Genomic DNA, 143,676 nt, shown 5'->3' with positions numbered 1-143,676 from the left:
CTAGGCAAGTCAGTTCAGAACAAATTCTTATTTTCAATGACGGCATAGGAACAGTGGGTTAACTGCCTTGTTCAGGGGCAGAATGACAGATTTTGTACCTTGTCAGCTCGGGGATTCAAGCTTGCAACCTTTCGGTTTCGGTCCAACGCTCTAACCACTAGGCTACGCTGCCGACTATGGTAGGTGCCATCTAGAACCTAAAACCTAGATTTTGGGTTCTACATGGAACCCAAAAGTATTCTACATGGAACCAAAAATAGTTCTACCTGGAACCAAAAAGGGTTCTCCTATGGGGCAAGCTGAAGAACCCTTTTGGAACTATTTTTTTCTGGCTTCTCTGAAGACCCTGCCGTAATTATTAGGGATAAAGTGCATGTCTGTCTTGTGTGTCCTGTCTAAACAATAAGATCATAGATTTGCACACCCCATCTCCTGTAATCCAAGCAGCAATTTCTTCATTCCTTATCAGGAAGCCTGCTGCCTAATCCCCCAGACAACACTGCAGCCATTCCCTCTGGGGAGATGGAGGAAGATAGATATAGAGAGAGGGCGATGGAGAGAGAGAAATAGAGAGAGAGAGGAAGGGGGCATCCGAACAGTGCTGCAGTGATTCTCTGGTCCCCTGACAGATATAAGAAGGATCTCATGTAGTCAGGGCAACAGCACTGGGTCTGGGTAACATGGTGGGTTTTCTGGACCACTTCAAAATGGGATAAAAAAAAACACTAATGGGGAGGGTGCTCTTCAGAAAGACAACTCCCAACAAATCATGAGTTTGGGTAGGCGGTATTTAAAATTAGAGCAAGAATTGTGCTCTAGAACAATAATCCCCTTGAAAACATGACAGACAGACACAATGCGGATGCAGATAGCTAGACTTATTATAGCCACAGCCAGTCAGTGGTTGAAAGTTTGTAACACTAACTAACGGATAAGACTCCATTTCCACCTAGCCCAACCAACAATTGTACCTGTGGACCCGTGCATGCTGGAACCTTTTTAATGTGGGAGGCAACCTATCTACCTAGAGAGATCGGATGCCCTATTCAAGACCAACTCACCTGTCTTTGGCCTAACAGAATCTGACCAGCCAGCAACTTTAGAGTAATATAATGTAGACTGGGCTCAAGAATAGGCCTGTGACTGCAGAGGGTCATGTATGCCATTACCTCTGTCTGAGCACAAAAATATGCTCATATGTCTGGGTCCAGAGCACTGTGAATATATTAACACGACCAAGAATGTCTAATGGGAGGTATGTTTTGATTGCAATTGTAGGCTACCGCTAAGACCGTTTCAAGTTACAAAACCCTCCAGAAATAAGCTATACTGCAACGTTTTAGTACCAGTTATGGCCTCTTGTCTCTGTGGGTTGATAGTCCGAACACATCATAACACTAAAAACCTCTACCTGTCTTGAAAGAAGGAATAACTTTCATCTCTCAATCTCTCTATTCAAGCAAACGCACATCAATAAATTATACCTGCAGGGAACGAAAAGCTTTTGATTCCTGACTTGCAGTGTAGTCAAGCGAAAGCTATAACTTTCCCTCTTGGAAGGAAAGTACATATTCTTTTATGGATTACTGGCATTCGTGGCCTTCTCTCTCTCTCTCCCCTGACTCATGCGGTCTGTGACATCGAGGAGGGTAGATCAGCGACGTACGGTTGCTGTCAGAATACTAAATTACCTCATCAATAGCAGAGCTCCATGTGGCACATTTAGATGCTACAGAGTCACAGAGCCACAGCCATTTATCACTGCTTCACAGTCTGGATGAGAGGGTCACAGTCTGTTTGTCACCCCACATTCAGAACCACTGCAGAGGAAGAGAGGGTACACACACACAGGTGGACAGCCATGCATGGAAGACATGTGCATCTAAGACATGTGCACATACTGACATTCCCTAAATACTGAATCTAGACCTGCTGTATGTCAGACCAATGCCAGACTAAACATGTGGACACTCTCTCTACATGCTGACCCCAGACCAGAATCGGAATGTCAGACATTGTAATTCTGTAAAATAAACATGCTCTGTATTCAGGTGCTCTCTCTGCATGTCAGCTCTCCACTTGAGAGCTCTTCCTTTTGCATTCTACACCAGGTGCTGGGTCTCCAAACTATGTTTTAATGTCTTTATTCAAATCTTAGTCAAGGACGGATTTATGCTGGACCCATTTGATAGCGATGAATTGAAATACGACCCCAACAAAATACCTTTTTGAGCCGGAGAAGAGTATATTAAGGCAAGAGTTGAACCTTTGATCTGGTTTATTGGTGGCAAATGAGGCCATATGATCCATTGTGCGAGAACCAGACTAAACGTGGTCTGCTCTGCCTCATGAAAAGATCTCTGACAGTTGGCAAACATCAGGAGCCTTTCATAGATTGACACTGTAAATCCCCACTTAGCATGAGTTGTAGACCCATTTACACTATTGACTCCATCCGTAAGGCTGACATGGATGCTAAAATCCTTCTTACTGGAAGATTATGATCACGGGACACAGGAACCCATCTGCTTGCCATTGTTGTGGATACAGTGTTTCCCCCAACGCCATTCACCTCAATCTGTTCTATTTCCTACTTTTCACGGGAACTGTAATGGGCACTCTTATTGCATCCATGAGGGACTGAGAAGACTGTGATTGGCTGATGAGAGTACACACAGTGTCACAGGAATGTAGGTGAGTACATCATGCATTTGTCCAATTGCCACACTATTAAAATGATCATGTTGTTGGTGACGTATAGAGAGATGCTGGTTTTTTTATTAGGAAGACTGCCTTTTTAGCGGGTACTTGTTACTATTTGTTGTGGCATATGAACATTGGAACGCTTCTCTTTTTGGGGCATGATGTGCGAGTCAGATGTTCCCAACACCGTCCTATTGCCCACAGCAATCACCAGGTTGAAATGACTTTCGCTACGTCAAACATACAGCCGCCACACCAGAAATAAAGAGTATCTCGTCCCTGGTAGCGTATGGATTAGCACAGGCAAAACTGGGTTAACAAGCTCAGTAGGGCAGACAACCACAAGCGTTCCATGCTGACAAGCGGGCTAACCTGAACCCAGCCTGTCTGGGTACGACAGCTCTATAGTATTGACAGTTCTGCGAGAGTCTGCACTCCCTAGTGATTCAGTGGTCGGCATGGTCAATGTGTGGTCAACAGCTTTATCCGCGTCAGGTCCAGACACCATGACGGTTCACAAACAGGGGGAGGAGTTCAAGGTAAAGAGACGCTGACTGTGTTCAGAGTGGAAGCCTCCGTGGTGTAAACCAATCGGCCTTGACCGCTTTGGCCGCCGGCCTGGCCCAGCGACATCTAAAGCAGCATCCCATAATGCACCAGGCTCCAGAGCCGGACAGACATGGGATTACGGGATGCAGGATGTAGCGCTATAGATGCCTGCCAACTCTGTGGAGACATCCACGTGTCTGGAGACAGCACTGAACAGTTGGGTCTATTGAATTCCCTCCTCTATCACACGTTTCATGATAAATGATCAATCTATTATTAGGAGCTATCAATGTGTCAACACATATCTGCATTTCCTGTTGAAACTAGCAATGGTAGAGAGGAGTGAAAAAAAGAAAGAGAAATGGCTGGTGACTGCCCTCGCACACCTTTAAAATATCCTCACAAATAATTCCAATTCCCACACGTACATTTCATTTATCTGGTTTCTAGGCCACATGTTTCATGGGGAGTGACCCTTCACCCAATCGTTGTAATCCTCCACAACGATGTGCGATCTCGCAATCTCTTTTTCAAAGTCATGTGATCAAGAACACTGGTGTGTCCTGTACTCTGTGGTCTTGGTCGTATTATGTAACCTATAGTCAAAATCCTACCGGATGTAACCATATGTCACAAGAATAATGCTCTTGAAACATCAAAATATGTCACTGGCTATGATTGAATATTGGGGCATTATTCCAATAATCTACAGTATATTCATATATTCCTATTGTATCCCTTCATTGAACTGAGATAAGTCTAGACATTGCCAATATATGCAGCTCTGAGATTTATGTTTCATAAATACAATGACCATCGCATAAAATATAAAATGGGTTACTCTAATATCTATATCTACAAACATGGTTTTTACAAACTGATCAAATGTTCATTCTAAAGTGATTAATATACAGTACCAGTCAAACATTTGGACGCACCTACTCATTCAAGGGTCTTTCTTTATTTGTAATTTTTTTTTTTACATTGTAGAATAACAGTGAAGACATCAAAACTATGAAATAACACATATGGAATCCTGTAGTAACCAAAAAAAGTGTTAATCCATTCAAAATATATTTCATATTTGAGATTCTTCAAAGTAGCCACCCTTTGCCTTGATGACAGCTTTGCACACTCTTGGCATTCTCTCAACCAGCTTCACCTGGAATGCTTTTCCAGCAATCTTGAGGGTTCCCACATATGCTGAGCACTTGTTGGCTGCTTTTCCTTAACCCTGCGGTCCAACTCATCCCAAACCATCTCAATTGGGTTGAGGTCGGGTGATTGTGGAGGCCAGGTCATCTGATGCAGCACTCCATCACTCTCCTTCTTGGTCAAATAGCCCTTACACAGCCTGGAGGTGTGTTGGGACATTGCCCTGTTGAAAACTAAATGATAGTCCAACTAAGGGCAAACCAGATGGGATCGTGTATCACTGGAGAATGCTGTGGAAGCCATGCTGGTTACGTGTGCTTTGAATTCTAAATAAATCACTGACAGGGTCAACAGCAAAGCACCCCCACACAATCACACCTCCTCACCCATGCTTCACGGTGAGAACCACACATGCAGAGATCCTCAGATCACCTACTCCGTGCCTCACAAAGACACAGAGGTTGGTACCAAAAATATCAAATTTGAACTCATCAGACCAAAGGACAGATTTTCACCAGTCTAATGTCCATCGTGCATGTTTCCTGGCCCAAGCAAGTCGCTTCTTCTTAATCGTGTCCTTTAGTAAATCAAATCAAATGTTATTAGTCACATGCACTGAATACAACAGGTGTACGTACACCTTACAGTGAAATGCTTACTTAACCAACAATGCAGTTAACAAAAATATGGATAAGAATAAGAAATAAAAGAAACAAGTAATTAAAGAGCAGCAGTAAAATAACAATAGGGAGAGTATATACATGGGGGTACCAGTACAGAGCCAATATACGGGGGCACCGGTTAGTTGAGATAATATGTACATGTAGGTAGAGATATTAAAGTGACTATGCATAGATGATGATATCAGAGAGTAGCAGCGGTGTAAAAGAGAGGGAAAGGGGGGGCAATGCAAATAGTCTGGGTAGCCATTTGATTAGGTGTTCAGGAGTCTTATGGCTTGGGGGTAGAAGCTGTTTCGAAGCCTCTTGGACCTAGACTTGGCACTGCGGTACCACTTGCTGTACAGTACCAGAGAGAACAGTCTATGACTAAGGTGGTTGGAGTCTTTGACAATTTTTAGGGCCTTCCTCTGACACGCCTGGTATAGAGGTCCTGGATGGCAGGAAGCTTGGCCCCAGTGATGTACTGGGCCATTTGCACTACCCTCTGTAGTGCCTTGCAGTCGGAGGTTGAGCAGTTGCTATACCAGGCAGTTATGCAACCAGTCTGGATGCTCTCGATGGTGCAGCTGTAGAAAATGTTGAGGATCTGAAGACCCATGCCAAATCTTTTCAGTCTCCTGAAGGGGAATAGGTGTTGTCGTGCCCTCTTTGCGACTGTCTTGTTTGTCGTTTGTTGGTGATGTAGACAACCTGCTCCACTGCAGCCCCGTCAATGAGAATGGGGGTGTGCTCGGTCCTCTTTTTCCTATAGTTCACAATCATCTCCTTTGTGTTGATCACGTTGAGAGAGAGGTTGTTTTCCTGGCACCACATGGCCAGGTCTCTGACCTCCTCCCTATAGGCTGTCTCGTCATTGTCGGTGATCAGGCCTACCACTGTTGTGTCATCGGCAAACTTAATGATTGTGTTGGAGTTGTGCCTGGCTGTGCAGTCATGAGTGAACAGGGAGTACAGGAGGGGACTGAGCACGCACCCTAGGGTGCCCCCGTGTTGAGGATCAGTGTGGTGGATGTGTTGTTACCCACCCTTACCACCTGGGGCAGCCCATCAGGAAGTCCAGGATCCAGAGGGAGGTGTTTAGTCCCAGGGTCCTTAGATTAGTGATGAGCTTTGAGGGCACTATGGTGTTGAATGCTGAGCTCTAGTCAATGAATAGCATTCTCACATAGGTGTTCCTATTGTCCAGGGGGGAAAGGACAGTGTGGAGTGCAATAGAGATGGCATCATCTGTGGATCTGTTTGGGCGGTATGCAAATTGGAGTGGGTCTAGGGTTTCTGGGATAATGATGTTGATGTGAGGCATGACCAGCCTTTCAAAGCACTTCATGGCTACAGACGTGAGTGCTATGGGTCGGTAGTAATTTAGGCAGGTTACCTTCGTGTTCTTGGGCACAAGGCACTATGGTGGTCTGCTTAAAACATGTTGGTATTACAGACTTGGACAGGGAGAGGTTGAAAATGTCAATGAATATACTTGCCAGTTGGTTAGCGCATGCTCGCAGTTCACATCCTGGTAAACCGTCTGGCCCTGCGGCCTTGTGAATGTTGACCTGTTTAAAGGTCTTACTCACATCGGTTGCGGAGAGCGTGATCACACAGTCTTCCGGAACAGCTGGTGCTCTCATGCATGATTCAGTGTTATTTGCCTTGAAGCGAGCATAGAAGTAATTTAGCTCGTCAGGTAGGCTCGAAGTATGAGCATTCCGAGAGTGAAATGCTCTGAATTTACGAACGGACAATCTGACAAAAGCCCAGAGCGCATTCTAGATTGAATTTACAAACACAACCGAAGTCGTAAAAAGTCTAGGTAGTAATTTGTTACGCTAACAAGCTAGCAAGAGGTTCCATAGCAACAGAAACAACTTCCGGTAGACAGGCGAAGTACGCTCAACTGAAAGAATACCGTTCTTTCTCAACTGACTCTCCCCTGATTCCTACCACTATAGAAACACAGACTATTCTTGTCCCCTGACTCCTCCCACTATAGAAACAAGGACTATTCTCGTCTCCTGACTCTTCCCACTATAGAAACATGGCAATGTGTAGTGCAGCATTTCCCAAACTCAGTCCTTGGAACCCCAAGGGTTGCACATTTGTTTTTTTGCCCTAACACTACACAGCTGACTCAAATTATCAAAGCTTGATGATTAGTTAATTATTTGAAGAAGTTATGTAGCGCTGGGGCAAAAAACGAAACGTGCACCACTTTGGGTTCCGAGGACTGAGTTTGGGAAATGCTGGTTAGTGGTACTCTGGCAGTTCGGCATACAATTAGTTCAAGATGTTCAATCCTGGGTGTAAAAAAAATAAATACATCTGAAATAGAAATCATGAAGGAGATATCTTATTTAATTGAATGACCAAAAAATAAGCAAGGTTGGACTTACACACCTTGATGTCATTGTTCCTCTGTGGCTTTAGGTGAATAGATTATCTGTGTTTCTGTAGTCTGCAATGTTGTTGTAGATGTCCAACTCATCTTTAACCTTAAAACAATGTAACCAAAACCTTGATTTAACTATTATATTCACACTAATAATTTTATAAAACACCCCTCATACTACATACTATTAAGCTTCTACTTGAGAATACCTTCCTTTCTTTTAGTATTCCCTCGGGACTAGATGAGACTCCATTACAGTTCCGATCGTTTGCTTTCACTTTCCAAAAGGAAAGGCATGTGTGCATCTGCCTGCATAGAGTGTCATTGATCATTATTAGCCATTTATAATCCAGCTCAGGAAATGACAGATGAATTTACCATCAGACCATCTCGCTTGCCCAACATGCCATGCAACAACAATCCTGCTCTGATTGGTTTGGGTACTGATGGCCACTGCATAGCTCTATACAAGCTACTGTTGATATGGGACATATTGACTAGTGAGGGGTTGGATTGTACCCCATGCTGACCGTTACCGCTCAGATATCAAATGTCAATACACCACACTACATGCTGCCTTCCTATGGATTGTTAATTGGTTTATGGATTGTTAATTAGTTTGATTAACACCGCCTTCAAAGACCGAATGAGGTTCGAGATGCTTGAGGTTGGGGCTGGTGCACGTTTTAGTTTGCTGGTTTGTCTTCTCAAGACGTGTACCTAAAGCATGTAGAATACTGCTACGATCTTTCTCAATGCTTAGCAACACTATGAGAACCAACTCAATACTGCTGGCATCTTTCTCAAAGCTCAGCAACACTATGAGATCCAACTCAGTACTGCTGGCATCTTTCTCAAAGCTCAGCAACACTATGAGATCCAACTCAGTACTGCTGGCATCTTTCTCAAAGCTCAGCAACACTATGAGATCCAACTCAGTACTGCTGCCATCTTTCTAAAAGCTCAGCAACACTATGAGATCCAACTCAGTACTGCTGGCATCTTTCTAAAAGCTCAGCAACACTATGAGATCCAACTCAGTACTGCTGCCATCTTTCTCAAAGCTCAGCAACACTATGAGATCCAACTCAGTACTGCTGCCATCTTTCTCAATGCTTAGCAACACTATGAGATACAACTCAGTACTGCTGCCATCTTTCTCAAAGCTCAGCAACACTATGAGATCCAACTCAGTACTGCTGCCATCTTTTCAAAGCTCAGCAACACTATGAAAGCTCAGCAACACAACATGAGATCCAACTCAGTACTGCTGCCATCTTTCTCAAAGCTCAGCAACACTATGAGATCCAACTCAGTACTGCTGCCATCTTTCTCAAAGCTCAGCAACACTATGAGATCCAACTCAGTACTGCTGCCATCTTTCTCAATGCTTAGCAACACTATGAGATCCAACTCAGTACTGCTGCCATCTTTCTCAATGCTTAGCAACACTATGAGATACAACTCAGTACTGCTGCCATCTTTCTCAATGCTTAGCAACACTATGAGATCCAACTCAGTACTGCTGCCATCTTTCTCAAAGCTCAGCAACACTATGAGATCCAACTCAGTACTGCTGCCATCTTTCTAAAAGCTCAGCAACACTATGAGATCCAACTCAGTACTGCTGCCATCTTTCTCAAAGCTCAGCAACACTATGAGATCCAACTCAGTACTGCTGCCATCTTTCTCAATGCTCAGCAACACTATGAGATCCAACTCAGTACTGCTGCCATCTTTCTAAAAGCTCAGCAACACTATGAGATCCAACTCAGTACTGCTGCCATCTTTCTAAAAGCTCAGCAACACTATGAGATCCAACTCAGTACTGCTGGCATCTTTCTCAAAGCTCAGCAACACTATGAGATCCAACTCAGTACTGCTGGCATCTTTCTCAAAGCTCAGCAACACTATGAGATCCAACTCAGTACTGCTGCCATCTTTCTCAAAGCTCAGCAACACTATGAGATCCAACTCAGTACTGCTGCCATCTTTCTAAAAGCTCAGCAACACTATGAGATCCAACTCAGTACTGCTGCCATCTTTCTCAAAGCTCAGCAACACTATGAGATCCAACTCAGTACTGCTGGCATCTTTCTAAAAGCTCAGCAACACTGAGATCCAACTCAGTACTGCTGCCATCTTTCTCAAAGCTCAGCAACACTATGAGATCCAACTCAGTACTGCTGCCATCTTTCTCAAAGCTCAGCAACACTATGAGATCCAACTCAGTACTGCTGCCATCTTTCTCAATGCTTAACAACACTATGAGATCCAACTCAGTACTGCTGCCATCTTTCTAAAAGCTCAGCAACACTATGAGATCCAACTCAGTACTGCTGCCATCTTTCTCAATGCTTAGCAACACTATGAGATCCAACTCAGTACTGCTGCCATCTTTCTCAATGCTTAGCAACACTATGAGATCCAACTCAGTACTGCTGCCATCTTTCTCAATGCTTAACAACACTATGAGATCCAACTCAGTACTGCTGCCATCTTTCTAAAAGCTCAGCAACACTATGAGATCCAACTCAGTACTGCTGCCATCTTTCTAAAAGCTTAGCAACACTATGAGATCCAACTCAGTACTGCTGCCATCTTTCTAAAAGCTCAGCAACACTATGAGATCCAACTCAGTACTGCTGCCATCTTTCTCAAAGCTCAGCAACACTATGAGATCCAACTCAGTACTGCTGGCATCTTTCTCAACTCAGCAACACTATGAGATCCAACTGCTGCTGCCATCTTTCTCAAAGCTCAGCAACACTATGAGATCCAACTCAGTACTGCTGCCATCTTTCTAAAAGCTCAGCAACACTATGAGATCCAACTCAGTACTGCTGCCATCTTTCTCAAACTCAGCAACACTATGAGATCCAACTGTACTGCCATCTTTCCAACTCAATGCCATCTTTCTCAAAGCTCAGCAACACTATGAGATCCAACTCAGTACTGCTGCCATCTTTCTAAAAGCTCAGCAACACTATGAGATCCAACTCAGTACTGCTGCCATCTTTCTCAAAGCTCAGCAACACTATGAGATCCAACTGTACTGCTGCCATCTTTCTAAAAGCTCAGCTTGAGACACTCAGTACTGCTGCCATCTTTCTAAAAGCTCAGCAACACTATGAGATACTGTACTGCTGCCATCTTTCTCAAAGCTCAGCAACACTATGAGATCCAACTCAGTACTGCTGCCATCTTTCTCAAAGCTCAGCAACACTATGAGATCCAACTCAGTACTGCTGCCATCTTTCCAAAGCTCAGCAACACTATGAGATCCAACTCAGTACTGCTGCCATCTTTCTAAAAGCTCAGCAACACTATGAGATCCAACTCAGTACTGCTGCCATCTTTCTAAAAGCTCAGCAACACTATGAGATCCAACTCAGTACTGCTGCCATCTTTTCAAAGCTCAGCAACACTATGAGATCCAACTCAGTACTGCTGCCATCTTTCTAAAAGCTCAGCAACACTATGAGATCCAACTCAGTACTGCTGCCATCTTTCTCAAAGCTCAGCAACACTATGAGATCCAACTATGAGTACTGTACTGCCATCTTTCTCAAAGCTCAGCAACACAGATCCAACTCAGTACTGCTGGCATCTTTGCTCAGCACACTATGAGATCCAACTACTCAGCAACACTATGAGATCCAACTCAGTACTGCTGCCATCTTTCTCAAAGCTCAGCAACACTATGAGATCCAACTCAGTACTGCTGCCATCTTTCTCAAAGCTCAGCAACACTATGAGATCCAACTCAGTACTGCTGGCATCTTTCTAAAAAGCTCAGCAACACTATGAGATCCAACTCAGTACTGCTGCCATCTTTCTCAATGCTTAACAACACTATGAGATCCAACTCAGTACTGCTGCCATCTTTCTAAAAGCTCAGCAACACTATGAGATCCAACTCAATACTGCTGGCATCTTTCTCAATGCTTAGCAACACTATGAGATCCAACTCAGTACTGCTGCCATCTTTCTCAATGCTTAGCAACACTATGAGATCCAACTCAGTACTGCTGCCATCTTTCTAAAAGCTCAGCAACACTATGAGATCCAACTCAGTACTGCTGCCATCTTTCCATCTTTCTCAACTGTACTGCCATCTTTCTCAAAGCTCAGCAACACTATGAGATCCAACTCAGTACTGCTGCCATCTTTCTCAAAGCTCAGCAACACTATGAGATCCAACTCAGTACTGCTGCCATCTTTCTCAATGCTTTTCAAAGCTCAGCAACACTATGAGATCCAACTCAGTACTGCTGCCATCTTTCTAAAAGCTCAGCAACACTATGAGATCCAACTCAGTACTGCTGCCATCTATTCTCAAAGCCATCTTTCTCAGCAACACTCCAATGAGATCAGCAACACTATGAGATACAACTCAGTACTGCTGCCATCTTTCTCAAAGCTCAGCAACACTATGAGATCCAACTCAGTACTGCTGCCATCTTTTCAAAGCTCAGCAACACTATGAGATCCAACTCAGTACTGCTGCCATCTTTCTAAAAGCTCAGCAACACTATGAGATCCAACTCAGTACTGCTGCCAGTGAGATCCAACTCATACTGCTGCCATCTCTAAAGCTCAGCAACACTATGAGATCCAACTCAGTACTGCTGCCATCTTTCTCAAAGCTCAGCAACACTATGAGATCCAACTCAGTACTGCTGCCATCTTTCTAAAAGCTCAGCAACACTATGAGATCCAACTCAGTACTGCTGCCATCTTTCTCAAAGCTCAGCAACCTATGAGATCTTTCTGCCATCTTTCTCAAAGCTCAGCAACACTATGAGATCCAACTCAGTACTGCTGCCATCTTTCTCAAAGCTCAGCAACACAGCAACACTATGAGATCCAACTCAGTACTGCTGCCATCTTTCTCAAAGCTCAGCAACACTATGAGATCCAACTCAGTACTGCTGCCATCTTTCTAAAAGCTCAGCAACACTATGAGATCCAACTCAGTACTGCTGCCATCTTTCTCAAAGCTCAGCAACACTATGAGATCCAAGCTCAGCAACACAGTACTCAGCTGCCATCTTTCTCAAAGCTCAGCAACACTATGAGATCCAACTCAGTACTGCTGCCATAAAAGCTTGAGATCTCAGTACTGCTGCCATCTTTCTCAAAGCTCAGCAACACTATGAGATCCAACTCAGTACTGCTGCCATCTTTCTCAAAGCTCAGCAACACTATGAGATCCAACTCAGTACTGCTGCCATCTTTCTCAAATCAGCAACACTATTCCAACTCAGTACTGCTGCCATCTTTCTAAAAGCTCAGCAACACTATGAGATCCAACTCAGTACTGCTGCCATCTTTCTCAAAGCTCAGCAACACTATGAGATCAGCAAAACCAACTCAGTACTGCTGCCATCTTTCTCAAAGCTCAGCAACACTATGAGATCCAACTCAGTACTGCTCATCTTTCTAAAAGCTCAGCAACACTATGAGATCCAACTCAGTACTGCTGCCATCTTTCTCAAAGCTCAGCAACACTATGAGATCCAACTCAGTACTGCTGCCATCTTTCTAAAAGCTCAGCAACACTATGAGATCCAACTCAGTACTGCTGCCATCTTTCTAAAAGCTCAGCAACACTATGAGATCCAACTCAGTACTGCTGCCATCTTTCTAAAAGCTTAGCAACACTATGAGATACAACTCAGTACTGCTGCCATCTTTCTCAAAGCTCAGCAAAACTATGAGATCCAACTCAGTACTGCTGCCATCTTTCTAAAAGCTTAACAACACTATGAGATCCAACTCAAGGCTAAAACAGAACATTCTCCATCTTGACACAGACAATAGAAGGCTCACTATCCAACACAACAACCTGACATTTTGTGAAGACCCGTACGGAAAAAAACACATGAATTTCACCTATGTGAATAGGTGATAACCTGTGATTGTATGTGAATTTAATGTGATAACACGTGACAACATGTAAAGCAACATGTGATAACATGAACCTGCACATGTGAAACATTTCCAAAAACACATCATGTGCATCCTGACACATGTGAAATCATGTGGTTTTTTTCTGTAAGGGGAGGAAAAAACAATTATACTTCTACTGAATACACTGAATACAGAACGACAGTTTGGTCTCCAACACCACACATCCTCAGAGGGCCTACAAATCTCTCCATAACTCTACCTAGTAGTTCAAACAAGATAATAGCTGGACAAAAATTATTCAAGGCATAGAGGACAACAATACATGCCTGTGAAGCAGAAAGAAAGAGTACTTACTGGATGATGGTGAAGACCCCTAGTTCATCATCGCACCGTTCCATCCCTTCAGACGGACGGACGGTCACTCCAGCCCACTAAAGGCTCAAAGGGGAATGTGCTCCAGTCCCTTTCCCTGAGAGTCCCTCTGAAAATCCACTTCCTCCACTGCCTGGTGTTTGCGAGAAAAACGCTGTGTGTTTTTTGTTCACCTCCCTCCCTATTGGTCCTCAGCTCAGTGCCAAATGTTCCAGCTTAGCATTCGCTGCGCAGCACCACTGGTGATGGATTTAGCCTGGGCATCTGGGCTAGCCGGGATAAACCGTTCAACAGACACACACATTCAGACACACTCACAGTGTCATGCTGTGAGAGCTAAGGGCCAGTGCCCTTGGGGAGACAGCCTCCCCCACCCTGAATAATGACACAACACCACCACATTCCAGGCCTGTGCTTAAAGAGATCGAGAAAGAGTGAGAGCAAGAGAGAAAGAGTGAGCGCGAGAGACAGCGTGAGAGCGCAATGAAAACAGAGAGAGAGAGAGAAAGAACGTTGGGAGTGTGATGGGGAGATCAACACAAACGGGGAGAGGATCAATGCGGGAACAGATGTGTGCCAGCCAGCGAACTCCAAAGCCGTTACCAGAGGCAGAGACAGGAGCGGCAGTTAGAGACAGCTGTCTGATGCCAGTATTATTAACCCTGAATATGCCAGAGGTGTCTCAGGGGGGGACTGGATAACTGGTTTCACAGTTAGGGTGTCAAATATTTTTAATCGCTGCCTCCCTCCTACACGCAGTACCTAAAATAACCACGCATAGAGCATACTGTATTGACAAACCTCCAGGAACAAGAGAAAAACAACTAAATTGGTTGGCTATTTTCCGTTATTGCTAACGGTATAAAACCAATTAAAACAAATCTGCATGTGAAAAGATCAACACAGCATCAGTCAACCGGGGCTAAACTGTGATCTGTGAACTAGGATGACTGAACATCACTACCCTGCATATGGACTCTGTAGCTTAATACTACTTCCACCGAGCAAAGCTCTCATTTAACGCAGCTCAGCGGTGCCCCATGCAACACGCCGCATTGACTGTTCACCAAATTGCTGTGCCTCTAGTCTGTGGCAGGCAGCATCCATCTGGAGTCGCTAGGCCCTTACGTAACTGGCCGTTTACTAGGAAAAACAAGATGAAGCGTCTAGTAAGTTAAAGCTATTTATTTTTTTATCCACTTATTTGAACCATGAGCCTACTTTACATAATGTGGCTTGGCTTGGGAATGGACTTCCTGATTTTGCTTGATTGGCTTACATATCGCTCGGCAACCTAAAAGACTTGACCAATCAACACTTGATTTATCGTTAATTGTTCAGATCTTCATTCCAACAGGGTCAAAAGAGTACATCGATTTGACCTTCTCAAAGTCCTCACTCTACGTGACTCACATGTTGAGTGGATAACATTAACACAGTGTTATTAACGCACTGTAGTTCATGGCCCATGCTAATTCGATGTGATGACATGGTGGATGGCGCTGTGTGTATGATGAGCTCTGCTCCTGCCTAGTACAGGGCTTTGTCTTAAGGGGACAGATGCTGGGCATCTCTGCAGTAAGCTGACTGCCTCTAATCTAAAATGCTAGGTTAGCGAATCCGTCTACAGCCAATGTCATACATGCAGGTTTCTCTACTATCGGACATCACTGCTTCATGACATCATCTTGACATTGTTAAATATGTATGTATATATATATATATATATATATATTGGTATTGTGTGAAGTTTCAGGTAAGGGGGCTCAGCTCACAAGCACTCCAGCTTTACCGTTGAAAGCTGACTATTTTAGCCAATGGCACAAGCCAGAATTCTATAGCATGCTATCCATCAGGATGTAGTGCTCCAACCGGAACTCATCTAGTCATGTGACCTGCCACAGGACTCTGGGGCGGGATCCCCACTGAGGTAGAAGCCCCATTTTCTCCCCCCCCCCATGACATACAAACAACACGATTGAATATGTGTGTATGTCTGTGTGTGTGCAGGACAGCAGGCTAACATAGGCATAATACACACAAGGCTTACTGAGAGAACTCTGCTACATGGCATAGACCAAGAGGAGCCATACAGTGTGGACAACATGCAGAAACATTGAAACTAACCATGCTTAAACCCTCTGGTAATCTATCCATAAAACAGTTTATCAATATTTGCATGCAGACACAGTCAAAGGTATATCGATTTTTACCTCGGAGTATGACATTGCCCATGACTTGTTTCAAAGAATAGGGATGTAACTTACTCCTGATTTGGTGGACAGGATACAGATCTGGCAGTATTCATGTCATATTCATGTTATATAAAAACCAATTAAAAGGTTAATTACCATCTCAATGGAAGGTAATGGGTTGTTGGATCAGCTGGAACTAAAGGCAGTACACCCGGAGGAGCTATGAACCCGCTGTTTCATTGCAGAAAGAAACTGTTTTTCTTTTTTAATAATTGCTCCATATTTTATAAGCACACAATGTTTAATGAGAGGATGTGGCCTAAGGATGTGACCAAGTTTGTTGTATTAATTATTTCATTTCCACACCTCATTTCAAATTGAATCTCCGGTAGTTTCTGGCAAAAATGTCTTGTAGGTTAATTGGCAAATTAACCTTTGTCACATGTTAAATGTGATTAAGTGTTGCCTACGCCCGCAAGCCAGTACTACTGTACACTGTAGCTCTTAGGCCACATCCTATCAGTCTCTATGGGGGTGCCACAAGGTTAAATTCTCGGGCCGACTATTTTCTCCGTATCAATGATGTCGCTCTTGCTACTGGTGATACTCTGATCCACCTCTACGCCGACGACACCATTCTGTATACATCTGGCGCTTCTTTGGACACTGTGTTAACAAACCTCCAAACGAGCTTCCGTGGCTTCCAACTGCTCTTAAATGCTAGTAAAAGTAAAAGCATGTTCTTCAACCGATCGCTGCCCGCACCTGACTAGCATCACTACTCTGGACGGTTCTGACTTAGAATATGTGGACAACTACAAAAAACCTAGGTGTCTGGCTAGACTGTAAACTCTCCTTCCAGGCTCACATTAAGCATATCCAATCCAAAATTAAATCTAGAATTGGCTTTCTATTTCGCAACAGAGCCTCCTTCACTTCACATGCTGCCAAACATACCCTGGTCAAACTGGCTATCCTACTGATCCTGACTTCGGCGATGTCATTTACAAAATAGCCTCTAACACTCTACTCAACAAATTAGATGTAATCTATCACAGTGCCATCCGTTTTGTCACCAAAGCCCCATATTCTTATCTCAGCTCACTGGTCACCATAGCAACACCCACCCATAGCACACGCTCCAGCAGGTATATTTCACTGGTCAACCTCAAAGCTTACACCTCCTTTGGCCGCATTTCCTTCCACTTCTCTGCTGCCAATGAGTGTAACGAATTGCAAAAGTCACTGAAGCTGGAGACTTCAGTGACTCCCTCACTAACTATAAGCATCAGCTGTCAGAGCAGCTTACCGATCACTGCACCTGTACAGAGCCCATCTGTAAATAGCCCACCCAACTACCTCATCCCCATATTGTTAATTTTTTGCTCTTTTGCACCCCAGTATTTCTACTTGCACATCATCATCTGCACATCTATCACTCCAGTGTTAATGCTGAATTGTAATTATTTTGCCACGATGGCCTATTTATTGCCTTACCTCCCTAATCTTACTACATTTGCACACACTGTATATAGATTTTTCAATTGTGTTATTGACTGTACGTTTGTTAATCCCAAGTGTCGCACTGCTTTGCTTTATCTTGGCCAGGTCCCAATTGTAAATGAGAACTTGTTCTCAACTGACCTACCTGGTTAAATAAAGGTGAAATAAAACCACAAATCCAGTCCGAGTCAAGACCAGGACCAGAGAAAATAGTCAGAGTCAAGACCAAAGAAAATAGAGTCAAGACCAAGAGCGGAGGGGGGGACCCCCACATTCACAGAAATACACACACACACACACACACACACACACACACACACACACACACACACACACCAGTGTTCTAGGTCTACAAACCATTTATTGTCTCGGTCTTGTCTTGGATATATTTTTACTCGCTCTTGACTCGGTCTCAGACAATGAGGACTGCTAATTTCGTCCTGAGACCAGCGGAGTACAAAACTCATAATTATCAGTTCCTATTCAGTCAGCGCATGAAACCGCTTCGCCAGGTCAAATATACACACTCCTTTTATGACACATCAACTTGGTCTTGACTCGGTCTCGCCCCTCCCTCCAGTCTTGGTCTTGGACTCGGTTTTCTCCGGTCTTGAACCGGCCTCGCTTTGGGTGGTCTTGAACACAACACAACCAGACAGACACACACACACACACACATTTTCACATCATTCAAGAACAAAAATCCCTCACTCCAAGTAAAGATGTATCCTTACCTCATGACTCAGAGTATCATCCTGCAGTTCTCCCGGCTTCTATACCCTGATCCGCAGGGATGGTCAAAAGGCCACGTCACATTAAAAAAAACTACAGCAGCAAATTCACTCCGCTTGAGCCCAAGAGGGAGATTAAGTAATTACAACGGATGTCAAAAAGTGTTGGAATATAAATGCACGAGTATGATTGCAAAAATGTGCGGTAGGTGTGTTTGTGTGAGAGCTAATGGGACTCTGGTGTGTTGGGAGGGCTTAGGTGGGAGTCAGGTGGGACTATTCAGTTAGGGGCGCGGTGTGAGGCGGGGCGGTATCCCTCCACAGACACATCTGGAGAGAGAGAGAGAGAGAGTGGGAACGTTTCACCTGGCTCAGCCCAGCCAGCTGCGGGTACAGGCACATTCCAGATGGCTCAATCAGATTTAAACTCTCCCGACCACTGTAACCTCTTTAGACTTTAAATACAGTGCAATAACATTAACTGTTTCCTTGTGCTGGGGTTTAGACACAGAGCCAGAGAGAGTCAGTCATATTTTATCTCCACCAAGGGCTTTGATGAATACTGCTTCATCACATTATCTGGTTCAGCATTGGATACAAGACAAGGAAATTCAGAGAGAGTGAATGAGTGTGCAGAATGAGAGAGAGAGAGAGAGAGAGAGAGAGAGAGAGAGAGGTGGGGGGATTGGGAGAGCATAAGAGTGGGACAAGGGGTGAGTGAAAGAGAAAGAGGATACGTCTGCTACAAGGTTATGGAAAGTGAGGATGCGTGGGAATGAATGACTGCAGACTTTGAAGGGATAAGAGAGGTCAATGGTTGAATCGACCCCATTGATCAGAGATCTGAAGGAGCTACAGTTGATGTCGGAAGTTTACATACACTTAGGTTGGAGCCATTAAAACTCGTTTTTCAACCACTCCACAAATTTCTTGTTATTAACAAACTATAGTTTTGGCAAGTCGGTAAGGACATCTACTCTTTCCAACAATTGTTTTCTTCAGACAGATTATTCACTGTATCACAAGTCCAGTGGGTCAGAAGTTTACATACACTAAGTTGACTGTGCCTTTAAACAGCTTGGAAAATTCCAGAAAATTATGTCATGGCTTTAGAAGCTTCTGATAGGCTAATTGACATAACTTGAGTCAATTGGAGGTGTACCTGTGGATATATTTCAAGGCCTACCAAACTCAGTGCCAAACTCAGTGCCTCTTTGCTAGACATCATGGGAAAATCAAAATAAATCAGCCAAGACCTCAGAAAAGAAATTGTAGACCTCCACAAGTCTGGTTCATCCTTGGGAGCAATTTCCAAATGCCTGAAGGTACCACATTCATCTGTACAAACAATAGTACGCAAGTATAAACACCATGGGACCACGCAGCCGTCATACACATAGCGATCATACACTGTTTACCAGGGGGCAGGGCTACCGACGTTAAGGCTAATCTGAAGATGGTGCTGGCTAAAGCTAAAAATGGCGAGTGTAGAGAGTATAGAGATATTGTTATCCACGTCGGCACCAACGATGTTAGGATGAAACAGTCAGAGATCACCAAGTGCAACATAGCTTCTGCGTGCATATCAGCTAGAAAGATGTGTCGGCATCGAGTAATTGTCTCTGGCCCCCTCCCAGTTAGGGGGAGTGATGAGCTCTACAGCAGAGTCTCACAACTCAATCGCTGGTTGAAAACTGTTTTCTGCCCCTCCCAAAAGATAGAATTTGTAGATAACTGGCCCTCTTTCTGGGACTCGCCCACAAACAGGACCAAGCCTGACCTGCTGAGGAGTGACGGACTCCATCCTAGCTGGAGGGGTGCTCTCATCTTATCTACCAACATAGACAGGGCTCTAACTCCTCTTGCTCCACAATGAAATAGGGTGCAGGCCAGGCAGCAGGCTGTTAGCCAGCCTGCCAGCATAGTGGAGTCTGCCACTAGCACAGTCAGTGTAGTCAGCTCAGCTATCACCATTGAGACCATGTCTGTGCCTCGACCTAGGTTGGGCAAAACTAAACATGGCGGTGTTCACCTTAGCAATCTCACTAGGATAAAGACCACCTCCATTCCTGTCATTACTGAAAGAGATCATGATACCTCACATCTCAAAATAGGGCTACTTAATGTTAGATCCCTTACTTCAAAGGCAATTATAGTCAATGAACTAATCACTGATCATAATCTTGATGTGATTGGCCTGACTGAAACATGGCTTAAGCCTAATGAATTTACTGTTTTAAATGAGGCCTCACCTCCTGGCTACACTAGTGACCATATCCCCCCTTGCATCCCGCAAAGGCGGAGGTGTTGCTAAGATTTACGATAGCAAATTTCAATTTACAAAAAAAAAGACGTTTTCGTCTTTTGAGCTTCTAGTCATGAAATCTATGCAGCCGACTCAACCACTTTTTATAGCTACTGTTTACAGGCCTCCTGGGCCATATACAGCGTTTCTCACTGAGTTCCCTGAATTCCTATCGGACCTTGTAGTCATAGCAGATAATATTCTAATCTTTGGTGACTTTAATATTCACATGGAAAAGTCCACAGACCCACTCCAAAAGGCTTTCGGAGCCATCATCGACTCAGTGGGTTTTGTCCAACATGTCTCTGGACCCACTCACTGTCACAGTCATACGCTGGACCTAGTTTTGTCCCATGGAATAAATGTTGTCGATCTTAATGTTTTTCCTCATAATCCTGGACTATCGGACCACCATTTTATTACGTTTGCAATTGCAACAAATAATTTGCTCAGACCCCAACCAAGGACCATCAAAAGTCGTGCTATAAATTCACAGACAACACAAAGATTCCTTGATGCCCTTCCAGACTCCCTCTGCCTACCCAAGGACGCCAAAGGACAAAAATCAGTTAACCACCTAACTGAGGATCTCGATTTAACCTTGCGCAATACCCTAGATGCAGTTGCACCCCTAAAAACTAAAAACATTTCTCATAAGAAACTACCTCCCTGGTACACAGAAAATACCCGAGCTCTGAAGCAGGCTTCCAGAAAATTGGAACGGAAATGGCGCCACACCAAACTGGAAGTCTTCCGACTAGCTTGGAAAGACGGTACCGTGCAGTACCGAAGAGCCCTTACTGCTGCTCGATCATCCTATTTTTCTAACTTAATTGAGGAAAATAAGAACAATCCGAAATTCCTTTTTGATACTGTCGCAAAGCTAACTAAAAAGCAGCATTCCCCAAGAGAGGATGACTTTCACTTTAGCAGTGATAAATTCATTAACTTCTTTGAGGAAAAGATTATGATTATTAGAAAGCAAATTACAGACTCCTCTTTAATCCTGCGTATTCCTCCAAACCTCAGTTGTCCTGAGTCTGCACAACTCTGCCAGGACCTAGGATCAAGAGAGACACTCAAGTGTTTTAGTACTATATCTCTTGACACAATGATGAAAATAATCATGGCCTCTAAACCTTCAAGCTGCATACTGGACCCTATTCCAACTAAACTACTGAAAGAGCTGCTTCCTGTGCTTGGCCCTCCTATGTTGAACATAATAAACGGCTCTCTATCCACTGGATGTGTACCAAACTCACTAAAAGTGGCAGTAATAAAGCCTCTCTTGAAAAAGCCAAACCTTGACCCAGAAAATATAAACTATCGGCCTATATCGAATCTTCCATTCCTCTCAAAAATTTTAGAAAAGGCTGTTGCGCAGCAACTCACTGCCTTCCTGAAGACAAACAATGTATACGAAATGCTTCAGTCTGGTTTTAGACCCCATCATAGCACTGAGACGGCACTTGTGAAGGTGGTAAATGACATTTTAATGGCATCGGACCGAGGCTCTGCATCTGTCCTCGTGCTCCTAGACCTTAGTGCTGCTTTTGATACCATCGATCACCACATTCTTTTGGAGAGATTGGAAACCCAAATTGGTCTACACGGACATGTTCTGGCCTGGTTTAGATCTTATCTGTCAGAAAGATATCAGTTTGTCTCTGTGAATGGTTTGTCCTCTGACAAATCAACTGTAAATTTCGGTGTTCATCAAGGTTCTGTTTTAGGACCACTATTGTTTTCACTATATATTTTACCTCTTGGGGATGTTATTCGAAAACATAATGTTAACTTTCACTGCTATGCGAATGACACACAGCTGTACATTTCAATGAAACATGGTGAAGCCCCAAAATTGCCCTTGCTAGAAGCATGTGTTTCAGACATAAGGAAGTGGATGGCTGCAAACTTTCTACTTTTAAACTCGGACAAAACAGAGATGCTTGTTCTAGGTCCCAAGAAACAAAGAGATCTTCTGTTGAATCTGACAATTAACCTTAATGGTTGTACAGTCGTCTCAAATAAAACTGTGAAGGACCTCGGCGTTACTCTGGACCCTGATCTCTCTTTTGAAGAACATATCAAGACCATTTCGAGGACAGCTTTTTTCCATCTACGTAATATTGCAAAAATCAGAAACTTTCTGTCCAAATATGATGCAGAAAAATGAATCCATGCTTTTGTCACTTCTAGGTTAGACTACTGCAATGCTCTACTTTCCGGCTACCCGGATAAAGCACTAAATAAACTTCAGTTAGTGCTAAATACGGCTGCTAGAATCTTGACTAGAACCAAAAAAATTGATCATATTACTCCAGTGCTAGCCTCTCTACACTGGCTTCCTGTCAAAGCAAGGGCTGATTAAGGTTTTACTGCTAACCTACAAAGCATTACATGGGCTTGATCCTACCTATCTCTCTGATTTGGTCCTGCCGTACATACCTACACGTACGCTACGGTCACAAGACGCAGGCCTCCTAATTGTCCCTAGAATTTCTAAGCAAACAGCTGGAGGCAGGGCTTTCTCCTATAGAGTTCCATTTTTATGGAACGGTCTGCCTACCCATGTCAGAGACGCAAACTCGGTCTCAACTTTTAAGTCTTTACTGAAGACTCATCTCTTCAGTGGGTCATATGATTGAGTGTAGTCTGGCCCAGGAGTGGGAAGGTGAACGGAAAGGCTCTGGAGCAACGAACCGCCCTTGCTGTCTCTGCCTGGCCAGTTCCCCTCTTTCCACTGGGATTCTCTGCCTCTAACCCTATTACAAGGGCTGAGTCACTGGCTTACTGGGGCTCTCTCATGCTGTCCCTGCAGGGGGTGCATCACCTGAGTGGGTTGATTCACTGTTGTGGTCATCCTGTCTGGGTTGGCGCCCCCCTTGGGTTGTGACGTGGCGGAGATCTTTGTGGGCTATACTCAGCCTTGTCTCAGGATGGTAAGTTGGTGGTTGAAGATATCCCTCTAGTGGTGTGGGGGCTGTGCTTTGGCAAAGTGGGTGGGGTTATATCCTTCCTGTTTGGCCCTGTCCGGGGGTGTCCTCGGATGGTGCCACAGTGTCTCCTGAACCCTCCTGTCTCAGCCTCCAGTATTTATGCTGCAGTAGTTTGTGTCAGGGGGCTAGGGTCAGTTTGTTATATCTGGAGTACTTCTCCTGTCCTATTCGGTGTCCTGTGTGAATCTAAGTGTGTGTTCTCTAATTCTCTCCTTCTTTCTTTCTCTCTCTCGGAGGACCTGAGCCCTAGGACCATGCCCCAGGACTACCTGACATGATGGCTCCTCACTGTCCCCAGTCCACCTGGCCATGCTGCTGCTCCAGTTTCAACTGTTCTGCCTTACTATTATTTGACCATGCTGGTCATTTATGAACATTTGAACATCTTGGCCATGTTCTGTTATAATCTCCACCCGGCACAGCCAGAAGAGGACTGGCCACCCCACATAGCCTGGTTCCTCTCTAGGTTTCTTCCTAGGTTTTGGCCTTTTTAGGGAGTTTTTCCTAGCCACCGTGCTTCTACACCTGCATTGCTTGCTGTTTGGGGTTTTAGGCTGGGTTTCTGTACAGCACTTTGAGATATCAGCTGATGTACGAAGGGCTATATAAATAAAATTTGATTGATTGATACCACTCAGGAAGGAGGCGCGTTCTGTCTCCTAGAGATGAACGTACTGTGGTGTAAAAAGTGAAAATCAATCCCAAATCAACAGCAACGGACCTTGTGAAGATGCTGGAGGAAACAGGTACAAAAGTATCTATATCCACAATAAAACGATTTGCATATCGACATAACCTGAAAGGCCGCTTAGCAAGGAAGAAGCCACTGCTCCAAAACCGCCATAAAAAAGCCAGACTACGGTTTGCAACTGTACATGGGGACAAAGATCGTAATTTTTGGAGAAATGTCCTCTGGTCTGATGAAACAAAAATAGAACTGTTTGGCCATAATTCCCATCGTTATGTTTGGAGGACAAAGGGGTAGGCTTGCAAGCCGAAGAACACCATCCCAACCGTGAAGCACGGGGGTGGCAGCATCATGTTGTGGGGGTGCTTTGCTGCAGGAGGGACTGGTGTACTTCACAAAATTATGTGGATACTTTGAAGCATCTCCAGACATCAGGAAGTTAAAGCTTGGTCGCAAATGGGTCTTCCAAATGGACAATGACCCCAGCATACTTACAAAGTTTTGGAAAAATGGCTTAAGGACAACAAAAGTCAAGGTGTGGCCATCACAAACCATGACCTCAATCCTATAGAACATTTGTGTGCAGAGCTGAAAAAGCATGTGCGAGCAAGGAGGCCGTACAATCCTGACTCAAGTTACACCAGCTTTGTCTGGAGGAATGGGCCAAAATCCACCCAGCTTATTGTGGGAAGCTTGTGGAAGGCCACCTGAAACGTTTGACCCAAGTTAACAATTTAAAGGCAATTGTACCAAATATTAATTGAGTGTATGTAAACTTCTGACCCACTGGGAATGTGATGAAAGAAATAAAGGCTCAAATAAATCATTTTCTCTTCTATTATTCTAACATTTCACATTCTTAAAATAAAGTGGTGATCCTAACTGACCTAAGACAGGGACATTTTTACTAGGATTAAATGTCAGGAATTGTGAAAACTGAGTTGAAATATAGTTGGCTAACATGTATGTAAACTTCCAACTTCAACTGTATATGTGTACTACATTCACGTATGTATGATATTTGACATTCAGGGGTCAAAAATGACTGTACTTGTCAATCATAAGCAGTGGTGGTGGGGAGGTGGTGAGTACAACCACAAAGGTTTCTGTTCAAATTATATCTGCAATGTGCTTCACAGACATCTCTTTAAAGCTTCATGTCAACACCTGTTGAAAATATTACACCACTGTGATGTAAACAGAACAAATTGACATCTTCACTTTTACCCATCAAGGCATTTGCAATCCCTATTCTCACTTGCTTTCTCCCTGTTCCCACACAGCACTTTAAACTGTACACATTTTTACATTGAAACCCTTCTCACTGCTTTTTGTCATAACCTGTCAGAGGGATGACAAATAGTCAAATCTGGAGTGCAATGAAATACGGTATTTTACGCAACGACGCCACACGCGTTACCCTATATCAGCTTTCCTGTCTCAGTAGTACTGAGTGAGGTCCTCCCATGGGGCAGTGGGGCGTACGCGGATAAATAGAGAGCACGCCGTGATGTATGGGCTATCTAAACCCCCGTGGCGTCCCGCTACGCTTGGACACGCCTCTCTAACGATGATCACTGGCACCCGGTGTGGGGTGAAGTGATTAAAGCAAGATGAAAATTGGAATGTAGAGCAGGATGTTGAGTGACAGTTGATTTTTGCTTTTCTCCCTTTGTTTTACCCAATAAGGGGGGCATGTGGTGTAGAAGTGTCCAGGACTACCTACAGAAGTGGCTTGGGAATCTGATTCCCAAATCAGATTTTGACACCAGATCCGTCGCTTTACACTAAAACAATGTGTGTCATTGTCGAGACTTCTCTTTGAGGCCTACAAGTGTTAATTGCTTGACTCTGCCAAACCTCAACTCTTACAGTCTATCCCAATATCCATACGTACACCCAACTCAGTATGCTCTCCATCCCCACCATGATACTTCACAATAATCCAAGTATTTTAGAATGGAATTTAGTAGAAAAAAGACAAAGTAGACTCTGGATCAGCATCAACTATTCAGGGGCATATCACATCCAGTGGCAGTCGGTGCCGTTTAAGATGAGGGAGGATGATTATTTTTTATTTGATGAGCATGGCCTTATTCTATTAAAGAATATTGGATGACTGTCATTCATATTCCATTCACCCAGTTCAATGTAACATCGATAGGTTTAGGCTACTACATGATAGTCACATTTTCCCTGTACCCATCATGAAGTTGCTACAACCTAGCCTATTGCTGAAACCTAGCCTATTGCTGAAACCTAGCCTATTGCTGAAACCTAGCCTATTGCTGAAACCTAGCCTATTGCTGAAACCTAGCCTATTGCTGAAAGTTTACAATGTTGGTGCACAGGTCGATTGAATTTTGAGTAATCAAGGTGACAGTTACAAATTCAATACTGCCTTGCACAAACTTGCCTGCATATAGGATGTAATCATTAGTCAAACAGTTGCACATTAGAGTTTCTATTGGACAAATTCAGGTATGTTTATCCCTGGAATGAATACACCCCTGATCCACATAAAAACAGCATGATCACGTTGCTCGTTGTATATAGAAATCCTTCTCGCAGCTAACTACGCGCTCTCCTCCTCTCACCTCTTCCCTTCACTTGTGCAGTGTCTTTGTGGGGGGGGATGTAGTGTTTAAAATCCCATCTGAGATTTAGTAAGTCAAAGTGACACCCTGAGAGAAGTTAGCTGAGCCAGCAAAATCAAGTCAGGGACTTGTGATTAGAAGGAGTAGCAACAACAGCAGGCAATCAGAGGACAAAACGTTCACAACAATACTTTGAGATTCAAAAGGTTTGATGGTTTGGTGGATAACTTTGACCAACAGTTATTTAGGTCCAAACTATTTGACATCACAACATTAGGAATTTCAAACAATACTTGCTGTACAGTACATCCCTAATGACCAATGAGGTCCTTCAACACTCAATTTCTACTCCCAAATATCAGCATTGCTTGGAACCAGCACCTAGTGAGAAAACAGACTGAAGAAAGTAGGGTCATCCTCACTCTCTGTCATTAGAGAAGAAACCAAACATCAAGTGCTAGCCAGAGGCTACTCACTCTGCAGGCTGCTGGGTAATGGCTGTCTCCTGCCACCCCACATCCATCGCTGACACGTCAACACTGGGGTTAGTGTCCATCTTCTCTATTCTCTCCGGCCTGCGCTCCATCACCACCCTTCATGATGCCCAGACAGCCACGCTGGAGAATGATGGTGAGATGGAGGGATGAGAGTAAGAGAGGAGAGATGAAACTAAAGAAAGAGGTGAGGAGTTGTGTGAGGTGAGCGTTGCTACCTTCTACAGGCGATATCACACACGACTCTCCAGCCAGTTGAATCAATAGGTAAGTGGATATCGAGAGGGTGGAACAGAAATTGATTTATTGCGGCTGGGAGACGGAGATTCTTGAACACAAAGCTCTATCTGGCCATATGATCGCACCGAAGCAGGGTGTTGAAGTGGTTGATTACAGGACTACAGGACATTCTATCCAAAAAAGCATTAGCGCTTACCGCTAAACACATTTAGCCTCTGTAATGGTAGCAATGCTAACCTCCCTAGAGCTGAGGGAGCTAAGAGCATAGTTTTGCTATGGAAACCCCCCTAGTTTATTGAGCAGAAAGCTTCAGTACTGCACCGACTGCAGCCAAAGTAATAATATGTAATAGTCTGCCACATGGCAATCCAGAATGAAAACAAACTGCAGTATTTGTGAGACTCAAAACGTGGGCAATATACTGTCCCGGTTTTCATTGGAGAGTGTCAATATGTATGAGACACCTTCAAAGTACTGGGATGAAAAAAAGCAGTGTATTTACAAAATGAAATCTGATCTGACAAATACATCAACAGATATCACTGGAGGACAGCAAGAAAACTTTTGACATTTTAAGTTGTAAGTATGACTCCGAGGACTGAACCCCTTACCTCCCAATCTCTGGGCAGACACTAACCACAAGGCAACGGCGTTGGTTAAGCTTCATTGCAATCCATCACAGTTGCCAGTGATCCTCAAACTTTGGTGTAGTTATCTGGTTGTCCTGAAGAGGGTCAGGACTAGGCTAGCCAGTGCTGAGATGAGGCTCTAGTTATTCCCTCGGACCCTCAGGACCTATCAAGAGTCCTCAAACTCAACTCTGGACCTCAAAGTCAGTTTGTCCTTTTTTTCCCCATTCTTCCCCTCTAATCAGGGACTGATTTACACCTGGGACACCAGGTGTGTAAAAGTTGAATACCCCTGATTTAGAGGCAATGTGATAGCTTGAGGGAGGGGTTTCAGTCAGAACAACCAGAAACACTGGAGTTGTTCAGAGCCAAAACTATTCTGTACGTTGATTGCAACACTGGCTGTTACACTCAAGAACCCATATTCAGAGGCAGTGTGTGTTGGTCAATGTTAAGAGGGATTCTACAGCAGGCAGCTATGGCAGGAGGTGACAGAGGGGAGGCATTGTTTACGGCAGGATTCCCCAACTGGTGTACGGGTGATTTTTTTGGCCCCCCCAAGTTTTATTAAAAAGTCTTGTTGGAAACAAGACTATATATTTTAGAACAACCTTTATAGTGTGAATGTTTCCTTAAGGAAAAAGGACTCAAGTTGAAGGAGAGAAGAACAGCAGAGAAAAGGATCAGGATTAAATGCACAGCACATTATAGCACAGCTATCTATACAGCTGACAACGCCTTTTGAAAAGGCAACATTCGCAGGGATTGCATTCATGATAAACATTGGCTCAAGTGTCAATTACCTGTTCATATTGTGCTGCCATATAACGCGCCTTGCATGAACACAACAGCAATATTCATAAACCACATGGCAAAAATATTACTCCAACTTTTATTTCAGAGGTGTGTTCCTGTTCGAGTCTACAAGTTAACAGTGTATAAAAAAACAAGCACAGAAAAGGAATTTATACATCAATGAAATTCAATACCTTTTTTCAAACATTGGGGGTAATGCCATGACGAATATCAATATGAACACACAGTGGTCATAACGTCACCAGCCCCTCTAAGCAAGAGGAACACAGATAGTAGACATTACTAGAGTAATGACATTCTACAAGAGTTTAGAAATAACTTAACACACACTGAAGCGTGGCTTGGGGCAGCAAGCATGGTGAGCCGAGGAGAAGCCGATAGTCACACATAAAGCGAACGTATCAAATAGGCCTTCTCCCAGTGTTTGCTTGCCTAGGCGGACGGAGAGAGAAGGATCAGATGCAGATGCTGCTAGAGAAAGAGAGAGGGCCAAACGTGGTCCTTGAGCGCAGAGCGAGAGAAAGCAAGACAAAGTCAGCATCGTGGCAAAAACCCCAGCAGGGGGTTACTGTCTACAGCCAAGGATAACAAGTAGACGTCCATGCTTTAGGTAATCATTGCATCCAGGGGGGTCTGTTCCTAGGCCAGGCTGCCAGGTTGGGGGCTGGGGAGAGTGAGGTACTGGGTCGATCAGACGCCAAGACCCTTTCCATACTTCTTTCCGGCAGGCAAAACCACATAGCTGCATGGGTTGGATTTAGGAGGGCAAGGGGTGAACAAAGAGAGGGAGAGGGATAATGGCGCAGCCTCAGAGAAGAAGTGAAAGAAAGGGATGGTTTGGGAAGCAGCTTGGAGCTCCCCTCCCAGCATTGCAGTTCAGGGCGAGGCAGGGTGAGATAAACGGCCTCAGTAAACGGCCCGCGGGTGCTTCATGCAGTAGTGGGCCTCCGATGACGACACGTACACCGACTCCGGAAAAAAGTCCTCGTGGAACTCAGCCAAAAACCTGGGGAGCAGAGAGAGGGATGGAGGAAGAGGGAGAGAGTAGAAAGAGAGAGAGATAAGGAAGAGATAGATATAACACCATAACAGGGTATAATTCACCACACTGAGTAGAAGTCTGAAGTTAAGGCTAGTTAACACAGCATGGCCATCAACAGACAGCTAATGCATTTGAAGCAAAGACCACCGTGGGAAATGCATTACTCCCCCGAATACTGTGGACGTCACGGACAAGACTAGTTACTCAGCACTCCCAATCCTGGTGTTTTCAAACAGGGGGCTTGTTAACACCCCTTCCCCCCTCCAGACTTGCAGTCAGTCAGTGCTTTTAGTAACTTGCCTTAAAATAACCCAATTCGCCAGAGTAGGAAAGGGAAAATCTCCCCGTCTAATCAGTAGGGAAAATAATCCGGAATGTTCTTAGTATCCGCTGCTCAGCCAAATCCTCTAAATCTTGCCATCTCATCTTAGCTCTACCCGCTCTTATAATTTGACTGCAAACAAATTATCCTCATCAGAGGGAGAAATTAAGAGGCGCTTTACCGGCAACAAATTATTGTCGCTGTGGAGTACCGAACTAGTTTGTATGGACCACAGGACCGTGGATACAGCTATTCTTCATTATTTATTGCCCTATCTATTAGTCAGTGCAAATGTAGAGCAAAAGCTGTAAAATTCAACCACATTTCTCTGCAGATGTTAGATAAGATATGGATACATTTTTGTGGCATCTCGGGGCGAACACAGGCATCCTCGTTCTCATACACTATAGGCACTCTCCACAGTGGTGGAAAAATGACCCAATTCTCATACTTGAGTAAAAGTAAAAGATGCCTTAATAGAAAATGACTCAAGTAAAATACTACTTGAGTAACAGTCAAACTATTTGGGTTTTAAATATACTTCAGTATCAAGTCAAAATAATTTTAAATTCCTTATATTAAACAAGCTAGATGGCACAATTGCCTGGTTATTTATTTATCTATGGAGAGCCAGGGACACAATCCAAAACTCAGACATCATTTACAAATGAAGCACTTGTGTTTAGCGATTCTGCCAGATCAGAGGCAGTAGGAATGACCAGGGATGTTCTCTTGATAAGTGTGTGAATTGGACCATTTTCCTGTCCTGACAAGCATTCAAAATTAAATGAGGAATTTTGTGTGTCAGGGAAAGTGTATGGAGTAAAAAGTACTGTTTTTTTATTTTAGAATGTTGGGATGTAAAAGTTGTAAAAAAACAAATAGTAAAGTATTAGTACTGTAAAGTATTTTTATTAAGTACTTTCAGGGATGCAAACAGGTGAGGGCCCAAAAAGGTGACACTTTTCTGTTGCACTGAAATGCAGGTTAACTAATTAAACAACAAAGACTATGATCAACCGGTTCAGTCTGTGTGCAAAATAAAAAGTGGTTCATGTGAACCCAACTCACAGCTAAAAAAAATGTAAAGAAAGCAATTCAGTGTTATTTATTGCCTAGACTTTACTGCAAATGAGTCTTGATAAAAAATAAACTATACACTACACGAATATTAAAGTTAGCCATGGCAGCCTTTACAATCATAGAATGCTTGTGACCATACACATTAAATATTGCACTTGGGGGAAAAAAAAAAAACATCTTAAGTAGAAATAGAATGAAACAAACAGGCATTCTATTTTTGCTCTACTATAGTGGCCACTATAGTAGACATCGATCAACTGCACAATGCTACATGTGTGCAAAATAACGTTCACGGAGTAAAACACTGTAATAATCCTCACCAAATTCAACACAACAAAAGCAATATCTTTGGGCTACACTGCACATTATTACATTGCACACTTTCTGTCTGTGGACGTAGGTTCTACAATGTGCCAGCAGAGCATGATACCCGCTGTTGATCTCTTTCAGGCAGAGTACACCTGGCATACCCCTTTTTATCCACTGTATTGAAAAGGTGAAAAAGAGGGAAAGTGGGTGGTGTTCCTTTCCCCTCTAGTGGCATCCAGCTTAAGCCAGGCCCAAGCTCGACTTGATCCATGAATACACTTGTTTAACAAGCAACGCCTCATTTTCAACTAATTATCTCATTCTGAAAATGAACCACATACTGTAGAGGGAAAACATTAGTTCGTTAGCTAGTTAACATTTCAGATTGCCAGGGTCCAGAAAGCAACTATAACTTGAGGAACGGCAAGGAGTTGTATAACGTTACCAGTTAATAATATAGTGTTATATATATATATATATATATATGTGTAAACATTCATATACATAGTTCATATATTATACAGCGCCAAGCCAAACCGCCTGACACAAGTCATCTTACGCACCCCTGCTAAAACAGGAACCAGCTCACACAGCCAGCAATAAAACTACCCCCCTAAAACTATCCCCTCAGCTCTGTTGTCTCACCACCCCAGGAAACAAAGACATTCCATCGCATGAACACATACACCCAGCCATAGTAAACTGCCCCTCTACCTCACGAACCCCTGAAACAAACATCTCCTAGTATAAACACATTTTCCCCCTGCTACTGGTCGGGTGACCAGAACAGAAGACTGCTGTAAACCAATGGGGGCTCCTGCTCTGGCAAGAGCAGGTCCACCTCCAACCTTTTGTGACCAGTCAGAAGACCAACACGACAAGACTCTACCTACTTTATTCTATGTATAAAAATGAATGTAACCTTTGTATAAGCTCTCTTTTTCACCTGACTCCTTATCGAGTTATATGAACTAGATCCGTGCACGTAAAACTGCGGGACAAGATATCTTTTGACTCATTAAAACTGCCTTTTGTTACAACTGAAATCCACTCTGTCCAGCGCCCGTGATTTGGTCTCGACTCTCCAGTATTTAAACACTAACAATAGCGAATTGGTCAGCTCATCTGATGTTGTAATGAGCTGTCTGACTTCATTAGCCAGCTAATTTTCACACCAAACACTAAATTATTTGATCAGTTAAGTAGGCTAATGTTGCTCAACATTTCTTTGGCTAGCAAACGGATAATTCGATCCAGCTAGCAAGATACTTAATGCTAACAATACTTGTCCCACCACACTTTCCAAATGCCACTTGTTTTTCGGTTATGGCTCATGGGGCGGCAGGGTAGCCTAGTGGCTAGTGGCTAGCATTGGGCTACTAACCGAAAGGTGGCAAGTTCAAATCCCCCAGCTGACAAGGTACAAATCTGTCGTTCTGCCCCTGAACAAGGCCGTCATTGAAAATAAGAATTTGTTCTTAACTGACTTGCCTAGTTAAATAAAAAAGGTATATATATATATATATATATATATATTTTTTTTTAAATAGCCGCACCCAGTCTCTGTGGTCAGGCATCTCACCAAGCCCCCCCTCGCCCAAACTTTTCTCATCAGAACTTCACCTATTCTGGATTCAAAGTGGTGAATTTCACCAAAAGGTGACTAGTTTGCATCCCTGACTTTACACCACTATCCCTCCCTCTGTATCACAGAAACACACCAGACGATTCACCATTCTTCCAGAGATCTGTCCGTGTGCCCAATCCCGGCATGCATTTCTCCACCCTGCATTTCTCTGACCTCTCCCGTAATTTCAGCAACAGATGTGTGAATATTCCAAAATCCGCGCAAAACCAATATGCGCATTTTCCCACCATTGCTGCGTTTCCACCAAACTGATTGTCGCAGATAAAATTCATTGCACAAAATTTACTTTTTCGCTTTCGTTTCCATGTATCGAATAAAAATCTATAGTTCAGCGCATTTTCAACCTTACCGATAGTTTTATGACAAAACTGTTGCATTAAATAGCAAATGTGCCTAGTCTGGTCTTGGCACATGTGGTTTAGCCAACAGCTCACAGATAGTGCTTGTAGGCTAGTCTACATGATAAGAATATTTTTATTTGTCAAACGGCAGTCAAAGCATCGATAATGTCACCAGAGTAAAACCTTTGATATGTATTGAAAAGGTGCATCCAGCTCATACCGTACTTTTACCACCCTGTGAAGTTCATAATAGCTCAATAAACTGTGTGTTTTCCAGAGTCGTATTGGGAGGACCCCACACCATGTCGTCGCGTGACTCCCAAGTTTACTTCGATATTATGGTTATTATATCAACATTTGCGCATAAAGGCCTTTCCACCGCCATTTTTTTCGTAGTTAACTTTACCGACACAAAAAGATCCCACCATGTCAAAACAAATTTATAAAACTGTACTGAAACTTCCTGTTTATATCACAGCCATCATGACAATTTTTTTAAATACGAAATTACTTTACTTGTATAAAAGCTGTGTATGGAAATGTGGTTACTGTCAATAAAAAGATGACACTAGCGGAAGAAGGCCCGAATAGACGATTGAGACGTACCCAAGAGGAGGTGCCAAGATGATGGCTTGAACAGACGCTTTTTTACCGAGCTCTGTACCACACTTCAGACAGATTGTGAAAAAATACAGTTTACGGTCATTAATATTTTATTTGTTCAAGATATAAGACCTTTGCTGTGACTGGAATGATAATTGGATAATTTATTTTGGCATGTCCATGCAAAGTCGTGACAAAAAAAGAAAGGAAGAAGTTAGCTGTTCTATTGCAAATCAACAAGAGAGAAACATGATTATAGACAACTGCCATAACCACTCTTGGCCTATGGATAATATCATGCTTTCGAATGCTGTTGAAGATGACGACGACGAATTCCCCTCTTTGCCGGTTACTCTGTGCACCCCCCAAAAAAACCAACATGAACTCTGACATCGTGGCTACCCTCTCCTTACTCATCAACTCCAGGTGTGACGCCACTGAGAAAATGGTAGGCGCGATCACCATGGTTATTGAAGGCTTGAAAATGACTGGAGTTTGCATGTGGGGAAATCAAGGATATGAAAACGAGAGTGGCAAAAGTTGAAAAAAATGTGGAAAGGGTGGAAAAGAATAACAATGTCTACCATAGACTTCTCACTGATCTGGAACAATACACAAGAAATGGAACCCGAGACTCTACGGCTTGCCAGAGGTGGAGAATGAAGATGTGTGAGGAGAGGCCATCCGTATCTGCCAATAAGTTTTGCCTGCAGAGAAGAACAAAGTTGGCGATACCATCAACGTTGTGCATCCCCTCGGCAAGAAGCAACAGCAAAACGATTCAAGACCAAGGGGTATCATCATCCTATTCACTGCCAGATTCTACAGGGATGCTGTCTGGAAAACTGCTAGGAAGAACACCTTATTTCAGAGCCATGGTCTGCGTTTCGCCGAGTATCTCAGCCCGGAAGACATAGAAAGAAGGAACAAGTTGTGGCCAACGATCAAGATAGCACGAAATGAGGGGAAGGCTGCTTACTTCGTCGGAGGACGAGGCTTCATCAACGGTTCAGAAATCCATATTTCCCCTAAAATCTCACCAGAAGGAACAGGTTGATGGTTTCAGCCATGGTATTCCCATTTTCCTTATGTTGTTTACCTAACAAGCATCAGGTGACTATTTCTCAGGAATACTCAGGTATTTCAATGTATTAGTTTGCTCTTTGTATGACAAGACCTATTTCGTTTACAAATTTCCGAAGATTGAAAGTTGTATTTCTTTTTTATGTATACAGTAACTAAGATACTGTTTTAAAGGGCATACAGGTCTGCTCTGACTTTACACGGTTATTGTTCTATTTAGTTATTAATACTTATTTCCAAAAAAGGTCTCAGGAACGTTTATATGTAAAACATTTTTTATTCAATTATTTTATGATCCGTTTTCATATGCACTTAAAATAGTAGGTACCCTTTTATTTAAATGATTATTTGTTGTTTTATTTCTCAGAAGTTACTGATTACACTAAAGAGGGTTTTTAGTCTCTCTTACTACGAGAACCCTTGGTTTGGTCTTGAACATAATTTTCAGTTGAGTTGAATTTCAAAGCCAGATAACGTCTAGCTCAAAGTTTATGGAATAAGCTATTTTCACTTTAAATTTACTTAAAATGGTGCAGATCTCGGTTCCTTATCGTTTACGTTCACTGCTCCTACGTCTTTGACTCATCCTACTACAGTTTATACTTTTATATAATCTTTGTTGTTTTGTCTTTAGTTTCTCTTAATGCTAGGGGGTTAGAAAACGATGTAAAGCGCAAGGCCTTATTTTTATTTGCTAAACAATTTCGAACAGAGTTTTGCTTTTTTCAAGAGTCTCACTCAATTTCGGCTGATGCCAACTTCTGGAGGTCACAGTGGGGCAACGATATTTGGCTTTCCCATGGATCTGAACGCTCCGCCGGTGTCACTACAATGAACAATACCTTTGGTGGTAATATTCTACACTCGGAATGTGACCCCTTTGGTAACTTTATTTGTCTTGTGATCAGTTACAATGACATTACGCTCATTACTGTAAACTTCTACAGGTACAACACCAAACATGAGAATGATGAGTTGCTTGAATCTATAGAGAAACATATACTTCATTGGTTATCTAAATTTCCCAATTCGTTATTATTGATAGAAGGGGACTTTAACATTATAATAGATAATCCAACTGATAGATGGCCCTCAGGTAGGCCAACCAATCAGAATTTTTTATCTAAAAGTTTGATCTTACTGATATATGGAGAGAGTTTTCTGGCCGACAGATCATTCACTTGGAGTAACAAAACAGATTCCAGACAATCCAGAATAGATTTTTGACTTATATCCAAATGTATTGATAGTGAATGTGTTACTACAAATATTTGTACTACTCCCATTACAGACCATAGGGCCATTTACATTGATATCAAAATATTTACCCCTGATACGAACCTTGGTAGAGCATCTTACTGGAAGCTAATTAGCTTATTATTAAAATAATGATATAGTTAAATTTGATGTTAAAGATCTGCTCTCACACTTTTGGGAAAGGGCTTGTGAAGAAAAATCTTATTGCAAGAACTGGGAGCTCTTTAAATTTGAGGTGTCCAAATACCTTAGAAAATATGGTAGTAATCTTGCTAAGACCAGAAGAGCTGAGGAGGAAAAGGTGATGATTAAGATAACTTCTCTTTCTCAAAGGTCCCCAGTCAACCTCTTGGGGGAGGAGAAGATGGAACTAATTGAGTCACAAAATAAGCTGGATAATATATATACATTAAAAGCAGGAGCCTTTATTAGATCTATGAAAAATGGATTGAGGAGGGAGAACAGAATTCATCCTATTTCTTTAGACTTGAGAAATTTCACTCTAAAAATAACACTATCCATAAGTTAAACATTGATGGTGTTATTACAGATGACCAAAACTTAATAGCTAAATACTGTAGCAATTTTTACAGAAAATTGTATAGCTCTATGTGGCAGGAATCCACAGATATGTTTTTTGACTCAATGAATAATGTTCACTCTATCAGTGATATAGAATCTAAACAGTGTGATGAACCCAAAGTTGAAGAGATTATAGAGTCTATCAAACATCTATAGAACAATAAATCACCAGGTGTTGATGGAATTACATCAGAATTTTACAAATTATTTTCTGAACAAGTAGCTCCCTTCCTATTTGAAGTCTTTTTTAGAGAGTATTAAAAACAATGTTCTCCCTCCTACAATGAGTCAGGGGTTAATAACACTGATACCTAAGCCTAAAAATAAGTGCTGCTCATCGATAATTGGCGTCCAATTTGTCTTCTTAATAATGACTAAGATGTTAGCCTTACTACTTGCAAAAATAATTAAGTCCTGGATGCAATCATTGATGAAACACAGTCTGGCTTCATGAGGAAAATACATATTTCTAACAATGTCAGACTAGTATTAGACATACTTGACTACTCTGACCTAATAACTGAGGATAGCTTCATATTATTTTATTTTTATAAAGCATTTGACACAGTAGAGCATCAGTTTCTCTTCCACTCCCTTGAGAGACTTGGCTTTGGGGATTTTTTCTGTAAGGCTATGAAGACTCTATGCAAATGGTAACAGCTCTATCAAATTGAAATATGGCACCTCACCTAGATTTGAGTTAAAGAGAGGAATTAGGCAAGGTTGTCCTATCTCTCCGTACCCGTTTTTATTAATCACCCAACTTCTTGCGAATTCTTTAAATAATAGTCCTGTACAAGGTATTTCCATAGCTGGTAAAGAAATTATTATAAGCCAGCTGGCTGACGATACTACACTTTTTCTGAAAGACGCTAACCAAATTCCCGTATCGATCAATGTGATACAATCCTTTTCCAAAGCGTCTGGTCTATATCTTAACATAAATGTGAACTCATAGCTGTCAAAAGATTGTGTGACACCTTCATGGTATTCCAGTAAAAGAAGAACTTACATATTTAGGCATAACCATTACAAAGGATCAAAAGTCTAGAGGCTTACTAAATTTGAACCCTCTTATTAAAAAACACCAGAAGAAACTAAATCAATGGCTACAGAGGGACTTATCTTTAAAAGGTAGAGTCCTAATAACCAAGGCTGAAGTTATCTTTATATCTTGATAGTAAAATAAGCAAGGAGATAGACCAGATGCTTTTCAACTTTCTGTGGAGAAACCATACCCATTACATTAGGAAAACTGTTGTAATGAACACTTATGAGAATGGTGGACTGAATTTTCTGGACTTTACTATTTTAAATAATACTTTTAAGATCAATTGGATAAAACAATTCCTAAGAAGACCCACTTCTATCTGGAATTTTATTCCTCATGTCTTCTCTACTTTTGGTGGCCTTAACTTCATGTTGGTTTGCAATTATAATATTGACAAAGTTCCAGTGAAACTTTCTGCTTTTCATCGGCAGGTTCTTGTCATTCTTGTCATTCTAATTTTTTTTTTATCCACACAGATATTATATATGGAATAATCGGGATATATTGTATAAAAATTATTCTCTGTTTTTAGAATATTGGTTCCGAAATAACATCCTATTGGTGAGCCAAATGGTAAATGCAGAGGGTCTTTTACTCAGTTATAAGGAATTCTTATCACGTTACAAGGTCCCTGTAACACCTTCAATAGATGCCATTCCCTCAGGTGTTGCTATGTTATTCAGGAACGTGTCAGAGCCTACCTTCTATTGACCCTGTTGACGCATCAGTAGGAAATATTTGTTTCTCATTTGGTCCATTCAACAACAGAGCGATACGAACCTTGTTTCAGCAGGATGTTTTATCTATCTATACCTAATGTCATGCCTTATTGGAATGGATTTATTGATTATATATTTTGGAAAAAAGTTTGGATGTTGCCACACACATACCTACTTGTGAACAAAATTAAGAAAGTTTCCTTTAAAATGATTCATAAATATTATCCTGCCAACCACTATATGAAGAAGTTTAAGGAAAACATCAACTAAAATGGCTCCTTTTGTAATGACCACCCAGAAACAGTGTTACATGAATACAATGCCAAAAAAGATGCAAGAAATCTGTGGCAAGACATCAGTAGATTTATAATTTAACACATTTACGATGATCTTACACTATTGTGGAGAGATGTATGTAAAGAATCCAAACAGGACAATAGAAATAAGCTGAAACATTATGTAATTAATTTCATTATTCTTTTGGCCAAATTTCATATACACAAATGTAAATTTACAAACAGAAAACCAAATTTTCGTACCCTACAAAAATAAATTGAACTGTATTTTAAGACGGTTAAATGTTCTACTAACAAAAAAGCTGTTAGAATTGTAAGTATATGCATGTCCCTTAAGGTCCTTGTGTAATTGTCATGTGATATTGTACCCCCTAGCCCCGCCCCTAACTCGATTGTCCATTGTTTGTAACCTATGTATGTTTGTGTTCCCTCATGTGCTTTATGTATTGATTTGTTGTTAATAAAAATTAAATTAAATTTAAAAAAAGATTGAGACGTACCCAGCTGTGAGAAGAAAGGAGTCATATGTCCCTCAGTGTACAACAGTGCAGAGAGGTGGCTGGAGGGGAAACTGCAGGCGTTTGATTAATAAAGGAGAGAATAAATCCCCTAGGTTTGGGGCCAGCTGAAGATCGCTGGGCAGGATTTAAAGATTAGAATCGCCGGCTTGTGTAACGCCAACTCATCACCCTTCACTTGAATGTAGTCTGACAGTCTCTCATACACATACAGACAGATGCAGGTGCACACGCACACACACACACACACACACACACACAAAAAACAGCATATCAATCCCTCTGCATAAATAACATCTCAAGCCATCATCGTCTGATCACATCCAGTTAGACGATATTACGGCTACAATAACCGTGGCAGGCATGCAGGGAGAGCCAGCTTACAGGTCAGTGAGCACTTTTTCCACTCAGTGAGCTGCATGAATCACACAAACAGAGAGTTGCTACCTAATAGCATTACACCACAGCTAACTGCCCAGTTGAATGAGCTAGACTTCAGGTGACGGGGCTAACACTGGATAGGCGGAGAGGATTGTGTGTGCGTGTCAGCAGATCAATGGAGACTGCACTTCCATTGCTCCCAACAGGGACCCCCTCCCATCCCTCTCCAAGATATACAAAAAGCCTCATGGGAAAAATCCACCTCTCTATTCTCCACTGCGCTGTCCAATTTTTATTTTTTTATTAGGTTCACTTTATCGGAGAGGCCCATCAAGCTGCCGCATTGTCCAAACATTTCTGCATGCTAAGCTAACGTTAATACAATGTCAGAGGCCCATCAAGTGGAAACCATACACCAGGTTAGCTAAGTGAGCACGTCCAAAGAAATGCTGACGTGGGCATTATCGTAATCAAAGGAAGTCGATCATGGAACTGTTGTCGGCACAGCAACTAAACGGCAGCCTGTCCCTTCCTGCGAGGCGGCCGGCACAATTACACACCAGGCAGTGATTGACTGGGGGATAACGGGCTTCGCCCAGTCAGTGTCACTAATCCTGGAGACTGGCGATTTGTGCATCTTCAGTTCCACTGCGAGTTAATGTGGCTTGAGGAGTTATTAGTTATTAATGGAATAAGGCCTGATGGGGTGTGGTATTTCGCCAATATAGCATGGTTAAGGCCTGGTCTTATGCATGATGCAACACGGAATGCCTGGATACAGATCTTAGCTGTGGTATATTGGCCATATACCACAAACACCGAGGTGCCTTATTGCTAGTATAAACCGGTTCGCAACATAGTTCGAACAGTAAGTAGTATTTTTTTTGTCAAACCTGTGGTATACCACAGCTTTCAGCACTCAGAGCTCAAACCACCCAGTTTAGAAAACGTGATTTATGACCTGTATTTAACCAGGAAGGTTAATGAGAAAACATTTTCTTCTTAAATAACCACCTGACATTGGCTACTTTGGCAGCAAAAGGAAACGGTCCAGGCCTAGGTTCTATGGAGGTGAGCTATGGCAGCCGAAATAGAGCTTATTGAAGCCCTGGTTCTAGCCTAGTTATGGTGTGTGGCTGATCACTAAAAGAAGAACAAAAGTACAGAATACATGTCATTATTCTATAATTAGATAGGAGGTACCTGAGGAAGAGCTCCAGGTGTTTGACCAGGGCCCTTAGGTTCTTCTCTGGGATTTGCATCTTCCCTAGTATCTCTGGCAGCTTCACTGTATAAGGGGAATAAAACAAGATTGAAAGAGAACGAGTGACTGGAGGCTACATTGAACTAAACAACAATCCCTGTTTCCCCCACACATAGAGAAAGGGCTTAGGAGGACACCTACCGAAGAGGCGTAGGAGGTGCTGTGAGCCGTACAGGTAGGAGGGTGGGGGAGGCTGGTCACTCTGGGGATAGTTATCAGGGGTCAGCTTCCAGCTCAGGACCTCATTGAGCTCGTTGTTCCGTCGGCTCTCCAGGCCGGAGAAGACGCCACTGCCCTCCTTACTGGGCGTCTGGGGCAAAGGAGAGGACGAGCCACTGTGGACAGGGGTTTCTGGGAAGGGGACAGGAGGGCAGACGGCAGTCAATCAACTGATGGGAGTGGGTGGAGGACAACATTTTCATGGACACTTCAGAAACAACAACAGACATTTACTGTGTGCTGTAACACTGAGAAGCTGTGCGCAGACAATATTCCATGTGTTTGGGAGCGGACTGTAATGTATGACAAGAGGGAAGAGTGCCATCTAGCGGGTGGATATAGTCATTACAACAACAGAGGCTACGGGTGACATTGCATAAAGTAAAGCACTACACAATAAACTGCTTATTGTGTTTGAGTGTGTTTTCTTGCCACTCACTCTTCTCCAGATTGAGGAAGAACTTGGGCAGCTGGGCAGGCGTGTCGAGGCTGGCGAGGCGGCGCTTGGGCTGGGGTGAGGTCGTAGCGCTGCCGCTGCCCCCCTCGCCCGCCATCCGCTCACCCCCCGAGGTGTGACGTGTGGAGCGCCGCAGGGACTGGGGGGCGTCAGGGTCGGCCGTGGAGGCACAGCGCCGGCGTTTGGGCGTGGTGGTGGGGTTTGCCGTGGTTGTGGAGGCCTCGCTCAGGGCCGGTTGACTGTCCGTGGACTGGGGGGTGGAGGGGTTGTGGCCAGAGGGGCTGGGGGTGCGCTCACGCAGGATCCTGGGATAGGAAGGGCGGAGATGGTCAAAGAAAGACCAGTTTGGTAATGACATCCAACACCACAAAACCAAAGAAACGTACAATAATTTGTCACTGACATTTTCAACTTAGGTCAGATATACAAACTGAAAAAAGGCCTGATGTACTTAGTGTCTTCCAGCAGTGAAACGTTTTCAACTTAATTTTGTTTCATCTTCCGACCTGAAAATGACCCGATGTTAATTATTCAAGAGGATTGCATACGTAGCCTGGTGTCTGTCTTACTTGCTGGAGCTGGCTGTGTTGTCCCGGATAGGCATGAAGAACTTTGAGGAGCTGACTTTCTTGAACTGAGCGTGCTCGTTGGGGTACAGGAGGATCATGGGAAGGGTGAAGTCGAAGGTGATTCTCAGACCGTCCACCATCTCCTTGCAAAGCTCCTCACTGAAACAAAAGTGGCTTTTAGCTATCACAAAGATAATTTCATCCACAATAACCATGTTCGAGAGCATCGAATCTGTAATGCATTTATTGGTAATATTGTGACTGACATACTTGATCTACAAATAACATTGAGTAGTTATTTATGATGCAAGGTGATTTGTAGATCAGTCAGTTGGCAGGCGGCTGCAATGTCAAACAAAACCATTATGTAGCCCATGGGACTCATGGGAGGCGAAAAGGCTAATGGGAAATGTTGTACTTTGGGGACTCACTTCTTCTCTGGAGGAACATAGTGAGGACTGAGGCTGGTCTGGGCGGTGCTCTGGTGACTTCTGTACCTCTCATTGGCAGAGAAGGCTGCGTTGAAGGCAAAGTGCTTCACGTATGATTCCAAGATGTTCAATATATTCATCTGGCACGGAAGCTTCACCAACTGGGGAGGAAAATAACAAAGCCCTTCATGATCACAGCTCATTGGCAGTGAGATGTTGAAATGTCAAAAGTCAAGAGTTGCATTCAGCACGGTACATCGAGGCAAAAAGTTTAGCAACAGAAAATGACAAATCTGTGTTCCTATTGGACTAGCTCAGTTAGTACCTCCCTGTTTCTATAATTTGTCTCTACTGAACATGACCAATATCTAGGAATTTGGAGGGATATGAATAGGAATACGGAACTACAATAAAGCGGGTGTTATCTTTGTTTAATGACACACCTTCTTCCTCTTGTTGATGTAGTAGCAGTCATCCTCCAGTTTCTTCTTGAGAACCTCAGGGATGTCTATGTTGATGGTCTTGTCCTCACTCTCCATCTTAGCGTGAGCTTCCTGCTCTTCCTGCTGGAGATAAGATGGGCAAACAGTCAGATCCATCGAGCCATTTTGTCAAAATGTGTATTTCTGACAATGTCAATAGAACAACTGAGTTGATATGTTTTCTCAATACACAACCTATTTGTCTGTCGTAGTCTATAATTCAAAACACAATACCATTTTGTCCAAATCTTCGGAAGAGTCGCTCTCCTCACTTTTCAAAGATTCAGGATCCTCGGAATCGTCCTCGTCACTGTTGTCTGAAGACGTAATCAAACCTGAAAGATACCCCCACCAAAAAGTGCATGTAATTTTAGCTTGCAAGCCATTTCCACCGAAAAGCCATTCCGATAAACTACTTTGCACTAGCACAAGTTTGTTTGAGTGTGATGGAACAGGCAAGCTCACATGCGTCATCACTCTCTTCCTTCTCTTCAGGAAGTGTCTTCAGAGCTGACTCAACACCGGGTAGACGACGACGTCTCTTCCCCCATCCCTTTCTCCTCCTGTGGGTTGAAGTGGACACAGTTAGACAGGACACTGGCACCAAATCTGCTGTCAAACCTAATGCTTACTTTTCTGATATTCTCCAATGGAGTCAAACTTACATGCGAGCCACAGCTTTACGAGCCAGTTTACGTTGTAATTTGCGATTTTCGTCAGTTTCCCTGAGCACATGGTCCTCTGCTGCCAATCGATCCCAACTGTAGCACAAAGCAACAGATGATAAATACCACCCCTTCCAATTCAAGCTGCATGCAGTCGGCATGACAAGTATTGTCAAGTGATATCAAGAACAAAGCTCCACTGAAGGTTGCTATACACACTCAATGATTTCCACCATATAGATAGCTAAAGGATTGTTAATGTTGGAAAATGAGCCCTTTTGCTGCTCAACAGGCAGAGTCCACAAAGGATGGGGAAATTAACCTAAACCACTCATAGATACAGGGGATGGCACTTTTATTTGGGGGTGAACCCCAGACTGTGTCTTGTGTGTGAGTTTACCTTCTGTTCCAACCATTGAAGTGAATCAGGTATTCTGGGACTCGCTTTCCACGTTCATCTTTGCCAATTACAACATCGACGACCTACAACACACAATCCCAGAAATGAACGATAGTTAGCGGTAGCCAACCAAACTCAAGTTAGCGTGTAACAGACAGCAGGCAAATGTATCACATCTACACCAAATAGACAGTTAGCCATCAGTACGCGTTAGTTAGCTAACGACACATTACTAATTGGTGGTAGCTAGCTAATGTTATGTAAGCAACGGGTTGGCTGATTGTAATGTGCTGCCCTGGCCTTGCACAGAGGCTAGCTAACGTGAACTCATGCTATGTTAATTCACCGTTGGTGTTTAACGTTGCTTCCAATGTTAGCGGACAGTTGTTGTTATGACAGTTGACGTTAGCTAAATGTAGCAGCTACGAGCTAGCTAAGAAAATATACCCGCGCTAACCTGGCTACAGTATGTGCAGAGATAGCAACTACAACATGGCTACAACATAGCAACAGCATAGCAACAAATAACACGGCTGCAGCCATTGTTGATGGCCTCGTTTTTGCCATAAACCTACCATATTACGTTAACGGTATGTTAGCCTAATAGCAAACGTTAGCCTAGCAGCTAGCTAGCATGGCAACCTCGGTCGGGCCTTATGTGGTCTATCCGGATATATCAAATAAACATGATGTCTAACTTAGCTATAGTATTGGATAAAGTCATAAAAAATGGCAATCAAAATGTTTGGGAATTGCATGCAGTATCAGCCCTCGTGACCACAAACAAACTCTTGGCTAAACAACAAGCAATTTACCTTTGCATCATAGAGTACTTTAGCCTTCGTAAGGTCAGGTTCGAAACATAGGACTTTTTCTCCTTTGTGGAATTTAAATTTCATTCCCCGGGAGTTCATTTGTTCGTCATAGCGAGCAGGAGAGGAGGCATCTGGACCCCCCGCTCCTTAACCCTTTCCCCGCCGGGCTGTATCCAAAGGGGTCTTTGAAAAAAATATGGAGATGGCGCTAGGACACAACTCATCAAACGAATCCGTAATAGGGAATTTCTAGTTTGGTCCTTCGTGGACGCCGTAGAAATAAACAGTTCATAAATTGACCAGCAGAGGGCGGCCGTTATTCAAAGATGATCTTACTAATATTTCTGTGACATGTTGCCCCTCCTACACTAAATCAAAAGTTTGTCCATGTAGCTAGTAAATAACGCAACAAAGGACAACCAGTAACAATTAAAAGTTATGTCAACAAAAATACGCTTTTTCCAACCTGAGCTTGTTTCAAACCAAGGCATGTATGTTTGCATCACCCTGAAGAAGGCACAGTGATTCTCTGGGTGTGCGCCAGCTCATGCTTTTTATTACATATTGCAAACAAAAACATTTTGATAGGGTTCAGATGGTGAATGTTCACTCAGTTTAATGAGGCTCATTATTTTCTAAATTTGGAGACCTAACTAGCACCATTTCAGATGAAAAAACAGTGAGCGAGACAGTTTGAGAGAGACTCTGAAGGAAATCCCTCTTCTTATGGCCAAGATGCATTTATGTGTATGATGCCTTGTATGCTGAACCGCTTATCAGTGCAAGTGTGTGCTTTTTTCCATTCTGACAGAAACCATCAGGCTGTCTCTGCTGTCACTTCTGTCACCACACTGATGTGTGACATGAATAAGACCTGCATTCACAGTGCAATTCTAATGAGTGATACATTTAGCTCAGTCAACTCACAAGGTCAGGATTGTATGTCATAGCCTACTTAATTAGCCTAACACACTACATATGTTTCCTGCCTTATGGCTAGACAAGAAACAGACTTCTCCAATTATAATTAATTAGAGCAGAACAGTTTCTTTGTTAAAAAAATCTTTACTCTTCCTATAACAGCCAATTGGACTGACATGATCTATAAACACATTTTTATATAAGTGTTTTAGAATCATATTTGGTTTCTAGTGGCTGATGCCCACTAAAGTATATTAGAAACCATTCTACTTAGTCCCTACCCAGCACCCCTCTCATCCTAATTTAACCCCTGCAGGCGGTTTTACTCCCATTACTCTGTTAATAAAATATGTGGTTTTAATAGTTTGTTGCTCAAACCATTCGGACACTACAGACGTTTTTGTAAAAAAGACCCGTCCCCCGTCCCCGACCCATCACAAACACCTCTCAGCCCCTGTTAATCACACAGTTTAATGGTTGGTATCTACACATCCAGAATAAATAGACGGATCCAATGTTACAACGATATTTAAAAGGGGTTAGAAGTCCAAAACGTGCCTGCGTTACAGTGGGACTCATTGGGTTAACATGGGGGAGCTTACAGGCGCATGCATGTGTGATGATGATTTCTACCTCTGGTACACACCAACCATATAGTCATATGTCTGGTTTCAGTGCTGGGGCCCCTTTTACAACCCCTGCAACCATGAGGTAGAGCATCAATAGATTGCTTCTTTCTGACTCCTTCTCACCAATCTTTATCCCTCTATCTACACTACTGCGCTTTTACCATTTTTTATATATTTTATTTTATTTAACCTTTATTTAACTAGGCAAGTCAGTTAAGAACAAATTCTTATTGACAATGGCGGCCTACCCCGGCCAAACCCTAACCCAGACGACACTGGGCCAATTGTGCGCCACTTTATGGGACTCCCAATCACGGCCGGTTGTGAGACAGCATTCAATCGAACCAGGGTCTGTAGTGATGCCTCTAGCGCTCAGATGCAGTGCCTTAGACCACTGCGCCACTCGGGACCCCAAAATGATGAGAAGGGATGAATAATTGCCTTGCTTGTGTGTGTATGTGTGTGTGTGTGTGTGTACATGCTTGCAGGCCTGCCTTTCTGCGTACATGCATGCCTATGTTCATTCCTGTATATGCATGCATGGGTGTGTACCTGCCTGTATGTGTGTGTGAAGGTATGGGGAAAATGGTGCCTCATGGGAGACTGGAGGAGGGGGTTGCCCTGATAAAGCTGCTTATGAAGCTGCACTGCATGACACTGATAACAGCTCAGTGAGATTTGACCAGCCTAAAAACAGACAGGGGGAACGATGAGATAAAGAGAGAGAGAGAGTGATCCACAAAGAATTTGAAAACGCTGGGGCTCCTCCCTTTTGCACTTTAACCTATTTGCGCATCGCTACAGCACTGTATATAGACATCATGTGACATTTGAAATTTATTTTTTAAGGGCTTCTGTGAGTTTAATGTCTACTGTTAATTTGTATCATTTGTTTCACTCTTGTTTATTATCTATTTCACACGCTTTGGCAATGTTAACATATGTTTCCCATGCCATTAAAGCCCTTGAATTGAATTGAGAGAGTGAAAGCTGGGAGAATTATAGAAAGAGGAAGCCATGCCCCTATAACCCTGAGCTTCTCAAAAGACGAAATGTCCCTTTACAATGTTAACACTGGTAGAGTTGAGTTGGAAGGAAGGAGCCAAGTCTGAGCTCCTTCTGGCCAAACGTGCCTCATAGCAGCTAACCCATATATAGCAACATTGTGCCTGACAGTCTTTCTCACAACATCTGAGAAACTTGTGGTGCGAAAATGCAGAGAGCAAGATAACCAGACCATGATATTTATTTTGAGGGTAAGACACACGCGCCATGTGTCCCAATGTAATGTACAAATGTGAATTATAGTAAAATAGACTAGACTATAGGATTAATCCTCATTTATGGATTATGGCTTTAGGTCGATGATTAATCTTTATGCCATGTCCTCAATCGGCCAGCTTTAGTTGTGCTTTATTTCAACAAAGTGAAAGTTAGGCTATGCAGCTATACATCACATAGGCCCAACCTATGTAGGCTATACAATTAATTTATGATACAAACTTGAAAGATGCAGGTAAAGACCCGGGGAAGACATTTGTATGCACTGGTTTTGCTCTTTGGAGCAAAACGAGTGCGCAGTCTTAACAGCCACAGGAGCGCATTGGACGGATTAGAGGAGCGGCGGCGAGGGTAATCAGCTGAGAAACTTCTCTCATCCTGCGGTCCGCTCTGACTACACTTTGGGAACGAGCTGAGCTGCATGCATAACAACACCGCACAGAGAATTGGATTCATTTGCGCGCTCTCTGTCTCTCGCTTTATCTGAACCAAGGCATTCTAACGATGACAGCATAAAAACACATGGACCGAGGGTTCACTGTAGGAGTATATTGATGGGACCTATCTCGTGGTTTGGTTCTTTATGGCGCTTAAACTAAACTTCTGAGAAAAGGTTGTTTTTTTTCAAACGCTGCTGCGTTTGTGCAGAGGGGAGATAGAGATGTCATCTGGTCAAGGACTACTGAACGTCTTCTCCTGCTCCACTCCAGCCTCCAAAGCCATCTCCAAAAGGAAGTTGCGACAAACTCGGAGCCTGGACCCTGATATTATAAGGAAATGTGGCACAGAGACAGATGGAACCCATGGGGACCGCTTGGGGTCACCTGGTTTGTGCGTTGAGGAGGCAGGTGCGTTTTCCTCCTCGCCAAGCCCCCTTGAGCACCCGGTTGCGTTGAAATCAGATGCCCGGTCCAGAAATCTTAGGGTGAAACAACCCCTTTCGTCTTTATCTGGTCCTTCCACACCCTTGGACCTCTCCCCGACATCAAACTTTCCCTTTAACTATGACGTGACTGTGAGGGGCACAAAGCGGAATACCGCGTGGGATTTACCGTTTCTGGTGAGGAGCCCCAGCGTCACTCCAACTGGGAGCACGAACACATTATTCTCACCGCGGAGATGGCTTCAGAAGAAGCAGCAACAGTCCAGTTCTCACGCCTATATCGTTTGGAAGTCGGAGGTAAATATGAAGATGCGTGCACTCCACGCAGTAAAAAATAAGCCTTCATGGTATTCAAGAGGAATGACATATTGACAACATACGTTTGTCTTTGAGGATTTACAGTGCCCTCAGAAAGTACTTACACCCCTCGACTTTTTACCAATTTAGTTGTGTTACAGCCTGAATTTAACGTTGATTACATTTAGATTTTGTGTCACTGACCTACACACAATACCGCGAATTAAGTTTTTATAAAAGTTAGCAAATTTTAAAAAAAATGAAAAGCTGAAATGTCTTGAGGCAATAAGTATTCAATACCTTTGTTATTAAGGCAAGGTACATGCATACGCACACATTGTGATATTGTTGTATAGTGGTACTGAACATTTTGTGTTGTGGATATGTGGTGGTGTATGGATGTTATAGCATTTACTGTTTTATCTTTAGCTCATTCAGTACAAACATAGTTCAATGTTTTAAATTTGGTTTTATATAAAATGTGGGTGCTTGGTGTGTTTGGACCCCAGAAAGAGTAGTGGTGTAATAAATACAACATAAAATACAGAATAAAAATATTCCAAAACATGTATCCTGATTGCAATAAGACACTAAAATAAAACTGCGATGGCGATGTCAACATCATGTTATGTATATGGTTCTCATCGGCAAGGACTATGGAGTTTTTTTAGGATAAAAAGAAACGGAATAGACACTGGGAGACAAATTTATTTGAGGTCAATAACCTAAAACACAAGGCCAAACATACACTGGAGTTGCTTACCAAGACGGCCTTGAATGTTCTTAAGTGGCCTAGTTACAGTTTTGACTTAAATCGACTTGAAAATCTATGGCAAGTTATAAATGGCTGTCTAGCAATGATCAACAATCAACTTGATAGAGCTTGAAGAATTAAACAAATAATAAACGTGCAAATATTGTGCAATCTAGGTGTGCAAAGCTCTTAGACTTACCCAGAAAAACTCACAGCTGTAATTGCTGCCAAAGGTGATTCTATCATGTATTGACTCAGGGGTGTGAATAATTATGTAAATTAGATATTTATGTATTTAATTTTCAATAAATGTGCAAAAATGTCTAAAGACATCTCTTCACTTTGTCATGATGGGTTATTGTGTTGAGATGTGTAAAAAAGAAGAAGAAGATTTAATCTGTTTTGAATTCAGGCTGTACCACAACAGAATGTGTAACAACTTATGCAACAACTTATGTGTAACAACCTAAGGGGTATGAAGACTTTCTGAAGGCGCTGTACAACATTCCGGAGTAGGCCCGAAGGTGACACGTGTTTATATTTCCATTTCTTGTCTTTTGATAATTAGAGATGATTTGTTTCATATTTTCATAGTTAATAGGAGAGAGTGCCTGCATGTAACAGCATCTGCAGAGTGGCTGCAGCAGTCAGACCCATAATGAAATCCTTACAAAAACATACTTGGGATTTATTTTTAGCTGTGGCTTTAATGGCTGCATATTTGGCAGCTGTCCACATGCTCCAGTCTAGTTGAAAGGTGTAATGATGCCCCCCCCTCCATCTCTAGTGGACTCCCTTGCTATCTGGGATCCTTAGGACGCTCATACCTGAAGTTTACATTTAAAATGGTTAAGTTAAGGGCTAAAGGTTGGTTACGGTTAAGGTTAGGGTAAAGCAGGGCTCCCCAACCCTCTTCCCGGAGAGCTACCATCCTGTAGGTTTTCACTCCAACCCTAATCTAGCGCACCTGATTCTAATAATTAGCTGGTTGATAACCTGAATCAAGTTAGTTACAACTGGTGTTGGAGCGAGAACCTACAGGACGATAGCTCTCCAGGAACAGGGTTGGAGAGCCCTGGGGTAAATGGAGGGGTTAAGGTTAAGGTTAGGGTTAGCGTTAGTGTTGGGACGTCCCAGGGATCCCGTGTAGCGCTAAACCTGGAATTACGTTCATGTAGCGATGCTTTGGCAGCACGTGACAACGCGTTTTGATGGCACTGAGTTGATTCTCACCAGTGTGAACTGAACTGTCACTGGGTCAAAGACATACACATGAAAAAAATGAGCTGTCTCACGATTTGTGGACCCTTCCCCATTATGTTGTTGTTCCCCAAAACAGGGCAATGAATGTGACATAGACCTATGATTCAGGAAACTCAGTCAGTGTGAATGGTGGGAATTTCCTACAAGCCTGAATGTGATTGAATATAATATAATTGAATTACATTTATATTTAAATCGATTAAACAGAGGCAACAGAAATTATTTCCTTTTTTTGCTGACAGTCAAACTATGGTGACTTTGATGCTCTAGGATGCAGGAGTAGAGGCAGTATCTTTCCTGTGAAAGGTTGTAATGCTCCGGGTGTCGTGGGTGTGGAGTCAAATGCAGGAGACAGAGTTCAATGCTGTGCATCTTTTAATAGCACCAACGCACCACAGGGTGTTCACAAAAGTTACATTCCCAACCACAGGGAATCAAAAAGTACAATCGAAAAAATCACGACCAGGCACTAACACGTACCTCTACAACAGAGCCGAAGGTTACATAGAAATAATCCCGCACAACAACCAGGCGGGCCGGCTGTCTAATAAAGACAAACTAATTAAACATGAACAGGTGTTACCACTAAACATACAAGGAGGGGGAGGAAAAACAATCAGTGGCAGCTAATAGGCCGGTGACGACGACCGCCGAGCGCCACCCTCCCGGGAAGGGGAAACACCCTCGGTCGGACTCGTGACACTGGTATTATCCCTTCGAGCTACAGTACACTACACAAGTAAGTGGACACCTGCCCGTCGAACATCTTATTCCAAGTCATGGGCATTAATATGGAGTTGGTCCCCGCTTTGCTGCTATAACAGTATCCACTCTTCTGGGAACGGCTTTCCACTATATGTTGGAACATTGCTGCGGGTACTTGCTTCTATTCAGCCACAAGAGCGTTAGTGAGGTCGGGAACTGATGTTGGGCGATGAGTCCTGGCTCGCAGTCGGCATTCCAATTAATTCAAAAGGTGTTCGATGGAGTTGAGGTCAGGGCTCTTTACAGGCCAGTCAAGTTCTTCCACACCAATCTCGACATATCATTTCTGTATGGATTTCGCTTTGTGCACGGGGAATTTTCATGCTGGATCAGGAAAAGGCCTTCCCCAAACAGTTGCCAAAAAGTTGGAAGCACAGAATCATCTACAATGTCATTGTATGCTGTTGGTTTAATATTTCCTTTCACTGGAACTAAGGGGCCTTTCCCGAACCATGAAAAACAACCCCAGACCTTTATTCTTGCTCAAAAAACTTTACAGTTGACACAATGCAATCGGGCAGGTGTCGTTCTTCTGGCATCCGCCAAACCCAGATTTGTCCGTTGGACTGCCCAATGGTGAAGCGTGATTCATCACTCCAGAGAACGTGTTTCCATTGCTCCAGAGTTCAATGGCGGCAATCTTTACACCACTCCAGCCAATGCTTGGCATTGCACATGGTGATCTTAGGCTTGTGTGTGGCTGCTCGGCCATGGAAGCCCATTTCATGAAGCTCCCGACGAACAGTTCTTGTGCTAACATTACTTCCAGGGGCAGTTTGGAACTCGGTAGTGAGTGTTGCAACCGAGGACAGACCATTTTTACGCTTTTCAGCACTTGGCGATCCCGTTCTGTGAGCTTGTGTGGCATACCACTTCGCGTCTGAGCCGTTGTTGCTCCGAGTCGTTTCCAATTCATAATAACGGCACTTACAGCTTACAGGCAGCTCTAGCAGGGCAAAATTAGTTGGAAAGGTGGCATTTTATGACGGTGCCACGTTGTTTAAAATACTCAATTCCAAAACCAACATGTCAGGTTTGCTAGGTTTGTCAGGTATATGGCAACGGAAAGGACAGGTAGTTCCTCGTTACCAGAAGTTCTAAACTAGTTGACATCAACAGCATATGATGTAACACATCAAGTATTTTGGGTCTCTGATTCAGTTATGGTGATGAAAAGTGTGTTTGATCTGCTATCTATTATCTCTAGAAGGCTCCTTTGAAGTCTACAATCAAATCGTCTACCTGGGTGTAATTGGGTGTTGCCTCCTTGGGTGTGTAATTTCTCATCCCGAAATCCTCGGACGGTACAACCAATCAATCAATCAATCAATCAATCAATCAATCAAATGTATTTATCAAACCCTTTTTACATCAGCAGATGTCACAAAGTGCTTATACAGAAACCCAGCCTAAAACCCCAAGGGCACCTATTGAGAGTACAGGGAACATTAATTGCAAACCGAAACTGACAAAGGTGGTTTGGGATTTATGGTTTTTGGATCACTCCCAAGGCCTATCATATTAAACTCTAACAAGGTCGTAACTCTGTTTTTGGATATCCTACCACTGCATACATTATGTATAATTGAGATAAAGCAGGGTTGCTTCTTCTTCTCCACAATATTTAGATAAGATAGTGGTATCCCACTAGTCTATTCCTACAGATGCTGGCAAGCACAACTAGTGGATACATGCTGTAGTGTATTCAGTTTTTTCGAACATGTTTTTGTCATATCATATTTTGTTTTGTAGCTTGCTTATCATGTCATAAATTGCCATTTGACAGTCTATCTTTGGATTCCCTTAGTGGGTGTTGGGTGTTGATTAGTGGGTGTTGATTCTGTATTGATTCTGTGTCAGATCGGCCTAATGAAATCACAAGATACCGAATTGAACATTTCGACCAACTACTCAGGTAAGAGATTCAGAGTAGAGTAATTATTATTTTCCGATGTGATCCACGAACAGGAAGTGAAACCAGTTTGTTGAGGTTTGTGAGGAACTAGAAGGTTTACATTCAGGACCTATTTTTGTACATCACTTCCATTAATGGTTTAAGAGTGAACGAGTGGAAAGAAGAAAAAGGGGGAAGAGAAGGAGAAAAGCAGTAGCTTGGGTGTCTTAGTTTATCTTATTGAGTCATTCTACTAAAGACACCAGCTTGATGCTTCTGTCAGGCTATAACAGGAAAAGGCCATTACTGGACATACTGTATGTTTACTGTTTATGTTCCGTTGTTGCTAAGTAGGCCTGAGACTCATCCAGGCATATATGACTTAATTTAATGCACATTCTGTACAGTATAGCATATGAAGAGTTTATTTCCAATATGCTATATCCACCTATTTTTCACATTTGTGTTTTTTCATCAGAAATTATCGCTAATGGGTGCCTTCACGTGTGTGTAAAATATTACTATTCTCAAATTTTAAATTAATAGATTTTAGATGTGTGTAAGAAATAGTCTTATTCTTGCCAAAATGCTATATATACATTGTTTAGCTGGAATGGAATGTTCGTATCCTGTATATTTGACTGTGATATGTGGTTGTGTCACGCCCTGACCTTAGAGAGACGTTTTATTTCTCTATTTGGTTAGGTCAGGGTGTGATTTGGGTGTGCATTCTATGTTTTCTATTTCTTTGTTTTTGACCAAGTGTGGTTCAAAATCAGAGGCAGCTGTCTATCGTTGTCTCTGATTGGGAATCATACTTAGGCAGCCTTTTTCCCACCTAATGTTGTGGGTAATTATTTATTTTCTGTGTGTGTGTGTGTGTGTGTGTGTGTGTGTGTGTGTGTGTGTGTGTGTGTGTGTGTGTGTGTGTGTGTGTGTGTGTGTGTGTGTGTGTGTGTGTGTGTGTGTGTGTGTGTGTGTGCGCGCGTGCAATTGCACGTGCGATTGCGTGTGCTTGCGTGCGCCACGGTTTGTTCACGGTCGGTTTCTGTATAAGCGTTTTTTTTGTGTGAAGGTTTCACTTTATTAAAGATGTGGTGTTACATGCACCCTGCGCCTTTGGCTCATCTATGACAGGGAGTTTGAAGACAGCGAAGGTTGTCTCACCCAGCTATCTTAAGATGAATGCACTTACTGTAAGTCGCTCTGGATAAGAGCATCTGCTAAATTACTAAAATGCAAATCTCATATTACTGTATTTAATGATATATCAACAAAATATATATATATATATGTTTTAAATATTGATGTCAATTTCTTTTGTTGTGTTTGCTACATTTGTCTGTGTAAAACATAGCAAAACTACTTATTTCTCTGAGTGATGCGTACATAAAGCATTTTGAAAATAATATGGTTATTTCTCCCTCTGATATGAAACCATGAAGTGATAGATTTTAAGCAAATACTGTCATTGAACAACCCCATGCCATAGGGGGGAAAACACACCAATCAAATCAAATAAAATGTATTTGTATAGCCCTTCGTACATCAGCTGATATCTCAAAGTGCTGTACAGAAACCCAGCCTAAAATCCCAAACAGCAAGCAATGCAGGTGTAGAAGCACGGTGGCTAGGAAAAACTCCCTAGAAGGTCCAAAACCTAGGAAGAAACCTAGAGAGGAACCAGGCTATGTGGGGTGGCCAGTCCTCTTCTGGCTGTGCCGGGTGGAGATTATAACAGAACAGAACAGAACAGAACAGTTTAAATGTTTATAAATGACCAGCATGGTCAAATAATAATAATCACAGGCAGAACAGTTGAAACTGGAGCAGCAGCACGGCCAGGTGGACTGGGGACAGCAAGGAGTCATCATGTCAGGTAGTCCTGAGGCATGGTCCTAGGGCTCAGGTCCTCCGAGAGAGAGAAAGAAAGAAAGAAAGAAAGAGAGAATTAGAGAGAGCATACTTAAATTCACACAGGACACCGGATAGGACAGGAGAAGTACTCCAGATATAACGAACTGACCCTAGCCCCCCGACACATAAACTAATGCAGCATAAATACTGGAGGCTGAGACAGGAGGGGTCAGGAGACACTGTGGCACCAATCTCTTTTATAATTTCTTAAAACAATAAAAGTTCATTTACCAACATCTCTGAAAAATTGCTCTATAGTGTTTTGGAATGAAACTCTTCATATAGTTCTTGTTGGCGCATGTGCATTTCACTGATACGTCCACATCATACTCATTTAGGATAAGTATGTACTCATTTAGTTACTAGACGTTATCTCAAAGAGTTATTCAAACTGGCCCGATGTCATTACCCCTTCACTCCTTACTTGTGATTTATACTGGCAACTCTTTTAGCTGCAGTTACCTAATGTTTCTCCCCTCCTATAAGTTGACAGGATAACATTATTATAGTATTATTGATATACAGCTGAAGTCGGAAGTTTACATACACTCAATTAGTATTTGGTAGCATTGCCTTTAAATGGTTTAACTTGGGTCAAATGTTTCAGGAAGCCTTCCACTCGCTTCCCACAATAAGTTGGGGGAATTTTGGCCCATTCCTCCTGACAGAGCTGGTGTAACTGAGTCAGGTTTGTAGGCCTCCTTGCTCGCACACACTTCTTCAGTTCTGCCCACAAATCTTCTATAAGATTGAGGTCAGGGCTTTGTGATGGCCACTCCAATACCTTGACTTTGTTGTCCTTAAGCCATTTTGCCAAAACTTTGAAAGTATGCTTGGGGTCATTGTCCATTTGGAAGATCCATTTGGGACCAAGCATTAACTTCCTGACTGTCTTGAGATGTTGCGTCGATATATCCACATCATTTTCCTCCCTTATGATGTCATCTATTTTGTGAATTGCACCAGTCCCTCCTACAGCAAAGCACCCCCCCAACATGATGCTGCCCCCCCGTGCTTCACGGTTGGGATGGTGTTCTCTGGCAAGCCTCCCCTTTTTTCTTCCAAACATAACAATGGTCATTATGGCCAAACAATTATATTTTTGTTTCATCAGACCAGAGGACATTTCTCCAAAAAGTCCAATCTTTGTCCCCATGTGCAGTTGCAAACCGTACTCTGGCTATTTTATGGCGGTTTTGGAGCAGTGGCTTCTTCCTTGCTGAGCGGCCTTTCAGGTTATGTCAATATAGGACTCATTTTACTGTGGATACACAGTTGAAGTCGGAAGTTTACGTACACTTAGGTTGGAGTCATTAAAACCAGTTTTTCAACCACTCCACAAATTTCTTGTTAACGCACCATATCTACTTTGTGCATGACACAAGTAATTTTTCCAACAATTGTTTACAGACAGATTATTTTACTTATAACCTTCACTGTATCACAATTCCAGTGGGTCAGAAGATTACATACACTAAGTTGACTGTGGCTTTAAACAGCCTGGAAAATTCCAGAAAATGATGTTATGGCTTTAGAAGCTTCTGCTAATTGACATAATTTGAGTCAATTGGAGGTGTACCTGTGGATGTATTTCAAGGCCTACCTTCAAACCCAGTGCCTCTTTGCTTGACATCATGGGGAAATCAGCCAAGACCTCAGAAAAGAAATGTGGACCTCTACAAGTCTGGTTCATCCTTGGGAGCAATTTCCAAATGCCTGAAGGTACCACGTTCATCTGTACAAACAATAGCAAGTATAAACACCATGGGACCACGCAGCCGTCGTACCGTTCAGGAAGGAGACGCGTTCTGTCTCCTAGAGATGAACATACTTTGGTGCGAAAAGTGCAAATCAATCCCAGATAAACAGCAAAGGACCTTGTGAAGATGCTGGAGGAAACAGGTACAAAAGTATCTATATCCATAGTAAAACGAGTCCTATATCGATAACCTGAAAGGCCGCTCAGCAAAGAAGAAGCCACTGTTCCAAAACCGCCATTAAAAAGCTAGACTACGGTTTGCAACTGCACATGGGGTCAAAGATCGTACGTTTTGGAGAAATGTCCACTGGTCTGGTGAAACAAAATAGAACTGTTTGGCCATAATGCCTTGAGGGCATTAATAAATGTGAATGGTTTATTTAGGCGAGAAATGTGACGGGTTAAGTTTAGACATGTAATCCCAAATGTTTACTGTTAGGGTTAGCGATGAGGTTAAGTTTGTGCAAGCACTGTTAGTGTAAGATTGAATGAGGAAAACTCCTCTGAGCTACAGGTTGGTTGATGCTCAGTGCTGCTATAGACAGTTTCCACTGTATAATGTACGTGTTCTAGTCTAGCTGGCATAGACAGAGACAGACACGCAGAGAGACATTCTCAAGTCAAGTGACCTAGAGAAGACCTCCTGTCAAAACAATCGAGACCATGTGTTCAAAGACCATTGATAACTGCCTGTACCTGTTCAAAGACCGCAGACTGCAGGTCTAACTGGATGCATGTGTTCAAAGACCATTGATTAACTGCCTGTACCTGTTCAAAAACCGCAGACTGCAGGTCTAACTGGATGCATGTGTTCAAAGACCATTGATAACTGCCTGTACCTGTTTAAAGACTGCAGACTGCAGGTCTAACTGGATGCATGTGTTCAAAGACCATTGATAACTGCCTGTACCTGTTCAAAGACCGCAGACTGCAGGTCTAACTGGATGCATGTGTTCAAAGACCATTGATAACTGCCTGTACCTGTTCAAAGACCGCAGACTGCAGGTCTAACTGGATGCATGTGTTCAAAGACCATTGATAACTGCCTGTACCTGTTCAAAGACCGCAGACTGCAGGTCTAACTGGATGCATGTGTTCAAAGACCATTGATAACTGCCTGTACCTGTTCAAAGACCGCAGACTGCAGGTCTAACTGGATGCATGTGTTCAAAGACCATTGATAACTGCCTGTACCTGTTCAAAGACCGCAGACTGCAGGTCTAACTGGATGCATGTGTTCAAAGACCATTGATAACTGCCTGTACCTGTTCAAAGACCGCAGACTGCAGGTCTAACTGGATGCATGTGTTCAAAGACCATTGATAACTGCCTGTACCTGTTCAAAGACTGTAGACTGCAGGTCTAACTGGATGCATGTGTTCAAAGAAGGTTAGGTAGTGTTCTGTTCTGGACGTGTTCTGAGCGTGTCTCCTCAGCATAGTCATCGTGAGGTCTGTCTTCAGGCTACAGTGCTGTTTAGGCAAGTCCAGTTGATTGATCACCAGTGGATCACACTGGGATCTTTTAGGAAAGGGTTTTGATTTCAACTCGATCTTGCCTAAAAGCTACCCCACCTTACACTCTGCACATACGCACGCACGCCCGCACACACATTTCTTTAAAGAGGGGGGTGACGACCTTGACAGAGACATCTCCGGAATGTTTTTCAGTGTGTGTAGTAGTGTCTGGATTGGTTCAACCTGCCATCCCTTTTGCCCACTTCGCTTTTTCACGTAGTGCTGAATCGCAGCTCTGTTTTTAGCTCGAAAATAAGTCTCTGTGAATGTCATCTGACAATTATTGTTCCCTGGCCGGACTTCAATCAAATGATGAAGCTAATTGCAGAAAGAAGACAGTGCGTCTGCATGCCACACCGGCAGAAATAACTGGTTCGCATTTTTCCCCCTCGCATCCTTCCCCTTGGGGAAATCAACCGGGGACTTGCGTCTGCGAATCCTCTGCCGCTAGAGTTCTAATCTAATTTCACTCAGAATGTCATTTGTTGTAGCAGTTGTCACTATCGACCGACACCATGCTATCTGGGTCAGATTGTTTTTTAGAGTTGTTGCTTGCATTTTACATCTCTATTATTTATCCGTCAATTACAGACGCTATCTGACTGAAAAAGTGGACCCTAAGACAAAGAAAATCCTAGAAGTGAAGATAGCATGTTATTGGATTTGTGTATGAAAGGGGACTATTTGTTGGTTTATCAGGAGACACATTGACACACCATTCCTACAACTACTAGCCTGGTCCCAGAGCTCTGTGCTCTTCGGACTCTTATCCTATGACAAGACAGCACAAACAGATCATGCGTCAGGCTATACAACCAGTGCTAGCCCACCATCACCACTAAAGGCTACAGACCTTTGGCTTCTGCATTATCTCAAGATGGCTCCCTCAGGTGATCCACAGAGTGAAGTGCTCCTGCTGTCTCTGTGAGAGATACAGTGGAATGTTTATGCAGTAGAAAAATCATACTAGGATGATGTTCTATAGCTTGGAGAAATGAAAATAACCAACCGTCTGTTCTCCCTGCCAGGAGAGGAAAACATTCAAAACTGTGGGTTTGTTCAAACACAGGGGTTGGATGCCACAAAGGGTTGCATGACATACGATCTGGCTGAGGGTGATCATTCAGTTAGTTTGTAATATTGAATGCTGGATTTTAGTACGATTTTCAGTGCTTTAAAATGTTTTTGGGTGCTATATTTCACAACTGTAGTGTGAAATATATACTGTTTATTAGCAGTCATTTCACTAAACAAATGGAATTTTGGGGCATGGTTTAGGTTTATTATTTGTCTACATGGAAAGTGATCTCTCCTTTGAGAAAAAGGGGTATCTACTGAAATAGAACCACATGTAAAGTAAACATGATTTTCCGTTGCCAAATCTCAGTGTCTGTTGCCAATTAAGTCTCTCCTTACAAGGGCTCACACATTAATGTGGTCAGTCATGGGAAAAGCATGTATATGATTTAAGCCATTTCAAACCCTCACACTGCTCCAATATAAGTCTTTGTACTGGGTATTGGGTTCATGAATTCAATTTATTTATTCATTTAGTTGAATATGAACTGTGGCAATCTGTTATACAAAGGCTAAATCTTCACATGGAGAAATTCACAAGCAATGTATTTCAAACAGACCTGGGCTTTCAGCCCATGTGAAATGGAATAGTGGCTGTGCAAGAGGCCCTCCGTTCCCCTCAAGTCAATATCACTGATTACCATGTTTGTGGCTGTTCAGTAGAACACGCATATAGACTACCTACACACTTGCTCAAGATCACAAAGCTTGGAGAGTTGGACTCAGGTATTTTGCTCTACGGTTATTACCATCTTGCATGTCACCTGAAGACTAGTTTAGAGGTGCTGCTGTTTCTCTGTGCCTCTGTTCATCTGTAATAGAGGGCCGTACAGGCCGGCCCTTATGCCAGCGGGACCTGTAGACTTCATCAGGCCGAGGAAGTCGAGCAGTTTTCATTTCCTGTCACTATTAGAGAATGAGCCTGAAGGAAGGAAGTGCTTTATAGGCCAGGTCTACTTCCGTCTGCCAGGAGGGTTTAATAAGATACATTCTATTTGACACACAAGTTGTGTGTCCGGCTGCAGTATGTTTCCATTTCACAATAGGCTACTGCTGTTTGAGATTCACACATTCTTTCAAAATGACCTTTTACATGTGAATTTATTTGCGATGTGAATTCTATCTTATTTGGAGAGAGAAGCACTGAAAACAAGTGTCATTAACAAATTATTACAACTATAAGTCTTCATTTACCTTGTGCTTTAATTTCCATCTAGGATTTGTCTGTGTCAAAACTCTCTAACATCGGTACAGTTCTGCTCAAGTGAGATAAGATCGGCATAAGCAGAAATGATTTGTGCATGTTTTTCGAGAACATGAAGTTTGGCATCTAGTTTCCATTCGCATGCTGTTCCTACTGAGACTCAGTATCACTATGAGGGAGAAGAAATAAATCACTTTTAGGATGGGAGTACCACTCCCACATCCAAGAATTTCATATTTTGTACTTAACTTTTTGAGATACAATAATTCCTAACACAGTCATTCCTAAAAAAGGAGAAAGAAAAATCGTTCTTGGGTGCTGTAGGTTATGTTTTACGTGTCTGAATCATTCTGTTTTTTTCTGTAGACATTTATAGTAGATGAGGGAAAGTAACTCATCCATGGCTGCTTCCTAGACCCATGGCTGATTTCCAGCAACACTCATCCTTGGCTGCTTCCTAGCTTCAGCCTCACTCGTCCACGGCTGTTTCCTGGACCCATGGCTGCTTTCCAGCAACACTCATCCTTGGCTGCTTCCTAGCTTCAGCCTCACTCGTCCACAGCTGTTTCCTGGACCCATGGCTGATTTCCAGCAACACTCATCCTTGGCTGCTTCCTAGCTTCAGCCTCACTCGTCCACGGCTGTTTCCTGGACCCATGGCTGCTTTCCAGCAACACTCATCCTTGGCTGCTTCCTAGCTTCAGCCACACTCGTCCACGGCTGTTTTCTGCCTTCAGCCTCATTCGTCCACGGCTGCTTCCTAGCTTCAGCCTCACTCGTTCACGGCTTCTTCCTAGCTTCAGCTTCAGAGAAGGGTGAAAGAGTTGTTTGGAATTCCAGTCCATTGATGCATGGGACCCTGATGAAAAAGGGTGACTGCCCACAATTCCCAATCCTCTCCTCTGGCTTCACACTCAGCTAAATTCCAGCTATTTCTGCTAAATTTTTTCACCCTGCTTTCCCAGGCCTGTTGTTACCTAGAATAACCAAGGCACTGGTGTCAGAAACACACAGTAGTCTGAATGGCATACGGACGTTTATGCTGTAGAACTACTAGGTCCCCTCTATTCAGTTATGTCTATAGGAGCCTATGGATTGTTTTGAATTTACCATTTTATTGATGTTGTGATTGATGTAGATGGGAGATTACAGTTGCTTCAGTTGAATCCTATGCCGATATAGGATCCTGCTGACATTTAATCAAGTCCACAGAATGAGCTTATGGAATAAGTGACACAGTTATGCCTAGCAACATTGTCATGTCGCAGAGTCCATATTCAGGTGTTTTGAATCAATTCGTAGCTAAACAAACTCTACAGACAGCCTGTGATGTGGTTCAGTGTGTTCTCATCCGAGTGAACATAAAATCTAATGTACTGTTCTAGACAGCTCTCTGATTGACTCGGGTCAAAAGAGGGGTAAGTCAGTGTGAGGAGGCCCACGTGAAGAACCCAATTGACCCAGCATCGTCCGAATTTTGGCCTGCTGTAGGCCATCATTGTAAAAAATAATTTGTTCTTAACTGACGTGCCTAGTTAAATAAAGGTTCAGTATGCATACTACCTTTACCATATTGAAACTGCTGATATTAGCCCACTACCACTTTTATGCTGCTACTTCTACTTGTACCACCAGCACTAGCAATTGATACTGTTCCCACTACTTTTACTTATGTTGTCATTGGATGCACATGTATCTGTAATAACAGCAGGCACACAGACCTTACCCCCGGAGTGTCTCTATCTCTCTCTCTCTCTCTCTCTCTCTCTCTCTCTCTCTCTCTCTCTCTCTCTCTCTCTCTCTCTCTCTCTCTCTCTCTCTTCTCCGCTCCCTCTCTCCATTCTGCCTGTTCAGTGCTGTGACCTGACCACTGGTTTCCGTGGCAGCCAACTGGGCTAGGCCCTCCTCCTCCTCCGTATCGTAGTGTTCTTCACTTCACTTAATCACATGGACGAAGCTCACAAACAATCCTTAATTGTGGGTTGAGAAATATCAGAGTCCGCCTTACTCATCAACCATGTGCCAGTTTTGTCAAAAATCAAATAGTCCGGTTAACTGACAACCTCTACACAGTTAAATGCGCCCCACTGCTACTAGTACAATCCAAAACAAGCTAACTGCAACCCCTGTATGACAACATATAGCTAGACCCCAGCAATCATTGCGCCCATATATCCTACCTGAACAGATCACAGTCTAACTAACTTGTCGTTCTTGGAGGCCTATCCATCCTAAATAATGATGGGAGACTCTGTAAACTTGTTTGTCAGACAGGCAGAGCCCAGCAGCAGAAGCATCTCCACATTTAATAACAGGGATGTTGCAGAGCTAGTGAACTAACAAGACATTACTCAGCTAGGCTACAGTGTAGCTAACTCTATCGCTCCTGAGAGAGGACCTTATCAGTGTGTTCCCCCTTCACTCCCATTGGCCGGCAGAGCTCAGAGGAGACAGGTTTATCTGCTGTTGTACAGTCTTGGTCTTGGAAACAATTAAGCAATAAGGCACGAGGGGGCATGGTATATGGCCAATATACCACGGTTAAGTGCTGTTCTTATGCACAACGAATAGTGCCAGGATACAGCCTTTAGCCGTAGTATATTGCCCATATACCACAAACTCCTGAGGTGCCTTATTGTTATTATAAATTGGTTACCAATGTAATTAGAGCAGTACAAATACATGTTTTGTCATACCCGTGGTATACGGTCTGATATACCATGGCTGTCAGCCAATCAGCATTCAGGGCTCGAACCACCCAGTTTATAATTTAAAATAACTCGCAGCTTTAGTAGTCATTTGAGACCATGACAAAGTATTGTAGCTATTAGCTATAGTAGCTATTGTAGCTATTGTAGCTATTGTAGCTATTGTAGCTTGTACGTTTTGTGATTATTACTAAAACATCCAACAGTAGCGGTGTCCAAGCAAGATGGCGTCCGATGTGAAACTGAAATGTGCAAAAGTGTTTGGGATTCTAAAAATAAGAGGCACATATTTGCTTGGGTTTTCTAATTCAGGTCTTTGCCTGACCTGAATGCCTGCCAGCAGAAATAGTAATGGTTGTGTAAATATGGCACCTCAGATGTAGGCCAAACAGACTCTCCAACCAGAAGACCTTTCACCCTGAACTCTGTCAGACAGCAAGGAAGCATAACAAAACATGAAGCAAGAGGCATTTTAGTCCCAGCAGCCACGGCCTCTGCAGCTATTAATAGAAAATAGCTTCAGACTATTTTGTTGCTCTCCGGGCGGCCTACGTTTGAGGAACAGGGCGATGGGTTTAGTGTGTGTGTGTGTGTCCATGTGAACGTGGTAGTGGAGCAGTTGGTATCAATATACAGTAGGTGTTTCTTTGTAGAGTTTTCTGGCCTAATGTCTCAGGCCAGTACACACTGGAGGCTATGTGAATAGGACAGGGAATGAACACCTCGCTATAGTGTGTGTGTGTGTGTGTGTGTGTGTGTGTGTGTGTGTGTGTGTGTGTGTGTGTGTGTGTGTGTGTGTGTGTGTGTGTGTGTGTGTGTGTGTGTGTGTGTGTGTGTGTGTGTGTGTGTGTGTGTGTGTGTGTGTGTGTGTGTGTGTGTGTGTGTGTGTGTGGATGCCCTGAAGCTGATTTGATAATTGATCATGTTCAGATTAAATTTCTAGTGCAATGTGTGTGTGTCTGCAGTGCTAGAACCGTGGAAAATGTATATGGGAGTTACATTGGCATCTACAGCTACGTGGTAGTTTGATTGTTGCTTAGGTTTGTATGTGAGGTCACACAAAAGTGCATTCGAGGAGACTATCCATCTGCAATAATTGGTTAACATATTCCAGATAAATAGTCTCTTCTCTGTGACAATCCGGACGAAAGGAGTGTCTCATTTGGAAATGTAACCCTTTAACTCCACCTAGTGGTATTCATTTCAATGTGGCTGAGTTGGGAGTTAAACTGGAACGCATCCAGAGTGCAAGAAACAAGATGGAATGTTGAGAAATAGGTGTAGGTTGCTGTGTTAACCAGACGGGGGTGCTATTGACTTCCCCATCCCTTGTTACAGCCTTACTCAAAGCCAGCTGAACAGAATGCTGAGTCTACAGCTGCAATGACATTTGGTGCAATCCAGCAGAACACAGTCAGTGTGAATGAGCTGAACTTCCGGGTGGCCTGTGGTTACAGCTGTGCCCAGCTGCCCCCCCCCCCCCCCCCTCCTCTGGCTAACCTGCCATGAATATCTCTCCCTGCTCAAACTTTGTGGTGGTAGTGACTCATTGGATTGTAACCCCTACACATGATCATGCTGTTACAACATAATATTATTGTATAAGAGTGTGAATTATGGTAATACTATGGCCAGAGAACAAAGTACTAATGAGTTACTCAGTGGTTATAGACATCATATCCAGGCATGGATCCTTTACACTACTGCTGTGTCCCTCCCCAGAAGCCTGGTGCTGTGACGTTACGTGTGTGTGTGTGTGTGTGTGTGTGTGTGTGTGTGTGTGTGTGTGTGTGTGTGTGTGTGTGTGTGTGTGTGTGTGTGTGTGTGTGTGTGTGTGTGTGTGTGTGTGTGTGTGTGTATGTGCGAGTGAGTGAGAGAATATGCGTGTATAAATGTGGTGTGTATCCTGGCCTCCAGATGTATGAGCAGTGTTGGGTAGTGATGGGAAAAGATCGCTACAGTTACATGTCGGGTTATTATTTTGATGATATATTGTATCTTTTTGACAATATTACAATATTATTTTTCAGCTAGTTGGCTGCAGCTGCACCAAAACGACAGTATTTTTTCTTCATAGCTTGTTCTTTTTAAATAGGGAGCCAATTCGTTGTCAGCACTTTTATTTTCATGACTGATAAAAACGTGTTTTCTCATGGCTCTGTCTCTTGTCCCTCTGCAGCAGACATATGGTGAGCAATATGTTTGTAACATCAAATCGCAATAAAATCACAGTTTTCAATACGTATCTTATCAGCACCTAAGTATCGTGATAATATCATATTGTGAGGTCCCTAATAATTCCCAGCCCTAGCATAGGGTCGAGTTCACCAGGGTTAGGGTTGAGTTCCCCAGGGTTAGGTTCGAGTTCCCCAGGGTTAGAGTTGTTCACCAGGGTTAGGGTCGAGTTCCCCAGGGTTAGGGTCGAGTTCTCCAGGGTTAGGGCCGAGGTCCCCAGTGTTAGAGTTGTTCTCCAGGGTTAGGGCCGAGTTCCCCAGGCTTAGAGTTGTTCACCAGGGTTAGAGTTGTTCACCAGGGTTAGGGTTGAGTTCACCAGGGTTAGGGCCGAGTTCCCCAGGGTTAGGGCCGAGGTCCCCAGGCTTAGAGTTGTTCACCAGGGTTAGAGTTGTTCCCCAGGGTTAGGGTTGAGTTCCCCAGGGTTAGAGTTGATCACCAGGGTTAGGGTCGAGTTCCCCAGGGTTAGGGTTGAGTTCACCAGGGTTAGGGTTGAGTTCACCAGGGTTAGGGTTGAGTTCCCCAGGGTTAGGGTTGAGTTCCCCAGGGTTAGAGTTGTTCACCAGGGTTAGGGTTGAGTTCACCAGGGTTAGTGTTTTTCACCAGGGTTTAGTGTTGAGTTCCCCAGGGTTAGAGTTGTTCACCAGGGTTAGGGTCGAGTTCCCCAGGGTTAGGGTTGAGTTCCCCAGGGTTAGAGTTGTTCACCAGGGTTAGGGTTGAGTTCCCCATGGTTAGAGTTGTTCACCAGGGTTAGGGTTGAGTTCACCAGGATTAGGGTTGAGTTCCCCACGGTTAGAGTTGTTCACCAGGGTTAGGGTTGAGTTCCCCAGGGTTAGAGTTGTTCACCAGGGTTAGGGTTGAGTTCACCAGGGTTAGGGTTGAGTTCCCCAGGGTTAGGGTCGAGTTCACCAGGGTTAGAGTTGTTCACCAGGGTTAGAGTTGTTCACCAGGGTTAGGGTTGAGTTCCCCAGGGTTAGAGTTGTTCACCAGGGTTAGGGTTGAGTTCACCAGGGTTAGGGTTGAGTTCCCCAGGGTTAGGGTCGAGTTCACCAGGGTTAGAGTTGTTCACCAGGGTTAGGGTCGAGTTCACCAGGGTTAGGGTTAAGTTCACCAGGGTTAGGGTTGAGTTCCCCAGGGTTAGGGTCGAGTTCCCCAGGGTTAGGTTCGAGTTACCCAGGCTTAGAGTTGTTCACCAGGGTTAGGGCCGAGTTCCCCAGGGTTAGGGCCGAGGTCCCCAGGCTTAGAGTTGTTCACCAGGGTTAGGACCGAGTTCCCCAGGCTTAGAGTTGTTCACCAGGGTTAGAGTTGTTCACCAGGGTTAGGGTTGAGTTCACCAGGGTTAGGGTCGAGTTCCTCAGGGTTAGGGTTGAGTTCACCAGGGTTAGGGTTGAGTTCACCAGGGTTAGGGTCGAGTTCCCCAGGGTTAGGTTCGAGTTACCCAGGCTTAGAGTTGTTCACCAGGGTTAGGGCCGAGTTCCCCAGGGTTAGGGCCGAGGTCCCCAGGCTTAGAGTTGTTCACAAGGGTTAGAGTTGTTCTCCAGGGTTAGAGTTGTTCACCAGGGTTAGGGCCGAGTTCCCCAGGGTTAGGGTCGAGTTCCCCAGGCTTAGAGTTGTTCACCAGGGTTAGGGCCGAGTTCCCCAGGCTTAGAGTTGTTCACCAGGGTTAGAGTTGTTCACCAGGGTTAGGGTTGAGTTCACCAGGGTTAGGGTCGAGTTCCTCAGGGTTAGGGTTGAGTTCACCAGGGTTAGGGTTGAGTTCACCAGGGTTAGGGTCGAGTTCCCCAGGGTTAGGGTCAAGTTCCTCAGGGTTAGGGTCGAGTTCACCAGGGTTAGGGTTGAGTTCACCAGGGTTAGTGTTTTTCACCAGGGTTAGTGTTTTCACCAGGGTTAGAGTTGTTCACCAGGGTTAGGGTTGAGTTCCCCAGGGTTAGAGTTGTTCACCAGGGTTAGGGTTGAGTTCACCATGGTTAGGGTTGAGTTCCCCATGGTTAAGGTCGAGTTCCCCAGGGTTAGAGTTGATCACCAGGGTTAGGGTCGAGTTCACCAGGGTTAGGGTTAAGTTCACCAGGGTTAGGGTTGAGTTCCCGAGGGTTAGGGTCGAGTTCCCCGGGGTTAGGGTCGAGTTCCCCAGGGTTAGGGCCGAGGTCCCCAGGGTTAGGGTCGAGTTCCCCAGGGTTAGAGTTGTTCACCAGGGTTAGGGTCAAGTTCCTCAGGGTTAGGGTTGAGTTCACCAGGGTTAGGGTTGAGTTCACCAGGGTTAGGGTTGAGTTCCCCAGGATTAGGGTTGAGTTCCCCAGGGTTAGAGTTGTTCACCAGGGTTAGGGTTGAGTTCACCAGGGTTAGGGTTGAGTTCCCCAGGGTTAGAGTTGTTCACCAGGGTTAGGGTTGAGTTCCCCAGGGTTAGAGTTGTTCACCAGGGTTAGGGTCGAGTTCCCCAGGGTTAGGGTTGAGTTCCCCAGGGTTAGAGTTGTTCACCAGGGTTAGGGTTGAGTTCCCCAGGGTTAGAGTTGTTCACCAGGGTTAGGGTTGAGTTCACCAGGGTTAGGGTTGAGTTCCCCAGGGTTAGGGTCGAGTTCACCAGGGTTAGAGTTGTTCACCAGGGTTAGGGTTGAGTTCACCAGGGTTAGGGTTGAGTTCCCCAGGGTTAGGGTAGTTCCCCAGGGTTAGGGCCAGGTCCCCAGGGTTAGAGTTGTTCACCAGGGTTAGAGGAGTTCCCCACGGTTAGGGCCGAGTTCCCCAGGGTTAGAGTTGTTCACCAGGGTTAGAGGAGTTCCCCATGGTTAGGGCCGAGGTCCCCAGGGTTAGGGTCGAGTTCCCCAAGGTTAGAGTTGTTTACCAGGGTTATGGTCGAGTTCCCCAAGGTTAGAGTTGTTTACTAGGGTTAGGGTCGAGTTCCCCAGGGTTAGAGTTGTTCACCAGGGTTAGGGCTGAGTTACCCAGGCTTATAGTTGTTCACCAGGGTTAGGGTTGACTTCTCCAGGGGTAGGGCCGAGGTCCCCAGGGTTAGAGTTGTTCACCAGGGTTAGGGTCGAGTTCCCCAGGCTTAGAGTTGTTCACCAGGGTTAGGGTCGAGTTACCCAGGCTTAGAGTTGTTCACCAGGGTTAGGGTTGACTTCCCCACGGTTAGGGCCGAGGTCCCCAGGGTTAGAGTTGTTCACCAGGGTTAGGGTCGAGTTCCCCAGGCTTAGAGTTGTTCACCAGGGTTAGGGTCGAGTTCCCCAGGCTTAGAGTTGTTCACCAGGGTTAGGGCTGAGTTACCCAGGCTTAGAGTTGTTCACCAGGGTTAGGGTTGACTTCCCCACGGTTAGGGCCGAGGTCCCCAGGGTTAGGGTCAAGTTCCCCAGGGTCAGGGTCAAGTTCCCCAGGGTTAGGGCCGAGGTCCCCAGGGTTAGAGTTGTTCACCAGGGTTAGGGTCGAGTTCCCCAGGCTTAGAGTTGTTCACCAGGGTTAGGGTCGAGTTCCCCACGGTTAGGGCTGAGGTCCCCAGGGTTAGGGTCGAGTTCCCCAGGCTTAGAGTTGTTCACCAGGGTTAGGGTTGAGTTCCCCAGGCTTAGAGTTGTTTACCAGGGTTAGGGTCGAGTTCCCCACGGTTAGGGCTGAGGTCCCCAGGGTTAGGGTCGAGTTCCCCAGGCTTAGAGTTGTTCACCAGGGTTAGGGTCGAGTTCCCCAGGCTTAGAGTTGTTCACCAGGGTTAGGGTCGAGTTCCCCACGGTTAGGGCTGAGGTCCCCAGGGTTAGGGTCGAGTTCCCCAGGCTTAGAGTTGTTCACCAGGGTTAGGGTCGAGTTCCCCACGGTTAGGGCTGAGGTCCCCAGGGTTAGGGTCGAGTTCCCCAGGCTTAGAGTTGTTCACCAGGGTTAGGGTTGAGTTCACCATGGGTGAATAGATGGTTACATGGGAGGACTGTAGGAGAGTGACTATTATTATTGCACAAATGAGCGGTGGAGGAGTCAGTTGAAACAGGAAGAGCAGGGGAGCTGAGGTAACAAACCGACAACCTTCAGTATGTTGTTTTACTAAAGCTGACGGAGGGCTACATTCTTATGTCAACATAGAAAAGAAGTGATATGGCACACTGCATGGTCTGGTCTGCAACCCTATAAAGGCGGTGCTTGAAATATGTAGTTGTTTTTCTTCGGATAGTGTATGGATGTGTCACCTTGCTGTATTGCATTGTATTCTAATACCCTTTCATTGTCCACATTTTCACCTCTCCTCCTCCAACCTTTTATCTCTCCCATTCCTCCTTTCATCTCTCTATCGTCCATCCCTCACTTTATTCAGATGACGTGTTCTCCTTAAGTCACAGGATGTGTCCCAAATGGCACCCTATTCCCTATATAGTGCACTACGTTTGACAAAAGCCTCATGGCCCCTTTTCCAAATGAATGCACTATATAGGGAATAGGCTGACATGTTGTCTCCATGTTAGTAGCTAATTAAATGGACGGCAGAAAGAAGCTGTCCTTTTGTTATCTTGGTTACAGAGATAAACATAGCGCCTGTGTCTATTCCTCTTTTTTTTATGCTGTTACAACATAATATTATTGTATAAGAGTGTGAATTATGTTAATGCTATGGCCAGAGAACAAAGTACTAATGAGTTACTCAGTGGGTATAGACATCATATCCAGGCATGGATCCTTTACCCTACTGCTGGGTCCCTTCCCAGAAGCCTGGTGCTGTGACGTTACGTATGTGTGTGTGTGTGTGAGTGAGTGTGTGAGTGAGTGAGTGAGTGAGTGAGTGAGTGAGTGAGTGAGTGAGTGAGTGAGTGAGTGAGAGAGAGAATGTGTGTGTATAAATGTGGTGTGTATCCTGGCCTCCAGATGTGAGAGCAGTGTAGGGTAGTGATGGGAAAAGATCGCTACAGTTACATGTCGGGATATTATTTGTGATAATATATTGTATCTTTTTGAAAACACCCTTTCATTGTCCACATTTTCCCCTCTCCAACCTTTTATCTCTCCCTTTCCTCCTTTCATCTCTCTATCGTCCATCCCTCACTTTATTCAGATGGCGTGTTCTCCTTAAGTCACAGGATGTGTCCCAAATGGCACCCTATTCCCTATATAGTGCACTACGTTTGACAAAAGCCCCATGGCCCCTTTTCCAAATGAATGCACTATATAGGGAATAGGCTGACATTTGGGACATACCCACAGACTCCATGTTAGTAGCTAATTAAATGGACGGCAGAAAGAAGCTGTCCTTTTATTATCTTGGTTACAGAGGTAAACATAGCGCCTGTGTCTATTCCTCTTTTCCCTCCCTCCCTCCCTCCCTCCCTCCTCCCTCCCTCCCTCCCTCCCTCCCTCCCTTGCACTCACACTGTTTTGGAAGGGATCATAGACCCTCGTCATACCAGAGCAGGGTCTGAAGAGCGCTGACGCACTTCAGTGTTCTGTGTGTGTGTGCGTATGCGTGTGTGTGTGTGTGTGTATGTGTGTTTTAGCAGTTGGATACACTTGATGATGTGCTCATGTTCTAGGCAAGTGTTTTATAAACCTTTAAATGCCCTTGTTATGATTTTAGAAAAGACTAGAGCCATAGATTGCTCTAGTGTCTAAAATGTCATCATTCTACCCAAAGCCCAGTGCACTGTGGGAATGTGTGCAGAATAAACACAATGAAAGAGTCCCCTTAGTGCCCACTTTACTGTGCCTAGTCTGCCTGGCTTTGTCCATGCTGCTGCTCCTGTCTCTCTCTGCTTCCACATCCCTTTGTCACGTTGTATCACTACACCCACACCCCACTAGCTCCCCTCAGACGAGAACAGTCTGCTGCTGGAATGAAGACATTACAGGAATAATCATTTTTCTTTCTGGCCCGCTCGGGAAACTCGAGCTGCCGCTGCAATGGAGGAGTATAAGGGAGAGAGGCAGACGGCTTCAGGGGTAGAGAGAGGAGAGGGAGGGGCAGGGAAGGAGTAGAGAGAGGAGGTTGTTACTACAGGGAAAGGACGCTGAGCTAAGGCTGAGTTCTCGTTATTCAAAAGTCAGAGTCATTTGAATCAAGACCCCCATGGGGTCAGTTACATTAAGAAGCCCAAATGATGGGTGAATTTCAATAATTTGAACGAAGGAAATACATTTGGGAGGCTTATTGAAACAAAGAGGGGAGGTTCTTGTGGTAAATCTAAACCAAAGAGGAGCCAACACTTTAACTAGGAGTCTAGATCATTATATTAAGACATTAGTCTCGGCTTTAATACGGCTCCTACTAATTTTCTGCAGAAGGCTGAATTCATTTGCCTGGCTACCCAAACTTGCTTAAGCCACACGTTAGTTTATTGTCCGCAATGAGTCTGGATCTGATCACCTTCCAGACGATTTCTAGAATGCAAACACATTCTAACCATTCTGATTGGTCCCAGAAACCGATGGGTTGGGCTAGATACTCTGATTGGTTAGAGCTGAGCCAATTGCAGATTACTTTGTTTTGTACAACACCCCGCTTTTTGACATCACCACAAACAACTTCAAAGATGGCAGTCTTAGACTGAAATATGGAGCGAACATAGGACAGTGGAAGAACTCCGTTTGAGTCGTCAATCAATGAATGAATCATAATTTGCCCTAAGCTGAACCTCAAAGCCCATGGGGTAGCGTGGGAAATGGAGTCCTAGGTAGAAGCTGCTCAGGCTGAGGCCCGTTTGAGAGCTGCGGTTGTCTGAAGCCACACCTGTGTCGGATTAGCTGAGCCAGCAGGGAGGACTTCCCTCTAATGGAGACTTAATAGGCTCTGAAATGACTTACTGCTGCTGCCGCTGTGTGAGGAGCAGAGCACTGTCTTACTGGGTTCAGTGTGACACTGTGCTGCACCCACAGATAGAGAGGCAGACAGAGAGGCAGACAGAGAGGCAGACAGAGAGGCAGACAGAGAGGCAGACAGACAGACAGACAGACAGACAGACAGACAGACAGACAGACAGACAGACAGACAGACAGACAGACAGACAAGCACACACACCACTGCATTCACACATTCCAAACGGTCCCTTCTCACCTCCTGTTCTTCTGTTTGCCGACAGACACAGCACATTTGGGTTAAACCTGTACTCCGTAGATTAGCAGCATGTGGGTTTGTCATCGTCACTGTGTTGCCAACACTGTTCCATTGTAGTGCAGCAGCAGAGCGACTAGAATATGCCCTCTACTGGCCAACACTGCTACCAACCAGCAGCCCAACATTCTTCTCTCAGGGGGCTGCCCATCCAAGTTTCTATAACTTAATAAACTCATCAGCCTGCTACTGTATGCTCATCTGCATGCTACTTCTATCATGTTGAATGAAACTGCTGATATTAGCCCACTATCACTTTCACACACACACACACACACACACACACACACACACACACACACACACACACACACACACACACACACACACACACACACACACACACACACACACACACACACACACACACACACACACACACACACACACACACACACACACACACACACACACACACACACACACACACACACACACACACACTTGGTGTCGGCTCACCCCTACAGAGCCAAGAGCAGCTGGAAGCTCTCAGAGCAGGAGGACACACACTGCTAACCTCTCACTGAGATCACACTCGTGGCGAGGGCCTGTGGTGCATTAAGACTCAGGGAAACGGACTGACCAGTGAGTGACCACTGTCCTCTATGTTGACCATCCACTCTGACTCAATAGATGGAGGGTTACAGGACATGGCTCTAAAAACCCTTTTCACACTATCATGCCAACCCCAACCATACTGTACGGTTCCAGGAACTATGGTAGTGTGAAAAGGGTAGACTAAGTGGTGAAATCCCAAAATATATATATTCATTGTGTTGCGTCCAACAAAAATATTTGATTCTCCATCTGATAATAATGTAACATTTCAGATGTGGTTAGGTCATCGGATGTTGCAATAGCCAAGCAACCTTAAACTGTACAATTTGCCTGATATTCGCTTTGCTATTGCGTACTCCCAACGGTGATATTGCCCACACACTCCTCTCTGCTTCCTCCTGCGTGTTTCACGGCTGCTGCCATGGCGACCATGGAGTGTTGTAAACATTTCTGGTGACCCTGTCTGTAGGAGGGTGAGTAGGTAGGGTAATCCAGAAGAAAGGTACTGAACTAAAGCCTCTGAGATGTCTCTATACTGCATGTTGTCCCACAGTGGTTACAGCATCTTTACATGTTCTATAAACCAGAACGTGGACCGCTTACACTCAGAGAATGTTAAAGACTCATATAAATAGCTTACAGTATAGGTATGTAGGCTGTAATGCACAGGGGTTACATTTGGTTGTGAGGAACAAGCATATTCACCTCCTTTGGCTATTATAGGGTCCAAATAAACCCCTCCAAAGTCTGAACGTGAATACCACCTTCTCAAGAATACCACCTTCTCAAGAATACCACCTTCTCAAGAATACCACCTCCAACTCACAATGTAACATCCACATCAGTTTGAACCATCTCTTGTGCTGTAGTTAGTTGAAGATCTCACCTCAGTGGGTTTTGTTGCAGTGCTAGAGGAGCCTGCTGGTTTGAGATGGAGGGAGGCTGGAGCTGAGGGGTGGCGCACATGGGGGAGTCTGGGTAGGATTCAAGATGCATTCCCGGGAGCTCCCAGGGAGGGCAACGGAGCCGGGATGGGATCTTTCTCCCCTCTTCCTCATTCCCTCCATCCCTCGCTCTCCCACAATTGCCTGCAAAAGCTCAAGTAGAAACGCAGCACGACTACACTTTTGGAAGGAGAGTCAATTCATGAGATAAACCTTTAGAATCATTCTCCAAAATGTAGTTTCAATTGTCAAATCCTCCGTGGGTTAGTGTAAATATTTACAGAACGTCTGGAAAAGTACAGTTAGGACCTAATGCTGCAAACAATGAATTCAATATTATTTACAGTAGAGTTACACAGACTGCCAATCGACTATATAAACAGTGGTGGTTTGTGTTCACTCATCATTAATGCCACGTGCTTCATACTATGGATATACAGTAGGACGTGTATAATACGATAATATGGTGTGTAGTGGGATTCCCCACAAGCTGATGTGTTTGCTTCAAAGGTCAGGTGAACAAGGTCATATACAACCAAACTATACTATTGGTAGGCTAAGATGAAATGTCATGAATGTTTTTGGGGGCTTTGAGAGTGTGTGAGTGTGTGTGTATATGTTGTAGTGGCCTAGTGTGGTGTAGGAGGTGAGATACCAATGTCTTGTTCCAGTCTACGTTATGTTTGACAATTAGGGCACTCTGACACAGAAGAGGTGGCATGAAACCAAAACGGAAAAATACACTCGGTGCTTGCCCTCTCTCTGCTTGCTCACGGTCCTTCTTCTAACACATACAATGACCCCGTCTTCACAGCTTGCAGACTGTGCTCTCAGAACCATGTGTTTAGAATCCAACATAAATATTTAGGACGAGAGCTCAAAATAATTGAAGCTTCTCGGTTGTGCGACAGATAAGGGTTTTGATGTGTTCAACATCTCAACTTTGTTGATTTGGCCGTTTTGAAATTAGACCAATGTGAAATAACAGCAAAAAAAAAGGGTTGTTCTCAGCTCTCAGTATACTATAGTGGGTTGTTCTCAGTATACTATAGTGGGTTGTTCTCAGCTCTCAGTATAATCTAGTGGGTTGTTCTCAACTCTCAGTATACTATAGTGGGTTGTTCTCAGCTCTCAGTATAATATAGTGGGTTGTTCTCAGCTCTCAGTATACTATAGTGGGTTGTTCTCAGCTCTCAGTATACTATAGCGGGTTGACTGGGTTGTGTTTCCTTTAGAGAGGATAGTCACGCCAGAACAGCCCTTCCAGACATTGTCACTGTACTTGTTCTGTTATGTCTACTGGGTTTGGGCTAGGTCAGGCTTCAGAGGCCCGGTGACCCTGTCAAGGCCAGCGGAGAGAGGGGAGAGACAAGGAGAGGGCTGGGGATGGGTGAGAGCATTCAGTGCATGTCCATGACCACGTACATGCATCTGTATTTGCTTGTGTGTGTGTGTGTGTGCGTGTGTGCGTGTGTGTGGATGCCGGTTGTCTCACTCTGGCTTTATTTCTGTCTGTGAGACCAATTCATAAGACCAAACGCTATGCTCAAGCTGCAATTTCCTAATGGACCAGAACACCTATGATCACACAATGACAGTACAGAGCAGACCGTGTACTACATCCACAACAGCGCAGGGCAATATAATCAGCTAATTTAAAGTAGCCATTCCTCTTCTTGCCTGTTTGCCCATTTAGACAACCCTCCTTTTGAGGGAGGACAATTAAGGGATATTTAGCTGTGCAGAAGAGGAGTCACTTGAGAGACATTAGCCGGTAGTGAGTCTGTGTTTTCTCTGGACATGCCATCTCTGATTACTGTAGGGTGAGACATTGGCTTTATTGAGGAGTAATTCATCAAGGAGCCCTCAAGCATCTCCCTCTTCTTAGACAGAGACACAGCATCACAGGAAGGTATTGGTGCCAACAGTAGCACTCAGATATAAGGGTTTAGGGAAAGGGAGAGAGGGGGATGGATGGAGGTAGGGATGTAGTCTAAAGTGGTTGATAATTGTAGTTTGTGTAATTCTACCAAATCATCTTCAAGTAAATACCATCTCTGTGAAACTGTCCGTACCAGATGCCCGTTGCTCTCTTTAGTCAAGTAACCCTCAGTCAGTCCTCTATCAGATTTAGTGTATGTTTCATGTGACAAACAATGTGACGCGTGACACTGACATTGTATGGACATTCGTAGCATTGTGCTGTCTCTTACATCTGGCAGGCCCCGACGCCATGGCAACAGTCGTCAACGGTGGTCAGTGGAAAACATTTAGGTGCGTAGGTGGAGGATGTCTGTCTCTGTCGCTGTGTAAAAGCAGCGTGAGCCGCACATCATATTTCCCTGTCTAGGTCTGGTTTACGCCTGCCTTCAGTTCCTCTGTTCCTCTGAGTCCGCATTGGTTTCTTCTGGACTATTGTTCCCCTTAAGGACAGTCTGACATTGAGACATTGAGGACACGTCGCAGAAGCTGAAAGTCCTCTCAAGCTACCTTTGAGGTCCTTAACAGCTCACACGAATGACATTCCAACTACCTAATTTGCCATGGTTTTAAAAGCCTCACAAAGCCAAGCCACAACAGAGACATTTCTTAAACTTTGTTGTGAGCTAAACGGGGAATAGATTACGCCATATTTTAAGTGCCGCTAAACAGGGAATACTTCATGTGAGTGGCTCTGTCTACATGTAAAACTTAAGGGGAGAAATAGAGCACAGTGTTATGCGTGTAGCCTGGTAAACGTCACTCCCAATCCGTCACAGGCCAACTTAATCCTAATTTTTACCATACCACTGTGCTAGAGAGTACAAGCTGTGCAGTTTTGCCAGAGAAGCCTAACTTCATGACGACATCACTGGGAGGCATGTGATGAAGTATAGCCAGCCGTCAGCAGACAGATATTCAGGCAAGAGGGTGTAACTAGGACACACTGACCCAAAAAAAGCACGCAAGCCTGGATTCCATCTCACTGCCATGGCCTTTTGTCTTCTGAAACACTTGGATTTGATTAGTGTTTTACTTCCTTCCTACTTTACTTTTAACTTTGAGTTTTTGAAAATAAATTCTGCCCATTTGAGCTTTAGCATAGCTCTTGAATAGCTCTTGGATGGGACAACTGGAGTAAACAATATGTATAGAAGTCCTGTTCACCCTCAGGACAGAAATGGATTCAGGGCAAGTGGTCGCTGTTGCCTGCTGATTGAAGCCTGGTGATTGAATCCAGCCCAGGGGGTGTTGTGTGTTTGGGATGGGGTGGATGCGAAGAAGGGTGTCTTAACCCTAACCCCTCTTCCTCTGCAAGAACTCATGTTCGTACAGTGGCGTTATCCGAGGTCCTTGAAGATGTCAGCGAGAGACACAGTGGTTAATAAGCGGCTGTTTTTTTCCCTTCTATTTTCCTCTCTGGAAAAGGGTCGAAACTGCATTCTCCAGCTTTGAGGTCATCACTCCAGGTCGCTTTGTGTCGCTCCCGCAGTAAAGTCGTTTATGTGTGTACCCAACCTTCAGCGTTCCCCCTCCCCACTTCTGTTCTTCGCTCTCACTTGTGTTCCCCAGATCTCTTCTCGTGCTTACCTCGTAAGATGGTGTTTTCACAGAGGAGAGCGTGAACTCAAATGAAATAAAAAACTGGGCAAACAAGTGCTGTAAGTTTGTCCAGGGTTAAATGTTATTATTTTTCTATTGCAGTGTTTCACTAGCTCTTTTCTTGTATCATGGGAGATATCCAGATGAGGAAAGAGAGTCACATAAACAAAACGAATCCACCAAACGATCACAGAAAGGGCAACAACAGAACTCGTGCAAGTATTTAATATCGAGTTTGATGTCACAACATCTATTTCTGTGAATGTTTATTAGACAGGTCTTGACCACTAATGGGATATTTTGTCATTTATTAGATTGTCGTAAATCCTTTTATGGGAGATTTTCCATACGATTCAGTGATATCAGTGCAGAGACATGTAGTCACTTGACTGGAGAAAGCAGGCACGTAGTAACTGAGCGATGTAAACATTTGCATTTTGCTCCACGCTCTGAGTTTATGATGACAGAAGCTATTAGGATGGCCTCAAATGAGTGCATTTCATTCTTTTGTAATTTTCCAGATGCATAGCCTGGGAGAAATAACTGAGGTAGTAAATCACTTCACACTGAATCAGGCATAGGAATAAACAATCCAAATACCAGTTATAAAAACAGACACATGGCAGACAGTAGAATATGTCAGGGTTATATATACAATAAGGTTTGAAGGTAAGACCCAGGTGCAGACAATATCGAAGTAACAAAAGTTTATTAAATCGAACACGGGCAGGCAGAGGTGCAGGACGGCAGGCAGGCTCAGGGTCAGGTCAGGCAGAAAGGTCAGAAACAGGCACTATAGACAGGACAGGAGCAAGGGGGAAAATGCTGGTAGGTCTGAATGAACAAAACGAACTGGCAACAGACAAACAGAGAACACAGGTATAAATACACAGGGGACAATGGTGAAGATGGGCGGCACCTGGAGGGGGGTGGAGACAATCATAAAGACAGGTGAAACAGATCAGGGTGTGACAATACACTGTATGTTGTGCTATAGTTGAGTCACAAAAAGCAATAGTCCATACAACCAATGTACACACAACCAGCAATAACAGAGGTGTGACGCATAACGGAGCATGTGAAGAAGAAATTAGTAATATTATTAGAAATGTGTGTGTTGGGGAGTAGTAACATTCCACATTCTGTCCAACTGTTAGTCTTTTTGTTATTCCCCTCTGAACCTTTTTCCTCTCATTGCCATGAATATTAATGACTTGACTATGAAATATGTCGACCATCAATAGGATCATTCTGTGCCAGAATCAACAGTGGAAAAATTAAGCACAGTGCTAAATACAATAACAAAAAATGTCCCTGCTGCTGAACATTAGCACAAGAAGCAGGTTAAAGGTTACAGAGAAAATCCCAAGGCTCAAGATTTATGTGCTCAAGATGACTCAGGTCAGATTGAATATGATGACTATCATGGTCCCATCTCGGAGCCTTACACTTTCAAATTGTTACTTTGTGAGGGAGGAAGCTGGGAGGGACCTGCACTTTTGAATTATTTCTCACTTGTTGGATTAGGCCTACACTTTGACGAGCTGTGAGTATATTGCAAGAAGAGCTCAGGATAATGTGCATGTTATATGTTTGTAGGCTTCAGTATGGACTCTTGGTTAGGTTGACATTTGCCAGACACGTTAATGAGGCATTTGTTCTACAGCAAGATGAAGATGGAATGTATAGTGTCGGGCATTCTCATCCTACTCACTAACTCACACAGCTGTGTGGGAACAGAATGAAGTGGATTGCTCAACGTAACATAGCAGTGGCCAGTTTGGAATCTGAACTGGCAACCTTTTCTCAATAGAAAGGTGTGGGAGCTTAAACATGTCTTCTGTTTCACTTAATAAACCACTGCTGCTAACCTTTTCTTTTTGATCAGCTTTCCTTGAGTTAAACTCTCTCACTGCCAGGGTTTGAACACTGAGAGCGCTGCTCGGTTGGGACAAACCGCTCCATGTTGTGTGATGGAACACATCTGGAGTTTTGGGATTTTCTGCCACGTTCCTTCCTCCTTCCTCCTCCTTCTCCCTCCTCTTCAGCACAGGCCGCTATGTCAGCGTGTCAGCTACAGTCACACCGGGACTATCAAACTACCCTTTTAGGAGACAAAGGATTTATCCAGGGGATCACAAAGTGGCTCCTTCAGATATGAACTCATGCTTACCCAGTGGAGTGAACTCAATGAGTTGGAAAGAATACATCTATAGTACTATGACCTATTCATTTTTAATTATCTATGTTTATTTCAGGGAGCAGGGTTGACCAAACTAACACGTTTCCCAGGTTCCATACTCAGATTGTAACAATGATGACGTCAGTTGATCGTGATCATGCACTTTGATATAGCTGTACTGTAGTGTAATGCAAACACCCTCCTTTCCTTTTAGTCAGCAGATTTCACTTTGCTGTGCCTCACACATTCTTTAGATGTTTACACGTCTCGTTCTGATTACACCGGTATTCAGCCTGTTAGTGTGTGTGTGTGTGTGTATGAATGTGCGTATAGCCTACATACCCTAATCATGTGCTGCATGTCATTTTCAACCGAGTCCCCTGAGGTTTAACCATGCCCCTGTGCTGGTACAGTATTAATGTCCCCTATAAGAGCTCATGAGTACATGAGTACATGAGAGACGGACAGTGAAGAAAGTTTCCCAATAAACCCTTGGCCAACTTGCCAATAGAGAGCAATGGAAATGGTTTGCATTAACTCAAGTGAATAGGAGTCTGGAAAATGTATTGTAAACCCCTCACAGGAGGCCAGTATTAGTCCCTGTGCACTGTGACCTGACAAAACCGCTTTATTTCATGTTTGTGTTTGTAGAAATTGCAGGCAAACCTTGGCCAGGATTGCTCAAGTCTGGTCTCACACAAAGCATTGCACAAACTCAGCAATGTCCCCCTGAAGCCCAAATTGACTTTTTCATTTATTTCTTTTATTTTTAGCCCCTAGTTCTCTTTAATATCCTTTTAACAGTAGTGTGACACATAGCCATCGTGCATAACTTTGAAGTCTGAGGGTCTCATCTATAGTCCCCCCCATCCCCACCGCAAACGATGTACAGAAGGGGTTTAGCGTAGTGGTGACGTCACAACACATTCATTTCCCTGCATCTTTGTAAGTTTCTGTAGAAGCAATGGGGTGAACTGTTTATTTTGAATCCAACTACACACCGCTGTGGCAACCATGCATAATAGAGCCTAATTGTACAACGGGAGGGTGACTGAGTAAACAGCCTATAACAGTTTGTTCCACTGATAGCGGGGAAGAAGAAATGGACCCCGGTTGCACTGGAAAAGGCACCTTTTCAATCGCCTATGTGTGCGTTTTGTAAATGTTTTTGGGGAACTCAGTCGGGCTCTCAACGGACTGACGAGAGTTAGAAAAGTAGTGCATCAGCAGTTTTCCACTTGTTATGTCAGTCACTCAATTAGCCCATGTCAGATAGCTTTTTACATGTTTTTTTATTGCTAGGTAAAGTAGTCTAGCCAGCTATATAGACCTTATATATAATAGGCCTAATCATCACCAGTTTACCTTACCTGACATGCAGGGCATCTGCTCAGGGCCCCATCCTCAACTGAATATACAATCGGTTTTCAGGGACAAGGTATCTTCAACCTAGCTATATGTTTTCCCCTGAAAACCGAATGTCAGTTCTTTTACAACCACTACATTAGGTTACAGGGGCCCTGGCCTCCAGTCATTCTCATACAGATATCATGAACATGGCATAAGTACTGGAAAAATGTATAGAACTGCAAGAAATGAGCTTTAAAATGGCAATAGTGTCTCACTACCCCATGGAAAAATGTGTAGAATTGCAGGAAATGCATTGTATCACTGCACAAAAAAAAATGCACGGGATATCTTTATGTTGTTGTTGCACTGGCCGTTCATCCCTTTCACTTTCTCCACTCGCTCTCCGTGTGCTCCCTTGAGGTGCCCCGCCTTTAGCCTCTCTCTCCTACTAGTTTCCTCTCTGTTCAGAACCGCGGCGCAGCTTCGCTAACTTCAGCAGTTGGTCCACTACAGAGCGGAGTAGCCAGCATGGAGCGGGAGCTGTTGCGCACTGACACTGCTGTCCTCCGTGGCATGCATAACCTCCAACCGTACAAGTGTTGTCCTATTCGGGGATTTTACTATTCAGCGTAAACCTGTTACAAGTGTTTTTTTTTTGTGTAGCTTTTTTCTTCAATCGAAACTGATGATACAGCGAGTGGTGAGGATATAAGGATTCCGTTACTTTTGGAGGGATTCGATGAACATTTATTTTCTTTCCTCGTTCACTTTTGGATAGGCTACTTTATATGTGGACACTTGTTCTGAATCATGGGCGACTCCGTATTCTTGGAGAGGCACAATGCTTACCTTGTAAGTATTCTGCGTTATGCTTATCTCTATACAGACTGTGGTTGGTCGCTGAGACATAGGCTTCCCCCTGTATTTGTTTATGTTAGAGGACAGAGATGGAAGGATATTGTTTCCTGAAAAGAAATGACTGACACATTGTGCAGCATCGACATGAATCCAGTCTATGTGCTATATGCACACTTGTTTTACTTCTTCCTCCAGGCAGTAGTGTTTTAGCCTCATCTCATTTCCGCTGCTATTCAAATTACCAACGAACCATGCCAACTAAAATATGTTAGTTTCACACACAATAGGCCATCCAGTGTCCTTCCCCGATGTCAAAACAGGAGAGGAGAGAGCCAGAGGCAGCTAAGGTCAGTGGTAGGCTGCCTCATGACTCTGGAGAGTTATGTGGCTGGCTGAGTGGATGTTACCACAGAGATGAAGAAAGAACAGTACAAGCAAAGCCATAAGTCTTCTTTTTCTCACTGTCAGCTCAGGGTTCGAGTGCAGTGAGTGCACTCAGGCTTCACATAGAGCTCTGAGCATAGAAAGCAACAGGTTTTGTGTAGCCTTTAATGCCCTGTGCTTTTGGAACCGCAGTGTTTCCAGTATTTCATGAACTGAACATGTTGTCATTTCCTACCATCAGCCCACAGTCTTCCCTCTTGTGCTAACTTCACATTCTATATCGCTTCTCATGAGAGAGAGAGAGAGAGAGAGAGAGAGAGAGAGAGAGAGAGAGAGAGAGAGAGAGAGAGAGTCTAATGATGCAATGGTCAGAGAGGCAGAGTAGAGGATAGCAAGAAACACACACACGCCTTACACCTGTCAGAATGTGTTGCATGTTTGCTTAATCCCAGCATGCATTAAGGGCTCATTCCAAAGTAACACGTGATTAGATAACCCTTCAGAAACAGGTTAATTTACACGTTTCGGGTATTTAAAAGATAGGGGGGTTACATAAAACATTATAGGAGCAATGACCCCATTGTGTTTTGATGCACCACAGAGGTGGTAGATAAGGACAAATCAAAATCCATGCTGTCGGTGATCACAGATAATACCTGAACTAATGCAACTATAGCCTCTTTAGCAATTGTGAGTGGTGTCTTTTGTTTACGTAGTGGAGTCTTAATCAAATCGTGGAGTGACAAAGAACTCTTCTGCTTGTAAATCCTCATGGGTGGTTAGATCAGCATTGCATGTTGCTGTCTTTCCCCTTGGAAATGAATCTACTGCCCACTGAGGCTGTTAGGGGGGTTGACTTCCCTTTATGAGCTATGTTTTTGAGGCGAAGACTCATAAAAGCGCAACCAAAGATTGAAAAACAATACAGATTTCTTTGGCTCCACTGGCCAACACTGTGGTCTCCCAACTGACATTTTTTCTTGAGGGGTATGAAATGTAGCGTGTATGAAAAGCCCATGCAAGTGTGTAGACTCTTAAGTTGTGGTATCACTCACACACAGTTTACTTAGATGAACAACATGTTCGCATCTCTCTCCCGAAATGAACTGGTCGTTCAACTTCCACTGTCTCTGGAGTTCTGAATGTCATGTGGACTGTAAGCAACACATTGCACATATCATATTGCAGAGTGCCTTGGTTTTCATTGTAACTATTTAAGCAGACTCCACCTAGCCTTAGACACAGGAACCTGAGTGCTGCTGCCTCGAGTGTGTAGGAGTGGTTTATGGTTGGCTGTTAGTAGTGAACTCTCTGGCATATCACTGCCGGGTAATATCACTGCCGAAGGATCCCAAAGTTGGAGACAAAGCGTGGAAAGAAGGATTAGGTCCGCATTAGCTTTCCCCATCAGCCTTCCAATAAACAAATTCCATATTCTGTCATTTTGTCCACTGTGTATAAATATTCCAGATTCCAGTGTCATACCGATTGGAGATATTGAGTATTTGAAGAGGAGAGAGAGCAGCACTATGCCGGTTGCCGAAGCATAAACGTTGAATCTGTCTGCTCTACTTGGCTCTTTGTTTTTATTTTACCTTTATTTAACTAGTTAAGTCAGTTAAGAACAAATTCTTATTTTCAATGACGGCCTAGGAACAGTGGGTTTACTGCCTGTTCAGGGGCAGAACGACAGATTTGTACCTTGTCAGCTTGGGGGTTTGAACTTGCAACCTTCCGGCTCTAACCACTAGGCTACCCTGCCGAAAGGTCCTTGAGCAAGGCACTTTACCCTAATTGCTCTTTACCCTAAGAGCGTCTGCTAAATGACACAAATGTAAAAAATGATCAGATGCCACTGGATTGGTTTTCACCGAGGTTGGTCTCCCCTTTGTTCCGGACCATTCCCAGACGGGTGTTATTACATGGTTGTTATCTAATGTGTTCGGATTCTTTCTTCCAATGCTTTTGTCTTGGTGGAGTTTGAGGATCCATGATGGATTCTCTCTTCCTCATTTGGCCAAACATCTGCTGCCTGCTTCCTCCTTGACTAAAATGGTGATGTGTTGATGTCATCTGGTGGCTGGTTTTAGTGTCAGGGCATTACACAGGATGGCACGTGCTTGTGGCATGGTTAGAGGAAGTGACGTCAACCTCAACTGCCACTCACTCTGCTGAGGCTGGATCCTGCTACTCCGGCTTGTATCACTGTTGTACGAAAGCTGCATCTTTACTCTCCCCTGGCTCTCCAATGTGTCCTTTAACCTTTTACTGCAGTGGGGTAACTCAGGGTCACACAGAGTGTTTCTTGGTAGTCTTAAACAGATCTACTTTATACCAAAAGTATACACCTCACACACATGGTTATGGGCTTAATAAAAGAATACACCTGTACCACGTCAGATAGAGTTGAAATGTGTAACATTTTGAGTTTGCATCCCAATATTACATGTTATATACATCACAGAAGACTGAAATATAACAACATTGTTTGACATAGAAACATAAACATTTTTTGAAATAGTTATTAATTTAGAAAAATATGAATAACATTCCACCCATGAGGCCACTAGAGGGCGCTTTGGTCATATGACTGCAGGAAATGGGTACAGATTTGGTACATTGTGTGATGTAGCAACAGACCTATTGTCTACTGTGTGCATGTGACTGACTCAGAGAGAGGAAGCAGACAGAAAGTCAGACACGTTGACTACAGATTGGATTGTTTAATTGTTGATTAATTGAATGACTGATGACATACGTGCTGGTGTTGTCAGCTGACCTTCAAAAGACTTCTGTATCACAGTGGCTGGGCCTCTGTCTCTGTCCCCCTGTCCACATGCTCTCACTTGCCCTCCTGCCTCTCCCCCTAACTGAGGCATCACTGGCCAAAAGGAACCTGCATCCACCCTTTTCCCTATCCTGGAGACACTCAGAGAGCCTCGTCAGTGGGCCAAGTACCTGCCCAAACAGGCTCCAAATTCCTTTCATTGTTCTAGTACTAAGTAGATGTTTCATAACGGGGTCTGGTCTGACCCCCGTACCTGTTTTCCGCTCACCTTGTCCTTGTTGTTTCCTGAAGGCTGTTTGCTTTGGCCCAACCACAACCACTCCCTCTGCAAATAGGACTCAGGTGATCGGCCGCACAAAGAAGGCTGTTTCAAGGCACCTGACTCCATGATTAAATCAAATCAAATCAAATGTATTTTTATAGCCCTTCGTACATCAGCTGATATCTCAAAGTGCTGTACAGAAACTCAGCCTAAACCCCAAACAGCAAGCGATGCAGGTATAGAAGCACGGTGGCTAGGAAAAACTCCCTAGAAAGGCCAAAACCTAGGAAGAAACCTAGAGAGGAACCAGGCTATGTGGGGTGGCCAGTCCTCTTCTGGCTGTGCCGGGTGGAGATTATAACAGAACATGGCAAGGATCCTATGGCCTCCTGGATGTTGGCCAGTTCCAACAGTTTTTGAGTAGATTTCTATTGATTCTGATTGAGTTAGAGCTGTTCTAGTTCTAACATATCTATTTCTATCAAGGCTTTACATTTTTTCAGTTACCGGCAATTTCAGTGATTTCAGCCAACATAGTTAAACTAATGATACAGTATAACACGTTGTATTGGACTCTGAGGAAACAGATTCAGTGTGTTGGATCTCTACTTACGGTTCTGTAATCTCACCAGAACCTCACATATAAATACAAGGAATAAGCTGTACTGTTTAATATCATTTTCAAAAAACATTTGAAGAGGTCAGAGCGATTTCTTATTTTATTTATCTCTTGATTTGAGTAGTATTGTAGGATTAAAACCGCCGTAACAGCCCAATGGGGCTGACATGTTGGACGTTAAAATCGGATGCAGTTATTTTGTTCCAGTGCCCATTTAGCCTGGGACTGGAAAATCTTGTGGTGTTACAGAGGTCACAGGGTCAAAAGGTGAGACAGGGGTCAGCACATCTCTGTCATCTGATTAACTTTTCTGATATGTCTCTCTGTGTTAGGTCAAAGGTCATGGAGCTCACTGAACTGCAGTCAAGGAAATGTTCAGGATCGGGGGAGTGTGGCTAGGCTAACTCAACCACCCAGGGGAGAGGAACATTCAAAGAAAAAGCTTATGCAGCTACACTGAAAAACTTAGATGATGTTGGAAAAATAGTGGGATATGCTTCCGATGGAAATAGTGTCCAAATGAACTCTGCAAGATTCCCTGCTTCCCTGTAAATTCCTTTTGATGATGTAGATATAAAAAGCTTTTTATATATTTTTCCCTGATCAAAAACCTGGAACTCCTTGACAAATTCATGTTCTTTGCTTACATGGAGCCAATTTCCTGCAGCGCCCAAGACACTTACAATTGAATGGATAGAAAGGACATTCCCACTTGATTTCACATGGACACTTGAATGCTCAGAAGAGTTATAGTTCCAAGAGCGAACGAACATAGCACTTTATTTTAGACTGTAAAGTGAGTGTAATGGTTCTACGTTCAATTTCTATTCCTGGAAACAGAAGCACTGCCAATCTAGATGATGAAGAGCACATATTCTACCATATAAGGAGAATTCTGCAGACTACTTATTCACAGAAGGTTACAGGCCTAAGAGGGCTTGTGCTGATTTTATGTATAAACGGGTGTCTATGCTTGAGTGCTCGTGTGAGTGAATGTGTGTGTGTGTTGTGGCGTTCACAGGTCTGTGTATGGGTGGCCATAGTTAATTCAAGCCTAGTGTGTGACCTCTTAGCTCATGCTGATGTGGCCTGTGACACTTTGCTTCTTGAAAGTCCAGTATCGTGAAAATGTGACAGCTGACATGCAAAACATTTCGGGACTGTATCAACAGTGGACTAATGAAACAAAAAAAACAACAAAAAAAAAAAAATATATATATAATATATATCGTTTTTGAGTAGATTTTTCCTTTAAGAGTAGATTGTTTCCATGCTGAGGTGAGGAATGTCAGGCCGACAAGTGTGTCTACACATACAACTACGCATACAACACCGGCACACACACAGGCACACACACAGGCACACACACACACACACACACACACACACACACACACACACACACACACACACACACACACACACACACACACACACACACACACACACACACACACACACACACACACACACACACACACACACACACACACACGCACCTCATCATCATACACGGAGGCCGAACGAGGTTAAGCATCACTGATTAGTGAATTTTCAACTACACTGAAATTCCACTCAATATGTTATATTTTCCACATCAAAGCTCTTACATCAGGATGACATTCCTCCTCATTACAGCTGAATTACTGCACCCTTCACTTTAACTGGTTGCGGTAAACATTGTGTGTGGCTGAAAAAAAGCAGAAAGTGCTTGTCCCCCCCCCCCTCCTGGCATGTTTGCTGGTCGTGTCTTGTGACTGTGAGCTGATAGCTCCTCTCTCCATCAGAGGATTCCAACAGGCAGGGTCAGAGGTGCATGGCACAGAGGAAACACTGACGGGATGAGCGGTAGACCGAACAACCATCCGTCAGAAGAGATGTGGGGCTTGAGGGCTGTCTCCTCTGCCTTCAGTCTCTCTTATCTCTTATCTCCAGCATGTGGACATTTATCTTGTGTCTGACAGCCTCGTGGGGTTAGACTGAGCAACTCTCTCTCAATGGACTGGGCGAGCAAGTTCCTTTAGGAAGAAAAAGTTGTTTGTCACTTATTCCATGTTTTGTATTCAAGACGAAGGAAATGTCAGTGGCTAAGTACAAGCACTGTTCTATAGGTGATGCCATGATGGACCTTTCTTTCCCTTTGGCCAGTAACGTGACATCACACGTCGTTAGTATATATCCCATGTCTAGAGCTAGCTGTGTATCCCCAATGAGACGCCCTCCAGACTCAACGTAAAAATGACAAAGCGCTTCCCACTTTTCTTCACAGGGTTCCTGTGATGTCAGAAGGAAAGAGAGAGAGAGAGAAAGCGATCAAAACGATAGTGTTTTCCTTCTTTTTCTTTGAAAAGGCCGCAAAGGCTGCTCCCTACCCCTCTCTCTTAGACCCTGAGGAGGATAGAGCCCAGTTTAGCTTGGAGGGTCCTTGTCTAAGAAAACATTCAGTGAAGAACGTTAAGGTCCAGCACTTTATCTCTTCCCTTGCCAAGTCCTAACAGAGTATGAAAGGCTGGGTGGTTCTAGTGACAGTCAGCAGATAGCTGGATTAATGGCCAGACCTCCTGCTTTCCAAGATGAATCTATTTGAACGGTGGTAAAGAAGTCCCAAACGAAGGTGAAATCATACCAGGAAACTAGCTAAGTAAGTATACAGATACATGGTGTGATTAAGACTCTCCAAAATATCTGACTAAATTGTATTTTTAGAAAGGGTGTACCAAAATGGATTGATTATTTATTCATTCACCCCAAATATTGTCAACAGGGATTTCTATATGCAGCGGAAGTGCTCTCTAATTCTCCGGTATTATGGCCTGTCGATGACTCACTGAAGAACGGGTCTCTCCAGGATTTGTGTATTTATGAAATTACACTTTTAGTGGAAGAGACTTTCTAATAGGTAGTTTGGGAGTCATTTGTCACTGTAAGGGATGTTGAGGAGAAAGTTGTGAGTGCAGGGGAACAGAATTAAGTCAATGTCTTATAAACACACCAATACATCACCATCTGGGGTGTGTGTGTGTCTGTGTGTCTGTGTGTGTGTGTGTGTGTGTCTGTGTGTGTGTGTGTGTGTGTGTGTGTGTGTGTGTGTGTGTGTGTGTGTGTGTGTGTGTGTGTGTGTGTGTGTGTGTGTGTGTGTGTGTGTGTGTGTGTGTGTGTGTGTGTGTGTGTGTGTGTGCGTGTGTGTGTGTCTGTGTGTCTGTGTGTGTGTGTGTGTGTGTGTGTGTCTGTGTGTGTGTGTGTGTGTGTGTGTGTGTGTGTGTGTGTGTGTGTGCGTGCGTGCGTGTGTGCGTGCATGCGTGTGCGTGTGTGGAAGGAAAGCAGTACATGTATAGACATGACAACCTACCAGCGTTAGACTGTGTTTATAGTGGAGCGATACCGTGATGCTAATTAAAAATGCCTCATTAATACTCATCAACAAGTATTCAGACTGTTGGACGACATTCATCATCATGAACAAATGAATTGAACACTGACTACACCCACAGTTCAAATGCCGATGGTAACACTCGGCTAAAAGGGAAACTTGTCCACAACGCTGAACTCCGAAGAGGTCAGCTGAATGTTGCAGTGCTGGAGGGAGGAGGTATAGAGCCGGGCAACTCAGATCAATAATCTGCCAGGAAAATCAATAAAGCACCAGCCTCCCACCCTGTGACCGAACCGACCTGGCTGATATATGCAGCCCTGGTTCTGGAAAGCTGGGCACTGTTGCCACACACACACACCTCTGCCGGAAGAAGTTCCTGAGTCAAGAGAAATTAGCAGCAATGGCTGACTGTGGCAGCTTGTGACATTGTGAGTCGTTGTTAAATCAAGTCCAACTGGTAAATCAAACTGTAATAGTGTTGTTGTGCACAAAACTAGATGAGGACAAAATAAGAACAAAATTATAAGGACAAAATTCAACATACATGCCACACACAGGCCTGTATGGGTGCACACGCACACGATGCATACACACACACACACACACACACACACACACACACACACACACACACACACACACACACACACACACACACACACACACACACACACACACACACACAAAAAAAAACTTTGAAAGGCTTTTCTCTGAGGTGGAAGGAAGTGTTCAACTTGTTCAACCATCATGTAATGGTGACCTTTTGTGCCACGGTCAGATATCATCCAAGTCATACCGACATACATTCTGATTCAGCCATGGAGTTCTCTTTGTCCAAGAGAAAGTTCTGTAAGAATTCCTTTCCCACTGGTCATATCACCTGCTGAGTGTACAGTTGGCAGGGTTTAAAGACAAACACTAGCTATACATAGGCATTCATGACACAGTTCATGACAAAGTGGTGATGCATCAACAGCAACGCACTGAGCACAGCCATCAATTCAACGTCTACTCCACATTGGTTCAACGTAATTTCATTGAAATGACGTGGACACAGCATTGATTTAACCAGTGTGTGCCCAGTGTGAACTATCTGTGAGGATTTTCAACTTCTTCTTCCATTCTATAGTTCAGGGGTTCTTAAACGTTTTAATCTCGTAGTTGACCGTCCTCCCGTGACCCAAATCCTCCTCCAACAACCCAAACTAAGAAGAAATAGTGTCCCAACCCAAAGTTTAAAGAAACCCTGATGTATGTTGACTGAATAATCTCCCATCAAAATTTGACAGGAGCATTACAGGACAGGACAAATGGACTATAATAACCTCTCCATCAGGACATCTGAGAAACACCTTTACAGGCCCCTTGCGTAACCGTTCTGGTTATGAATCGCTTTCATTTTCAGCCTGCTTAAGTCAGCACAGCCACAACACTCTGTAACCATCAATCACATTCTCATGAACATCTGATGGCTTCTTAGCGCGTAGCGAGTGTAAACGGTGCCATGTGTCTCGTAAAGGGGCATTGCCTGGTGCTCGGCCTTCCCCCTGTCATCAAAGCTTTAAACCAGACCAGTGGAACCAAGCAGTGTTGTAATCCCTGTTTTTTTTTCTTCATTTTTAACAGCGCCTGTCAAAGTGAGACTAGGTAGTGGATGGAATGCAGTGTGGCTTGGGGCTCGTTCACAATGGGCTAGTTTGAGCGTTGTTTAAGCGTTGTTAAAGCCATTTTTGCTAAAGAAGAGCCAGCTTCTCGTAAGAGCCAGAGCTGCCGTGACATCACATTAACAGGCCACAAGGGCCACAGATTTAGTCCCTCCATGCTAGAGGGATGTTGCGATTGGTTCGCAGGAAGTGTGAAATGTCACAGCGAGTGTAGTGCGCCTGGAGGTCCCCGGTGTTTGTTATCTGGCGAACAAACACCGGTTTCCTGAAAAGAGAGCGGAGACAGGGAAGGAAGAGAGGAAAGGGAACGGAGAGGAGAGAAGGAAGGAAGAGAGGAAAGGGAACAGAGAGGAGAGAAGGAAGGAAGAGAGGAAAGGGAACAGAGAGGAGAGAAGGAAGGAAGAGAGGAAAGGGAACAGAGAGGAGAGGAGAGGAGAGGAGAGGAGAGGAGAGGAGAGGAGAGGAGAGGAGAGGAGAGGAGAGGAGAGGAGAGGAGAGGAGAGGAGAGGAGAGGAGAGGAGAGGAGAGGAGAGGAGAGAGGGAAATAAAACATTTCACTTTTCTGGCACCCACAGAAAACCTCCAGTCTTGATGGTGTAACGTTGTGAAATATTGTGTTGTTGTTTTTCTCTAGTTCTTGGTTCTAAGAAAACCACCTTAGGAACCAAAGTTAATCTGAAACCAACTAGTGGATCATTTGGCTCAATATGGTTGTTCAGCTTGATTGCTCCTGATTGATTCTCTATTTATTTCCAGACGTCCCGACTGAGCAGGATGATTGAGTGATGTAGTAATGTAGTGATATGCTCTCATGCTGTGGGTATGGCAGAGTGTTCTCTGGAGGGTTCTATGGGAAACCAATGCCCAGTGGGCTAGTTAGCGAACACGCTGCCTCAGGCTGGCTCGACTGCCTCCTAGACAGACAAAGAACCTGAGAGAGGGAAAGAGACCAGATGCTGCTGACTACTGAAGCTAACTTTTGCAGTTAGAGTTCCTAGAGTTATTGACACACATTGGAAGGCCATACTTATAACATACCTCAGCTATACTGTCATTGCCACCTCTAATTTTGGGCATAACTCACAGCACAATAATTAGCTAAGTTGGACAAAGGTAATTTCATTCGAGATCAGCCAATCCCTTTTAACCTAACCAAAACCTCAAGTTTCGCCTCGGGTCACATGTTTGACACCCCTGGTAGCTTTGACATCAAAGGACAATTGAAAGCGAATGGAGAACATCCTCTGTTGTAAACACAGAACAGCGGTGCCATTGTGGCCTGCATACCTCGAGTAACAAGCGCTTGGGTATGAAGCCAAATCACTCAACCTATGTGTCAGGGGAACCTACGTAAGCAGTCTAAAAGGGGGACTATTAGAACTTCAGGGTTTCCTCCCTCCAGTCAATAAATATGTGTAAATCCTACTATAATGATGCCTTAACTCAGGAGCTTCTAGCTGTGTAGATTAGAATCAGCAACTGAGGGGAGACGGAAGAGAGATGTGCGGCCCTCCGCGTGAATGTGTTTTGTGTGTGCACACGAGATATCTTTCAATTATGCTCGTTATCGTTTTGATTGTTCTGTGATTTGTCTTTAAGAATTTGGACACAAGTGCTTTTGCGTATGACATCCACACATTCGACGACATCATATTTACTTTGTGGCATTGGTAGGCCCGTGAGAGAAAAAGGAGACATTCTTCACGTGTGCTATAATAGCATAAAATTAAAAAAACATAACAAATGATGTTTTAAAGGTTTCCTGATTCAGCGCCAAATCCTAACTGGAGAAGTGCGTGTGTAGCTCAGACGTTTGTGTAAATCATGCATTGATGTCAATGGGAGCTTGGCACGGAAATTCAAGTTACATACTTGGATCTCCAGTGAGGAAGTCAGCCACCACTGTCTACCCAGCTTCTAGCGGACTAATGAAAAACAACAGTGGACTAATGAAAGAAATACCAGAAGATCATTTTTGGGTGGTATTTAAAATAAAAAAAACAATTTCCCTAAAAGACACAGGCCCCTGACAGTATATGCATTGGTGAAAATGGGGAAACACAGAGTATGCATTCATTGACCATTGTCAGTGAATATGGAGACATGGGAACATACAGTCAAAATTATTATGTATTTTCAATGTTTATGGCTACCACTTTTCAAGTTTTGAAACTGATATCCAGTGCCACACACTTCTTTGCGTTCCTGCCTCACATTTACATGTTTGTTGTGACATCTTCATCTGTTGTTATTGTGCGCCCATTCGGAGATCGCCACTGTTCCTTCAAAAGGCTCCAATTCACCAAGAGTCGAAGAAAGGTCTGCCTTCCTCTCCAGCTATAATCACGCAGCAGCACTCAAGTCAAATTGCAAGGGGCGGCACATTTTTCCCCCACATTTTCCCCACGATTGGCTTATCATTGAAAGCTCTGCATATGATATTGGAATCATTAAGAGCGCTCATTAGCTCACTGCACTGTTGAGCTTAAAGGCTAGAGGATTTACCTGCTGGCATGCATGGGAGATTACACACAATCTTCGGAGGTGGTGATCTCGGCTGTAGGGGAAGGGAGAGCAGGGAGCGCTTGCACCAGAGACCCTTAGTGTTTGGGCTGGTTGGCTGGATGGACAGGGGGATGGGGAACAAGAGAGAAGGAAGCAGAGAGAGGGGAGCGATCTTGGGTCATGCTATAGGCTGAATAGAGCAGTGGGAGGAGGTGTGGTTTAGTTTCACATGAGGTTATATGACAAAAATATATGACACACACACACACGGGCCACTCGCACACACATAAAGTTTTAGCATGCTGAAGGAAAACTTTACAGTACTTAACTTACACTAATAAAACTTTACAGTAATAAACCATTCTGTGATTGGCCCTTTTTTCTACTGACAAACTCAATGTGTTTCTGATTTAATTGAACCCATGTTGTCTTACTGGCCTGACTCGGGTAATGTCTACAACCTCTCCTTAACAGTCACATTTGCTTGATACCAGAGTTGTTTTGGTTCTATAGGTTATGTAACAATGATGTAATCTATACCCTCAAACTCAAGGGTTGAACTCAGTTACCCTAATGCACACATGCTTATGCCGTTACAGTTTTGAGTTTGTGCTACCCAAATGTCTTCAAAATAACCCACCTCATATGACCCCCCCCCCCTCCACTTGATTATCAAACAAGCATGTTTGTCATGAGTTAGAGCTGGTGTGTTGTCACAGTCCCACATATTTGCGAATTAGAATAGTACATTGGAAGCACACCATCCCCTGAAACACTAAATATTTTGTCATTGTTGATAAGACCAGTGGTAGTAACCTCCACTGCTTCACCGTGGTTATTTTGCGTGGGATATAGTCTCTCCCTGACAGTCATGCTCGAGATGAGACGAAGGCTCACAATTGATGTGCTTGGATAGTTAGCCATGTTTTTCGTTCTCACTGTATGTTTATGATATATGTTCTTCCTCATTAGCCCCCCAGTTGTCTTTGTTAGTTGACATACCAGGATTTCCCCCGGGCTATTTTCTCTCAGGCAGCAAGACGGATGGACCACGGCAGGTGGAGGGGTCCATCAATCCTTTGTCTCTGACAGGCCAACCAGTGTTTAGCTAGCCCAGCGGCGCTGTAATTACAAGCAGATGTTCACCTTGGTGTGGTTCCAACGCTACACGAGTAATCCATTACCCTGTCAGAGTCAACGGGACCTGTAAAACGAAAACATAAAGAGTAAAAACAATGATGTAAAAAGGAACATTCCTTTGCTGCAATCTCTTAACATATCTCCCTCTTCAAAAAAATAATATTTTTCCTGGGCACGGTATCAGGCGGTATCCCTACGCGAAATTGGGATTGGGAGGCCTATTTGGGATTGGTATGTTTCATCCCCAGATGTGCGATGTGGTATCCTCCTCTGAGAGGATTGAAGAGCCGACCGTCATTTTCAAACGGAACAGATGTTGCCGTTTTCCTCCATTGAGAAAATTATTTTTGTATTATTGGAGCCCAAGGGCCCAAGGGCTTGTCCTCTCTCTGTGGTGTGGATATGCTAGTTTGGGAGTGTTTCAAGGTTTGTTTTTACATGAATTGGATTCTCTTTCATCATATCACATAGAATACACGTACAGTAACAATGGATTTAGAAAATTAGAGGGGCGATAGTTGATGACAGGGTCATCAGCTGTCACTGATTTCATCTGTTCACGATCACATTCACATGGTTGTTGTTATAATAAGACGCCCTCAAATGAGGTCTGTAGCAAATGAGGTCTGTAGCATACTGGTTGGTTCATTTTCAGGGTTTAGATTCTCATTCTAAAGTTTCATTGGGGAGCCCGTCCTTCCCAATTAAGGTAATACAACAACCTCCTGTGGCCCAGAATTGAATCTGACTGGTGAATTGATTAGTTAGGTTCAGAACATGCTGCATTGTTTGTTTGCTGGGTTTTAATGGGTGATGTCGTGATCATTTGTCCTGCAACCAACGCTATGGACATGTGTTGTCAATGCAGTCATATCCGAGGATTCCCATTCAAGTCAACATTCTTTCTCTACGCTCTCTCACCCATTGAATTAGAATGACTAGAATGGTTATTCAAGTCAACATTCCGGCGGCCATATTGAGTGTACCTCTATTTCTATGCTCTCACCTATAGGCTATGACTATGTGTTGATACCTAGAGTGACATCCTACACCTCAGTTCTGGGTCCAGGTTCTTCTGGTCCTTTGGATCAGATGAATATGTTCTCAATTAAAGCAGTGGGATTGTACCCGCCAGGGTCGTAATAGAATGAATCTAAGAGAGAACATGTTGTCTTTGGCAGAGTGCCAACCAGGGCTATTGTGCCTTCCCAATTTTAAATTCACTGGTTTTCATGCAGACAGCGTGTTATGAAAATCACCATGAAATGTTTGATTGTATGATGTAGTTGAAGTTACTGTGCGGTTTGCTACTGCTGATGGTTGCTGAGTTGTTCAAGAAGGTTTTAGGTCATTGCATTTGACTGAGAAATGAGAGAGAGCGGATGGAACATTCCATTAGGTCTTCTAATATGAAAACATGCGCATTGATTCAACTAATGATGCACTTTCTTTACTATATGTCCATTCAGTGAGGTCAGTAGCTTGTGCAAGTTTAGCGATTGAGCATTCGATCGATGGTTGCCATGGTGATGTTTTCTGCATATCCCGAAACACTTGAGGCTCTGTGTACATGTTACCATGGAAACACACATATTATTTTGCTTCAATTTGTGCAATTTGTCCTCGCTCATTGAACAGATTTTAAAAAGGCGCATACGCCCACCTCATTAGCTGAGTCATCCCAAAGCTATTTAGAAAAGGGCTGCCCTGACAAACATTAAAACCCCACAATACATCACAGAGGTATCTTGGAGAGAACAGAACCTATAGGTTGAATGTTGTCATGAGTCAATAGATTTTTCAGTTCGGATTTGAGGGTCTGGAATAGCCATTACTAGTGTAACATTATGTTGTTCCTACCTCTATACATTGTATACTTTGTTTAACAAACCGGCAGTCTGCCTTAAGGCATTATTGTAGACTGTATATAATAGCCTACCCGTATATAATAGCCTACTAGACTGTAGAGTAATAGCCTACCCGACATGGCCTACCCTATTGGTATGCTACAGTTAACCATTCTTGCAAGACTTTCACACTTTTCAACGAAATTGAATTACATAAGCCAAATTGTGAAGTGATATGATTAGTCACAGCAGCATGGCAACCTGAATAAGATTATAGTTAGATAACAGGAAGTGTTTTCAAGCACATCATCTGATGATTGGTTGAATAGAGATGTTCAAAGCAAATGGAATAACTCGATTGCAGTACACAACCATTTTATAATGTGAACGGAATGGGGTCATAAGATAAACAAACAACTGTTTAAGGACAAACAATTCTATTCTCATCCCGCTATTAAATCCAGCTCAAACATGATTGGCACCTATGACAATGCGCTACTGAAAGGCAAACAGTAAGCTTATTATGTCAGCTCAATGCAATTGGCAAGGAAGTTGATTTCATTTCCTGATTTCACTGGGAAATCAAATGGAATTGATGTGTTGAGGACAACTCATTCTGAGTGACAATATGCCCTAGTCCTATTAGCAGTATCTCTGGCCATGAGGTCTACCTGTGTCAAGGGTAAACATGTTTTCAGGTGCAGAGTGGATATTATGTGTGAGTAGTGGAAAAAGAGATGTATAAAACACACTAAGGGGATGGAGGGAGGCAGCCTTGTCGGATCCTGTCTCTATAAAACGAGAAGGCCATGTGTGGAAGACCGTGTGGGCCCCAAAGCTGGGGGTTTGGAGCAGGAGTAGAGATGGCTAACAGGCTTGGGAGATGTAGTTTCTAGTCATCCCTAGTCAACTGTAATCCTTAGCCAAGTGTGAAAACAGTGATTACGAAAAGCAAACTGCCCAATATTGATTGGTTCTCTGGCAAAGGTTTACAGTACGTACAGCGGAGAGGATAAAATTGGACAATATCCTTTTTATTCCTGAGGTTGTTAAGGGAGCAGCCATAGTAGATACATTTGACCCCTTTAATTCACCCAGTGGGTCATAGCTCTTACAAACATGTTGAATTGTTTTGTAACAAATGAGTTGTGTACTGCCCATTTTTTTCTACTGTGTTATTGACTTGCTAATTGTTTACTCCATGTGTAACTCTGTGTTGTCTGTTCACACTGCTATGCTTTATCTTGGCCAGGTCGCAGTTGCAAATGAGAACTTGTTCTCAACTAGCCTACCTGGTTAAATAAAGGTGAAATAAAAAAATAAAAAATAAAACACTAAGCACTGTCAAAGTCAACTGGCTTTCCTGTTTACTGTATTGTAAATGTGCTCATAGAGACGAGAGTTAGTCTGAAGAGAACTCAGAAGTGGTGGGGAGGGAGCAGCATTTCTGAGGTACCCGCGTTCCATAGCCATTCCAAACATGTTCCATTGATGGACTCGGGGGAATTGGAGCTTAGCCATTTCATTCAGCCCCCCTGCCAAACCCAACAGCTCAAGAGACAAGCAGCCCCTGCTTTTCCAGCTGTTGTCACCCCCCTTCAACCGCAGGGTCCTCCTTCCCTTCACCCCTTACGGCTGTGTCCTGTGTGTGCAACCAGTGGAGGGGACTGGAACGGAACAAACTCTCTGCCATCACCAGTGGGATGGGGAACTCACAACAACAGTGATGTGGTTTCATCCACACAGGGCTAGACGCTAGTGACTAACTATTGGAGCAAGTGCATCTGGCTGCTCCTCTGCAGGGCGGGTGAGAAGCCTTTGTCCTCTTAGTCCAACTGTGTAGATCTTCTGTTTCCACCTCCTGTTTTTCACTGTTCTGGTGGATGATGCTGTTGTTCCTCTCTGCTGGCTGGGGCGTTTTGGGAGCACGAGGTGGGTATTGTTTTATCTTTAAGCAGGAGTGAATCCAAGGTTGGTGCACAAAACTAGGCTTGCATAAGAACAAGTTATAAGCTAAATGAAGTTCTATGACGTATTAAGGCAGGTTCAAGGAGGGACTCCATGTGTGTGTATGTGTGTGTGTGTGTGTGTGTGTGTGTGTGTGTGTGTGTGTGTGTGTGTGTGTGTGTGTGTGTGTGTGTGTGTGTGTGTGTGTGTGTGTGTGTGTGTGTGTGTCAGATTTAAGACTTTGTGGCTGTGCCAGCTAGTGACCACTCTGCAGACCTGCCTACAGAACAAGATTCATGATTAGAAACGCTGACCTGCTCTGATCTCTGGCTAAAACATCGGTAGTCTAGCTCTGTCCTCTCTCTTCACCAGCTCATAGGGATGACAGAGGAGAATGCAGAACCATATATCCAGGAATTGAGGTGATTTATGAGTTCCTCATTAAGCTCTTTTTGAGTTGACTGCTAGTCAAGCGATCCACTCTCATTCCTCCCCTTTCCCTGACCTACCATATACAATACTGTCCGCTCCGCTATGCACACTACCGTTCAAAGGTTTGGGGTCACTTAGAAATGTCCTTGTTTTTTAAAGAAAAGCTCATACAGTGTAGACATTGTTAATGTTGTAAATGACTATTGTAGCTGGATTCTTTTTAATGGAATACCTACATAGGCGTACAGAGGCCCATTATCAGCAACCATCACTCATGTGTTCCAAAGGCACGTTGTGTTAGCTAATCCAAGTTTATTATTTTAAAAGGCTAATTGATCATTAGAAAACCCTTTTGCAATTATGTTCGCACAGCTGAAAACTGTTGTTGTGATTAAAGAAGCAATAAAACTGTCCTTCTTTAGACTAGTTGAGTATCTGGAGCATCAGCATTTGTGGGTTCGATTACAGGCTCAAAATGGCCAGAAACAAATAACTTTCTTCTGAAACTCGTCCGCTAGTGGAACCCCCCTGCAACAGCCAGTTAAAGTGCAGGGCGCCAAATTCAAAACAACAAAAATCTCATAATTAAAATTCCTCAAGCATACAAGTATTTACACCATTTTAAAGATACAATTCTCGTTAATCCAGCCACAGTGTCTGATTTCAAAAAGGATGTACAGCGAAAGCACCACAAATGATTATGTTAGGTCACCAGCAAGCCACAGAAAAACACAGCAATTTTTCTAGCCAAAGCGAGGAGTCACTAACCTTTGATGATATTCATCAGATGACACTCATAGGACTTCATGTTACATGTATGTATTGAGCCACATCAATTTACAGAAATACTAATAATAAACATTGATAAAGATACGACTATTATACATGGAACTTTAGATATATTTCTCCTTAATGCAACCGCTGTGTCAGATTTCAAAAACACTTTACGGAGAAAGCAAACCATGCAATAATCTGAGTACAGCCTTTAGACAAAAAGATACCCGCCATATTGGGTCGTCAAAATTGTTCGATAATGTCCATCAGTTATGTCCAAATATCTTCTTTTGTTAGGGCGTTTGGTAAACAAATCCAAAAGCTCGTTCAGGTCGTGCCGAACGTCGGACGAAAGGTTCAAAAAGTTCCGTTACAGCCCGTAGAAACATGCCAAACTAAGTATGGAATCAATCTTTAGGATGTGTTTAACATAAAACTTTGTTAATGTTCCAACCGGACAATTCTTTTGTCTGTACAAATGAAGTGGAACCTTTCACGTGATGCTGTGGCACTCTGCCAGACACTCACTCAAAGAGCCCTTATGAGCCCCTCCTTTAGAGTAGAATCCTTAAAACAGGTTCTAAATACTGTTGACATCTAGTGGAAGCCTTGGGAAGTGAAACATAACTAATATCACCCTGTATCTTCAATGGGGGCTGAGTTGAAAAACTACAAACCTCAAATTTCCCACTTTCTGGTTGGATTTTTCTCAGGTTTTCGCCTGCCATATGAGTTCTGTTTTACTCACAGACATCTTTCAAACAGTTTTAGAAACTTCAGAGTGTGTTCTATACAATACTAATAATAATATGCATACATTACCATCTGGGACAGAGTAGGAGGCAGTTCACTCTGGGCATGCTATTCATCCAAAAGTGAAAATGCTGCCCCCTATCACAAAAATGTTAAATAAGAACAGCTGCTTTGAGATAGGGTAACAGTGGTGCTAGCCACTAGCCCTGATAACTAACAAATGTTCCTCTGCCAAGTGACAGAATAGAAATCTCTCCCCAGGGTGACTTCACCTGGAACAGCCTGTCAGGGCGGAGTGTACGACTGACGCCGACGGCCATCCAGAGCCTGTCGGAGCTGGAACGGACCTGGCTACAGGAGGTAGCCTTCAACAGGCTCCATCAAGACTATGACCTGGGCTGTCAGATCACCATACCCAAAGGTAAAGTATAGCGGTATTTTGTGTGTGTGTGTGTGTAAACGTCCGTCTGTCTGTCTTCCTTTCTAGTCCGTCCATCCCCCTGTCCGTCTGTCTGTTCATGTGGCTAGTCAGTCTGTCCCTGTGCTAATGCTACAAGCATTTTCACAAACATTTGCCATCAACATCCGCCTTGGACCTCTCCGAGACCAACCTCAAACTGTCTAGCAGACAATCTTGAACTTCCCCTCCACAGAGTGTGTTTGAGGAAGCTGTAAGCACTTGTGATTTGAGATGTAAACCTCAGTACACCTGATTTCCTATACAGTACATCTAAAAGACTCAGGAGTGAACTTCCTGTCTTATGTAGTGTCAGTAAGACACTTACACATGAAGATGTGTAGCCCTTTCCACTCAGTACCATAGGGCCGGAGCCTGCTGCTCTGTTCTAAGTCATGCTCTGTGGAGAGCTGTATATTATCCAGGGTGTGCATTCCAGTCAAAGGTTCTACCTCTCCCCCGGATGATTTAATGTGTTCGTCTGTGTTCCTTATGAATTCCAGAACCCCTCAGGCATGTGTTACTGAGATATTTCAGCACCTCGACTGTGGGTTTTGTTTATCTTGCGCCTGCGGTTGGGTTAGCCGGTGGTTTGCTGAGGCCCAGAGATCCTTGAAAAAATAGAGAATAGAAAAGCAAATGGCTGGTTGGATCGTTTTACAAGTAATTGGAGTGGGGAAGAGAGAGAGGACTGGAGGTTCCTGGGATTGCTGTCCAACTTGCCGAGTCAACTGACAAGAATCCAAACTATTTCCTCTTTCTCTCTTTATTTTTTTCTTTCTATTTTCTGTCACACACATACTGTCTCCCGTTCCCTTTCTCTCATAGCATCTCTCTAATACCCCCCGCTGCCTTTCCCCGCTCCCTCTCTATTCTTCACTGTTGTTCTGTCATACTCTGTCTTCAGATATTCCATAATGATCTGTAGATATATCGAAGCATAGTTTCTTAGCAACCTGTTCTATATATATATATATATGCCATAGAGTCTGGGAGGCAGTGAGGGGAGGCTGGGTGGCAGCGAGGGGCAGAGCCAGGGTCAACATAGCGGACACTGCTCAGGACTGATCTAACTGCCATAATTGCACTCACTTGAAGCTTGTTATTGGTGTCAGTGTCTCTATGAACCTATTGTGCTCAACTTAATCCAAGGTGGCGTTGCAGTCAAACGTATTTTGTCCATCGTCTTGTCGTGTCCCATGTATATATATTTTTCTTCACATATCTTTTTTATATATTTTTTCAAAACACTCTCCTGCAACCCGCCTCACCCAATGTGGTGCGGATCTGTTTTTTTCCTAAAGTATGTTTATTCACCTTGAATCCGGAATCCCCCAATAGAAGCTAGCCAGCTCACTAGCTACTAGCTAGCAGTCATCAGCTAACCATTAGCTCGGAAAGCTCCCTCCAGTTTGTACAACATTACTCAAACCAGAGCATACCGGACATATTTTTCTCTATATCCCCGGATTCCTACCGCAAGCTCTGGACATTTTCACCTGGATCGTCGTAGCTAGCTAGTTGCTATCTGAGTACTATACCTATTTTGCCAATTGAACTTGGACGCCTCTGCTACTCGGAACCCTACTAATCCATCACGGCTGGTCTATCGACGTCACCGCACGCGGAGGCTAAAACAGTCTTTCCTCCCCCGAGACGTCCCTCTAAGGCCCTTCTGCTAGCTTGCTATCCCCGGCCTGCTAGCTGTCTGTGAATTGCCATGTCTCTAGCCAGCCCAACCACTCACTGGACCCCTATTAATCACCATGCCTCTCCCTAATATCAATATGCCTTGTCCATTACTGTCCTGGTTAGTGTCTTATTTCACTGAAGTGCCTCTAGCCCTGCTCAATATGCCTTAACCTACCATTTAGTTCCACCACACAAATATGCAGTGAAATCACCTGGTTTAAACATCTCTAGAGACAATATCTCTCTCATTATTACTCAATGCCTAGGTTTAACTCCAATGTACTCACATCCTACCATACCTCTGTCTGTACATTATGCCTTGAAGCTATTCTTTTTTTATTTTACCTTTATTCAAAAAATTATAGATCCAGGAACAGATATAGCCTTGGTTCTCTCCAGACCTGACTGCCCTTGACCAGCACAAAAACATCATGTGGCGTTCTGTATTAGCCCCTGTGATATGCAACTTTTCAGGGAAGTTAGGAACAAATATACACAGGCAGGTAGGAAAGTTAAGGCCAGCTTTTTCAAGCATAAATTTGCATCCTGTTCTGGGACTTGGAGAATAAAAACACCTCCTCCCAGCTGCCCACTGCACTGAGTCTAGGAAACACTGTCACCACCGATAACTCCACTATAATTGAGAATTTCAAGATGCATTTTTCTACGGCTGGCCATGCTTTCCACCTGGCTACCCCTACCCCGATCAACAGTCCTCCACCCCCCACAGCAACTCGCCCAAGCCTCCCCCACTTCTCCTTCACCCAAATCCAGATAGTTGATGTTCTGAAAGAGCTGCAGAATCTGGACCCCTACAAATCAGCTGGGGTAGACAATCTGGACCCTCTCTTTCTACAATTATCTGCCGAAATTGTTGCAACCCCTATTACTAGTCTGTTCAACCTCTCTTTCGTATCGTCTGAGATTCCCAATGATTGGAAAGCTGCTCTTCAAAGGGGGAGACACTCTAGATCCATACTGCTACAGACCTATATCTATTCTATCCTGACTTTCTAAGATCTTTCGAAAGCCAAATTATCAAACAGATTACCGACCATTTCGAATCCCACCGTACCTTCTCCGCTATGCAATCTGGTTTTCGAGCTGGTCATGGGTGCACCTCAGCCACCCTCAAGGTACTAAATGATATCATAACCACCATCGATAAGAGACATTACTGTGCAGCCGTATTCATTGACCTGGCTATGACTTTCGACTCTGTGAATCACAACATTCTCATTGGCAGACTCAACAGCCTTGGTTTCTCAAATGATTGCCTCGCTTGGTTCACCAACTACATCTCTGATAGAGTTCAGTGTGTCAAATCGGAGGGCCTGTGGTCCGGACCTCTGGCAGTCTCTATGGGGGTGCCACAGGGTTCAATTCTCGGGCCGACTTTCTTCTCTGAATACATAAATGATGTTGCTCTTGCTGCTGGTGATTCTTTGATTCACCTCTACGCAGATGACACCATTCTGTATACCTCTGGCCCTTCTTTGGACACTGTGTTAACTAACCTCCAGACAAGCTTCAATGCCACACAACTCTCCTTACGTGGCCTCCAACTGCTCTTAAATGCAAGTAAAACTAAATGCATGCTCTTCAACCGATCGCTGCCCGCACCTGCCCGCCCGTCCAGCATCAATACTCTGGACGGTTCTGACTTAGAATATGTGGACAACTACAAATACCTAGGTGTCTGGTTAGACTGTAAACTCTCATTTCAGACTCACATTAAGCATCTCCAATCCAAAATTAATTCTGGAATCGGCTTCCTATATCGCAACAAAGCATCCTTCACTCATGCTGCCAAACATACCCTCGTAAAACTGACCGTCCTACCGATCCTCGACTTCGGTGATGTCATCTATAAAATAGCCTCCAACACTCTGCTCAACAAACTGGATGCAGTCTATCACAGTGCCATCCGTTTAGTCACCAAAGCCCCATACACTACCCACCATTGCGACCTGTATGCTCTCGTTGGTTGGCCCTCGCTTCATTCTCGTCGCCAAACCCACTGGCTACAGGTTATCTACAAGTCTCTGCTAGATAAGCCCCGCCTTATCTCAGCTCACTGGTCACCATAGCAGCACCCACTCGTAGCACACGCTCCAGCAGCTATATCTCACTGGTCACCTCCAAAGCCAATTCCTCCTTTGGTCGTCTTTCCTTCCAGTTCTCTGCTGCCCATGACTGGAAAGAATTGCAAACATCTCTGAAGCTGGAGACTCACATCTCCCTCACTAGCTTTAAGCACCAGCTGTCAGAGCAGTTTACAGATCACTGCACTTGTACTTAGCCTATCTGTAAACAGCCCATCTACCTACCTCCTCCCCATACTGGTATTTATTTATTTATTTTTGCTCCTTTGCACCCCAGTATCTCTACCTGCACATTCATCTTCTGCTGATCTACCATTCCAGTGTTTAATTGCCACCATGGCCTATTTATTTACTTAACTTACCTCATTTGCACTCACTGTATATAGACTTTTTGTTTTCTTTTGTTCTACTGTATTATTGACTGTATGTTTTGTTTATTCCATGTGTAACTCTGTGTTGTTCTTTGTGTCGAATTGCTACGCTTTATCCTGGCCAGGTCGCAGTTGCAAATGAGAACTTGTTCTCAACTAGCCTACCTGGTTAAATAAAGGTGAAAAAAAATTACTATTTTCCAAACCCACTGGCTCCAGGTCATGCCAGGTAAAGCCCCACCTTATCTCAGCTCACTGGTCAGACACTCTAGATCTATGGAGAACCATCACAACACACCATTCTTATGTGCCAGATTCAGACAATAGTCAAGGTCCTTAAGGCTTTATTTGTATTTTTATATAGCTCACATGTAGGCTGACAATTTCTTTTTTTAGACCATGCAAGCCACAAAGATAGCAGCACCCACCCGTAGCATGCGCTCCAGCAGGTATCTCTCACTGGTCACCACCAAAAGCCAATTCTACCTTTGGCCGCCTTTCCTTCCAGTTCTCTGCTGCCAATGATTGGAACAAACTGCAAAAATCACTGATTCTGGAGACTCTTACCTCCCTCACTAGCTTTAAGCACCAGCTGTCAGAGCAGCTCACAGATCACTGCACCTGTACATAGCCAATCTGTAAATAGCCCATCCAATCTACCTCATCCCCATACTGTATTTATTTATTTATTTATCTTGCTCCTTTGCACCCAAGTATCTCTACTTGCACATTCATCTTCTGCACAGTCTACCATTCCAGTGTTTAATTGCTCCATTGTAATTACTTCGCCACCATAGCCTATTTATTGCCTTACTACCTCCCTTATCCTAACTCATTTGCACATGCTGTAAATAGACTTTTCTACTGTATTATTGATCGTATGTTTGCTTATTCCATTTATCTTGGCCAGGTCGCAGTTGCTAATGAGAACTTGTTCTCAACTTGCCTACCTGGTTAAATAAAGGTGAAAAAATAAATATATATACAGTATATATATATACCTGTTCCACGGACAGTGGGATTTGACTGAGCCAATGGGGGAAAAAAACATCCTTGTTAAGATTTTAAACCAATCATAAAAGAGCATACCCACTGGGCATAGACATCAATTTAACATCTATTCCACATTGGTTCAATGTAATTTCATTGAAATGACGTGGAAGCAACATTGATTCAATCAGTGTGTGCCCAGTTAATAACATCCTGACTGTTTTGAAGACAGATTCATCGACTGTTTGATTAGAGGTGCTCTGGCTATAGACAGAGTTTTGAGGTATTTCCTCAATAAGAGTTCCAACCCTTGGTCCAAGCTGCCAGAGGTTTCCTGTGCATTAATCAAAGATCTTGCTAGGAGTCATAGATCTTGTTGACAGCTGACAAAACACTTCTTTCCCTTCCTCATAATGATTCAGTCGTTTTCAGATTGAAATTCATATTTGGATCCACACTAATTCCAAGCATGATGTGAAATTATCCATATCGTCCATCTGCTGGTGATATCTAATCTTGTGAAGTAGTGTGCTGTAACCTTGATATAATAGTAGAATAATATGCTATAAAATACATTTTACATTGAAGGTGCTCATTCTCTACTTTTCTCAGTGTTAAGTTTCACTTCCAGGATTGAGCTCAGGTGACCTGATTCCTTATTATAAAGTGGATGGTTCGAGCCCTGAATGCTGATTGGCTGATTCCTTAATAATCCCTCTTCACAGGAAAGCCTGAGGATCAAGAGGAAATGACAATGTCCTATGTTTCTTTCCTCTTGATCCTCTACTTTTTAAATGTTTAAAATGTTTAAATGTCACCTTTATTTAACCAGGTAGGCTAGTTGAGAACAAGTTCTCATTTTCAACTGTGACCTGGCCAAGAAAAAGCAAAGCAGTGTGACACAGACAACAACACAGAGTTACACATGGAGTAAACAATAAACAAGCCAATAACACAATAAACAAGTCAATGACACAGTAGAAAAAAAGAAAGTCTATATACAGTGTGTGCAAAAGGCATGAGGAGGTAGGCAATAAATAGGCCATAGGAGCAAATAATTACAATTTAATAGATTATCACTGGAGTGATACACGAGCAGATGATGATGTGCAAGTAGAGATACTTGTGTGCAAAAGAGTAGACAAGTAAATAAAATAAAAATAGTATGGGGATGAGGTAGGTAGATTGTGTGGGCTATTTACAGATGGACTATGTACAGCTGCAGTTAGCTGCTCAGATAGTTGATCTGTTGGTGGGGGAAATAAAAGTCTCCAACTTCAGCGATTTTTGCAATTCGTTCCAGTCACTGACAGCAGAGAACTGAAAGGAAAGGCGGCCAAATGAGGTGTTGGCTTTGGGGATGATCAGTGAGATATACCTGCTGGAATGTGTGCTACGGGTGGGTGTTGTTATCGTGACCAGTGTACTGAGATAAGGCGGAGCTTTACCTAGCATAGATTTATAGATGACCTGGAGCCAGTGGGTCTGGCGATGAATATGTAGCGAGGGCCAGCCGACTAGAGCATACAGGTCGCAGTGGTGGGTTGTATAAGGTGATTTGCTAACAAAACGGATGGCACTGTGATAGACTGCATCCGGTTTGCTGAGTAGAGTGTTGGAAGCTATTTTGTAGATGACATCGCCGAAGTCGCAGATCGGTAGGATGGTCAGTTTTACTAGGGTACATTTCGCAGCGTGAGTGAAGGAGGCTTTGTTGCGAAATAGGAAGCCGATTCTAGATTTGATTTTTGATTGGAGATGTTTAATATGAGTCTGGAAGGAGAGTTTACAGTCTAGCCAGACACCTAGGTATTTATAGTTGTCCACATATTCTAGGTTGGAACCATCCAGGGTGGTGATGCTAGTCGGGGGGGGCGGATGCGGGCAGCGAACAGTTGAAAAGCATGCATTTGGTTTTACTATTGATGAAATTTACTGGATCAGAGGCTGGAGACACTCATTTGTCATCTTTATCGCTGCAGTGTTTTGATAACCAATGCTCTTTGAAGCCACTGGCTTGATCATTGTCATTGTGTGGATTGTTATCAGTGTGTACAGATAACTGACACTTTTTATCATGATTTTCTTTCTTTTTTTCTCTCAGATGGACAGAAAAGGAAGAAGTCGTTGAGGAGGAAGTTGGACTCTTTGGCGAAGGAGAAAAACAAAGATAAAGGTACATTGATGTGAAGCCTTCAACATGGTTGTCACTAGTTACCACATCCACAAAGTCATAAAGCCTGCCCATTTCTTCAGTTTCTCTTGTTAAAATTGTATTTTAAACTTAACCCTAACCTTAACCACACTGCTAACCTTATGCCTAACCCTAACTTTAAATGAACCAAAAGTAATTAAATTTTTTTTATTTGATTTATATAGCCAAATGACTTTGTAGCTGTGGTAACTAGTGCAAAGCTCTCAGCATGGTATTTTATGGAAAGACTAAGTGCTTTGTACTGTACATTTTCCTGCTGTGACAAATTGGTCAAATGAATATAACAGATCTGTAGGCTATGCAAGCAGTGTCCTCCTTGGTAATACGATTAACACTGTTTAACAAGGCAGACATTGAAAGCAGTCCCTTTACTATTGGTGCTTCAAAAGGGTCTCGGGAGGCATAAGGATAGTGGAAATATTGGAAAGATAAGGATTGGGTGTATTTTCAGATGCAAACTAGAACCAGGGGTTAAGGGGAGCGCTCTTGTTTGAATTTTTTCTTTTTACGCTGTCACATTTCTGAAGACGTTTTCCCAGTCCTGAACATTTAGTTTCCAGAAGGAACAGAAACTTGTCAGTCCACAGCCCTACACTCTTAGAAGAAAGGGTTTAAAAAGGGTTCTTCGGCTGTTCCCTTAGTAGAACCCTTTTTGGTTCCTGGTAGAACCCTTTTGGGTTCCATTTAGAACCGTCTGTGGAAAGAGTACTACATGGAACCCAAAAGGCTTTTACCTGGAACCAAAAATTGTTCTTCAAAGGGTTCTCCTATGGGGACAGCTAAATAACCCTCTAAGGTTCTAGATAGCACCTTTTTTTAAAGTGTAGCCCTAGGCCCAGGTGAATAGCAGAGTGGCTATGAAACATATACATATTTACTAGGGGAGGAGCAGGGATATATTTAGCAAAGTGGAGCAACTCCTTCTAAGGGGACTGGGCTGAAATACAGCCACTGTGCTTGCATCACAGACGGCATATTTGGCAACGTGCTGACTACAGATCTGATGGAAGGTAGCTCTCCAATAGAGATGGAGGTATAACGTACCAGTCCAAAGTTTGGATACACCTACTCATTCAAGGGTTTTTCTTTATTTTTACTATTTTCTACATTGTAGAATAGTAGTGAAGGCATCAAAACTATGAAATAACACATGGAATCATGTAGTAACCAAAAAAGTGTTAAAAAATCAAAATATATTTAATATTTGAAATGCTTGAAAGGAGCCACCCTTTGCCTTGATGACAGCTTTTCACACTCTTGGATTTCTCTCAACCAGCTTCACCTGGAATGCTTTTACAACAGTCTTGAAGGAGTTCCCACATATGCTGAGCACTTGCCGGCTGCTTTTCCTTAACTCTACGGTCCAACTCATCCCAAACCATCTCAATTGGGTTGAGGTCGGCTGATTGTGAAGGACAGGTCATCAGATGCAAGACTCCATCACTCTTCCTTCTCTCCTTCTTGGTCAAATAGCCCTTACACAGCCTAAACAAATGATAGTCCCACTAAGCGCAAACCAGATGGGATGGCGTATCGCTGCAGAATTATGTGGTAGCCATGCTAGTTAAGTGTGCCTTGAATTCTAAATAAATCACTGACAGTGTCACCAGCAAAGCACCATCACACCTCCTCCTCCATGCTTCATGGTGGGAATTACACATGCGTAAATCATCTGTTCACTTACTCTGTGTCTGACAAAGACATGGCAGTTGGAACAAAAAATCTGAAATTTGGACTCATCAGACCAAAGGATAGATTTCCACCGGTCTAATGTCCATTGCTCGTGTTTCTTGGCCCAAGCAAGTTTCTTCTTCTTATCGGTGTCCTTTAGTAGTGGTTTCTTTGCAGAAATTCAACCATGAATGCCTGATTCATGCAGTCTCCTCTGAACAGTTAATGTTGAGATGTGTCTGTTCCTTGAACTCTGTGAAGCTCTGCAGCAGAGCTCTGCAGCAGAGGATAAGTTCATTAGAGTTACCAGCCTCAGAAATTGGGTCTTCCTTTCCTGTGGCGGTCCTCACGAGAGCCAGTTTCATCATAGCGGTTGATGGTTTTTGCCACTGCACTTGCAGAAACTTTCGAAGTTCTTGACATTTTCCAGATTGACTGACCTTCATGTCTTATTGTAATGATGGACTGTTGTTTCTCTTTGCTTATTTGAGCTGTTCGTGCCACAATATGGACTTGGTTTTTTACCAAATAGGCTTATCTTCTGTATACCACCCCTATCTTGTTTCAACAAAACTGATTGGCTCAAACGCATTAAGAAGGAATGAAATTCCACAAATGGACTTTTAACAAGGCACACCTGTTAATTGAAATGCATTCCAGGTGACTACCTCATTAAGCTTGTTGAGAGAATGCTAAGAGTGTGTAAAGATTTCATCAAGGCAAAGGGTGGCTACTTTGATTTGTTTAACACTTTTTTGTTTACTATATGATTCCACATGTATTATTTCATAGTTTTGATGTCTTCAATATTTTTCTACAATGTAGAAAAAAAGAGAAAAGGAATAACCCTTGAATGAGTAGGTATGTCTAAACTTTTGACTGGTACTGTATGTAAATAATTAATCACAGCAGCAGTCCCATTCTCAGTTTCTCATGTCATGTAAACTCATTGCGTGAGAGATCAGCGGTCGATGAAACATTCCCCTGAGGTACTGGGTTAGAAACATAGTAGCTGTGAACATGCAGGCTGCCAAATGCTGTGTCAATAAGGTGTGTGTGTGTGTGTGTATGTATGTGTGTGCGCGTGCATAAGTGTGTGTGTGTTTAAGTGAACATTCTCAAAGTTTGTGGTTGTAGAGAGAGTGGACTGTGTCACCTAGCATATGTGTTTTTTTAGTACATGATGACTCTCCTTCTCCCTCCCTGCTTCCCTCCATACCTCTCTCTCTCCCTCCCCCTCTCTCTCCATACCTCTCTCTCCCTCCCCCTCTCTCCCCCCTCTCTCTCTCCCTCCCCCTCTCACCTCCCTCTCTCCCTCTTTCTGTCTCTCCCTGCTTCCATCCCTCTTTCTCCCTCTCTCTCTCTCCCTGCTTCCCTCCATCTCCCTCTCTCCCTCCCCTCTTTCCCTCTCTCCCTGCTTCCCTCCATCTCCCTCTCTCCCTCCCCTCTTTCCCTCTCTCTCTCCCTGCTTCCCTGCCTCCGTCCCTCCCGCTCTTTCCACCCCACTCTCTCTATCCCAGCTGTCATGTGTTGTCTCAAAGCTCTGGCTCAATCTGTCACCAGAGCGGGACATGTGTGATGATGTGGCATGTGCAGTGGTCCATAGGGGTTGACGTGATGCCATACTGGCCTCTGGAGCAGCCTCTCTCTCAGCTGTTCAGACAACCATAGTAAATGAACTTACAGTAGGGTACACACTGCATCAAACTCACTCCTGAGAGGGACCTGCTTATAATGTAGCCTTCTAACACTGCACTGCAACAACAGAATGTGTTCCGGGACTGAAGCAGACATCTGTCTGGGTGATGCCTTTGGCTTGTGATTGGGTGGACCTTGGGTTTGTTGTGGACCGGAAGATATATTGTCATCCAATGTGAACAACGGTTTCCACATTGAACCTAATGACTTAACATTTACTGTAGTCTGTATCTCTCTCGGTTCCGGTTTGGAGACACACTTGCTCTAAAGGTTGTGACTGTAGTTGATTTTAGTGTGCTCATTTTGAGTGGGCACACTAAAATAGTTTAGTTTCTCTCCTAGACAGAGAGTCAGAACAGGCCTAGAGTAGTGCCAGCTCACACAGACACTGTTAATTGAATTTACGAGACTGCCATGAGCCTGTTCTAAAAATGACTTGTAAGCAGGACTTTATTGTTCACTGGAATCAAAGACCACCTGGCTAATGTGGTGGGCTTACATGAAGGGAAGTCTTAAACGGACTTACTGTTAAGAAATGGTTCCTTGTTGACTTATTCATTGGAAAATGTAGGCTGGGTGAGAAGTTTTATGAGATTTAGTTTCATCTGTTTTATTCGTAGCATGTGCAGTAATCTCTTTTCGCCGTGTTCATCGAAAAACTGATGGTATCTTGAAATGTTTCATTGGAGATTTGTTTCACGTTGATAATCCTGAGCTGCGATAAACCAAGTCTGTAAACAGCTATTTTTAGCTTAATCCCTTCTCTTTCCATTGTGTGAATTGAATTTCCATGAATCCCTTCTCTTTCCATTGTGTGAATTGAATTTCCATGAATCCCTTCTCTTTCCATTGTGTGAATTGAATTTCCATGAATCCCGTTTTCTTTCCATTGTGTGAATTGAATTTCCATGAATCCCGTTTTCTTTCCATTGTGTGAATTGAATTTCCATGAATCCCTTCTCTTTCCATTGTGTGAATTGAATTTCCATGAATCCCTTCTCTTTCCATTGTGTGAATTGAATTTCCATGAATCCCTTCTCTTTCCATTGTGTGAATTGAATTTCCATGAATCCCGTTTTCTTTCCATTGTGTGAAATGAATTTCTTTCTTTTTCTCCCTTGTCTTCCTTCCCTTCCTCTCTATCACTCTGTCTCATACATGTCGGTCATGTCTCTTGCATTGTCTCTTGGTCACCATTTTAACAATACATTATTGTAATATTGTTTTTATATATCGAGAGCTTGGGACTATAAGGTTCTATCTGCAAAAAGAGGATTCTGAGATAATTGGCTTTAAAGTTCCAAAGCCTAATTTGTGTCAGCAATTTGTGTCTTATATTCTTTTGAACTAATCAGGAATTGGGATATTTAGACTGCTATATACTGTAGGTAGAGAACATTGACCAGAACAAGGCTATGTCAATAACAACATTTAGACTAAAATGCAGATTCTACCTGTAACCAAAAAGGGTTCTTCAAATGGTAGTCCTATGGGGACAGCTGAACAACCCTTTCAGGTTCTAGATTGTACTTTTGTTTCTAAGAGCGTACTGTCAGGGACCTGTGTCTGTTAGGGGAATTGATACATCCTGTTAAAGGAAAATACCACCCCAAAAATATATTTTGGTATTTTTTTCATTAGTCCACTGTTGTTTTTCATTAGTCCGCTAGAAGCTGGGTAGACAGTGGTGGCTGACTTCCTCACTGGAGATCCAAGTATGTAACTTGAATTTCCGTGCCAAGCTCCCATTGACATCAATGCATGAATAACACAAACGTCTGAGCTACACACGCACTTCTCCAGTTAGGATTTGGCGCTGAATCAGTAAACCTTTAAAACATCATTTGTTATGTTTTTTTTATTTTTATACTATTATAGCACACGTGAAGAATGTCTCCTTTTTCTCTCGCGGGCCTACCAATGCCTCAAAGTAAATATGATGTCGTCGAATATGTGGATACGTGCGCAACAACACCTGCGTCCAAATATCAATACAGTAACAATCATAATCTATGATCTAAGATCTCTATCGTTCACAACACATTCACATGGAGGAGCACACACATCTTTCATGCATACACAACCACACTCTCTCTCTCTCTCTCTCTCTCTCTCTCTCTCTCTCTCTCTCTCTCTCTTTCTCTCCCGCTCTCTCTCTCTCTCCCGCTCTCTCTCTCTCGATCTCTCCCTCTCGCTCTCTCTATCGCTTTCTCCCTCTCTCTCCCTCGGGCTCTCTCTCTCGATCTCTCCCTCTCGCTCTCTCTCTCTCGCTTTCTCCCTCTCTCTCTCCCTCGGTCTCTCTCTATCCCTCGGTCTCTCTCGCTCCCTCTGTTTCTATCTGTCTCTGTCTCTCTCTCTGTCTCTCTCTCTGTCGTCCTCTGCCTGTCTGCCTGTCTGCCTGTCTGCCTGTCTGTCTGTCTCTCTGTCTCTCTCTCTCTCTCTCTCTGCTAAGAATATGGTATTTACATTCCTCTCCCTCCCCTCCCCTCCCCTTCCAGAATGCATACCCCAGGCCTTCGGTATGGCCCTGTCCCAGGTGATCGCCAACGACCGGACCCAGAGGCAGCGCCAGGATAGCCTGCGTCAGGACCCTCCTCACAGGGAGGAGCATAAGGACCCGTCGGACCTGGTGTCGTCCATCCTGCAGTTTGCCACCAAGAGGTCCACCAATAAGGAGCTGTCCAGCAGTAACTCCTCCCTCAGCTCCACCTCGGAGACAGCTAACGAGTCCACGTCGCCCAATACGCCCGAGGCTGCCCCGCGGGCACGCAGGAGGGTGAGGGTCTCCCCCCACACGCCTACTGTACCAACTCCATACACACACTCCATCGCCGTGTGAGTGTGTGTGTGTGTCAAATCAAAATCAAATCAAATTTTATTTGTCACATACACATGGTTAGCAGATGTTAGTGCGAGTGTAGCGAAATGCTTGTGCTTTTAGTTCCGACAATGCAGTGATAACCAACAAGTAATCTAACTAAGAATTCCAAAACTACTGTCTTATACACAGTGTAAGGGGATAAAGAATATGTACATAAGGATATATGAATGAGTGATGGTACAGGGCAGCATACAGTAGATGGTATCGAGTACAGTATATACATATGAGATGAGTATGTAGACAAAGTAAACAAAGTGGCATAGTTAAAGTGGTTAGTGATACATGTATTACATAAGGATGCAGTCGATGATATAGAGTACAGTATATACGTATGCATATGAGATGAATAATGTAGGGTAAGTAACATTATATAAGGTAGCATTGTTTAAAGTGGCTAGTGATATATTTACATCATTTCCCATCAATTCCCATTATTAAAGTGGCTGTAGTCGATGAACAGCATTCTCACATAGGTATTCCTCTTGTCCAGGTGGGTTAGGGCAGTGTGCAGTGTGGTTGAGATTGCATCGTCTGTGGACCTATTTGGGCGGTAAGCAAATTGGAGTGGGTCTAGGGTGTCAGGTAGGGTGGAGGTGATATGGTCCTTGACTAGTCTCTCAAAGCACTTCATGATGACGGAAGTGAGTGCTACGGGGCGGTAGTCGTTTAGCTCAGTTACCTTAGCTTTCTTGGGAACAGGAACAATGGTGGCCCTCTTGAAGCATGTGGGAACAGCAGACTGGTATAGGGATTGATTGAATATGTCCGTAAACACACCGGCCAGCTGTTCTGCGCATGCTCTGAGGGCGAGGCTGGGGATGCCGTCTGGGCCTGCAGCCTTGCGAGGGTTAACACGTTTAAATGTCTTACTCACCTCGGCTGCAGTGAAGGAGAGACCGCATGTTTTCGTTGCAGGCCGTGTCAGTGGCACTGTATTGTCCTCAAAGTGGGCAAACAAGTTATTTAGTCTGCCTGGGAGCAAGACATCCTGGTCCGTGACTGGGCTGGGTTTCTTCTTGTAGTCTGTGATTGACTGTAGACCCTGCCACATGCCTCTTGTGTCTGAGCCGTTGAATTGAGATTCTACTTTGTCTCTGTACTGACGCTTAGCTTGTTTAATAGCCTTGCGGAGGGAATAGCTGCACTGTTTGTATTCGGTCATGTTGCCAGACACCTTGCCCTGATTAAAAGCAGTGGTTCGCGCTTTCAGTTTCACGCGAATCCTGCCATCAATCCACGGTTTCTGGTTAGGGAATGTTTTTATCGTTGCTATGGGAACGACATCTTCAACGCACGTTCTAATGAACTCGCACACCGAATCAGCGTATTCGTCAATATTTTTTATCTGACGCAATACGAAACATGTCCCAGTCCACGTGATGGAAGCAGTCTTGGAGTGTGGAGTCAGCTTGGTCGGACCAGCGTTGGACAGACCTCAGCGTGGGAGCCTCTTTTTTAAGTTTCTGTCTGTAGGCAGGGATCAACAAAATGGAGTCGTGGTCAGCTTTTCCCGAAAGGGGGGCGGGGCAGGGCTTCGCGGAAGTTAGAGTAACAATGATCCAAGGTTTTTCCACCCCTGGTTGCGCAATCGATATGCTGATAAAATTTAGGGAGTCTTGTTTTCAGATTAGCTTTGTTAAAATCCCCAGCTACAATGAATGCAGCCTCCGGATAAATGGTTTCCAGTTTGCAAAGAGTTAAATAAAGTTCGTTCAGAGCCATCGATGTGTCTGCTTGGGGGGGGATATATATGGCTGTGATTATAATCGAAGAGAATTCTCTTGGTAGATAATGCGGTCTACATTTGATTGTGAGGAATTCTAAATCAGGTGAACAGAAGGATGTGTGTGTGTCTGTGACCTCAAGTAGACGTCAGCTTGATAATGTTCTCATTGTGGTCTGCAGGGGGGCATGTCGGTGGACTCCATCACAGACCTGGATGATAACCAATCCCGCCTGTTGGAGGCGCTGCAGCTGTCCCTGCCCCCTGAAGCACCCAGCAAGAAGGAGAAGCACCGGGACAAGAGGCTGAGCCTCAACCCTATCTACAGACAGGTGCCTCGCCTGGTGGACAGCTGCTGCCAGCACCTGGAGAAGTATGGTACGAATGAATACAGCCCCTCTCACTGATCACACCTGGGGCCTGTTCAGTAGGGCACAATGTAGCAAAAGGTTTTGCAACGGAAAACGAAAACGAGCGCAGGTAGCACATCCCTGTTTCAAAACGTTTCCTATGTGTTGGACACGGCTCTATTCCTGTGGTCAAAATCCTCGTCTTAATCAGGGATCACTCACCTGATCTGATTCGAGCCCCACATCTTTACCCCGCCCTGCACTGCCCAACCAGCCCCACATCTTTACCCCACCCTGCACTGCCCAACCAGCCCCACATCTTTACCCCGCCCTGCACTGCCCAACCAGCCCCACATCTTTACCCCGCCCTGCACTGCCCAACCAGCCCCACATCTTTACCCCGCCCTGCACTGCCCAACCAGCCCCACATCTTTACCCCGCCCTGCACTGCCCAACCAGCCCCACATCTTTACCCCGCCCTGCACTGCCCAACCAGCCCCACATCTTTACCCCGCCCTGCACTGCCCAACCAGCCCCACATCTTTACCCCACCCTGCACTGCCCAACCAGCCCCACATCTTTACCCCGCCCTGCACTGCCCAACCAGCCCCACATCTTTACCCCGCCCTGCACTGCCCAACCAGCCCCACATCTTTACCCCACCCTGCACTGCCCAACCAGCCCCACATCTTTACCCCGCCCTGCACTGCCCAACCAGCCCCACATCTTTACCCCGCCCTGCACTGCCCAACCAGCCCCACATCTTTACCCCGCCCTGCACTGCCCAACCAGCCCCACATCTTTACCCCGCCCTGCACTGCCCAACCAGCCCCACATCTTTACCCCGCCCTGCACTGCCCAACCAGCCCCACATCTTTACCCCGCCCTGCACTGCCCAACCAGCCCCACATCTTTACCCCGCCCTGCACTGCCCAACCAGCCCCACATCTTTACCCCACCCTGCACTGCCCAACCAGCCCCACATCTTTACCCCACCCTGCACTGCCCAACCAGCCCCACATCTTTACCCCGCCCTGCACTGCCCAACCAGCCCCACATCTTTACCCCACCCTGCACTGCCCAACCAGCCCCACATCTTTACCCCGCCCTGCACTGCCCAACCAGCCCCACATCTTTACCCCGCCCTGCACTGCCCAACCAGCCCCACATCTTTACCCCGCCCTGCACTGCCCAACCAGCCCCACATCTTTATCCCGCCCTGCACTGCCCAACCAGCCCCACATCTTTACCCGCCCTGCACTGCCCAACCAGCCCCACATCTTTACCCCGCCCTGCACTGCCCAACCAGCCCCACATCTTTACCCCGCCCTGCACTGCCCAACCAGCCCCACATCTTTACCCCGCCCTGCACTGCCCAACCAGCCCCACATCTTTACCCGCCCTGCACTGCCCAACCAGCCCCACATCTTTACCCCACCCTGCACTGCCCAACCAGCCCCACATCTTTACCCCACCCTGCACTGCCCAACCAGCCCCACATTGTTACCCCGCCCTGCACTGCCCAACCAGCCCCACATCTTTACCCCACCCTGCACTGCCCAACCAGCCCCACATCTTTACCCCGCCCTGCACTGCCCAACCAGCCCCACATCTTTATCCCGCCCTGCACTGCCCAACCAGCCCCACATCTTTACCCCGCCCTGCACTGCCCAACCAGCCCCACATCTTTACCCCGCCCTGCACTGCCCAACCAGCCCCACATCTTTACCCCGCCCTGCACTGCCCAACCAGCCCCACATCTTTACCCCACCCTGCACTGCCCAACCAGCCCCACATCTTTACCCCGCCCTGCACTGCCCAACCAGCCCCACATCTTTACCCCACCCTGCACTGCCCAACCAGCCCCACATCTTTACCCCGCCCTGCACTGCCCAACCAGCCCCACATCTTTACCCTGCCCTGCACTGCCCAAAGGAGGCGTATGGCGGCTGCGTCTTTACGTCTCTTCCATCTATGATTATTCGGCTTGAGTGTCTCTTTGACCAGTGGAGGATGACGCTCACTTATGTCCTCCGCTGTTTCTTCCGACAGGTCTTCAGACGGTGGGGATATTCCGAGTGGGGAGCTCCAAGAAGAGAGTGAGGCAGGTGAGAACCTGGGAGAGGAACTTTTTGATACCTCTCACACGTTGCTGCACAAAGCTGTTGTTTACAGCCCACAGCGAGAGGTCGGCGACCCCTTATAACTTAATCCATCTTATTAATAGAGGATTTTGTATCGATAACTCAGTTGAAGCATCGATTGAAATGAATTACACATTTTATTAATTGACTGGTTCTGGTTGACAATATGGTTTTATAAGTCCTTATTATTATTTTTTTAACAGGGACCAATGCTAATTACATTATATTTCTGTATACCGTGATATAGATAGAAGCTGTTGAAATTAATGTATATAGATAGAAGCTATTCAAATTCTGATATATTGACACAATATATTCATATTCATGCATTGGTTTTGATATTACTGCTGCTTCGGAGAATGCACACCCACTTAGCATTAGTTCAGCGTACTTTTATTAAAGGAAGCAGAGCGGATGAACTTGGCCCCGGCTGAAGAGCCAGGCTCCTCTGTAGTCGTGGCCCTAGTCTACAAAGGGACGCAGTCGAGCCTTAATGCCATATTGTAATTCAAGCAGGGCTTGTAGCATTCATTTCCATCCCAGGGCCTGTATTCAATTTCCATCCCAGGGCCTGTATTCAATTTCCATCCCAGGGCCTGTCTTCAATTTCCATCACAGTGCTGATCTAGGATCAGGTTCGCCTTTTATATCATAATTAATCAGATTACATGGACATGTATGTTCTGCCTATATCTTCATAGTCATAGTGTAGTTTTAAGTATTTTTTGCTCGCCGTTAATTTTTCTCCCTCCTTTTTTTTAATGTCAGTTGAACGTTTGCTTTTGGTTATTATGACAGAACTCAATTCGTTGAAGTGTTGTTTTTGGACAATGTGAGTGTTTTCTGACTTGTGTTCTCCGAGTTTGGACTTCTCCGTCTTCTCTGTATGCGTAGCTCATTCGCAACGCTCACAATGGCAGATCCTAATCTTTCGTTCAAGTCAGCAAATACACAAGCACTGGTGCCAGCCAGTTTCAGCCTCGGTCTTAAATGGTGTTGTTTCCGTTCTGAGATGGGGAGTTTATTTCTATTTTCAACATCTCACCGTTTGAGGGAATTACAAAGCTATCAGCGCGTTGAATCAAAATGTCACCATGTGAGACAATCTACATGACTTCTCACTGTAATCCCCCGTTTGCAGACTTGAAAAAGAACGGACTACATCATCGACATCACGAACAGATCGTATTTTCAAAGTTACTTAAATCTCAACCATCTCTCACTTTAAGGAAGTAGCTATATGATTAGGCTACTTCCTGCCAACATTTAGATCTGTAACCAGGTTTTTATCTAAAACACAAGCTATAATCAAACTTCGCTATAATGCTTGATCAAACACAATACTTGCTTATAATGCTTATCTTACTGGACTAAGTGGACCCATTTTAATCCTGAGTAATGCTAGGGGTCAGATTGCGGAGTAAGCAGGTTGACACAGTATGGGAACAGAACAGGTTGGACCAGGACTACCTGTGAGAATGTTTTCACCACCAAGGTCACACCTGGTGTGTGTATATCTGTGTGTCCCCGTAACGTGAGTGGAATGTGTTCACATGCGTGTGATGCGAATATGTTTGAGTGTTTCTCTGAGTTCACATTCTAACTGTAGTCGCTGTAAACAGTAAAGTATGTGGACTACATGGTATATCTCATGTTCTGTTTTACTCTGTCTCTTAGCTGAGGGAGGAGTTTGACCGGGGAGTGGACGTCCAGTTGGATGAGGAGCACAGTGTCCACGACGTGGCCGCGCTGCTCAAGGAGTTCCTCAGAGACATGCCTGACCCTCTCCTCACCAAGGAGCTCTACACTGCCTTCATAAACACCATGTGTGAGGAAACATCAACTTCACTACTTATGAATACTACCCTCTGTGTGCAGCATTAGAGTCAGTCTCTGCCCTAGGCCCAATCACCTTCGTTGGCCTCTTTTAGTAGGACACACCTTCAGTTTGCACTAAACCCACACTTAAGAGTGTATACTTGGGCCAATGACACACAGGCTGTATGCACTGTAAAGGTTGGGCTTTACCCTACCAGCGTGCATACATTGTGCCAAGTGTTGTGTATGTGAATGTCATTGTCTACATGTACAGTCGTAGCCAAAAGTTTTGAGAATGACACAAATATTCATTTTCACAAAGTCTGCTGCCTCAGTTTATATGATGGGAATTTGTCATTTTCTCTGATGAATCCCCTTTCCGATTGTTTGGTGCAGCTGGAAAAAAGCTTGTCCGGAGAATACAAGGTGAGAGCTACCATCAGTCCTGTGTCATGCCAACAGTAAAGCATCCTGAGACCATTCATGTGTGGGGTTGCTTCTCAGCCAAGGTAGTGAGGTCACTCACAATTTTGCCTAAGAACACAGACATGAATAAAGAATGGTACCAACAAATCCTCCGAGAGCAACCATCCAGGAACAGTTTGGTGACGAAAAATGCATTTTCCAGCATGATGGATCACCTTGCCGTAAGGCAAAAGTGATAACTAAGTGGCTCGGGGAACAACACATCAATATTTTTGGTCCATGTCCAGGAAACTCCCCAGACCTTAATCCAATTGAGAACTTGTGGTCAATCCTCAAGAGGCGGGTGGACAAACAAAAACCCACAAATTCTGACAAACTCCAAGCATTGATTATGCAAGAATGGGCTGCCATCAGTCAGGATGTGGCCCAGAAGTTAATTGACAGCATGCCAGGGCGGATTGCAGAGGTCTTGAAAAAGAAGGGTCAACACTGCAAATATTGACTCTTTACATCAACTTCATGTAATTGTCAATAAAAACCTTTGCCATTTATGAAATGCTTGTAATTATACTTCAGTATTCCATAGTAACATCTGACAAAATATCTAAAGACACTGAAGCAGCAAACTTTGTGAAAATTAATATTTGTGTCATTCTCAAAACTTTTGGCAACGACTGTATGTCTATGTGTATGTATATTTGCCTATGTGTATATATGTGAGAGTGTGACATATTTCAAATGATTTTGACTGAATCCTCACTCTTAACCTCTAACCTCTGACATCTAACCCCTGTCCTGTACCTATATAGTGCTGGACTGTGAGGAGCAGCAGAGTGCCACCCAGCTCCTGGTTTACCTGCTGTCAGGCTGTAACAGCGACACCCTGACTTCTAACCTTTAACCCCTGACCCCTGTCCTGTTCCTCTGTAGTGCTGGACCGTGAGGAGCAGTGGATTGCCACCCAGCTCCTGGTTTACCTGCTGCCAGGCTGTAACAACGACACCCTGACCTCTAACCTCTAACCCCTGACCCCTGTCCTGCTCCTCTGTAGTGTTGGACTGTAAGGAGCAGCGGAGTGCCACCCAGCTCCTGGTTTACCTGCTGCCAGCCTGTAACAGCGACACCCTGCACCGCCTCCTGCAGTTCCTCTCTACCGTGGCGAACCACGCCCACGACAGCCAGGACAAAGACGGACAGGGGGTGAGGCGAAGACCCCTTCCATTACCCCCACCATTCCCCATGATTCCCAAAACAACCACATGCCCCTACCCCTAGACCTCCCTATAAACTAGATCTGAGAGTATTGGATAGGTGTGTAACCGGCGTCAAGCTTCAACAGCATATCTTCCTCCCTTACTAACTCGCACTGAGACTAGTTCTCGCAATCTCGGGTTCCTGTCATGTCATTGTGTCCCTCTGATGCATAGTGACTGATTTGGTCTCTTGATGTGATCAAGGGGACGAGGCTAATTCAGAGGGTTGGATACAGAGGGCAGCTGTTCTGTGACATCGTGGTGAAGTCTCAGTTTAGCCATTGTTGCGTGTTCTTCATGGTAGTTGTCCAATCTGTTTAGCTAGTTATTTTCCTGAAGCACTCAATATCGTATTCAATGAAGTCAATATAGTATTCTATGAGGTCAATATTGTAGTCTATGAGGTCAATATTGTAGTCTATGAGGTCAATATAGTAGTCTATGAGGTCAATATAGTAGTCTATGAGGTCAATATTGTGGTCTATGAGGTCTATTATAGTCTATGAAGTCAATATAGTAGTCTATGAGGTCAATATTGTGGTATATGAGGTCTATTATAGTCTATGAGGTCAATATAGCAGTCTATGATGTCAATATGGTGTTCTATGAGGTCAATATCATATTCTATGAGGTCAATATCATATTCTATGAGGTCAATATGGTATTCTATGAGGTCAATGTGGTATTCTATGAGCTCAATATGGTATTCTATGAGGTCAATATCATATTCTATGAGGTCAATATGGTATTCTATGAGGTCAATATGGTATTCCATGAGGTCAATATGGTATTATATCTGGTCAAATTATTATTTTTAAATCAGGAAGTATAATGAAGTGTATCTCTTTGTGTTAATGACAAGTCAATTGCACATGTTTGCCTAGTCTAGTGTGGCTGTATGTGATTCCATGCTATGCAGGAATCACATACAGGACACACAAAACTGTATGCACTCACTGTACTCAGTGGCTTTAGATAAAACCATTTGCTAAGCATCTGGCATTATTGTTATTCCTATGTCCTCATCTCCTCCAGGTGACGGGGAACAAGATGACCTCTCTGAACCTGGCCACCATCTTTGGTCCCAACCTGCTCCACAAGCAGAAGAGTTCAGACAAGGAGTTCAGTGTGCAGAGTCCGGCCCGCGCAGAGGAGAGCACCGCTGTCATCGCTGTCCTCCAGAGGATGATCGCAAACTTTCACTCCCTCTTCATGGTGTGTGTGTGTGTGTGTGTGTGTGTGTGTGTGTGTGTGTGTGTGTGTGTGTGTGTGTGTGTGTGTGTGTGTGTGTGTGTGTGTGTGTGTGTGTGTGTGTGTGTGTGTGTGTGTGTGTGTGTGTGTGTGTGTGTGTGTGTGTGCGTGTGTGTGTTGATATCCTACCCATTCTCCTGTTTAGTCCCTCTTTATAATACAAACTTGCACGTATATGGTAATTGGACAGGCAGGTACTGTGTAATTACAGTAATGTATTCCTAATAGCCAGCAAACAAGCTACAATGAATTATCACTTTAGATTGGCCAGTAAGTAAGACTCCCTTGTGAGTTCATTGTATACACTGTACACAGGTGAAGTGATGCAGTTGCAACAACTACATAACCCACATTGTGTAAACTCAATCTGTTTATGTAGTTACCACGTCAAATAAATGGGTTTAGCACTGACACATTTGATGAACTCTCTATGTCCTAGGTCTGTATACAGCCATACCATTTCCATTACCTCTGCCTGTCTTCTTTCTTGCCACCCCCCTCCTCCTCCTTCCCTCCCTCCCTCCCTCGCCTCGTCCCGGGTTAGCGGTGCCACTCAGTAACATATATCTGCATCCCAAATGGCACCCTGTACACTATATAGTGCACTACTTTTGACCAGGGCTCATAGGGAATAGTGCCATTTGGGATGCAGCCTGTGTTTAAGTTATAGATTCTCCAGGATTTACCAGACAATGGTTCTGTCTTATAGAATGAAAACAAAGCTCTGTGGGCCTTTGTTAGTGCTGTTAGAGCTGATCCTGAACCTGATTAAAGGCCTTAGGGCCCAGTTCCAGACCACTACAGATTCCTGGCTTTTGAGACAGTGCCAGAGAGACTTATGGGCCAATCCCTTGCACTGATTGTTCTGACACCACCACCACTATTTCCCTGAACAGAAGTCGTATTCTTTGAACTTTGCAGAGGTTGTTTTTCCCTCCGCTCAGACCGTGTAATTCAGGGTAGTGGCGGGACGCTTGAAAGAGGTATTGTTAATGTAACAGTATAACTTTAGTCCATCCCCTAGCCCCTACCCGGGCTCGAACCAGGGACCCTCTGCACACATCAACAGTCACCCTCGAAGCATCGTTACCCATCGCTCCACAAAAGCCGCGGCCCTTGCAGAGCAAGGGGAGCCACTAGTTCAAGGTCTCAGCGCAAGTGACGTCACCGATTGAAATGCTATTAGCGCACACCACCGCTAACTAGCTAACCATTTCACATCGGTTACATTAGGTCCTGAAATGTTATCCCTCGTGTTTTTCGACTGGGCTGGGTTGTTTGCTGAAGGTCCTGACGTAAACCAATAAAGATGTTTGTAGCTCTTGAGTTGGATGTGTTTGGACTGTCGTGCTTCATTGCCAAATCACTTATTTTATTGCCCATGTATTTGATTGCCCATTGTCCAGACACTATACATCAGGGATGGGCAACTGTTGGGGGCAACAAAAAAATCCCAACTCGTTATGAGGGGCCACAGTGGCTCGTGGGTCGGCGTACATTTTATTTTTAAAGTTAATTTCTTGCAATTCTGCATATTTTGCCTTGGAGCATAGAGAAGATTTTTCAATTTTATAACTCATTTTGTGTAATTTTAATAATTTTGCCATGGGGCGGAGAAAACAATGTGCAGTTTTACAGCTCATTTCCCGCAATTCTACATATTGTGCCATAGGATGGAGGCAAATGTTTGCAGTTTTTAATATGATAACTGATCATCAATGGGCCCCAACCCGGCGGTAATTCAACCATACTGACGATAAGTTTAGATGGCCGCTAGACTAACTTACCAATCTAAATATATATATATATATTTTAATGCTGAAATGGGCTAATTGAGGGAATTCTGATGCACAACCAAGTTTCTAAATGTAACCTTGTGTATTCTATTATTCTTCCCTCCCCCCCAAAAAATATTTTTGTTTGTTTGTTTTTGGTGTGAAATTGGTCCACGGACCAACAAAAGGGTGTAGTCCGTGGGCCGCCAAGTTGCCCTTCCCGGGCAAAACATGGATCCGTAGACTGGTATTTAATAGTATTCAATGTTATACTATGTGTTCATGTATTGACTGGCTTGTGATCACCAAACGTGAAGATGGAAAAAGTTTGACTCGCTTTCACCATGAGGTTGTCTTGGTCAATAGCACCCCCTAGTGCTCTATCATGTTTCATTACATACATAAACCATGTTTTTTTGTACTTGTTTGGTCATGTATGCTGTTGTCTGTGTGTAGGTGCCCCCAGACCTGCAGAATGAGGTCCTAATGACTTTACTGGAGACTGATCCTGATGTGGTAGACTATCTGCTCAGGAGAAAGGCATCACAGTAAGTACATTGGTTCCACTGCACATATCACAGTCACACATTTTGAGTACTCATCGAAAGTAGTTGCTTAGCCTGGTGTTCATGTCTGTTGAGAGAAAGTGAAGAACCCATCATCTTTGGCAATATCTTTTTATTCTCTCTACCCATCCTTTTCTCTCCCTAATCAATCCCTCCTTCCACTCCACAGGAGTCCAGACGTGTTGCGATCGGAGGATCCTTTCTCCCTGAGCGAGAGGCGCTCCTCCAGTGACTCCAACAAGGTCTCCAGTGGAGAGCTGTCCCCCTATGACAACAACTCCCCCATTCTGTCTGAGCACCAGGGGGAAGGGACCAGCCCAGGGTCAGAACAATACACCCTGTTGAGGCAGGTGGCAGGACGGACACGGGACACCCATGGGTCCAATCCTTGGGTCTCAAAAGGTGAGGGGACTACTGTCCAGTCTTACTTAAGCTGTGGTTGATATGATCGTGGTGATGGTGGTGATAATTATGATGATGATGATTACGATGATGACGATGATGATTGTGGTGAAGGTGATGATGATAATCTTAATGATGACGATGATGATGATTGTGGTGGAGGTGATGATGATGATGATGATGATTATCTTAATGATGATGATGATTGTGGTGGAGGTGATGATGATGATAATCTTAATGATGATGATGATAATGATTACCTTAATGATGATGATGGTAATGATTGTGGTGATGGTGATTATCTTAATGATGATGCTGATTATCTTAATGATGATGATGATTATCTTAATGATGATGATGATAATGATTACCTTAATGATGATGATGGTAATGATTGTGGTGATGGTGATTATCTTAATGATGATGATGATTGTCTTAATGATGATGATGATTATCTTAATGACGATGATGATAATTATCACCTTAATGATGATGATGATGATGATGGTAATTATTGTGGTGATGATGATTATCTTAATGATGATGACGATTATCTCAATGATGATGATGATGATGACCATGATCTTTTTTTTTTGTATTTAAAAAAAAAAATGTGCCCCCTTTTTCTCCCCAATTTCATAGTATCCAATTATTAGTATTTACTATCTTGTCTCATCGCTACAACTCCCGTACGGACTCAGGAGAGACGAAGGTCGAAAGTCATGCGTCCTCTGAAACACAACCCAACCAAGCCGCACTGAATCTTAACACAGTGCGCATCCAACCCGGAAGCCAGCCACACCAATGTGTCGGAGGAAACAACGTGCACCTGGCGACCCTGGTTAGCGTGCACTACGCCCGGCCCGCCACAGGAGTCACTGGTGCGCGATGAGACAAGGATATCCCTACTGGCCAAAAATACCCTAACCGGGACAACGCTAGGCCAATTGTGCGTCGCCCCACGGACCTCTCAGTCGCGGCCGGCCAGAGTCTCTGGTGGCACAGCTAGCGCTGCGATGCAGTGCCCTAGACCACTGCGCCACCTGGGAGGCGGTGATGATAATCTTAATGATGATGATGATGATGATTGTGGTAGAGGTGATGATGATAATCTTAATGATGATGATGATGATTGTGGTGAAGGTGATGATGATTCTAATATTGATAATGATGACGATGATGATGATGATTGTGGTGAAGGTGATGATGATTGTAATATTGATAATGATGATGATGATGATTGTGGTGGTGGAGGTGATGATGATTATAATCTTGATAATAATGACGATGATGATGATGGGTATGATGGTCCCTAAACATGGTCATGTTCATTATGTCCTATACGTCAGAGGAGCATGCTAATATCTGGGGAGCTTGGCATTCCACTCTGAAACCAGGGCTGATGGACCAGCCTTATACAGGTAAGCTGTTGAAATGTAACAATCACATTTTTGGACTTTTACTTATCTTAATTTTCTGACTTTTTCCATTGACATCTGTATCTCCAGGTTCCCATAGCAACATGTCAGAGGGCAGCTCACGCAGCTCCCAGGAAGGACTTGACTGTCTCCAAGGCGATGCCAGGCAGGTGGTACGACGGACGCAGACCTCGCTGGGCGTGGCCGAATGCAGGCCCCATCCCCCTGTCACACGGGTCTGTAGCAGCCCTCACAGCAAGGCGGGGCGGCCGCGCCTCCTGCTGAGCCTCAACCCTGTGACCCCACCCCTACTGTATCCTGACAGCCAATCAGCAGCCAACAGCGCAGAGAACCTCCCCCAGGGCATTCGACACCAGGCTAACCCCAGCCCTAACTCTGCCCACTCGGGTCCTCCCCCTCCCCCTTACGGCGGCTTGTCCTCCAGGCTCTCCCCCTCTGCCTCTAAACCAGTCCAGCCTGTCTCCCCCTCCCTCGCAGCACCCCCTCACCAGCACCCCCTGCAGGGTGGGAGGCCAATGGTGCCACAGAACTCAGCCTCCCCCACCACGGACAGCATGGTACCCATGAGCCAAGAGTGGCAGGACTGGCAGAGAGACAGATGGCAGATCTGGCAACTCCTGTCCTCGGAAAACGCAGACACACTCCCAGAGACACTGGTGTAAGCTGGACCATAGGACCGTGGGGTAGTGTTAGCCATCCCTCCCTCCATCCCTCCCTCTGTCCTCCCCTCCGTCCTTCCCCCTAAACATGGGCGCCATGGCGTTGTTTACATGTGCAGCTGCTGCCTATACTACGGACTTGGTACAAAGTCACTAGTGTTTCCTATTTGCTATGTATTGATCCGCGATTGATGTTGTATCCTGGTCAACCCTTTGCATGTTATTAAATATTCTCTCTGAGCTGTTTCAGAGAGGATCAAAATGAAACTGTCAGCAAAACATACCTCAAACGTCAAGTTTATCAATTTGATTCACACTTGCATGTCCACTTTTCGATAAGGCCCCAGTTTAAATTGAGCTGCATGAAATATGTAGAGGTGACTTTTGAAGACAGGAAGGTTTAATGTTTATGACAACAATTTGAGAAGCTACAGTCAATTTACATGACCAATCCTACCCTTATATATTTACTGAAGTCATCACATATATTAGTGATCGCTGCTAATATTCAGAGGGTATTTACTTGCTGATTATATCCCGGTAAGTACCGCACACGTTTGTATGAGCAGAGTTTTATTCAATGTCAGTCACCAAGTAACAGAGCCCATCGTACAGTTTTGCAACAGTTTGTATATAAGCATTATAATGTATTTTATGTCGGGCCTAGCTAACATTTTTTTTTACAGGCTGTCTAAATGTTTGTGTCGTGTGGTTTTAACTCGGTTTAAAAAGATAACGTCTGTCAAAGCTTTACTAAGTTGGGTTCTAAAAGAACAGTACTGTGTCAAAGTTCTTTAATTCCTTGACTCTCTTTTCATCAAATGTTATTCTGGGCGTCTATAAAGTCTCATCTGCTTTCTCTCTTTCCGTAGTTGACATTATTCTTTTAGCTATTGGATTTCACTTCACCATGGTTGCTACAGCATGGCTTATTTTACAAGCTCATATCAACATAATTCATTCCAATGATTCTCTCATTCCATTAGGTGGTTGATGTCAAGGTTATGGCTGCATAGGAATAATAAAAAGACAAGTTCATTGCTGGCCTGACAAGTTCATTGCTGGCCTGACAGGTTCATTGTTGGCCTGACAGATTCATTGCTTTCTCTCTCACTGTATTTGTCCGATTGATATGGGATTTTACGAGATATTTTCACTTACAGTACTCTACTGGACTCTGGGAATTGCCAAAGCTTTTTTGATTGCTCCTTTTCAACAACAAAACAAACACGTCTCTTGCTTTTGTCATTACATGCACTGTCTGCCTCTATTTTTTTTGTAAATGTAAAAATGGTTAAAAAAAATGTTTGAGCTTTATTTAACTAGGCAAGTCAGATAAGAACAAAGTGTTATTTACAATGACGGCCTACCCCGGCCGAACCCAGACAATGCTGGGCCAATTGTGCGCCGCCCTATATGATACAGCTCTTGATTCTCTATAATTTACCTGATGCTTTTTGCTCCCAAATACACCAGTAGTCTACAATCATTTCCTAGTTTTGTGGATATTTGCTGGCAAATACTGCACACTTTCTAAATGGTAGTTTGTTTGTTGGTTCATTTAATTCCGTCTGCATGTCGAGAGGAATTTGAAGTGTGAGAGACATTTGAATTATTTACAAGGATTCGCACATTTCTACATATCTTCACAGTGTCCCTAAAATGACATGTCGGTCGAATACGCGTCCCATCTTCACTTCTATAAAAAACGCTTTCGACAGCTTGTGTTTCTATGCACTATTCTCAATGTCTGTGTGTTTGGAGTCAAGTATGCCATGGATCCATGCTCTTTGAAAAGGATTACAACTGTTATGTCTGTTCAGTATTGTAATATATGGAAATAACTGATTTTACTCCCCCCCCAAAAAATCAACAAACACATGGCCCGAGTTTTGATCTGATGTCCGCCTTTGTATTGTGTGTCGTCTTAAATATGCCATTGTGGAATTAAACGTGGAAGAAGGTGTTTTGTGTACTTGGTTTGTCTTATACACCTTTTACCAGTGGCGATGTAACCCATTTCGACAATACATGAATGTTTGACGGTGTAATAACAGTGTAGAACCAAAAGAGGGGACCCTAGATCTTTTTAATTTGTCGTTTTGTCCACAGGTCATTCTAAAGATACGTTCTTAAACGTTCTTAAAACAATTTGGAAATATTTGGACAATTTGATAATTCTTCACCTTGAAAGAGGAAACATAATCTAAAGGAGAGAGGAGGAGAGAGCAACAGAGAGAGTGTGGAAGGGAAGAGGGTAAGAGTGAAGACCAAGACCTCCGTAAGAACGTTCCACGCTGGCGGCTTTAATTCCATCTGAGCTCAGGAGAAGTCCTACATCTGTTTACGGCACAGAACAGAGCTGAAAATGAACTTCCAGGAGATCATTACCCAAATCTTAAATCGGTAATGTCCTGCTAATTGCGTGTGTAAGTACAGCCAGAGAGATGTGGTCAGAAGACACAAAGATTCCACTGACTTCCGAGCATCATAAAAACATGTGGTCTACTATTTGATAATTTGATGATTGATTAAGCTATTTGGTAGGTCATTTTGTGCAATTATTTGCAAACCATCAATTAGAAGTATTTTGAACATTTGAAAATGACTAAAATCCCCTAGCTCAAAATAGTTAAAAGGGATGTTAAGCTTTCTGTGGAAAATAGCTTCCATAAAACAAAATCATTGTGATTTGTGGAATCAGACTGTGTATAATGATCTGAAAACGGACTTCCTCAAAGATAGTTGACACTCAATGGTGCAGTGTCCCATGGACTGTTCAGAACCCCCCTAGTTCAGCATCCAAAACAGCAGTCAAAGCATGTGATTAAAGTACTTCCTTTAAAGTCTGTGGTTCACCCAATCGGAATTCCAATCACTGTCTATCTGTAGACCACTGAATATTTCCGAGCAGGCAGTGGTAAGGCCTACCGTTCTTACTCAATATGAGCTCAATTTCCCCTTAGCATGGTGTAACCACAGACACAAGGAGAGAAAGGATACAAGACATAATGAATCCATTTACGTCACTAGGGATATATTTTTATATTAGTTTCCAGGGGATATCTTAGTCTATGGAAAGCAGTGATCATACTCTACAGGTATGGACCAGTGTAGCTATTTTCCCATGTCCACCTGACATTAACCATGCATTGTAATAGATTGTCAGTGTTGCAGAACAAGCAGATACAGTGGAGGCACATGATCGCATGCAGGCCACAGTAATTCCCTCCTTCTCCGGTTTGGCTCTTGCAAAGTGGAACCATGGGGACCAGATGGTACTGGAGCCGGACTCAAGACTGACCTCAATCCCTAGCCCAGTGGAGGAGGAGTGGTTCTGTTTCTGAGAAGGAACACGCCCGTCTGAGGTTCTGTTCTGTCTCTGAGATCCGACTCCACTCTGCTACCCTGCCCACGCAGCCCTGTTTCATGGAAAACACTCCTGGAGGGAGAGAGGGAGAGAGAGAAAGAGAGAGGGGGGGACTGTGAGAGACAGAGGAGAGAGAGAGAACAAGTGAAAGTAAGCTTCTTCAAAGAGATGACCACACACACTCCTGTGCCTTCAGGGAGAAGGTTTGACTGACTCTGTGTTCTCTCCTGAGTATTTCTCCGCCTCCAGAAGTAATGTGAACTGTTTGGTATCTATCACAACTGGAAAGGAGCTGTACAACAAAACTCTTTTGTGACCAAAAACAGACAAGCCCAGTACGATTGAAGCCCAAACAATGACTCCAAACAGCGGCACACAATTACTTTTCTCCTTAGAAGCTTTCGTCTGTTACTGAATGCTTGCCCATGCATTGTTTCTGTTTAATTTCAATGTTCTAGTTATTCAAATTAGCCCACCAAAGGATACCGTGAAAAGTCGCTATGCTGCTGACTACTTACAGTATGTGTGATATGAGAAATACTGCATTGAAGCCAGGCAACACTCACTTTTTTCAATCTGCCTTAGTAACGCGAGAGCGATCGGGACCGATGCTTGACTATCCCACTGGGCACAGACATCAATTCAACATCCATTCCATGTTGGTTCAACGTCATTCCATTGAAATGAAGTGGAAACGACGTTGATTCAACCAGTGTGTGCCCAATGGGATGTGTTTATTAGGACCGGATCTTTTGTCTTTTGTCTCTTTTGGCCTGTAGGACATGTCTGTTTTCTGGATAGGAGCTTTGTTCTCAATAGCCTTTGCATGGACCGTGAAAACAAACATAGAAAACACAAAGCAGCTTTCTTTCTGAGCCTAATGACATAACTCCTAATAATATAAGCCGTCTGGCAATGGAAGAGAAATCTGTCCCTTTCACTGGCCTTTGATTTCTTGCTGCAGGGGGTTAAACAGTTGGTTGGTGTGAGCTGTGGGAGGTCAACAAACCTTTGATGTACTGGAGTGTTTAGTTAGATGTAGAATGTGTGGTTCTATTTTTCAACACAGTATTTGCACGTGCTTTGGTGCCCAATGCATTCACGAGCCTCTTATCCTCAATGTTTTTTAAAAATCTCCATCACCTTTCTTTTTCTCACCATCACCGTGTGTGTGTGTGTGTGTGTGTGTGTGTGTGTGTGTGTGTGTGTGTGTGTGTGTGTGTGTGTGTGTGTGTGTGTGTGTGTGTGTGTGTGTGTGTGTGTGTGTGTGTGTGTGTGTGTGAGTTCATGCATTAGTGTGTATGTGTCGGGGCTTTGTGCCCCTGAGAGCCTCATTAGCAAAAAGGACCAGCAGCTAGCTGTCTGTTTATAATCAAGATTTCTGACCTAATTTCCCTGTCATTGTTATCGCGCGGTGAGAAAATTCTACATTTCCTGGATCTTTGTGATCTGGTACTGGTTCTGCCCACGGAGACCCACTGACGTTTTACACATGAATTAAACAGCCTGCATAACGCTGTGTGCCTTGGGCCAGCTTTTTGATGAAACCCTAAGACAGTTGTGAGTCAAGAACGGTGGTATACTTAGTAAACAATCATCCAGATGTGTTTTACCACTGGCTCATCTGCATCATGTTTGAGGTTGTGGTGGGAGGGACAGGGAGGGACTCTGATTTGACTGGATGCCAACAGTGCCCAGAGTGGATGGGCACATCATCAGGGGGGCTGGGATGCAAGGAGGATGGAAGTTGGGGGATTCAGAGCTCTGTTAGCAGCCGAAGGGATGGAGGAGGAGGAGGAACAGGAGGAAGAGGAGAAGGTGGAGGAGAAGCAGGAGGAAGGAGGGGAGGAGGAGGAAGGAGTTGGAAGAGGAAGAAGAGGAGGAGGAGGAGGAAGAAGATGAGAAAGGAGGGGAGGAGTGGAAGGGGAAGAGGAGGATGAGAAGAAATGAGAAGAAAGGGAGGATGGGAGGAGGAGGAAGAGAAAGAGGAGGAGGAAGAGGAGGAGGAAGGAGGGGAGTAGGAAGAGGAAGGAGTGGAGAGGATGAGGACTAGGAAGAGGAAGAGATGGGGAAGTAGGAGGAAGGGGAGGAGGAGGAAGAGAAGGAAGAGGAGGAGGAATGAGGGCAGGAGGAAGAGGAAGGAGGGGGAGGAGGAGGAATGAGGGCAGGAGGAAGGAGGGGAAGAAGAGGAAGAGGAGGAAGTGTTCCATCCAACCGTAACATTGTCAGATTTGTCCACAGGGGATAGGGAGCAAACATGGACCACACATGTTCACACTGATGCAAACATACTGTATTGTAGATATGGAAGCACACACACACACACGAACGAGCAGAAGCGTGCACATACACAAATGCACACACACACACACACGCACATACACACACACAAAATGTGTCCACGTTTTTGACAGCATTTTGATGTCACATCAATATATATGAAAAGAAAAGCCTTAAATGTTCCCATTCAACTACATCAATGTTCATCTACCATGCACAACAAAGGATAATGGGAGAAAAGGGAGCAACATACTGGCAAAATAATGGAAACACCAACATGAAGTATTTTAATAGGTCATTAAAAAGAAGGGAGGACCAAGGCACTCTTCATATAATGAATTAAAATGCCTTTATTTGTATGGCATGTTCAATGGAAACAGAGTTTTAAAACATGTTTCGGCTGCATGTTTTTCATCAGGGAGTACGCAGCAGCCGAAACACGTCTGAGTTTTTAAACTCTTTCCATTGAAAGATATATGAAGAGTGCATTGGTCCTCCTTTTTTTTTGATGACCAATTTACCTCTTTTACCAAAGATTCTACCAAAACCTACAATTGTGTATCTTAGCAGCGCTCCCCTTCATCCTTTCTTCTGTTTTAATAGGCCGTTGGGCCACCACAGCTTCGATGTGCTTTGGCATACATTCCACAAGTGTCTTCCACAAGAAATGTCATCATTTGCTGTTTTGTTGACGGTGGTTGGAAACGCTGTCTCAGGCACCGCTCCAGAATCTCCCATAAGTGTTCAATTGGTTTGAGATCCGGTGACTGAGACGGCCATGGCATATGGTTTACATTGTTTTCATGCTCATCAAACCATTCATTGACCCCCCAACACACACAGACACCCTGCTTACTCTTCACACATACCCACTCCCTTGATGAGTAAGAGGCCAACTCAACACCGATAGCCCTGAAACAGCTGTGATCCCTCCCCATGTGAAAGCACATGTGTTCCATATCCTGCTCGGTCCGATCGAAGCCTGCCGCGGGCCCTTACAGTATGGAACAGGCCTGTCTGAGCACGCTGAAAATAAAGGCCAACTCAGGTATGTCCTTCCCGTCTCTCTCACCTGAACACATATTGAATGTTCTGGGTGCAATCAATGTTGTGGGACAGTATCCTGTGTTGTTCTTGGTTTTTGGCTCAGTTGGTTATAATATAATTTGGCTTTGATTCACACCTATAAACTAATCGAAGGTCACGATAAAAATTTTACCTCCCTATAGTAAGAGTAGGTTGGAGAAAGATCTGCTGTACCTGGTCATTTGACTCAATTCAATTTGACCTAAAGAACTGATCTAAGGTCAGATTTGTATTTTCTTTACCTCCAATGGTAAGAGTAGGTTGGGGCAACATCTAGTGTACCTGGATCATACAGTAGGTCTGACAAGATTCTGGCTCTGAGAAACAGTAAGATAAATGACATTCTTCTAGGTGGCAAACAAACAAAGCACCCAAAACGCTCAACATGCTATATAACAGATGACATAGAACTTTGACAATTGAGATGACAGAACTATGACAGATGACATAGAACTCAATCCCCGCATCCTAGCCATAAGTAATACTGCCGAACAGACTTGGGCCACGTGACGTCGGCAGAGTCTGACTCTCAGCCGAGTGACCTGACTCTCATTCGGTTCGGCCCAGATCCACCGTGCTAGCTGGCGAAGGAGGAAAGAACAGTGCACTGGAGGAAACAAGTCAAAACAACAAGAGAGACAGAAAACGGAGGAATGGAATTATATCAAAGCCATTTAATAGGGTCTGTGTACAGTAGGGATTCATATTTTCCAGAGAATGTACCAAGTTTCAATACCGGGAATAATTCATATTTATCCCGAGAGTCCAGGGAAATACCGCATAAATTAAAGTGCCCAAATAGGAAGTGCCCACTTCAAAAGTTCAAAGCCAAGATATGGTCGCGATGCCAGGGTTCTCCTCAAAGACGAGGGCTGACAGACATAGATCATATACAGTATGTCATACATGTCGTGCACATTTCTCAGTCGTTGATCATTTCTCAGTCGTTGACCGCTCAAAGTCAGCAGCCGTGAAGCGTGACAATAGTGACTTCAGGCCTTGGTCACCATGGTCACGTTTTCCATGCAGGTGTTTCCCAGAGCTCGGCGCTGTATGATGGATGTTACCCAGTAAGTGCTGAAATCAGGAAGTGGAGGTATAACCCTCAAACCTCCTTCAGCCTTCTCGATGCCTTTACTGTACTGAAACAGAGAGAATGAAGAACTGTTAGATGTTTGGAAGTAGCCTAGAGCTACAACGTGTAGTAGTCTCTGGCAGCCATTGTCGACAGCCAAAGTATATGCAAACAGATGTTGAACATTCAGATGCAACTATGCAACGGGAAGGTCAACAAATGGAAGTTCAAAAAAAGTTATGCGGCTATTTTTGCATTTTGCAACAATCAATCATATTTAGTGTTTATTAGGGTCCCCATTAGCTGCTACCAAAGCAGCAGCTACTCTTCCTGGGGTCCGAACAGGATTAGAACAATTGCATCACAACAAAAAACAACAACAGTATACATCACTAAATAAATCCATAAATCATACAAGACTTTATTACATTATTACTCTATTATTACAAATTACAATATAAAATCCACAATACCATATCATTACAATATGTGTGTGTGTGTATTCGTGTGTGTGTGTTTGTGTGTGTGTCTCTTCACAGTTCGCGTTGTGCCGTGAGGTGTTGTTTTGTTCGTTTTGTTATCGGATTTTACGGCTCGCTTGAGTTGCTTGATGTGGAGTGAGAGTTCTATGTAGGACTGCACATTTACCAGAGTCTGTTCTGACTCGGGGACTGGGAAGAGACCCCTGGTGGCATGTCTTGTACGGGTGTCTGAGCTGTGTGTTCACTGTCGCGTTGTGCCGTGAGGTGTTGTTTTATTTGTTTTTTTAAAATTGGATTTTACGGCTCGCTTGAGTTACTTGAGGTGGAAGATGTCTGAGCTGTGTGTTAGCTGTTTGAACAGACTGTTCCCAAAGACAAGTAGTGATGCAGTCAATCTCTCCTCTACGCCGTTCCAGTTCACAGTCAAGTCTATGAAACATGCCAGCATGATATTGTAGAGGAAACAGCTGATAGAAAACATTCTTCAATCATTTTGACACTCTCAAGGGTGGTCCCATGTAGTCTGTTGGATGAACAGATGTGATAAGCCAATTTGATAAGCACCTCATCACATCAGGGGCACATACAGTATCTTTCTGTTTCACTGCACCACCGGTTTCCTAGGCGACAGCCTTGCTGCTTCTGACTGGCTGAGTGCAATTTCCTGTTTTGTTTTGATTGTGACAATCAGGTTGAATGGTCCCTCCAGCGGGGCAGCAGCAGGAGATGGCTACTTCTGGCAGGGAGGATGGTCCCTCCAGCGGGGCAGCAGCAGGAGATGGCTACTTCTGGCAGGGAGGATGGCGCTAACTAACATCCCCCAATGCAAACACTATGCCAACTGCCAATGTGATGTGTTACAGCTGGGATCTGCCCTTCATGAAGTGTCTGCATGTTGTTTGCAAAGATGAAATTTGTCCTACAACCAATGTCTCTATTCTTTTAGTTTATGGAGGAATTCTAGCCTGTAACTGTAGAGCCGGTGCTCTTGGTTTGAACAAACATGTCTTCATACATTCATCTACTGTATGTATATGTCAACACATACTCATACATGTGTCGTGTATGACCTTAATATGATGTTAATCTACAGTGGAATGTCTCACGTGACATTTTCACCATGGGGTAATCAAATCGGACAATGTGAAAAGGACATGCCATCCAACAGTCAAAACCCACTAAATCAATACATCAACTACATCTGTGAAAGAAAGGGCTATCAACTCTAACGCAACTCATTTGTCCAGATGGTTGCATGCAGAGCGAACAGACTGTTATGAGTAAGATGTCCTTTTTTCCATTTTAGCTGCACTGGCAGCGAAGCAAATGGAGGCAGTTTGGCTCGTGGTGCGAACGGACCTGAGACAGACAGATTGTTTCTCCCCTATAAGAACTGTGACTAAATGTGTGTATCCCAAATGGTAGCCTATTCCCTATATAGTGGGCGATTCCCTATGAACCCTGAGACAGGTACAGTCAGCTAATGGAAGTGTACGGGTACAGGAAGGTCAGGGTAACTAGAGACAGGTACAGTCAGCTAATGGAAGTGTATGGGTACAGGACGGTCAGGGTAACTAGAGACAGGTACAGTCAGCTAATGGAAGTGTATGGGTACAGGAAGGTCAGGGTAACTAGAGACAGGTACAGTCAGCTAATGGAAGTGTATGGGTACAGGAAGGTCAGGGTAACTAGAGACAGGTACAGTCAGCTAATGGAAGTGTATGGGTACAGGAAGGTCAGGGTAACTAGAGACAGGTACAGTCAGCTAATGGAAGTGTACGGGTACTGGAAGGTCAGGGTAACTAGAGACAGGTACAGTCAGCTAATGGAAGTGTACGGTACAGGAAGGTCAGGGTAACTAGAGACAGGTACAGTCAGCTAATGGAAGTGTATGGGTACAGGAAGGTCAGGGTAACTAGAGACAGGTACATTCAGCTAATGGAAGTGTATGGGTACAGGACGGTCAGGGTAACTAGAGACAGGTACAGTCAGCTAATGGAAGTGTACGGGTACAGGAAGGTCAGGGTAACTAGAGACAGGTACAGTCAGCTAATGGAAGTGTATGGGTACAGGAAGGTCAGGGTAACTAGAGACAGGTACATTCAGCTAATGGAAGTGTATGGGTACAGGACGGTCAGGGTAACTAGAGACAGGTACAGTCAGCTAATGGAAGTGTATGGGTACAGGAAGGTCAGGGTAACTAGAGACAGGTACAGTCAGCTAATGGAAGTGTATGGGTACAGGACGGTCAGGGTAACTAGAGACAGGTACAGTCAGCTAATGGAAGTGTACGGGTACAGGAAGGTCAGGGTAACTAGATCAGATACAGTCAGCTAATGGAAGTGTACGGTACAGGAAGGTCAGGGTAACTAGAGACAGGTACAGTCAGCTAATGGAAGTGTATGGGTATAAGAAGGTCAGGGTAACTAGAGACAGGTACAGTCAGCTAATGGAAGTGTATGGGTACAGGAAGGTCAGGGTAACTAGAGACAGGTACAGTCAGCTAATGGAAGTGTATGAGTACAGGACGGTCAGGGTAACTAGAGACAGGTACAGTCAGCTAATGGAAGTGTACGGGTACAGGAAGGTCAGGGTAACTAGAGACAGATACAGTCAGCTAATGGAAGTGTATGGGTACAGGAAGGTCAGGGTAACTATAGACAGGTACAGTCAGCTAATGGAAGTGTATGGGTACAGGAAGGTCAGGGTAACTAGAGACAGGTACAGTCAGCTAATGGAAGTGTATGGGTACAGGAAGGTCAGGGTAACTATAGACAGGTACAGTCAGCTAATGGAAGTGTATGGGTACAGGAAGGTCAGGGTAACTAGAGACAGGTACAGTCAGCTAATGGAAGTGTATGGGTACAGGAAGGTCAGGGTAACTATAGACAGGTACAGTCAGCTATCTGTTTAAATGGTTATTAAAACCTCCTGCAACATTCTATGCCCCATCACCTGGCTCCAATAAAGGCATCACTCACCGTTGAAGCATATCAACTAAATATCCCCACGTTACCAGGTTTCAATAAGCTTGGTGAAATGACTTTTGATAAGCCGTCCTCTCCTCTCCTCTCCTCTCCTCTCCTCTCCTCTCCTCTCCTCTCCTCTCCTCTCCTCTCCTCTCCTCTTGCATCCAGGCTAGCTTCCAGAAAGACGTGATAAGGCACATACCATATTACATTTCACTCAGGATATAGATAAAATCTATGTGATATGTTGAGGGGTGTTTAGGGTTTTCTCTCCCTCTGAAACCCTTCTAAACTCATATTTCTAAAGAACAGCTTTGTATTACATGTAATAGCTGTCAAAACATATTCTACATACATTTTTACCACGTCGTCTGCAAAAACTATTGTATAGATGGAAAATCAAGCGGAACTGCATCGTAGCAGCAGCAGGCATATTATCCCCGGGCTGGTATTGTACTTTATGACTTCACAACACCTTTCTGTTATTTCAGGGGATGTGAGGGGAGTTCTGCAATCATGGTATAGTCCCACATGGGAAGTACAGGAAGAATAAGGTGTTATGACAGATTGTGCTCCCCTTGCTCTTAGTAACCTTTGGGGGTGAGAGGCAACACTGTTTCAGAGATTATATGAATCCCAGCATGCCTCAGGAGAAGGGAAACCAGTTGTTTCAAGATGCAGGTTTTTTCATAACTTAGTTTATATGACTGGTTCAGTGGAAAGTAAGTAACAGTAGGACAGCAGAAGCGTCCAAAGTGACGTTCTGGATCACTTGTCACCATCTTGACAGGAAATGGTGTCACTCAACATGGCATTTTGAATTCAACTCTCATTGGTATTGCAGGTGCAAAATGGTTGTGAAAGAAATCTCAGTTATGTCTACATGGATTTAAGATAGACCATCAATACAGCCCCCCTCTTCATTGAACTCGCCTCAGTGGCTTTGCTCTCCAACCATTTTTAGAATAGGTTGAGAGATGGTTGTTTTTGGAGACTTAACAAACATTTAAACCACAACTTTCTGGCAAGTAACATACCATTTAAAAGTGAACATAGATAATTACAAATTACAGGACTGCTTTGGAGGACAATGTGGTACCTCCTGCTGACCTTGCAGTTAGTCAAACCGGATCTTGCCTCAGTGTGTGTCTATGAGGCAAAGCTAAACTACACTATACACTCTACGAAAAAAGGGTTCCAAAAGGGTACAGCTGAGGTTTAGGTTCTAGATATATCCTTTTTTTCCGAAGAGTGTAGAGACCGCCTTTAAACACATAACTATGGGCTCTCAGATCAGGTAGTAATTATGCTGAAGCAGAAGTCCTGATGATAAGTATGCTGTGTATTTTCTGAAGAGAAGACTCTGAGGACAGGCAGGGTCATCTTGGGCCTATACACACACACAGGCACATAGACAGGAGCACACACGAACACACACACACACACACACACACACACACACACACACACACACACACACACACACACACACACACACACACACACACACACACACACACACACACACACACACACACACACACACACAACACGCGCGCAATGTCAATGTAAACCGTTCACTGAACATTCCTGAGCATGTGAGAGCAGGGGCAGAGAGGTGGCCGAACTGAATTTGGCCTCATTACTATGAGCCGTAATAGAAAAGCAGAACCTTTGGCTCTCCTCCACATTCCTCTGTCCTCTCTCTCACTGTACCTCCCTCTCAGTGAGCCTGTCTGTAAAAAGACTGCTGGGAGTGGTATGCACCATTTACTGTGAGAACTCACTTTGCACAGCAGACAGCAGCAGGCAAATTGTTTAAGGATCAGCTATCGTATGCTATATAGACCAGACATAGGTATAGTCACTAATGTATGTTTTTCTCAAAACACAGGCAAATTTGTGCAGGTAACGGGTTGAAGTGATAGAACCAACTTGACTTTTAACCCTATACTAATCAATATAGTCCAACAGGTGTTATGTTCTCTGTCTTTCCCTCTTTCTTCCCCTTTACAGAATAACTCTCTTTGCTCTGCCTGATGAATTCGGATGTCGAGGCTCAACACTCGCTCAGATTGACTGCCGTACTAGAATGTAATTAGTCCATTTCTAATTTAGATAACTCGTTCTCATATTAATGAGAATGCTATGCTATATGGTCTTGTTGAGCTACTGGAGAGATACAGATCTGCTCTATTTAGACGAGTATAACGGTTGCCCATTTTGAATCGCATATTAAAAAGAAACGTTCATTTAATCCCACTTGACGAGACGAGCGGAATGTATTTTGAGGTACCTTCAAATCTCTTCCCGTGGTCCACCGTGCATCGTTGGCGTGGATGCCAATTCTGTAGTTGTACGCCCCTCCACATCTATTGTTAGAATGAATAAATAAGATTCACAAGAAATCTTTTCCGTGTTGTGATGTTTTTCAAAGGCCTCGCACTCAGTCCACTGGGTAAGACTAGAGATCGTAGATGGCCTGAAACATCATACATCGCCGCAGTGCTTTTGCGGATAGGAAAGACGGATGTTGAGATTCAGTTACCTGAAGTTTGGTAAAAGTTGCATCCCCTTGTGCGATATGTATTACTTGGAGAGGAGATAATGAATGGCTAATGCAAGGTCAATGCCTAATGGGCATCTATTATTCTATTGTTTGGAGACGTCTGAGCTTCAGCTGTCTCTGTGAAATATTGATTCCGTACCTGGCAGTTGTTGAGTTGAACCATGGTGTAAAGGCAAGATAGATTGTGGGGATTTTCTGGAAAGACACATGAGGTCAGGACTTATCAGCCATACACAAGTGTGCATCTTGCCTTGCCTCTCTAGTCTACCATCTTGGAAGGGTCAGGCAATGACTTTATATTTTCTTCCTCCCCGTTTCATTGCCTCTTCTCCGTCCCA

At 43.9% G+C, this 143,676-nt stretch overlaps 2 protein-coding genes across 4 annotated transcripts; one reads left to right on the top strand and one right to left on the bottom strand.

Annotated features, from left to right (window-relative positions):
- Positions 1-29,020: 29,020 nt before the first annotated feature.
- Positions 29,021-45,737, bottom strand: LOC118372294 (male-specific lethal 3 homolog). Its single transcript, XM_035758130.2, has 12 exons — positions 45,496-45,737; positions 44,681-44,763; positions 44,281-44,376; positions 44,081-44,178; positions 43,850-43,950; positions 43,577-43,699; positions 43,134-43,294; positions 42,703-42,861; positions 42,116-42,438; positions 41,599-41,808; positions 41,397-41,481; positions 29,021-29,964 (listed from the first exon to the last, which is right to left on the bottom strand). The coding sequence occupies exons 1-12, from the start codon at positions 45,592-45,594 to the stop codon at positions 29,865-29,867; spliced, it is 1,638 nt and encodes a 545-aa protein (XP_035614023.1). The 5' UTR covers positions 45,595-45,737; the 3' UTR covers positions 29,021-29,864.
- A 2,634-nt stretch (positions 45,738-48,371) lies between these two features.
- Positions 48,372-131,473, top strand: LOC118372276 (rho GTPase-activating protein 6-like). 3 transcript variants are annotated; one of them, XM_052499242.1, is made up of 13 exons: positions 48,375-49,506; positions 101,883-102,042; positions 109,341-109,412; positions 115,319-115,596; positions 117,607-117,802; positions 119,827-119,882; positions 121,596-121,746; positions 123,214-123,362; positions 124,451-124,630; positions 126,898-126,989; positions 127,177-127,409; positions 128,759-128,830; positions 128,918-131,473. In XM_052499242.1, exons 1-13 carry the CDS (start codon positions 48,988-48,990, stop codon positions 129,508-129,510), a joined length of 2,751 nt encoding a protein of 916 aa, XP_052355202.1. In that variant the 5' UTR covers positions 48,375-48,987; the 3' UTR covers positions 129,511-131,473. The 3 variants fall into 3 exon arrangements, with proteins under 3 accessions (XP_052355203.1, XP_052355202.1, XP_052355204.1); XM_052499244.1 differs by lacking the exon at positions 48,375-49,506 and adding an exon at positions 82,736-83,127; XM_052499243.1 differs by lacking the exon at positions 128,759-128,830 and having other exon boundaries at positions 48,372-49,506.
- The last annotated feature ends 12,203 nt before the right edge of the window (positions 131,474-143,676 follow it).

Source organism: Oncorhynchus keta, chromosome 37, assembly GCF_023373465.1.
Source record: "Oncorhynchus keta strain PuntledgeMale-10-30-2019 chromosome 37, Oket_V2, whole genome shotgun sequence".
In the NCBI taxonomy this organism is placed as follows: Eukaryota; Metazoa; Chordata; class Actinopteri; order Salmoniformes; family Salmonidae; genus Oncorhynchus; species Oncorhynchus keta.
Note: the sequence above shows the minus strand (reverse complement) of the source record. Positions and strands in the feature narration are given on the sequence as shown.

Coding starts and splice junctions, on each gene's coding strand:
- LOC118372294 (XM_035758130.2), bottom strand. CDS start 45,594: ATGAACTCCCGGGGAATGAAATTTAAATTCCACAAAGGAGAAAAAGTC. Junction 43,700..43,849: donor CCGAAGATTTGGACAAAATG/GTATTGTGTTTT, acceptor TCTTATCTCCAG/CAGGAAGAGCAGGAAGCTCA. Junction 29,965..41,396: donor CACCTGGAGCTCTTCCTCAG/GTACCTCCTATC, acceptor TCTGCTCCCCAG/GTTTTTGGCTGAGTTCCACG.
- LOC118372276 (XM_052499242.1), top strand. CDS start 48,988: ATGTCATCTGGTCAAGGACTACTGAACGTCTTCTCCTGCTCCACTCCA. Junction 115,597..117,606: donor CCCCGCGGGCACGCAGGAGG/GTGAGGGTCTCC, acceptor TGTGGTCTGCAG/GGGGGCATGTCGGTGGACTC. Junction 121,747..123,213: donor TGCCTTCATAAACACCATGT/GTGAGGAAACAT, acceptor GCTCCTCTGTAG/TGTTGGACTGTAAGGAGCAG.